This window comes from Moschus berezovskii, chromosome 9, assembly GCF_049115385.1.
Source record: "Moschus berezovskii isolate FMDL1 chromosome 9, NW_MosBer_1.0, whole genome shotgun sequence".
NCBI lineage: Eukaryota > Metazoa > Chordata > Mammalia > Artiodactyla > Moschidae > Moschus > Moschus berezovskii.
Window position 1 is genome coordinate 91,537,262 of NC_142468.1, and position 102,081 is coordinate 91,639,342.

Below are 102,081 nucleotides of genomic sequence, written 5' to 3' on the forward strand. Positions count from 1 at the left end.
TGGGTTTATCCTGCCTAGGACTCTGTGTGCTTCCTGGACTTGACTATTTCCTTCCCCATGGTAGAGAGCTTTTTAGCTATTACCTCTTCAAATATTTTCTCGGGTCCTTTTTCTCTCTCTTCTCTTTCTGGGACCCCTGTGCTGCAAATGTTCCTGTGTTTAGTGTTGTCCCGGAGGTCTCTTAGGCTGTCTTTTTTTCTTCCTCCATTCTTTTTTCTGTGTTCTGTTCTGCATCCTGTCCTCCAGGTTATTTATCCACACTTCTGCCTCAGTTATTTGCTATTGATTCCTTCTAGTATATTATTCATCTCTGTCTGGCCAGGGTTCAGAACCGCTGAACCACGTGTTTCGTTTCCTTATTAGGGCATTTTTGGATGCAGTCTCAGAGAACCTCTGAGGCTAGGTGGGGAAAGCAGAGGTAACTTGGTGCCTGCAGGGGGAGAGTGGGCTAAACTCTTTTCATAATCTCTGACTGCCCACCCCCAAGTCACCCCAAATAAAGCCCCACTCAACAGAAACAGTGCACTTCTTTGCTAACAGAGCTTGAAGACCAATTCTCTAGCTCTCCCCTAGCAAGCTGGGGGCTCCCTCAAGCCCCATGTGTACAATAACTGAGGCCTTCAGCTACTGTAAAGATATTGCCTGGGCCTGGGAAGCTGTCATCCGAAGCAGAGGTGGCTTCTGGACACCACGAGTCTGCTGACCCCTCTCACAACATCTCTGTTTCAATCTGAGCATCTTTACTTAGGTCAAATGACCTTGAAGGCCTTTCTGGATTCTCTGGATCTTGATGTTGAACAGTCCTCCTGAGGAGCCCACAGGGCGGGCCTGTGGCTTCCTTCAGGTCCTTGGGATAACAGACTCATCAGTTTTCATTCCAATCCCAAAGAAGGGCAATGCCAAAGAATGTTCAAACTACCACACGACTGCACTCATATGCTAGCAAGATAATGCTCAAAATCCTTCAAGCTAGGCTTCAACAGTATATGAACCAAGAACTTTCAGATCTACAAGCTGGTTTTAGAAAAGGTAGAAGAACCAGAGATCAAATTGCTAACATCCGTTGGATCACAGAAAAAGCAAGAGAATGCCAGAACAACATTTCTTTCTGTTTCATTGACTACAGTAAAGACTTTAACTGTGTGGATCACAAAACACTGTGGAAAATTCTTAAAGAGATGGGAATACCAGGCCAGCTTACCTGCCTCCTGAGAAACCTGTATGCAGGTCAAGAAGCAACAGTAAGAACCAGACATGGAACAACAAACTGTTAAAGAATTGGGAAAAGAATACGTCAAGGCTGTATATTGTCACCTTGCTTAATTAACTTCTATGCAGAGTACATGGTGTGAAATGCCAGACGTGATGAAGCAGAAGTCGAATCAAGATTGCTGGGAGAAATATCGATAACCTCAGATATACAGATAACACCACCCTTATGATAAAGCAAAGAAGAACTAAAGAGCTTCTTGATAAAGGTGAAAGAGGACAGTGAAAAAGCTGACTTAAAACTCAACAGGAAACAATGGAAGCAGTGACAGATTTTATTTTCTTGGAGTCAAAAACCACTGCAGATAGTGACTGCAATCATGAAATTAAAAGACGCTTGCTCTTTGAAAGAATAGCTATGACAAACCTAGACAGCGTATTAAAAAGCAGAGACATTACTTTGCCAACAAAGGCCCATCTAGTCAAAGCTATGGTTTTTCCAGTACTCGTGTATGGATTTAGAGTTGGACCATAAAGAAGGCTGAGCACCACAGAATTGATGCTTTCGAACTGTGGTGTTGGAGAAGATGCTTGAGAGTCTCTTGGACTGTAAAGAGATCAAAGTAGTAAATCCTAAAGGAAATCAACCCTGAATATTCACTGGGAGGACTGATGCTAAAGCTGCAGATTCAATACTTTGGCCACCTGATGCAAAGAACTGACTCATTGGAAAAGACCCTGATGCTGGGAAAGATTGAAGGCAGGGTGAGAAGGGGACGACAGAGGATGAGATGGTTGGATGGCATCACTGACTCAGTGGATATGAGTTTGAACAAGCTCTTGGAGAAGATGAAGGACAGGGAAGCCTGACGTGCTGCAGCCCATGGGGTCACAATAAGTTGGACATGACTGAGTGACTGAACAACAACAGGTCTCTTCCTAGGGAGGCTCTCTGACCTAGCCTTGACCAAGGTGAGTCCCAGACGAGGTGGGTCCCCTTCCCTCTCAGCATCTTACCCGCTTCACACATGCTCCTCATGGTTCAGCCTTTCATGTTCCACTCTCCTCAATCCTGCTCTGAAGACAGGATCCACACCTGCAGAGAGACGGTGTCCCCCACCCCAGGGGGGTCTGCCTGAGAGTCTGTGCTCCCTGCTCAGAATGCCAAGTTTTGTTGCTTCCTGGCAATGGGCTGTCAGCTCCTGGGTATCAGAAGAGGAGCTGGGGCACAGGGTTGGGTGAGCACAGGTCCCCCGTGATGAAAAGATGTTAGAGGAAGCAGCCCAGAGGGTGCTGTTGAAACACCGCAGTCAGACTATGAGGTGGTGGGGAGGAAGTGAAAAGGGAGTGAGCACCCCAACTGCATACTCCCAGCACGGTCCCCACGTGGCTTCAGTCCCCTTTCTCCTTGTAACATGGCCAGACTGGAGAAGATGCTGTAGGAGTGGGTGAGATGAGGGAGAAATTGAAGGAAGAAGGAAAAGAGACTGATCTCAAGGGGCCACCAGGTGCCAGCAGTGTGAGGAAAGACACAATTCAAGTGGGTTGAATTGTGTCCCCTAAACAGATGATCCCACATCCTTAACTCCAGTCACTGTGACTGTGACTTTATTTGGAGAGGGGTCTTCGTATATGTAATTAGGGATCTCTCAAGGTGAGGTCATCCTGAATGCAATGGCTGGTGTCCTTACACAAGGGGGAGAGGACACACTGACGGAGGAGAGGGCCATGGGAAGATGCAAGCAGAGGCTGGAGCAACGCTGCCACAGCCAGGATCTCTGAGAGCCACCAGAAGCTGGAGAGGACGTGGACACAACCTCCCGTGGAAGCTTCAGAGGCAGCGTGGTTCTGCTGACACCTGAGTTCAGGGCTTCCAGCCTCCAGGGCTGTGGGAAAATAAGCTTGTGTTTTTTTGTGGTTGTTACAGCAGCCCTGGGAAACTAATACTGGCGCTGCCCACTTGTGTGAGCACAGTGACTGAAAGGAAAGCTCTTCTAGAAGTTCCCATCAACCACACGCTCTCCCTGAGTGGCCATTTCTGCCTCTGTAAAGGGCTGCGAATGTTTCCAGCCCTGATGAGATGATGGCTGGAAAAGGGCCCTGTCAGCAGGGCGGCTCTGGTGGGGTGGGGGAGGAGTTGTTACAGATCCCCATGGCTGGGTGAGTCCTGGCACCTCTCCCAGCCTCAGTTTTCTCAAAGTGGAGCTGGAAGCCCTGCCCTCATGATGCCGTTGTAGGAGAGATGAGAAGGGGGAAGGCTCTGATGGGTTAAGTTAGGGTTGTGAGCAAGAGAGCTGAGAAAGCACAAGGGCCCTGAGTACTGCTATTAAGTGGAGGTGAGAGTTTCTTTTGCACTGTTTTTTTTTTTTTAATGGCTTTATTTGTTTTTAAATGGAGTCTAATTGCTTTACAATATTGTGTCCATTTCTGCTGTACAACTACGTGAATCAGCTATATGTATACATATATCCCCTCCCTTTTGGATCCCCCTCCCACCCCTGCCAATCCCACCCATCTATGTCACTTACAACAGAGCACCAAGCTGGGCTCCCTGTTCTATACAGCAGCTTCCCACCAGCTATCTATTTTATGCATGGTAGTATATACATGGCATCCGACCCTCTCCTTCCCCTGCTATGTCCACAGGTCCGTTTTCTACATCTGCATCTCTATTCCTGCCCTACAAACAGGTTCATCTGTGCCATTTTTCTAGATTCCATACTGACTGATATATATGCATTAATATATGATATTTGTTTTTCTCTGACTTACTTCACTCTGTATGACAGAGTCTAGATCCATCCCTGTCACTACAAATGACCTCTTTTGCACTCTTCAGCCACTGGACAGCCTTTTGAACAAAGAGGATGCTCTGGGCCCACCCAGGAGGAGCTAGCTGGCCCCCTGAGGAATAGGCATCTGGTTGGGAAAAATAAGTTCCTATACCTGCACCCTAAAAGTGCAGGTGCCAGGGAGGGACAGAGGGAGAGAAGGGAGACTCCAGGTCATATGGATGGGGCGGGGCTAGGAAAAGGATGAGTTATGGTTTGCAAGGCATCTGAGAGAGGTGACGTTGGTGACTGTCCTCTCCTTTCCTCCTGGTCTCCCTTTTACCCACCTGTTGCCACAGAGAGACATGCTGAGCCAACTCCAACATGGGCAATTCCACAAACGGAGGCGCTTGAAATAACAAAACCCCAAACAGCATGTTCAGTCTACATTCTGCAGGTTATAGACCACTTCCAAATGTACTTGTGGTCACCATAATACCTGAAAAGGAAAGAGGTTATGATCCTGGCTCTGTAGATAAAAAAACAAGAGTCAGAAAAGAGAAGCAACTGCTCAGGGCCACTTGACTCCTGGTGCTCTTTTTCTTTTTTTTTTCTTTTGTGGGGAAGGTGGGGGCCAAGCCACATGGCTTGTGGGACCTTTCCCTGACTGGTTGGTGAAAGCAGAGTCTTGACCCCTGGACCTCCAGGGAATTCCCTGCTTGTGCTCTTTCCATGATTCCTCATGCCTTCCTGCTGCCTCACTGGGTAACTGGGGGCCTGTGTATCTCCAGGAACACCCCATGGCTCACATAGCCCAACAGGTGTGCCCAGGTGTCAGCCGGGCTTTCCAGCCCCTCCCCTCTGCTTGTCCCCACCTCCGCACCTGGGGGCAGCTTCTTTTCCTGCCTAGAATGCTTGTCCTAGGCACAAGTGCACGTCCCTGTCCTTCCCAGGCTTCCCATTTCCTTGGGAGGCCCAAACCAAGTACAGAGTCCTGAGGTCCTGGTTCAAGTTCTAGCTCTGCCAACTCATTGCTATGTGACATTGGGCAGGTCACCTCCCCTCTCTGGGCCTCCATTTCCTCACTTCTGAAACAGGGGAGTTGAACCCAATATTTCCTAAGTTCTTCATATGGTCTAAGTCTAAGCCTTCTAGCCCGTCTCCCCCTGCTCTGCTCTCCCAGAGTCTAACCATCCCCAAGAGCCTCTCGTTCCTCCACATCCTTCTCCAAAGGGCTCCTGTTTAATCATTCAGCTAGACCTTAATCTCCCTAAGAGCAGAAGTGGGAATTTGTGGCACTTGCTGACCAGCTGTTCTGCCAAGACATTCTGATTGATTAATCAGTAATCCACTGACATGCCTCTTTACCTTGCTGCTGCTGCTGCTAAGTCGCTTCAGTCGTGTCCGACTCTGTGCGACCCCATAGATGGAAGCCCACCAGGCTCCCCCATCCTTGGGAGTCTCCAGGCAAGAACACTGGAGTGGGTTGCCATTTCCTTCTCCAATGCATGAAATTGAAAAGTGATAGTGAAGTCGCTCAGTTGTGTCCGACTCTTAGCGACCCCATGGACTGCAGCCCACCAGGCTCCTCTATCCATGGGATTTTCCAGGCAAGAGTACTGGAGTGGGGTGCCATCGCCTTCTCCGCTCTTTACCTTAGTAAACCCTAATTATTAATCTTCCCTCTTTAGTTTCCCAAGCTGCAAACCAGAGGCCTGCAGTGACTAGGAGTCTGGTGGGTCACTGCATCTCTATTCACCCTTCCTGCTGTCTGTGTATGACTGTGGGGTGGGGTGGGGTGGGTGCCTGTGCCTACTGCAGTGTCTACAGGGTGGGGATGAGGCCAGCTCTAGGCTTCAAATGCCTCATAACCCATTCTGTCTGTGAGCCCATCACTGCCATGGCCATCCAAAAAAAACCAGCCCACATCCTTTGCCTTCCCCCTTCAAAGAACTTCATATCTCATCTGGTCCCTTTGTAAGGCAAAGCCAGGATTGTTTACAAGGGACCTGTTCGAGGCCACTCTGAATTCAACAAAAGCTAGGACTGGCTCTTTGTCAAGCTCTGGTTTGTACAGGATGACTGCCTGCCTGGTTGTACAGTCACATCACTTTCCCTTCAAGAACTTAAGTCTGAGAGGCCAAGTTAGTACACACCCACCCACCCTCTTACAAGGTATGTAGCCGCAGGAAAACCTAATAAGCCAGATGATCAATAGTGTGGTTGAGGATCCATAAAAAGGGCCTTGGGCTTCCCCGGGTAGCTCAGTTGGTAAAGTATCCACCTGCTGCTGCTGCTGCTAAGTCACTTCAGTCGTGTCCGATTCTGTGTGACCCCATAGACGGAAGCCCACAAGGCTCCTCCATCCCTGGGATTCTCCAGGCAAGAACACTGGAGTGGGTTGCCATTTCCTTCTCCAATGTGTGAAAGTGAAAAGTGAAAGTGAAGTCGCTCAGTCGTGTCCGACCCTTAGCGACTCCACAGACTGCAGCTCACCAGGCTCTTCCATCCATGGGATTTTCTAGGCAAGAGTACTGGAGTGGCTTGCCATTGCCTTCTCCGGTATCCACCTGCAGGAGACCTCAATTCCATTCCTGGGTCGGGAAGTTCCCTTGGATAAAGAATAGGCTACCCACTCCAGTATTCTTGTGCTTCCCAAGAATACTTGGGCTCAGATGGTGAAGAATCTGCCTGCAGTACCAGAGACTTAGGTACGATCCCTGTGTTGGGAAGATCCCCTGGAGGAGGGCATGGCAACCCACTCCAGTATTCTTGCCTGGAGAATCCCCAAGGACAGAGGAGCCTGGTGGGCTACAGTCCATGGGGTCGCAAAGAGTCTGACACAACTGAGAGATGAAGCACAAAAAAGGCCTTGGAGATCATCAACTGCAACCCACTCACCGTAAACTGAGACTCAGAAAGGAAGCAATTTGCCCCAGGTTACAGAACTGAAAGGAGGCTAGAGCCCAGGTGTCTGGACTCCAGGTCCAGTGCTCTTGCCGCTGCTTGCACACCTAGCAAACATGGCAAGGAAGGGAGCAGAAGGAGCTCAGAGAGCCTGGGGCCACAGGTGGGATGCTCCTCCACATTAGTCTGGGAGTCCAGAGTTCCTCTGGCGAGGAGGGCTGATGCCGGAAGTGGCTGCAACCTGGAGTCTGGGTGGTGAAGGTGGTCTTGGGGGCGGGTGTGTCTGTGTCTGCCTGTGTCTGTGTGTGTGTGTCTGTGTCTGCATGTGTCTGTGTGTGTTGTTTTTTCTTTGCCCTATGTGTCCCTTTGACTCCTATCACCGTGTCCGCTGAGTGGCAGAGGTCCAGGTCAAGCACCTTCCAGACCTGAGAAATGGGGGCCTGGGGAAAGGGTGAGGGTGGCAACCCCCCTCTCGCTGGGGCACTCCTAAGACAGCTGGGTGGAACTGACCACAGGGGCTGTGAACGGCCAAGAGCCCCTCCCACGGGGGAGAAGACATTGCCGGGGTGGGGCTGCGGGTGCCCAGTTGTTTTCTCCCTGTGCTCCACGCCTTGCATTCTTCTGAAGGGCAGGCTCAATGGCTCTGCCTTCCAGGAGGCCTCGGGGCTCTCAGGCCTCTGTTCCTAGAAGTGGAGGTGGGCGTGGAAGCTGCAAGGGAGATGGGGCCCATGAACACCTCCGATTCCACTTGGGCGCCGGGCTTGGCTCGCACCTCAGGCTGGCAAGTGGCGGGGCGACCCCTGGGAGGTCACGGAGTCCGGCGTGGGTGGCTCGCTCTCGGGTTCAGGCCCGGAGATGCGAGCGGGGCCCCGCCTCGGCTCCGCCCCCGCCCACCGGCCCCGCCCCGCGCGGGCGGGGTGGGCGGGGCCCGTGGGGAGGCGCGCCGACCGCCCCGCCAGGTGCAGCGAGCCGGCAGTCCAGGTCTCCTCCTGCGAGTGCTGCGTCCCTGCGCCCTTTCTGCCGGATGCCCGGGACCCTCGGAGCCCAGGTAACCGAAGGCAGCACTGCCCCACGACGCGCGTCCTTCCGCCTCCCCGTCCACGCGCACCCCACTTCGGCCGCCGCCCCCTCAGGCTTCCTGGAGCCCGGCGGCGGCTCCCCGGGCGGCTCTTGGAAAGTTTACTCCGGGACGGCCCTGCACCAGGCGGCCTTGAAATGCAGCCTCTTTTGCCCCCACTCCTCCGCCCAGGAGCCGATGCGAAGGTGGGACCACCGCTGCCCTGGCACAGGGTCCCCGCTGAGATCCGAGTGAAGTTTGCTTTCTGGGTTTTCCCGGCTCTCGTTCTTCTGAGCGTTTGCGTCCCTCCCCCTTGTCCCTCGATTCCTTAAGAAAAATATATATCCTTAGATGGGAACGGCAGAGTTGGCGATTTCTTAAGGGATGTTTACGTTTGTGCTTCCCGCTTCCCCCGGCCAAGATGTATGATAGGAGACTCAGCTGAGCCAGACCGGGTGCGGGTGAGGGGGCAGCCCTCTGCCCGGTTGGGATGGGGTGGGGGTCACCGTCAGGGCCCTGAATAACTGGGTGCCCAGCCACGAGGAGTTCCGGGCTTCTATCTTGCCTCCCTCAGGCCGCGGCCCTGCTGGGCATCCTCCACGACCCCCCTCTCCCCGCTTCCCTCTCCCTTCCCCCGCTCCTCAAGATGATCACTGAGGAGAGAGGGTGAGCAGAGGGATAGAGGGTGGGCAGAGGCAGGGATTAGCGCGAGCTCTATAACCCTTGATGATTTGAACAGAATGGGCTTCCTCTTGCTTAGGCTGCGGGGAGCGCTCAGCTGTGTGTGTGGAAGAGGGTGAAAGATGGTCCTAACTATGCAGAGGCAGAGAGAACAGGTAGAGGAGGTCAGAGGATCAGAGAAGAGCTAACAGCACTCACATGGGCACTTCCCTGAATTCACCCACCACCACCACCCCCGCCCCATTAACCAGTGAGGAAGTAGGTCTTTTTCCATTGTCAGATGAGCAAAAACGGAGGCTCCAAGAGGTTAAGTAATTTGCTGGAGAAAAGGGGTGGACTTGGACCACAAACCACAGTCAGATTGTTGGTTCTCCATTTTGCTGGGCCCCTGATCAGCAAGGGTTCATTTCTTCTCTCCCTCCCTTGAGGTTTTTCCCCTGAAAGGGGTAGGTCCAGAGAAGCACACCTCCAAGAAGAAATAAAATGCAGTCAGAAAGCTCTTCCAAGAGAGGGCAAGCTCCTTGCTAAGCTACAAGGTCTGCAGGAGGCAGAGACCTGTTTTGTTCACAGCTATAGCCTGGGTGGCGCTAGTGGTAAAGAACCCGCCTGCCAGTGCAGGAGACTTAAGAAAGCAGGTTGGATCCTTGGTTCCGGAAGATCCCCTGGAGGAGAGCATGGCAACCCACTGCAATATTCTTGCCTGGAGAATCCCATGGACAGAGGAGTCTGGCAGGCTACAGTCCATGGGGTCACAAAGAGTCAGACATGACTAAAGTGACTTAGCATACACACACAGCCATAATACCTGAAGGTGCCCCCGCAAGAATGGAATGAATTAACCTGAAATAGCAAAGACTCTTTTCCAGTTGATAGATCTTTGCCCTTGTGAAACAGAAAGGGCATTCTGATAAGTCAGACCAGAAAGGTGTCCAACGCCATTCCTGAAGGCCCTTGAAATCTTTACCCAGCTTGTTTTTTTTTTTTTTAAGCCAGTGAGCATGTCCATAATCCCATCTGTCTTTCCAGACAGCTGGGCTTTCACTTTACCCTCCATTCACTTCTGGTTAGGCTAGGAGAAGCAGGTAGTGGGATACATGTCCAACATGGCCTTGCTCTAGGGCGGAGTCAGAGGGCCTTTGGCCCATCTATACCAAATCTTACCCATTTCTTCAGGAAATCTTATTTGGAAATGCTAGTCTTCATTCCCTTCTTCCTCTCCTTACCATTCCATGGGGCAACCATGGATTTAGGGAAGAGGACTCGATTTCTTCCTCTGTAAAATGGGAACAATAGACTCTGCATGGTTTCATGCAAGAGTATGTAGTCCAAATGGCTCTGTAAGCTGCAAAGCAAACTGAGAGGTATTTACTCACATGTTTGTCTGTTAGCCTGACCTCCCCGGGTGGGCTGTAAATTCCTTCTGGGAAATGATCACTCATCTTGATGTCCTCTAAGAGCACTTCTCATAATGAGCACACAGTAGGTTCACATGAAGTACTTATCAATCAAAAATAATCTCTAGAGGAAGAGAAATGGCTAAAAATTAGTGAAAAATCACCCCTCTCCAGCCATGTAAGGAGAAGGGATACTCTACAACATAGGGGAGAGTCTAGGAGGGACAGGAGGGATCTGAAATCCAAGACTAGCATTGAGTGGAAAGGCAGGGTGTAGCAGACTTTCTATGGCAGTGCCCTGAAGACATCTGAAGCTCTGCCAGGAACCCTGTAACCTTGGATTCCTTAGCAGACGTGGTGTCTGCTTTGGCCTGAGAACAGACCAGAATACCCAGAGCTGGCCAGTTGTGCTCCTTGGAGAAGGCCGCTGAGAGCGTAGCTGGGATTCAAGGCCCTGCACTTCGCCTCCACCACCACACCCACCCTTCACACACACACCAGTGGTTCCTACACTCATAGGCCCTGCCCGGCTTCCTGCTGCCATTCCTGGCTCTTAATGAGAACCCAGTGGAGTAGGAGGTTTAGACCCAGAATATCTCAGCTGGAATAAGCCTTAGACTTCACAGTCTTATACCTCTTCTGTGCTTTCCTTTCCACAGCACTTATCACCATCTGATAGCCTGGTGTTGTTCATTGTTGTTCAGTCACTAAGTCATGTCTGACTCTTTGCGACCCCATGAACTGTAGCACCCCAAGCTTCCCTGTCCTTCACTGTCTCCCGGAGTTTGCTAAAACTCATGTCCATTGAGTCAGTGCTGCCATCCAACCATCTCATCCTCTGTCGCCCCCTTCTCCTCTTGCCGTCAATCTTTCCCAACATCAGGGTCTTTTCCAGTGAGTCAACTCTTTGCATCAGGTGGCCAAAGTATTGGAGCTTCAGCACCAGTCCCTCCAATGAATGTTCAGGGTTGATTTCCTTTAGGATTGACTGATTTGATATCCTGTATATTTCACTTAAAAATCTTGTTTATCAGCTGTCTTCCCTGTTAGATTATCAGTTCCATGAGGGCAGGGCTTTTAGGCTGTTTTATTCACTACTCTATTTCCAGGAGCAAGAGCAGTGCCCTCTGTGCAGTGGGTGCTTATTTCATATATGTTGAATAAATGAACACATCCAGACCGCCCTTCCTCATTGTACAGCTGGGGAGACTGAGGCCCAGAGATGAGTGACCTCTTTTTCTTTTTAATTTTTTATTGGAATATAGTTGCTTTACAATGTTGTGTTAATTTCTACCATACAGCAAAGTGAATCACCTATAGTTTCATATATATCCCCTCTTTTTTGGATTTCCTTCCCATTTAGGTCACCACAGAGCAGAGTTTCCTGTACTATACAGTAGGTTCTCAGTACTTATCTATTTTATACCTGTGTGTGTGCTAAGTCACTTCAGTCGTGTCTGACTCTTTGTGACCCCATGGACTGTAGCCTGCTAGGCTCCTCTGTTCATGGGATTCTCCAGGCAAGAATATTGCAGTGGGTTGCCATGCCCTCCTCCAGGGGATCTTCCCCACCCAGGGATCAAATCCCCATGTCTCCTGCATTGGCAGGCAGGTTCTTTACCACCAATACCACCTGGGAAGCCCATTTTATACATAGCAGTGTATATATGTCAGTCTCAATCTCCCAATCCATCCAGCCTCCCCCTTCCTCCCATACATTTGTTCTCTGTATCTGTGTCTCTGTGTCTGCTTTGCAAAATAAGATTGTCTAATACCTTTTCCCCTAAATTCTATGTATATGCATTAATATGTGGTTTGTTTTTCTGACTTCACTCTGTATGATAGTCTCTAGGTTCATCCGCGTCTCTGCAAATGGCACAATTGTGTTTCTTTTTATGGCTGAGTAATATTCCATTGTGTATATGTACCACATCTTCTTTATCCATTCCTCTGTTGATGGACAAGGAGTGACCTCTTGAAGGCAGAGGTGGAGCTTTCTTTGGTTGGATCTGAGTCAATTCTAAGTTGGGTCTCTGTCCCATGCACCAGGTTGCTAGGGGTGCTTAGGAGCTGCCTCAGCAAGAACCTTCAGGCCAACTGCCTCCAGTTACTCAGGGGGGAGCTCCTAGCCGAATATATCACCATCCACATAGAGTGATTTGAGAGAGCCAGATGGGGGGCACTCCCCATCAGACCCCCATCCCCAAAAGAAACTGCTGCTCTCCAGAGGTGGGCTATGCCTCTGTTAGTGGTGAAAACAGTGCCCTCTCCAGGCAACCTTTTCAAATTCCCTGGGGCCATAGAGAACCCAGTAGGACCAAAGTCAAGTCCCTGATAGCCCTGGGGAAAGAGATGAAGCTTCAGATCTGCTGGGGAAGGCTCACAGACCAGTCTGAGAAGGTGCACCCAGACGTGTGGGCCCCGAAGAGTGAGGACATCGTTCTGCTCAGGGCGCCTGGCTCCAAGGCCTCCCTTAGGAATCCAGTGAGTGGTTTACTTGAGGCTCCAAGAGCTTGAATTTCCGGGATGCTGTGTCAGGACAAGCAGGTTGGAGAAGCTTGGGTGTGTGTGGGTGGGAGTGGGGAGGGTAGAAACTGGAACTTTCTATGGGATAGAAAATATGGGAGATACATCCATGTATTCACCAGCACTGAGCAATTTAAACCTCCCGTGCCCCGCATCATTATTCCAGCCACTGTTGTTTCTGCAAAGGACTTTTGTCTGTGTTCTAAGGGAAGACTCAAGGCCATGTGGTGTTTATTGGAGGAAAAGACACTGATGGCAAGAAACCCTCCCAAAGAAGTTATTGCAGGAACAGGAGATGAGGTCCCTAGAGGTGTCTCTCCTCTTCACACTCACTGGAAATGCAGACCCTGCCTTTTCTAACTGCTTGGACGAGCAGGGCTGCATTTTAAGTAACAGTAATAAGCATTCACTGAATGCTCGTTGAGTGCCAGACACTGTTCTAAGAGCTTGTCCTAGGTAATTCTTACAACAACCATGGGATTGAAACTATATCATCTCCATTTTATAGATGAGGAAACTGAGCCTCAGCAAGGAGATATAATTTTGGCCAAGATGACAGTTGCAGGGAGAGGGGTAGCAGAGTTAGTCTGGCTCCAGACCCTGAAGCCTCAGCCTCCATACCATGCTACTGCAGTCAGCCACACAGGCCACACAGACCAGATGGAGAGCCTGGAGGCCAGGGTGGTGTGCGCACACATGGGGACAGGGGAAGCAGATCCTGTGCAGGCCCCCATGGCAGATCGACAGGGAACTTCAGCATTTCCCCCTGCTATTGACCTCCAGGTCTTCTCCCATTAGCATTGTGATTTGCCAAATTAGGAGTTGGAATTGATGCTGGGAGAGGGACTCCAGAAGTTGGGCCTTGAAGGCTGTGTAGGAGTTTATCGGCACATTGGGAAAACTGGGGAGGAATGGAGCAGGGCAGGCAGGGGGAACAATGATGATACTCTGTGAAGAAATGCGTCCATAACGGTGGCTCCTCTTTCCGAGGCCTCTGCAGTTCCCCTCCCCCTGTGCTTGTCCCTCAGCAACTCCTCATGGGCTGTCTTCCTGTGAAGAAGGGAGACCCTGACGTGAGACACAGCTCAGACACTCCTGTTCCTTGCCTCCTCTTTATCAGCACCGTCACTGCAAGTCTGGTGACTTTCAGCAACAGTGGGTGGAAAAGTTTGCCTGTCGTGACATGATGTGAGTCAGTCTTCCATGAATGACGGGGTTTCGTCATCAGTACTGTTGGTGGGCCTGCAGCCTGGTGTCCGGGCTGTGGTGGGAGACATAGTATTGGCTTCTGGGGTAAAAGGACAAGGGTGACTCTAGGTGTTATTCTGAAGTGGCATCGAGGAGCTCACAGGTGTGAGAGATACAATCATTTTTGGCAGCAAGGGAAAAAGCATTCCTCCAAAACAGCGATCCCAGGCGTGGTTTCCACCGTGCCCTGTCCTCCTGCCCGGGGTTTATCTTACAGAGTTGTTCCCTCTTCCGGCCTTGACCCCAGGCCAGGACCACCCCAGAGAGCTCTTTTTTTTTTTTTTCCAATTTTGTTTATTTATTTTTTTCAAGTTGAACAGACTAAATTTCTTTAAACAAACTTACTTATACTCCAGAGTCCTTTAAAAACTTAATAGCATTTATACATTGAAGGTATTTGATTTTCTTGTAACTAGCACTTCAAATGCAACAAGCATTTGAAGCAACAAGCATTTGACCCAACAAGTAAAACTTTCTACAGTTCATAACTTTTATAAATAAATTAAATGTACAGTGAATAAGTTCTCTGAAATATTTCAATATTTCTGCAGGTTTAGTAACATCATAAAATACATTTCAACTAAAATTCACAAATCTAAAAACCTGTTAGGCATTTTTAGGCGTTTTAAGTTGGAAATGAAGACCAATGTTACATCGTAATATGCCAATTACAAATAGTACTTCAAATAGCAAATACTACAGTTTGTCCCAAACTTTAAAAACTATTCATGAACTCAACACTGATCTATTGATGGCTATGAGAATTGTTTCCTAGCCTTTTTGAAAATTTCAACCCATTTACGTTTAAGGTAATTATTGATAAGTACGATCCCGTAGCCATTTTCTTTATTGTTTGGGTTCAAGTTTATACACTCTTTCTGTGTTTCCTGTCTATAGAAGATCCTTTAGCATTTGTTGGAGAGCTGGTTTGGTGATGCTGAATTCCCTCAGCTTTTGCTTGTCTGTAAAGCTTTTGATTTCTCCTTCATATTTGAATGAGATCCTTGCTGGGTATAGTAATCTGGGCTGTAGGGTATTTTCTTTCATCACTTTAAGTATGTCTTGCCACTCCCTTCTGGCCTGAAGAGTTTCTGTTGAAAGATCAGCTGTTATCCTTATGGGAATCCCCTTATGTGTTATTTGCTGCTTTTCCCTTGCTGCTTTTAATATTTGTTCTTTGTGTTTGATCTTTGTTAATTTGATTAATATGTGTCTTGGAGTATTTCGCCTGGGGTTTATCCTGTTGGGGACTCTCTGGGTTTCTTGGACTTGGGTGATTATTTCTTTCCCCATTTTAGGGAAGTTTTCAACTATTATCTCCTCAAGTATTCTCTCATGGTCTTTCTTTTTGTCTTCTTCTGGGACTCCTATGATTCGAATGTTGGAGCGTTTAACATTGTCCCAGAGGGCTCTAATATTGTCCTCATTTCTTTTAATTCGTTTTTCTTTTTTCCTCTCTGTTTCATTTATTTCTACAATTCTATCTTCTAGTTCGCTTATCCTGTCTTCTGCCTCTGTTATTCTACTGTTTGTTCCCTCCAGAGTGTTTCTGATCTCATCTATTGCATTATTCATTGTATATTGACTCTTTTTTATTTCTTCTAAGTCCTTATTAAATCTTTCTTCCATCTTCTCAATCCTTTTCTCCAGGTTATTTATCTGTAACTCCATTTTGCTTTCAAGATTTTGAATCATTTTCACCATCAAAATTTGAAATTCTTTATCAGGTAAATTCCCTATATCTTCTTCTTTTGTTTGTGTTGGTGGGCAATTATCTTGTTCCTTTACTTGCTGGGTATTTCTCTGCCTCTTCATCTTGCTTATATTGCTTTGCTTGGGGTGGCCTTTCCCTCTTCTTGCAGTTTGTGGAGTTCTCTTTATTACATAATTTCTTCGCTGTGTGTGGGGTTGGACGGGTGACTTGTCCGGGTTCCCTGGTTAAGGAAGCATGTGTCGGTGTTCTGGTGGGTGGAGCTGGATTTCTTCTCTCCTTTAGAAGACAATGGGCTGCTTTTCTGGGAGCCTGATGTCCTCTGCCAGTATTCAGAAGTTGTTTTGTGGACTTTACTCCGCGTTCAAATGTTCTTTTGAGGAATTTGTGGGGGAGAAAGTGGTCTTGCCATCTTATCCCTCCGCCATCTTGTTCCTTCCTCCCCAGAACACTGGATTCTTATATTCCACTTGGTCGTGGAGTATCTCTTCTCAGCTGCTCCAGCAAGGCGCAGCCGCTGTACCTTACCTTGGACGAGGGGTGTCTCCTCAAGGCCGCGCCTCCTGCTTTGAATGTAGATCAGCTCCTCTCGGCCCTCCAGTGCCCGAGCAGCCACCGCCTCCTGAACATGGTACAGCTCCTCTCGGCCACCGCCCTAACCCTGGGCGCGGGGTAGCTCATCTCAGCCACGATTCTGCACGTGGTCGGTTGCGCCGGAGCCAGGCGTCTCCCGCGTCTGTGCCGCCGGAGCCGGGCGTCTCCCGCGTCTGCCCCAGAGAGCTCTTATACAGTAAATTTTACCTAAGCCTCACATGGGCATTTTGCCTGGGCACACTGTAGCCCCTTAAGACATTCTTCCTCTTTGGTTATGTGGGAGCCCTGTGGTCAGGCTGGCCCTGGTGTGATGCATTGGGTCCTGCCAGAGGCACAGAGCCCAGCCATCATGAATTGCCTGGATATCAGGGTCCTGAGTCCCTCTACTTGGCCAGCTTGCCACCAGTCTTTGAGTCAGTCACAGGAGTCTTGGGAGCTGAAGGCTGGAGTGGCTAGCGGGGAGCCCTGGAGATTCTAATTCTGACACCATCTGACTCACAGTATGGTTTTCGCCCTGTCCTTCCCTGGGCCCCCGTTTGCTCATCTGTAGAAGAGACAACTTGGCTGGGATCGGGGACTGTTGACACTGTGGACCAGATACTTCTGCGCTGCCAGGCTGTCTCATGCTTTGACAGCAGCCTCTACCTTCTAGATGCCGGTAACCACTTCTCGCTTCTTTGTTGACAAACACAAATGTCTCCAGATGTTGCCAATTGACCCCTGGCAGCAGAATCACCTCTAATTGAGAACCATGGGGTTAGATGATCTCTGAAGACCCTCCCAATGATTACCCTCAGGACCAGGAAGACACGTTTCTCTTTCAGCCCCGTTCTGGAAGTGAGGAACCTGTGTGTGGGATCTTCAAGGGCTTACAGGGGCCGTGTGAGCTCTGGGAACAGGAAAGGCACTGGGCCCACTGGTCCTCTTGCTGGGATCCAAGGCCAAGGTCTCTTTGCCTCCCAGACCTTGTGTTCCATAAGAAGGCAGAGGGGTGGGAGAAGCAGGCCTATGGTCGGCCCAGGTACTAATGTCAGCAGCCTTCCAACCAGTGACTAATCATCTCTGCATGCCCTGAGGAGTTGGCTCCTCCACGGTCCCCTTTCCTGCTGCCCTGGAAGGGGTCACAGGAAGTGACTCAGCGGCCACCCACCATGCAGAGGAGGGAAAGGCAGAGCATTGGGTGTCAGACCCAAGGGCCATGCACTCTTACCCCGCCCAGCCCTGGTTTTATTTTGTTTATTCCTCCTGAGTTAGTTGTTTATTAACCGTCCATAGAAGCCCCTTCTGACCTTTTTGCTTCATGGAAGGGTGAAGATTTATCTTCTCTAGGAATGGGAGGAGTTTGTCAATGAGTCTTAGCAGTAAATCACTGTTCTGAGGACAACAGACTGTGAAATTTGGGGTAGTATGAATCCAGAATGATTGGTTTGGGTATTCATTCTTCCAATTCTCACTGAAGGATGAGAGACTGCTCTAGACGCTGCAGGATCAGGGAGTCAGACACAGCCCTCTCCAGCAGAAGCCTTCAGTCTGGGAGGGCAGAGGTCAGTCTGTAATCGCAGTGTACAGAGGAGGGTCTGGTCAGCTCCACCCAGGGTGTGAGGGGGGCAATCGGGGGTGGTGGGCGGGGGTGTGCCTGGGTTTGGAGAGGTAATGGTGGTCTACAGGGGATTTCAACAGGAAGAGCTTAAGTGTGAGTTTTGGTTTTTGCCTTTTTTGTGTGTGGTAAAATGTACACAACATACAACTTAATTTACCATTTTAATAATTTCAAAGTGTGCGGTTCAGTGTCATTAAGGACATTCACATTGTTGTGCAATCCTCATCATCATCCAACTCCAGAACTCGCTTCACTTTACAAAACGAAAACTCTGTACCCGGTAAGCACTAACCACCCTTCCCTCCTTCCCCCTCTGCCTCTGGCAACCACCATGCTGCTTTCTGGGTACCTCATGTAAGCAGAGTCTTTTTTCTTTTTTTAGCAGAATCTTACAGCATCAGGGTGTTTGGGTTTGGTTTCTTTCACTTAGTATTGTGTTTTAAGGTTTATTGGTATGGTATACATCAGATTTTCTTTCCTTTTAAAGGTAGAGTGAGCCAGTGTTCAATATACCATGATTTGTTTATCAAAGGACATGGGTCGCTTCCACGTTTAGGCTCTTGTCAGTACAGCTGCCATAAACATGAGTAGACAAATATCTGTTTGGGTCCCTGCTTTTAGTTCTTTCAGGTATGTCCCCAGAAGTGGAATTTCTGGGTTCAACGGAAATGGCACATTCCATTTTTTGAGGAACCACCATACCATGGAGGAAGAAGAGTTGGAACTAGGTCTTAAGGATGAACACGAGCTCTTCGGCGTCTAAGTAGAGGAGGAGGAAGGGAGGGGGACAGGAAAGGGAAGAGGGAGGGCAGGGGGAGGGCCTGGACTGCGGCAGGGGACAAGTGGCTCAGAGGTGTTTGTGCCTGGGGCTGGAGACGGACCGCGGACCGGTGAAGGGTCTTGGACCAGGCAAGAGACTTGGGCTCCATGCTGTGGGCTGTGAGAAGCGTTGAAGGGGGATTTAATCAGGAAATGATACGGGCCTGTTGTCATCTGGGATGGGCAGAGCTGAAAGTGATGTCACAGAGGGCCTGGCAGGGAAGGAGGCTTAAGGCAAGCACTGGAGCCTGGTGATTGAGTTGGGTGGAAGGAGCAGGTCTGGAGAGTGGGTGGGTTGCACAGGGCACCCGGGTCTGTGCTGGGTGAGTAGTGGTGAGGCTGCTGGATGAACTTAATAGGAGGAGCAACCAGTTTGACAAGATGGTGAGGGCATATCCATTGGCTTGAAGGGGCCTGTGGAACCACCTGGGTGGAGACAGGATTTGAGGGGTGTGCCAAGCTACGCAGAGCTAGGTGCTGCAGCAAAGTGGCAGAAGCTGGTCCAGAGCAGGGAAAGGACCACCGTCAGGTGGCACAGAGGATCCCACGAAGTTGGAGGCCAAGACATGGGGAGAATGCTCTGCTCAGTACTGCCCATCCCTGCCCTGAGTATTTCATATCTCTCCCTGTGTTTTCACTACCAAACTCAAGGCTCTGAGCTTGAGGCTGGGCATGGGAATTGGAGATATAGAGATAAACCCAAGCCAGTGACTTTAATTTACCTATTCATCTCATAAGGCTTAGAAGATGAAACTTGGCCAATACCTTTGCACAGTTAAATATTGACACAATTGTGATAGACGCTCTCCAAGAGAAATGGAACATGCTATGAAAGTATGTCATGGGGACGTGATTTAACCTAAGGCAGGGGCTCTCACATCTCCACTCCCAACATTCTGGATCAGATAACTCTTTGTTTTGGGGACCGTCCGGAGTGTTGTAGGATGTTTAGCAGCATCCCTGGCCTCTCCCCACATACCCCAACCCCAGTTGTGATCATCAAAATCATCTCTAGACGTTGCCAAATGTCCCCTGGAAAAAATCACCCTCATTTGAGAGTCATTGGCCTAGGGACTAGGAAAGGTCTCTTGAGGAGGTGGTATTAATCTGAGTTCTAGAAGATAGATAAGAATCAAGATAAAGCAGGGATGAGGAGTGGAGGAGAATATTCAAGGCCGAGGTAACTGGAGTGCAGAGGCCCTGAGGTGGGACAGCTTCCATTAGATGGACAGTAGTGGAGGAGGTGAAGAGTGGCCAGGTTCAAGGGATATGCAGGAAGGAACACAGGCAAGGAAGCCATCCAGGTGTGGAGGATGAAACTGGCTGGAAGCTGGTGAGTTATATTTGGGGCCTGTTGTGTGGGAAATCCCAGGGAGTCATCCAAATGGGGCCCTGAGCTCAGAAGAGAGGTCCAACTGGAGATGCGTGTTTGGGAATGACGCGCATGTAGATGACAAGCTTAGCCTTAGGTGGACCAGGTGCCCCCGGGGGAGTGTGGCCCACAAAGAGCAAAGCAGAGAGGAGGGCCTGGAAGTGAGCTCTAGGGATGCTGGCATTCAAGGACTGGGCCTGGGGAGGCAGCCCAGAAACAGAGCAGGGACCTGGGGATTGGGGTGCTGGGGGAGCCCGAGGATGATGAAGAAGAGGGGACCTGGCCTGCAGTGAGTCACTGAAGCCTCCAAATAAGGTGAGACTGGGACATGGCCACTGGATTTAGAGACCAGTGACTGGTCATTCTGGGGTCGCGGAGGAAGGGCCAGGAGGGGACAGGGACAGCGGGCAGACAGCCTTTCCAAATGTGTGAGCAGAAGGTGAGGAGAGAGCATGGAAACCAGAAGGAAAGTGCGATAGGGAGTTTTTGGTTTTGTTTGGTATTGAGTCTTGCTTGTTTTGCCCTCGTACCCACCTTTTTTTGGGGGGAGAAAAATATACGTGGTTCAGAATTCAAAAATTGTAAAGATTTCACAGTGAAAAAGTCTCCACACCCATCTCCTTTGGCCTCCCAGCGCCCTCCGCTCCTCAGAGGCAACTCCACCAGTTTCTTACATATTCTTCCAGAGACATTTCATAGGCAGATCAGTAAATGCATGTATGATCTTTCCCCCAAAAGGTAGCAACACTGTATGCATTCTTCTGTCCCTTATTTGGTCTTTTCCCACTTAGCTTGCTCTCTGTTTTTTAAAAAATGTATTTCTTATTTATTTCTTATTTTTGACTGCACTGGGTCTTGGATGCAGTGCATGGGCTTTCTCTAGTTGCAGTGAGTGGAGGCTCCTCATTATTGTGGTGCGTGGGCTTCTCTTTGCGGTGGCTTCTCTTATTTAGAGCACAGGTTCGAGGAGCTTGGGCTCAGTAGTTGTAGCCTGCAGGTTTAGTTATCCCCGGCCTGTGGGATCTTCCTGGACCAGGGATAGAACCCAAGTCCCCTGCATTGGCAGGCAGATTCTTAGCCACTACCACTATGGAAATCCTCCACTTCGCTCTTTTGAGAAGCTTCCAGATAAGTTGATGGAGAGCTTCTTCATCCTGCTTTACAGCTATGTAACGTTCCATGATATGGATGGCGTGTAGTTTAGTTAACAAATCTGTTTGGGGACATCGCAAACAATGTCCCTCTGAATCTTCTTGTGCTTTGGTCATTTTGCAGTGTTAGGGGGTGCATGTGGGAAAAAGTCTCTGAAGTGGCACTGATGAGTCAGAAGCTTTGTGTGGTTTGTGTTTTGAAAGTTATCAGCAGATTGCTCCCCATAGAATTTGTAAGAATGTTCGCTCTTATCGGTAGAACACAAGGATGCTCATTTTTCTATACCCTCCAACATAGTGTTACCAGCTTACTGATATTTGCCAATCTGGAAGACAAAGATAGTTTCTTGACGTCATTTTAATTTGCATTTTTCTTGCTCTGAATAAGGCTGAACATGTTTTCATAGATGAGAACCATGTGCATTTCCATTTCTATGAACTGTCTATTTGCACGTTTTACCCATTTTCTGTGAGGTTATTGGTCCTCTTCTCACTGAATTAGAGGTGATGTTTGTGTATTGGAGAAACTAATCTTTTGTCTGGAATATAAAATACAAGCATTCCATGCCGCCCCCCCCCCCGACACACACAGTTGATCAGGGAAGTTTTTTTGTTTTTGCTGCTATGTTTTCAGAATTATGATGTTCACTGGGGTGGGGAGCGGTCCTTGGCTCAGGGGTCCCCGAAGAAGTGTTGGAGTAGGTTCCCATTAGGACCAGGACTGGAAACATCTCTGCTGTGTAACAGGCAGAAGGGCAGGTGGGATGAGGGTGCTGGTGCCAGGAACTTGGTGGCAGCAAGTTTTGAGAGAGAAGGCAGATATCTGAGTCCACCGAGGCATGGGATCATGTTCACAAGGTATCAGAAAGTTAAAGAACAGGAGAACTACTGTATTAGCAAAGAGTGGATGAACCAATGCTGCAGTCTGAGCTAGATGAGGGGAAGTGAGGGGATGGGTATTCTGTGTTTCCTTAGATAGTGTACTTTTCTGTTTGGCATGTGCTAATCAGTGGGCCGAGCTGATGGCCAATACGGTTACGTTCCCCTGTGATCAGACTCCACCCTCTGAATCCCCTACTTATCTCACTCTCACAGCCCCAGTGCCCCCTCGTCTGCTGGAGCCATTCAAACCAGCTAATTCCAAGCCACCCTGCCTGCCTTTCCCATGGAAACCCCAGTAGAGGCTCTGGCGTTAGGCCTTCCCCTCGCTTCTGCTTCTGCCTCTTGACTAGAGCCTGGTGCTCCCCCATGGTCCTGTGTGCTGTGCTGTGCCCCCGTTCTCTTGGGAAATGTAAGTAAAGCATTCTTTCGATGTCATTAGCCTCCCTGTATGCCATGCAGACACCTTCATAAATTAAAATGCTGTGGGTACAGTTAAGACAGGAGGGACCCTTGGGCAGGACAGAGTGTGAGGGTGAGTAAACTGCAGGTCGCAGTGAGCCTGCAGAGCTGTCAGGGTGAGCGGCTAAATAAACAGGCTCTCGGTGTGGACTTCCTGGACGAGGTGTCTCACGATGAAGATAGCCTTCACGGAAGGGCAGGAACACAGACAGGGAGGCACAGGGAACCGTGTAGATGCGGGTGGGTGGGGTGGGGGGGTGATCAGAGCCTGGAGAAAAATTTACAGAGAAGGTGAATCTGACTGCTTATGGGGAAGGAGGGAGCCATGGGGTCAAAGATACAGGCTGGGTCCTGTGGGTACTTCTTGGAAGACAGCTTTTAAATTCCCTGGAGCAATCTGCTGCTGCCGCTGCTGAGTCACTTCAGTCGTGTCCGACTCTGTGTGACCCCATAGATGGAAGCCCACCAGGCTCCCCCGTCCCTGGGATTCTCCAGGCAAGAACACTGGAGTGGGTTGCCGTTTCCTTCTCCAATGTGTGAAAGTGAAAAGTGAAATGAGTTCAGGGTAGGGCGCTGGAGCTGCAGATGAGGAAAGACCTGGAAATGACATGAGTCCAGCTCTGGCCTTTTAGTGTCAGATTAACAAACACCTGTCCCTGGATGAACTCAACTCCTCCTTCCCTCCTGAGACTTGCTGCCACCACCTCCTGGCACCAGCACCCTCCTCCTACCCTTCTGCCTGTTCCACTGCAGAGGTGTACCCTCCTGTCTCTAGTCCCCCCGCCCTCTTGGTGCTTTCTGCCTGCCCCATGAAAGCCCCCTCATCCTTGCCAGAGCCTCCCTCCACTGGGATCAGAAGGCCATCTGGTTCTCCCAGTGGCATTGGATTCGAGAGAAGAATTCTTGAAGACCAGAAAGGCTTCACAACATGGAGAAGAGAGAAATACTGGTAGAAGGATTAGGACTAGCACTGCTGTACTGGAGCTGGGGCTGTAGTCCTCAATGTCTCAGATCAGTGTGTGTGTGTATGTGCCCGCGTGCACCAGGGGGAGGATTTGCCTTTTCTAGTCTTGCTGGTCCACCTCCCAGACCTGTGCTTGAAGTCAGAAAATCCACTGGAAGTTCACAAATACATGCTCACACTTGGCCATCACTCAAGCTACCTGGCGATTTTTCTCTTATCATTGCCTCAAGAGTTATTGACCTTTTGAGAGTGGAATTTGTGGGGAAATAACCTCACATTCAGCTCGTGTTTACCTTACTCCCCTGAACTCTGACCTGGGCTGGGTGCCGTAGGTCTTACAAGTCTGCTGCGTTTGTTCTGCTTCCCCAGCAAAGACACCATGTGCCCCTTCTCCAGTAAGGGCCCACTGATGATCAGATGATCATCAGATTGATTGCCCCAGACGCCAGTACAGAGAATGAAGGGAAGCCAGCTGGGCTGTGGTTGGCAGAGACGACTTCTAGAAGCAGGAAGAGCTCGAGCAGACCATGGGTCTCCTTAAGGGGGAGAGAAGGGGCGGGAGCCCCACAAGACCAGATGTCTCAGGGGAGCTTGTGCATCAGGCCCGCCGGGGTGCAGGAAGATGGTGATGGCTGCTTTGGGGGTGACAGGTGAGCTGTTGGCAAGGGATGGGGCAGGAGACAGGGAGCCCCTGTGGGCTCTATCAACAGTGTTTCTGCCTCTTTGACAGGCAGGGGAGGCTTTGGGGCTGCTAGCTGGATAAACTGTGACTTTGCACTTCTGTGAGGGATGATGAGGTTTTGAAAATGCTTCCAAATGGGCAGTTGTTGTCCCTCGAGTATCCTTCAGTGGCCCTTGGGGCAGGAAACAAATGTTTGTTTCCCCAGATCAGGCCCCAGTAATGCTTCTCGCTGGGGTCCTTTCTTATGACAGGCATTGCTAGGGAGCAGTGGCTCTGAGAAGGGCACCAAGAAGGGAGGGCATCTGTTTCTGAAATATGGGACATCAGCAGTTTAGTTCTTTGATGGTTTTGGTACGCATCCTTTCTAGAACCCAAGAAGTTTTCAATGGCTTTAAACCATTTTTTTTAATGGTTTGGGAAAAAAAAAATTGTAAATAATTTTTGAAAAAGGAAATTGTGTGAAGGAGAATGAAACATTTGGCTTAAACGTGAGGCTGGGGGAGGGCTTGGGAGGAAGGGAGAGTGGCTGTTGGCTTTGTCCCTCTTCCCTCTTGGACTGGTTTGCTTTAGTCTTCACTTCCTACCAGAGACAGTTCTTTGAGTCCATCAGATGCCCAGTTGCTGGAATCTTGCTTCTAGGTTGTCCCTTAGCAAGACTGGGGGCTTCTGGGCTTGCCCTAAGACCGGCTTGCTGGGTGACCTTGAGCAGGCCTCCTGACATCTCTGGCTCCCGTTTTATACCTTGTTCTCTTCTGGAAGCATCAGTTTTGTCCTTTGGGTTGTGCACACACGTGTGTGTGTGTGTGTGTGTGTATGCATGTGCACACTTGTTAAGTCGCTTCAGTCATAGCCAACTCTGTGTGACCCCATGGACTGTAGCCAGCCAGCCTCCTCTGTGCATGGGATTCTCCAGGCAAGAATACTGGAGTGGGTTGCCATGCCCTCCTCCAGGGGATCTTCCCGACCCCGGGATTGAACCTGTGTCTCTTACATCTCCTGCATTGGCAGGTGGATTCTTTACCGCTAATGCCTCTTGGGAAGCCCCTTGGGTACTTTATGGTCTCCTGTTAAAGACCAAGTCTTTGCTTATCACCCTCCAGATTTCCTTCAGGGCCTGAACAGAACAGAAGGGGAGTCTGCAGAAGTGCAGTCCAGTGGTCGAACTCTCGGGGCACCGGGCCAAGGGAGGGAGGGGTTGGGGGACTCAGTCTCTGCCCTGCCCGGGCCTCCACCAGGCCAGCCCAGGTGTGCTGTGAACACCCTTCCCTGTGCAAAGGCCTTGGATTTGACTTTCAAAGAGAAAACACCTGTACTGATAAAGAAGGCCTTGTTCCACTCCAGTTGGCTCAGTTCCTGTGTCCTGCTGGTGTGGGAAGGACAGAGGCTGGGCAGGGTCTCTGGGGGGTTGATCAAAGCAGATGACCCCTGCTTTGGGAGGGCCGAACTGTTCTGCACAGCTGGTGGCACCCAGCGTGTGTTCGCGCTGGTCTCTGCACGCCTCCTGGCGCCGGGAAGCCTCACCTCAGCGTTCTCACTCTAGGATGTGGAGACTGGGGTGCAGATGGTTACGCAGCTCATGGGGTCACCCGGGCCTCCCAGGGCCACTCAGTCAGCTGTGACCAGGTCTCCTGACTCCTTGCCCAGTGCTCTCTCCCCACAAAGATGGGCCTTAACAGGGCTGGGTTCTCTGCCCTGTGCTCCCCTCCTGCTCAGATGTATCCCCCAGCCGACACAAGGTGCTGTGGAAATGAATTCTCTATGTGCTGAAAGGAAGACCTGGGACTTGGCATGAAAAGTAAGAGGGAAAAAAAATTCCCCCGATGATTTCCGCTACTCCCATGACACCCCTCCTCTCCCCAAAGTATCTGCATGTTCCTTAGGGCCTTCTTTCAAGACTCAAAGAAGTGAATCTCTGATGGTGAAATTTCTAGCCTCACAGTGTGGAGGGCAGCCCCTGACTCTCACTGCACAGGTGGCCACCTTCCTAACAGACGCCAGCCCTGTGTGACGTTTCTAGGCCAAGAAATAAGGGACCTGTCTTCAGGCATGCTTCCGCCTGGATGATCCCTCCTGCTTCCCAGTACTCTGTGGGACACTGTGGGGACACGGGATGGGAAGAGGCATGTTAACCCTGGACATGATTTTTCCTTTTCTCAGACTTTTCATTCAGTCTCCCTGAAGTGCAGGAGACCTGGGTTCAATCCCTGGGTCGGGAAGATCCCCTGGAGAAGGGAATGGCTACTCACTCCAGTATTCTTGCTTAGAGAATTCCGTGGACAGAGGAGCCTGGTGGGCTATGGTCCATGGGGTCGCAAAGAGTCAGACATGACTGAGTGAGTGACTTTCACTTTCCCAGCTTTCCACCCCTGGGCAGAGTGCATCACTGTCCACAACAAGCAGAGACTGTCGGGACTTTGGGGGCAGGCAGGGATGGCCGGGGATGGCTGCAGCCAGAATCCACACCCACTGTCGCCGGCCGGCTGATCCAGCACTGCTCGCCTCTGGCAGGTCCTTAGGGTTCTAGGCCAGCCTCCAGACAGGGTGCAAGGCCAGCCTGCGGCCTTGGGGGCCTCTGGCAGCAGAGGTCAGGCAGGGCAAGGCTTAACTATTTACACCTTCCCAGCTCTGGCTGCACCTTCTTGGGGGCTGATTTGAAGGCACCTATTATTATTCTCATTCTTCCTGGCATTTTGAATAATTCATTCTTCCTCAGTCCTTAAAAAACAAACCGATGCTTAATAATACTAGAATAATGACCTTGTGTCACCTTTTGCCACTGGGGCTCTTAATCTACTGCTGCATTCAAATATTGTGAAATGTGTTGCTTTTGACATTGGGTTAGCAGGAAAAATGGTGTCCTTGTAAGGAGGAAGGAGGGTCTGTTTTGTGGTTTTCCCTTGTAGCCTGCGACAGCCCAGCCAGGAACGTCATCCGTCATAATAATGTCATACAGGCAGGCGACTTTATGGACACTTACTGTGCATCTGTCTTAACATAGGCTCTTGTTAATGCTTGAAACCGGCCAATGATATAATCACTCTGAGGACTATAACGAGCCTATGCAATGTAGGAGAGCCAAGTTCGATCGCTGGATCAGGAAGATCCCCTGGAGAAGGAATTCCCCAGGGGACTTTCTGATCCCTGCTTTAGTATTCTTGCCTGGAAAATTCCACAGATAGAGGAGCCTGATGGTTTACAGTCCATGGGTCTGTAAGAGTTGGATACAACTGAGTGACTAACACACACACACCTGGAGGCCGATTGTGAAAATTCAGTGGAGTGTAAAATGCCCATAAAAGTCTTGGAATAGACCAAGTGCTCAGTAAGTAGAATTTCAAATCAACACCATCATCCCCATTTACAGAGGTGGAAAGTGGGGCCTAGAGAGACCTCAGGACTCAAAGCCACGTCCCCCTGACTCCAGGGCCCAGACTCTTTCACCCCTGATGGGAATAATTATATATTACAGAGGCTCCTGCCATCTGAGCTTCTCAATGTCTGTGGGGTCACTTGTAAAGTCACGCGGGCCCTGTGTTCTTCCCCTTCCCCCCCGGGCCCCATGTCCTTCTCTGGTCCCCAATGTCCTCTAGTCTCCGTTGAAGGTCTGGGCACATGCCAGTCCCCTGCCTGGTCCATGTGACTTCCTCCTGCCAGTTACTCCTCCCTGGCTGCTTATGACCATTTCCCCCTTGCTTGTGGGCTGTGTTCCCTGGGTAATAATTACATGAAATGGCTCACTTGCCAGTTTGATCAATAAATAATGCCCTCCCCCCCAGTCCCAATGGGTGAAGCTCAGAGTTAATGATTGCCGAGGAAAGCTGCTCAGAATGCAAATCATCTGAGGAGGGAGGCGGGAGGGAGTGCTGAGCTCCGTGACCAGGAGGAGGGGTGCACCCGGGGGCTCTTTGAGCCCTGCCCCTGCCCCCAGCTGTCCTCCCATCTCTAGTCTCTGAGTTCAGCAGCAGCAAACCTCCCTGCTGTGTCCGGCCCATTTCTCCTCTCTGGGCCTTTGCTCGCAAGCTCCTCTCCCTTCCCTTGTCTCTGCCACAGCAAGTGCTCCCCCTCATGTGTGGTCCGCCTCCAGTGCTGCCTCCCCCTGGGAGCCTTCTCTGATTGCTCCCACATCCTCACTTTGGGCTCCTTCTCAGGACTCTTCAGGGCACAGCACAGGTCTTTTCTGAGTGCTCCTCAACATGTCAGAAGCAGTGCCTGGTTCTGGACACCCATCATGGAGCAAGGTGGGGTCAGACGTACTCCTGGAGCACCCATGCAGCTTCAAGTGCAGCAGGGAGGCCCAGAGTACCCGGGAACGGTGGGCAGGTCAGGGGCACTGGAGCCTGATGGAGTGGGGCTCGGGCGGACACTGAAGGCTGCGGTGGAATTTTCCAGGCAGACACAGAGTGAGGGCAGAGCCATCTTGGAGCAGAGAGACCAGTGTGTACAGAGTACAGTTGTGATTTGGTGGTTGGACGATGTCTCAGTTGTGGAGGGGAGTCACCTGGGAATCACCCAGGTGGGTGTGTCCAGGAGGCAGGCGGCCACTCGGAGAAGTCTGCCTCCCGCCCTCCGTGGCTCCCTCACAGTTTCACTACTGGCTGTGTCTGGCTCTTCAGAAAGAAGGGATTCTTCTCTGTGAGGGTGGCCATGCTTTCCTGTACCACCTGCTCACTGAGCAATGTGGATTCCAACCTAAAGTCCTGCAGTGTGCGGTGGATTCTGGGCCATGTGAAGGTGACCAATCTCAGAATCTCAAAGCAGTTGCTTCCACACTGGGGCTTGATACTGGGAATGCCTCCCAGGTTCCCCTACTGGGGCATCTGATTGAAAAAGCATGAGACAGACTGACCCAGTAGGTTCGTGTGTTCACAGCCCCTGGGTTATTTGAGTGCACGGGTGAGTTTGGGACTTACCGCTAGAGTGCTTTTCCAGGCTCCTGCCTCTAACTTCACCCCCTCTCCAGAGTGAGCACCCCAGGCCCCACCTGGACATTTTCACGTGGGGAGCTCAGTGTGCATGGAGTGGCCCTCCCTCGCTGGAGAACAGTGCCTCTGTGGCTTGAGCTGACACCCGCCTCCCAGAAGCTGCATCTCAGTGGGGAGGGGGAGGGTGCCTTGGTTCTGCCCTCAGGGGCTGCGTGGCCTCTTACAGGCTTCCAGGGCTGCCCGCTCCTCACCCCGAGTCCTCCCTGGGTCTCCCTGCTTTCCTTCCTCCTGTTATCTGGGCTCCATCTCACAGGCTGACAGCTTTATCTCAGACTTCAAGTTTCTGATCAGATTAGCAGCCTGGGAGGAGAGTGCAGATAGGATCGTGCTGTCCCCAGAAGCCTGACGTTTCCTGTTGGGGTGAGGGGAACCCCAGCAGTCAGGACCTAGTTCACCTGCCATCAAGTTGGCAGGGACTCACCCTTTTCCACCCTTGGGGGTTGGACCTGCCTGCTGCACTCTTCCTGGAATCCGACAAGCTGTGTAGACTAGTCACCCTGGTCTTGATTCTCCGGGCAACAGTGGTGGACCAGCGCAGCTCTCACCTTGGCCTAGAATCTGAGCATTCTCACCGTAGCCATGCTGTAGGGTCAGCTGGGCTCCTCCTCTTCTCCCTGACCTTCAGAGGCCCTTGCTTAAGTGAGCAGTGGGTCCAGGCATCAGTGCATCATAAAACTCCCTGGGTAGTTTTAGGGCTTCTCAGGTGGCTCAGTGGTAAAGAATCCACCTGTCTCAAAGCAGGTGGCAACCCACTGCAGTATTCTTGCTTGGAGACTCCTATGAACAGAGGAGCCTGCAGTTCATGGGGTCACAGAGTCAGACACGACTGAGCATGCACACACACTCAGGTAGTTTTAAGATGTATCCAGAGCTGAGAACCACTGAGCTAGATGCCTGAAACCCACCTGTCCAACTTGACAGTGTGTGGAAATAGTTATACTTGAGTAAAACAGCCGAGGCCATCTTATTGTGTATATTGCCTAATACTAGAGTGCATCTTTGTATTTTATAAGAAGGTGTTTAAAAATTTAAATCAGTAAAAGCAAATATGTAATAATTTAAACACAAGAAATGTGTAATATTTTGGAACCTCAAGTAAATGTAAACAGAAAAACAGATCCTGTCAGGTAACGAAAATGACATATTCAAAACATTGAAATCTGTATACGTTAAAAACACAAAATCTAGTCATGAGAAAATGGAAGTTGAGCTATTATTTTATTCCTTTTAGAGCGGAATCTTAACATCACAGTTGGCAGACTCATTAGGTCACAAGTATCTTTTGCTATAAAATTTTCTAGAAAAAGCTTTTCCTGATTCTCCCCTAGTTAAGGAATGGTAAGAAGATATATTTGTGAGATATCTTCAAATATTTTCTGCTGACAAGGCCTCTGGGCTTTTTTTTTTTTTTTCTGGGACTGCAGTCTTTTATTTATAAGGAGCCATAGTTTTTGTTTCTAAAGCGTTTCCAGTTTGTCCTTCAGTTCTTTAGTTTTATCTTGTTCAGATGGCAATTCTGACGCAATACTTCCTGTATCAGTTTCAAAACTGTCATGTTGATATTCCACATGTTAGGAAAGTCTGTGAACAGAGTAATAACTATTCTTGCAACAGCATTTTGCTTTATCTGCTGCCATGCAACGTCTGAGAAGGACTCAGGACGTGTTTCACATTTCAGCAGGATTTTTTAAAAATGTTATAATTGTCTCCTTTTAAAAACATAGATTTTGAGAGATTGGTATAATGAACTATCGTGCTTGGCCTCAACAATAATCAACTCATGCCCACACCCATCCACTCTGCTCCTGCCAGCTTCTCCTGAAGCCGATTCAGACATCATCTCATCTCTGTGATTACGTCAGGGTACGTCTCTAAGTTAAAAAGGCCCTGTGAAAAAATGTAGCCATCATAATATTATTACATCTTAATAACTGATCATTTCTTGTTATCATGAATTTCCTTTATCAGCATTCAGATTTTCCTAATTGTCACATGTATTTTTTTTTTTACAGTTGGTTTGAGACTTCAGATCTTAAAAATTTTGAAATAAAACTTTTAGACCAAGTAAAATAGACCATTTGGGCTTGGAAGTGCAGAATTTATGAAGAACGCATACAAGCACTGGGTGAAAGTTTCTAGGCAAATGAACCAGACCCTACTTCTAGGTTTCAGAGTGTGGTAGATGGCAGAATTGTTCAGTTGTTCGGTAAACATGTGTTCATTCCACAGTGACACTGTGCCCAGTGCTGGGTGGGACACCTCAGACATAGCAGTGAACAAGCCAGGCTCCACCAGTCTTGACTCAGGGTAGCCAGAGTGCGAGCATTTCAGTGTGAGGTTTACAGAGGGAGTGGTGCAACCCTTGCAGGTGATCTGGGGGTAGCCTGGAGCCATTGCTGGATTTCATCAAAAGAGAAAGTGGAGGAAGGGGTGTCTCTCCCTGAGTAAGCAGCAAGTGCAAAAACACAGGAGTGTGACAGTCCAGCGTGTTCAAGGACAGTGATGGGTGGTGGTGCATCGGGGGTGTGGCAGGCTGGTGAGAGGTGAGGCTGCTGCTGGCTTGAGGATGTGTCTTATAAGGAGCTGGGAGCTTCCAGAAGGGACCCCAGAGTTTTGATGTAGGAACATAAAGTGTGGACTGTGAGTCAGGGAGCCTTGCAGGAACTCTGAGGAGTTACTTGGATTTCCCAGCCCCTCCTGGGCTCCTGCCTCCGCTAGACCGGAGTCCCACTGGGACAGGCCTGTACCAGCCTGGAACTCTGTGTGTCTCCAGCGCCCGGCACACAGGGCAGATCCACTCTGTGTCTGCTGCCTGTGGCCTTTCTGAGCTCCCAGCGCAGGGCACCCCTGGCCCCCACCCTGCTCACCGCACCTGGGACAGAGGGAGCCCCCTTAGGCCTTCAGTGTGGGGAAAGGCAGTGGCATCTCCAAAATGTGTGGTTTTGGAAACTGAACCCCAGTGCTGTGAATGGGGGATGCAAGGCCAGTGTTGCCCTGGGCTGGCAGGCAGGCTGATACTAGAGCTTGATACAAGAGCTTCTCAGGTGGTTGTATAAGGAAATGCCAATGTGTACAACCTGTGGGCTGGCCCACATAGCTAATTCCTCCAAGACTGGCCAACAGTTGGAGGATTCTTCATGTATTTCCTTATAATGGCATTTTTGCTTTGGTTTAAAAAATGTGAATGAATGAATACATCAATAGTAGTACACACGCTCTAGTGTAATACACAAACTCTAGTGTTATAGAAAAGTAGAAAGAAGACAATAAAGCAAATCTCAAGAGGTAAACCCTCCATCTAGAGAGAACCTCTGTGAACACTTTGAGAAACAGCCTTTCAAACACTTTTCTGTCCATAAATACAAGCAGTTAAATGGAACACAGTTTTATATAGATGCCGTTACAAGATTTATACTGTTCCATAACCTGCTTTTTCATTTAACAGCATGTCATGACACCGTTTCCTGTTCATAACTGTAGATCTGTAACATTTTTATAGCCCACCATACAATTTTACATGGATGTACCGTAACTTATGCAGACAGTTCTCTATTGCCAGAAATTTGGATTGTTTCCAATTTTTCTCTACAAAGATGCTAAAGAGTATCATTCAGTCTTTTTTTTTTTTTTAAGATGTGCAATAATTGCCCAGTGGTAAATATCTAGAATAGCTGGAACAAAGGAAAGGTTCCTTTCACTCAGAGTCCTAAAGCCAAGCAGGGAGGTCACCATGGCAACCCTGCCTTGCTTGTGGCATGCCCATTAGCCTCAACTCCAGCCAGGTAGGTGGGTCAGAGCTAAGGGAAAACATTCTGTTTTTAAGCAAAATTATAAACCAAGATGGAAGAAGCATGCAAGAACATTAATGCGAAATTGAGATGGTTTAGGATGCAGTTGTATTCGCTAGTAGATGCCGTAGCTTTTCATTCTCATAAGTCATCGATACTTTTCTTGTCCTTATTTAGCTGATGTGTGTGCTCAGCTTCTCAGTCATGTCATACTTTTGGACATCCCGTGGTCACCAGGCTCCTCTGTCCATGGGATTTCCCAGGCAAGAATACCCAGGAGTGGGTTGCCATTTCCTTCTCCAGGGGATCTTCTAAACCCAGGGATCGAACCTGTATCTCTTGCATTGGCAGGCACATTCTTTACTGCTGAGCTGCAAGGGAAGCCCTCATTTAGCTGATCAGAGAGTTCAAATTGCAGAGATTAAGTAATCTGCCCGAGAGCAGACAGCGGATGGTGAAGCCAGGGTCTGAAATCAGTCTGTATCCGCTCCTCGTGATTCTCCTTACCTGACCCAGGGTCACCAGCCACCCTCTCTCCCATCGCCATCCCTGAGACTTCCACCCCCACCACATCAGACGGCGCCCACACCGAGCCTTCATCTGGGCTGTTCCAGACTCCACCTGGCCACCTGCCACTGCACATCCTGTGCCCCCTCCACACTGAACTATGGGGAGCTCTCCCTCCCTCCATGCCTTGGCTCCCACTGGACCCTCAGCTTAGAGTGCCTGCTCCTCCATGGCTAATGTCCTACCTCAAGGTTTGACTCAAGCTGTGTTTTTTCAACAAGTCTTTCCTGACTGCCCGGTGTGATGTCTCTCCTCTATGTTCCTCTGGAAGCATCTGGTTCTAACTGCACTTTGGCCATCAGATGTGTCAGTTGTCAGTGCTGATCTCCTAAAACGTGAGCTCGTCGTATTTCTCTGTCCATCCCCACATCCTGCCGCAGCCTTGGACACAGAGTGGGTGTTCAGTAAATGTATACTGAGGGAACGAACAAGCGACGAGGCATCTTCCTGTTCACTCCCCGTTTCTGCTTCCAGCCCCAGGGACGACTTTAGCCCAAGCAGGTTGCGTGAGCGCCCTGCCCACCGGGAGCTGCTCTCTGGCTCTTGGCAGTTCCCCGCCATTGCCCCACACCTGCTGCTAACCTCCACCCTCCTTCAGCCCCCGTCACCTCTTTTCCTACCCTTGCCTTGCCACGGGAACTGAGGTCCCCGGAGAATCATAATATAGTTATGATTCACCGCACCTGGCCCACCTCCCTCCACATCCCAACTTGGTCAGTTTTGCCCCATTGGTCCTAAGACCCCTTTTCTCATTCCTTGGGCTCCTCGGTCTGTGCTCCTCTCCCTTGAGAAACTTCAGATACTTTGAAAGTCACCTCTCTCTGCCTCCTAAATTGATCTCTAGCCTTCTCTTGACTTCTCCTCCAAAACATGGTCGCACTTTTAAATTACAATCTGTGCAAATCTAACTTGACCACAAACAGCCCAGGTCCTCCTCACTCTCTTCATGGGTGTCACCATTTCCCAGCCCTTGGGAGACGATGCTCTGAGACCCCTGTGATCAGAAACCTAACCTTTATCACCAGGTCCCCAAATGCAGAGCTCCTGACCAGGCCTGACTGGAACGAGGGGGCTGGTGTGACCTCAGAGGCTTCCTTCATTTTCCCCATGGAGAGGGGTAAGCAGCTGCTGCTCTGGGCGAATTTGGCCTAGGTCTGTAGATATTCAGATTTGTCAAGAGGCACTGGAGTCCAGGTTTTTATAGGAGGTCCCTTGATCCTTTTTTTGGCTGCATCACATGGTATGTGGGATTTTAGTTCCCAGACCAGGGGTGGAACCAGTGCCCCCTGCAGTGGAAGCGCAGAGAAAATCCCCAGGGAAGTCCCCCAGTTTTAGGTTTTTAGGAAAAAGCGTGCAGAAAGTAGAGTGTTCCCATTGCCCCTTCCCTCCCCTCACAGTTTCCCCTGTGATTAATATCTTGCATCAGTGTGGTACATCTGTTACAACTGATTAAATGTGATTAAATAACTGATGAACCACATTCACACATGATTAACATCATTAATGTTAGGGTTCACCCTTAGTGTTGTATATTCTGCTGGCCTTGATAAGGATGCACTGTCATGTGCTCGTCACAGCAGTCATGCTCCTTAAGTCTGCTCTCCGCACTCTTCTCCCACTGCACCCCTTTGCCTCTGCCTCGCCCTGTGTGCCTGTTTTCTCGCGTCTCTGGACTCACTGGAGCTCCCTGTCTCTGGTCGTGGTCAGTTTCCTGTTCCTGGCACCTCTCCACCAGACTTCAGCTCCTTGAGGCCCTCCGAGAAGGCTCAGAGGTCTAAGAGGCCCCCAGCACCTGGGGCAGGGGCTTGAATGCTCTGGGGACTCACTGTAGCGTGTGTGAGTGCTTGCTTATGGACCAGGTCTTGGGCTTCCACGGAAGATGCTTTGGGGGTAGTTAACAATAGGGAGGGGGCAGGTGGCAAGGGACAGAGACGAGGGAAATCTCAAGTTCCAGTGGCTTCGAGGAGTGGAGGAGGAGGGGTGTCCCAGTAAGTCTGGTTGTATTTTTTCATTTTAAAATATTTCTTTCTTCATTTGGTGGCACTGGGTCTTCGTTGTGTCATGCAGGATCTTTCATTTTGCTGCAGAAGCTCTCTAGTTATGGTGCTCAGGCTTCGTTGCCCTGCAGCATATGGGATCTTAGTTCCCCGACCAGGGATCGAACTTGTGTCCTCTGCATTGCAAGGTGAGTTCTTAACCGCTGGACCACGGGGAGTCCCAGTCCCATTTTAGAGAAGGGAGCGATGAGAACAGACCTGGCTCTGGGTGGCGCGATGCTTGACTCCTTAGCAGGAGCGAGTGGAGGTCTCCAGAGCCCAGTGTCGGAGCCACCCCCTGAGGATGCCCCCTGCTCCCCACGTCTTCCCTTCCCCTCTCGCCCAGGCAGCTGCCTTCTGTGGGAAAGTGGATGAGCAAGCAAGTGTGGGGAAAAAAGTTAGGAACACCTCCCTAGTGGGGCTGACCTTCCTCCTGATCCCCAGTCCCCGTGGTAATCCTGGGCTCCCTCCTCCTGGCACACCCATCTCTGCCCCTAGTTAGACAGAAGAGGACACTCACCTCACACTCTGCTGAAGGAGCCCAGAGCGGTGACTTCCTGTAACGTGCCTCTGGGCCTCCGCATGCACTGTTCCTTCTCCCAGCCGTGCCCTCTCCAAACAGACAGATCCTCTCTGACCTCTTGCGTGACAAATACGTGTCACCTTCTCTGGAACACTGACCTAAACTTCCCTCTCAAGCCTGAGGGTACCCCCTTCCCGCAGACGCCACCATAGAACTGTTTCCATCATCCACACAGTATCTAACCCACTGGGCCCCCTGTCTGTGCGACTCCCTTGTTCTGTATAGTCAAAGCTATGGTTTTTCCCTGATGCTGGGAAAGACTGAGGGCAGGAAGAGAAGGGGGCAACAGAGGATGAGATGGTTGGGTGGCATCACCAACTCACTGGACATGAGTTTGAGCAAGCTCCTGGAGATAGTGAAAGGCAGAGCCCGGCGTGCTGCAGTCCGTGGGGCCACAAAGGGTTGGACACGACTGAGTGAGAGAAGAACAGCAGTTTGTTCTGCTTGTGGCTCCCCCAAGGCACAGCTTGTGGTGACACCATGTGTCCAGCTCTCAGTGGAGGGCCAGCCAGTGGTAGCCTCACTTTGCAGGTAATCGGTAGACACGTGAATGAGTGGACCACCTCTGAGCAGAACAGTCGATGTTCTTTTATTGAGTCTCTTATATAAAAACAGATCCAGGGCCTGTCTTCGAGGAGCCTAATGGTGGCTGCCGAAACAACCACACCTAAAAGAATCAGAGAACGATATATAACCAAACTAGGTATAGTAATTGCCACTTACTGAGGTGTCTCCTGCAGGCCTGGCTTGATGTAAAGAGCCCATGCACATTGCTCTGCTCACTCCTCCCACCCCTCATGAGCGAGGGGTGGGACTAATGCTGAGGTTAGGGGACATGACCCAGGGTTACTAACTAGTGAGCAGAGGGGCTGGGGCTGCATCCCAGGTCTGTCTGACTTCAAAGCCCATGATCCTCACACCCTCACTGCATCTAGAGGTGCTCAGGGAAAGGAACGAGGGGCAGAGGGTGTACCTGGGGAAGACTTCTTCCTGCAGGAGGACTGCTGTGCCCTGGGCCTGGAAGGCAGTCAGAGCATGAGGATACCAGGGGGATATGCGGAGCCTTGAGGACAGGCCCGAAGCCTGGCCAGCGTGGAGAGACTCAGGGAGCATCAAGGCCTGGGGTTGGGGCGGCCACCGCTCCGCCTGAGGCACTCTGGGTGTCCCACAGAGATAGCTGTTTCCTGCTGGGCCCCTGTAGCCCTCCCCCTGCCCCCAGAGAGCTGCTGAGGCTGCCTGAGAAGCACACTTGCCACCGCTGTGGGGTGGGGCTATGGGTGCAGACGGCCACGGTCAGAGGCTGCAGAGCCGGCTCCTCCTGAGGGGCTGCCCCACCCAGCCTGTGGGACCAGTTTCCAGGGGGCAGGAACAGGTTTCTGAAAAGTACACTGCCCTTGTTCCCCTGACTGATGGACTCACCCAGAGTCCACTCCCGGCCTGCAGCTTTGGGGTGGCGAGGGGAGTGTCCTCTGGGCTCCATATTCCCTGGGCCTGTGGCTGTACCCAAGGTGCTGGTGACTCTGAACCTTCTTGGCTCACTGACATTCGGTGGGAAGCCTGGGAACCCTATCCCCAGCGCTGCACACACACACGTGCTCCTGTACACACACATGTGCTCCTGTACACACACACGTGCTCCTGTACACACACACGTGCTCCTGCACACACACACGTGCTCCTGTACACACACACGTGCTCCTGTACACACACACACACACACACACACACACACACACACGCACACATGCACATGCACACTTTTACCTGTAATTTTATGAGCTTCTTAAGGCCAGGGGATGTTCCTGGACCTCAGCGCCATCCAGCAGTTGCAGCTGATGCTCGAGCTCTCCTGAATGTGGTGATATTTACAGTAAATAGTGGCAGCCTGGTACTGCTAATAGTAGTAAAATCACTAATCTTGACTTATAATTTGTGGTTAGGAAGTATGTTCACATCCGTGATCTCATTTTAGCTTCCCATAGCCCTGGCCCGGTGGGAATTAACAAGTGAGAATCGGGAGAATTACTCAGTCCAGCAAAGGTCATACCTCGGAAATGGCCAAGGGGAGTCTTGACCTCAGGAAGCTTCTCTAGTGGCTCAGATGGTAAAGAATACGCCTGCAATGAAGGAGACCCGGGTTCAGTCCCTGGGTTGGGAAGATCCTCTGAAGAAGCAACTGGCAACCCACTCCAGTATTCTTGCCTGGAAAATTCTATGGACAGAAGAGCCTGGCGGGGTCCATGGAGTCGCAAAGAGTCAGAGGCAACTGAGCGATTAAGCATGCATGTCCAGAGAATCATCAGATTCTACCCCTTCAATATTTATAATTTTTAATTGTTAATTATGCTTCAGTGAAACTAGAAAAGTAACTTTAAAAAGAAATACCTTTTGTGTTGTAACCAAGTACACACATATGGTCATATGGAGCAAAACAAATATACATAACATACGTAACAAGTATCACAAAACAGTACTTATCTGGACTCTGTGCAATACACTGATAGCTTCTGTTCTTTTCTTTTGCAAACTATTCAGTTTTTAAATGCTAGTCATGATCCACTAAATTGACTTTGTGATCTGCTGACAGATTGTGAACTGCAGTTTGGAAAACACTGCATTAACAGACACAGTAATCGTGGTTTTAATGACTAGTGAGCTGTCTGGAAATTATGTGTATTTTGCTGAGGTAGGTGTTTGACTTGGCCACGGACAGGCTGGAGTTCAGGTGCAAGTCATTCAGCTAAGGAGAGACCTGCTCCTCTCCCGGGCTTCGGTTCTCCTCTCCCGGGCTTCGGTTCTCCTCTCCCTGTGGTAAGTTTAAGGACTGGCACTGGGACTACTGGTCTTTCAGTCCTGTTGCCCATCTATTCACATATCCCCACTGTTCATTACAGATCTCGTTTCATTCTGACTGTGTCAAGCCACCACTAAGTGACCTCAGACAAGTCGTTTGCTATCTGAGGTCTTCATCCACAGAATAGGAATAGGGGTGGGTTGAACTAGTCTTGCTTCTAAAAGAAAGAGGGATTTTTCAGCAATAAGTGGTATCTGATTTATGTGGATATATGCATGTTATCATCTGAATGTTTGCCTCCCCTGCTCTAGAATTCATATGTTGAAGTCCTAATGCCAGTCAGTGCATTGGTATTAGGAGGTGGGCATTTGGGAGGTAATCAGGCAGAACCTTCATGAATGGGATTAGTGCCCTTGTATAGAAGAGGACTGAGAGAGCCCCCTTGCCCTTCCTGCCATGTGAGGACCCAGCAGGAAGTTGGCAGCCTGCAGCCCAGAAGAGAGCCTCCCCCAGGGTCCAGCCATACTGGTGTCTAGTCTTTGACTTCCAGCCTCTAGAGCCATGAGGAATAAATATTTGTTGTTTATAAGCTACCCAGTTTATGGCGTTTTGTTATAGCAACCTGTGGGGACTAAGACAACGTATATATATTTATGATTTATACTTTTCCTGGAAGATTTGGAGAAAATGAAATTTTATATTAATACAAGCATAGCTAACTTATGGAGCGAACTATAAAACTCAACAATGCTTTTTTAATATATACTTCTTTTTGTTGTGGTAAAATATATACTACATAAAATTTAGCATTTTAACAATTGTTAAGTGTATGATTCCATAACATGATGTACATTAACAGTGTTGTGCAGCCATCACCACCGTCCATTTCAAAAACTCTTTCACCATCCCAAACAGAACTCTGTACCCACTAAACAGTAACTCCCCATCTCTTCCTCCCCCTAACCTCTGGAAACCACCATTCTACTTTCTGTCTGTATAGATTTGAATTTGTACCTGATATAAGTGAAATCAACAGTGTTTGTCCTTTGGTGTCTGGCTCACTTCCCTTAGCATGCTTTCAAGGTTCAGCCACATTGTTGTATGTGTCAGAATTTCACTCTTTTTTGAGGCTGAATAATATTCCATTGTATGTATATTCCATGTTTTGTTTACCCATTCATCTGTTGATGGACAGTTGGATCATCTCCACCTTTTGGCTGTTGTGACTAATGATGTTATGAACACACGTGTACATGCATCTCTTCACTCCCTGCTTTCAATTCTTTTGGGTATATATATGAGGATTGGCCTTTTCATACTGTTCATGGGATTCTCAAGGCAAGAGTACTGAAGTGGTTTGCCATCCCTCCTCCAGTGGACCACGTTTTGTCCTTTTTGCAAAATTCAGACTTAAATTGAAGAAAGTAGGGAAAACCACTAGACCATTCAGGTGTGACCTAAATCAAATCCCTTACAATTATACAGTGGAAGTGACAAGTAGATTCAAAGGATTAGATCTGATAGAGTGCCTGAAGAACTATGGATGGAGGCTCGTGACATTGTACAGGAGGCAGGGATCAAGACCATCCCCGAGGGAAAGAAGTGCAAAAAGGCAAAATGGTTGTCGAAGGAGGCCTTACAAATAGCTGAGAAAAGAGGAGAAGCTAAAGGTAAAGGAGAAAACAAAAGATATATCCATCTGAATGTGGAGTTCCAAAGAATAGCAAGGAGAGATAAGAAAGCCTTCCTAAGTGATCAGTGCAAAGAAATAGAGGAAAACAATAGAATGAAAAAGACTAGAGATCTCTTCAAGAAAATTAGAGATACAAGGGAACATTTCATACAAAGATGGGCACAATAAAAGACAGAAGCGGTATGGACCTAACAGAAGCAGAAGATATTAAGAAGAGGCGGCAAGAATACATGGAAGAACTATACAAAAATAGATCTTCATGACCCAGATAACCACGATGCTGTGATCACTCACCTAAAGCCAAACATCCTGGAGTCCCAAGTCAAGTGGGCCTTAGGAAGCATCACTGCGAAGAAAGCTAGTGGAGGTGATGGAATTCCAGCTGAACTATTTCAAGTCCTAAAAGATGATGCTGTGAAAGTGCTGCATGCAATATACCAGCCAATTTGGAAAAGTCAGCAGTGGTCACAGGACTGGAAAAGGTCAGTTTTCATTCCAATCCCAAAGAAAGGCAATGCCAAAAATGTTCAAATACCGCAGAATTGCATTCATCTCACATACTAGCGAAGTACTGCTCAAAATTCTCCAAGCAAGACTTCAACTGAACTGAGAACCTCCAGATATTCAAGCTGGATTTAGAAAAGGCAGAAGAACCAGAGATCAAATTGCCAACATCCGTTGAAGCATCAAAAAAGCAAGAGTTCCAGAAAAGCATCTACTTCTGCTTTATTGATTATACCAAAACCTTTGACTATGTGGATCACAAAAAACTGTGGACAATTCTGAAAGAGATGGGAATACCAGACCACCCTCCTGCCTCCTGAGAAATCTGCATGCAGGTCAAGAAGCAACAGTTAGAACCGGACATGGAACAAGAGACTGGTTCCAAAATGAAGCTCCAATACTTTGGCCACCTGATGTGAAGAGCTGACTCATTGGAAAAGACCCTGATGCTGGGAAAGATTAAGGGCAGGAGGAGAAGGGGATGACAGAGGATGAGATGGTTGGATGACATCACAGACTAGATGGACACGAGTCTGAGAAAGCTATAGGAGTTGGTGATAGACAGGGAAGTCTGGCATGCTGCAGTCCATGGGGTCAAAGAATCAGACACGACTGAACCACTGAACTGAATCTCTTATTGGTCATATTTTTTGCAAATATTTTTCTCTCATTCTGTGGGCTATCATTACTTTCTTGATAGTGTCCTTTGATGCTCAAAAGATTTTAATTTTCACTTCTGAAGGTGTTGTGGGGCTGCGCCTAGACTCTGCCTCACACCCCCTTCCCCAAGCACAAATTCAGTCCTCTGTGGTAGTGAGCACCTTTGGTGAGCCTCTGGCACAGTGGTGGGATGCAAACCCTGGGCTGTTTTCTCTTTACCATGAAGGACATCTAGACAAGAGCAGAGGAGGCAGAGGATCAGAGGGTGACTCAGACACTGCTCTTCTGTCCTCAGCCAGCTCAGGCCCCAAGCCTCACCAGCAGCTGCCCCTTAGCCAGCAGCTTCCTGCCATGCCCATGAATGTGGGGCCTTACCTGGACCAACCTGTGTTCAGACACCTCTGAGGCCCGCTCAGCCTAGGACAGGTCAATGAGTGGGGGAAAAGGTGACTCTGGTTCCCTCTCCAGGTACTTTGCACTGGTTTCTCATGGTAACTGAACTCCTGTTATTAACCTCGCTTCTTTTGATCAATGAATGTGATCATGCATCCCATCATACTTTGGACAGATGACCTCTCCAAGCTTTCTGATCTCATTTTTCCAGTTTTTCTAAAAGTAAGCTATGGAGAAATTCCCTACCAAACAGCATTCTTTGCCTTTGCTTTGTATGCCCAATGAGAAATTTTATGTTTTCCAACATATTTTTCAGAAAAGAGGGAATTTGGCCCATCCAGGGTTCTTCCTAGTCAGTGTCCCTCTGTTCCTTTATTTTGAGCAGTGGATGGGCTGTTTAGGGGAAGACATAATCGCCTGAATCTTTCCCCATCAGTGTTTGTTTGGGATCCTTTCGGAAGGCACCTGACATACATGATCAATTAAAAAAAAGAGAGGGACAAAAATGTAATACAGATTGAGATTTATTCCAAGAAATCTGGTCTCCCATTTACAAGTACTGGTTTTGTTGTAAAGGAGCTGTTAATGATCCCTGTAAAGTAGTAGTGGGTCGGAGAGAGTAGCCACGCAAACTGACTGGGGCCAATCACTTGCTTACCATCAATGTATTTCATCAATTACTATGTGTACTTAAAAAAAAAAAAAAAAAGCACTGAAATCAGGATTCATTTCCAATCAGCTCTCTCATAATTATAGTTTGTGATTTTTTTGTGTGTGTTATCTTAGGGGTATGCAAAGTAGTGGTGTGGCTTCCAGCTGCGCACATCTGAAGTTCCTGGAAATACAGTCTCAGGCCCTGAGGAAATGAGGGCTAGAGGACCCCCAACCTCACCACCAGGTGGCGCAGCAGAGTAAGTGTGTCAGGCTGAGTCCTGTGTCAGCTCCGCTCCCACCCCTCGCCCCTATACAAATAGCTTCCAGAAAGCAAATTCATTCCTGACTGAGCCACCAGGGAAGCCCACCAAACCATTAAGATGATCTGTTTTGTTAGCAGGTGAAGTCTCTGCAACTTATCCTCTGAGGGGTTCTTCCGCACCTTTCTTGCAAGTTCGTGTGAGGCTGATGTGACAGTTGTCTGCTGCTACGCGTCAGCTGAACTCATGGGTTCAAGCCCAGAATCCTCCTGAAAGGGCTCATTCAGAGGCGCAGCCACTCTGGGGCACCCTCTGCTCGTGCAGGAGGGGAGGTGCCTGTGCAGCCCTTCTCATCCCTGTACACATCTCTAATTCCACTCATTTTTCCAGTGAGACAGCATCCATCTAGCTAATTAGCAAACCCTCTGGTGCTGATCAAAAGTAACCCCAACTGAACCAGAGTCGTGGCCTCTGGAGTGTGAGCTTATGGTTTGTCTTTCAAACGCTAATGAACCACAACCCCAGGGATATGGGTTAAAACTAACATTTTCACATCACACTGTCTGTGTGAAGTGTTTGAAAGCAATTTGCCATAGAGTATCGTAATAGTAAATGAATACTTGTGACACATTTTTAGCAAGAGCCTTAAACACAACCTCAAAAAATATAGCTTTCTTCCTTCCTTTTCTTTTTTAAAAATTTCAGCTGCATCCTGTGGCACGTGGGACTTTAGTTTCCCGACCAGGGATCAAACCCACACCCCATGCATTGGAAGGCAGAGTCTTAACCACTGGACTGCTAAGGAAGCCCCCAAAAGTGTAGCTTTCAAATAACTTAGAGGGAAATGAGAATATTTTTCACTTTAACTGTATTAGGTGACTCCAAAAAGTGTTAAATGAAGATCCTTTTGTCAAAGATGCATATGGAGATTATGAATACACTTATTTCTATGAACTAGAAGTGGAAAAACAATATTTTAAAATTAATGCTATGCTGGATATGGTAAGGGATTCTAAACAGGTATGTCTAACTAAATAAATTAATGTAATAAAGAGAGTGTGTACTCATTAGCAGAGAAATGCAAATTAAAATTACAATGAGGTACCATCTCACGCTGGTCAGAATGGCTGCTATCAAAAAGTCTACAAGCAATAAATGCTGGAGAAGGTGTGGAGAAAAGGGAACCCTCTTACACTGTTGGTGGGAATGCAAACTAGTACAGCCACTATGGAGAACAGTGTGGAGATTCCTTAAAATACTGGAAATAGAACTGCCATACGACCCAGCAATCACACTGCTGGGCATATACACCAAGGAAACTAGAAGTGAAAGAGACATGTGTACCCCAGTGTTCATCGCAGCACTGTTTATAATAGCCAGGACATGGAAGCAACATAGATGTCCATCTGCAGACGAATGGATAAGAAAGCTGTGGTACCTTTACACAATGGAGTATTACTCAGCTATTGAATGCATTTGAATCAGTTCTAATGAGGTGGATGAAATTGAAGCCTGTTATACAGAGTGAAGTAAGTCAGAAAAACACCAATACAGTATACTAACGCGTATATATGGAATTTAGAAAGATGGTGATGATGACCCTATATGCGCGACAGCAAAAGAGACACAGATGTAAAGAACGGTCTTTGGACTCTCTGGGAGAAGGTGAGGGTGGGATGATTTGAGAGAATAGCATTGAAACATGTATATTACCATATGTGAAATAGATCACCAGTCCAGATTCAATGCATGAGACAGGGCGCTCAGGGCTGGTGCACTGGGATGACCCTGAGGGGTGGGACGGGGAGGGAGGTGGGAGGGGGGTTCAGGATGGGGAACACATGTACACCCACGGCTGATTCGTGTGAATGTATGGCAAAAACCAACACAATATTGTAAAGTAATCAGTCTCCAATTGAAATAAATAAAAAAGAAAACAAAACAAAACAAATGGCAAAGGAAAAAAAGAGAGTGTGTACTACTTCATTTGCATCCCTAGAAGTTATCAAGCTTCCCTGGTGGCTCTAGTAGTAAAGAATCTTCCTGCAATATGGGAGACCCAGGGACCTGAATCTGCCTGCAATATGGGAGACCCAGTGTTCAGTCCCTGGGTTGGGAAGATCCCCTGGAGAAGGGAACGGCAACGACTTCTTTATTCTTCCCTGGAGAATTCCATGGACAGAGGAAACTGGTGGGCTTTTTAATTTTTTTGGACTCTCATATGGGAAATAGGCCATCTGTTTATATTCAGCTACCTCATATGTAAACATATTTGGGGGGTGATGTTTGGCTGGCCATGTCCTTTCAGGCCTGGGATACAGTGTGTAGGCTAATGTTTACTGGTGGGGGAGAATAAGGGAGCAGGAGTGGGGAGACCAGGGATATGGATGGAGCACTAACCTGAGACAGATAGTTAAAGTGTTAGTTGCTCAGTGGCATCTGACTCTTTGAGACCCCATGGACTATAGGCTGCCAGGCTCCTCTGTCCATGGAATTCTCTAGGCAAGAATACTGGAGTGGGTTGCCATTCCCTTCTCCAGGTGTTCTTCCTGACCCAGGGATCAAACCCCGGTCTCCTGCATTGCAGGCAGCTTCTTTACTGTCTGAGCCACCAGGGAAGCCCAAACTTGACTCTCTTTAATCAAAATCAATTCTCTCTCTCTTTTTTTTTATTTTTTGAAGGGCTTAGTTGACCCACAGGGTGAGGGATCTTAGTTTCCCAACCAGGGATTGAACCTGTGTTCCCTGCCTTGGAAGGCAGATTCTTAACCACTGGACCACAGTTGAAAGTCCCTCAGTTCTCTTTTTAAAAGGAAACTTATGCCTCTTAATGTTTTCTTCTCAAAGAGAGGACTTATGTTTCCACTATAATTCAGAAAAATTTCAACTAAGTCATCTTCTGGTTAAAATAGGGGAGAAGTCATTTCCTTGTTCTCCTAGTTACTAGTACAACCCCCACCCCCAAAAAAGTGGCCCCTGAAGTGCAACTTAGGGGCCCACAGAGTGCTGTTTCAAAGCCTCCAATCTCTATGCAGCCTGTGGCCTTCAGATCAAATAACACAACTCCAGAAGCATCAGCATCCCCACCCCAACCCTCCTCTACCTCCATCCATGCAAACCAGAAATCAAATGATAGCTCTATCTACTGTCTGTGAGATCTTCTGCAAGCCCCCTCACTTTTCAACACCTTGGATTTCCTGCCTGTAAAATAGAAAATTAATTTTCCTATCTGAAAATTGGTAACAGGAGCACGTGCTTCTTGGACCTTTACCTGATGGCAGGCCCTTTGCATGGGTTCTTCTCTCATTTAATCGTAACCACCACGCTAGGAAGAAAGCACCACTGTTATTTTCATTTCACAGATGGGGAAGCTGAGGCACAAGGAGTTATGCTGCTTGCCTGGAATTGCACAGGAAATGGCGAACTGGTCTTGGAACCAGTGTGGCTTTAATCCAGTCTGGAGGCCCTCAACTGCTCTGCCTGGCGATATGAGATGGGTGGTGAGGGTGAAGGAGACCAGATGGGTGGGCAAGGTGGCCAGCACAGGCCTGACGCAGAGTGGGTGGGAGGTCCTCTCCTTCACAGTTGACTTGTCCCGGTTAGTTGAGTGTATACCTGTCTTATCTTTTTCTTTAGGTGTTTCTTGGAGACAAGGACAGTCTTTTCATCTTCATGTTCCCTGGACATCTATTTTCCTCTGTTCTGTGTGTCACAAACGCATGCAATTTTTATTTCAGCTAAATTCTCATGTTTTCCCTCCAGCTGCTGCAGCTCACAGGGTGTAATCATCCTTATATTGAGCCCTTACTCTTATTCATTACGTGATAAAAATGCCAGACACCTTGGCTGAATGAAGAAGAGGATGAGTCATGCGCTACTTAGTATTGCCCTCCTATTGCATGTTTCGTTGGGTCAGTCTTCCTGGACGGTGTGTGCTGTGAGGGTAGGGACCGTTTCTTTCCTTTTTCTTGCTCATGACATTGAAATTCAGGGAGAACCAGGGGACCAAGGTAGGCAGGCCCATGGAGACCCAGCCTTGGTCCCGTTATTGCGAGGGGTTTTTGTGATATTCCCCTGGAAACTCAAGCTGAGACTGTCACCTCTCATCCTGCTGCCAGATGAATTAGTGGTGCATCTGGGAGTGAAAGTGGCTCGGTAATTTAGATCAGAAATCCAGGAGAACCAAGACATGCCAGGTCCGCTTACACAGGTGTTGCTCATTTGTTTGCAAAGTATCAACTTTTCTTTTTTAACCTGGCAAAATGTACCCAGGTAAAATGTAACAATTAAAAAAAATTATTTTCTCTATTATTTTGTCATTCAGAAATGTTCTGTAACTACTTTTTTAATGTGGTAAAATATATGCAACATAAAATTTATCATTTTTAAGTGCATTTTACATTTATAATATTGAGCAACCATCACCACTGCCCCTTTTTAGAACTTTTAATCCTCCCAAACAGAAATTCGGTACCCCTTAAACAACAGCTCTGATTCCTCCCTCCCCACCAACCTCTTTTCTGTCTCTGTAAATTCCCCCATGCCAGGCCCCTCATATAACTGGACTCATACAATATTTGGCCTTTTGAGACTGGCTTATTTCACCTGGTGTAATTTTTTCAAGTTTCATCTATACATTAGAACTTCATTCCTTTTTAAAACTGAGTAATATTCTATTGCATGCGTAGACCGCATCTTGTTTATTTGCTAGTTTATCTATCCACGAGCTGATGGGTGCTTGGGTTGTTTCTGAAGCCACACTCCTTGGATGGGATTTGAACCCATGATCACTGATTTAGGAGGGGACTCAAACCCACTCTCTTAATTGAAACCACTCGCCTGGTGTCAGGGTTTATCAAGCTGAGATTCTTTTGTCTTGTTGCAAAAAGAATTCAGCATGAGGCAAAGCCATAGGCAAAGAGTGAGTTTATTAGTATAGGATGCTTGTAAGAGATACAAGTGGGCAGGCAAGGGAGCTCAGCCCCTAGACAAAGAAAGCTACATCTTATAATCAGAGAAAAAGTGAGGAGGGGAGAAGACTACCTCCTTCCTCATTTCTGGCAGACATCAAGGCTTCCATCACTAATTCCTCCTTTGACCCTGTGTGGACTGTGATGGCCCTATTAAATCATGTGTCTACTAGCAAAGGGATGGTAACATATACTAAAATATGGTAATTCATCGCAGGGTGTGGTGTAATGTTCCTTTCTCCTGGTTTCTTTCCCTTTCACATATTTTCCTCTCTTGACTACATTCAGAGATTCTGCTCTTCAAGGACCATTGGCTTCCTGACTTCACATAACAAGACTCAGACCCCATATTGTCCTGTGTTTTAACTGTCAGGGTTTGTGGCTTGAGTGTGCCTGGATGCGCTTGGATGCACCTGGTCTTCTTTCAAGGTAGTGTAGATTGTTGCTAGGTTACTGGATTCTTTTCTTGAGTGGTCATTAGCTTACAACAGTTTCCCAAGCAGCCTTAAAATTCCCTCCCTGTCTTTAATCCTGTAGTGAGATTTCTAAACCAACTATTTAATTTTTCTTCTCTATCCCTGTCATTGCCACCTTTTGACTGTGGTGAAAAGTCCACAGTATTTTTAATAAAAGCATATTTATGATGAAACATACCTGCATTATATTTTGCTACACAGTTTCAGATAATAACACATAGAACATAAAGAACTGTAATAAGAAGCAAAGGTATAAACAAAGCACAAAAGCAAAAGCACACCTTAGGTTCAAAGGGTGAGCAACTTTGCATCATTAAAAAAGCATTTGCTGAAGGCCCAGGATGAGCCAAGCATACACCCTGTGATTTGGCCATCTCGGGATCATCCTCCCTGGTAGGTAGGGGCTGGGTGTGTGCAGGGGAGACAAGGCCTTGGCAGGTAGCTCCGCCTGCAGTCAGATGTGGTTAGTGTTGTGAGAGAGGTACAAGCCAGGTCTTCAGGCCTTTTGGAGGCAGGGACCGAACCCCTTGGGAGCTCTAAAGAGGCAGCAGATTTTGGCCCAGTGATTATGGGAGTAGATGAGGCATTGACTATGGTAAATTCCTAGCTCTGTCCTTTTTTTTTTGCTGAACCCAGCTACTAATAGAACTTTTAAGTTTCTTGGGCCTTTTCCTTGGCTTTGGGTTCCTCTAGTGTACATTACTCATAGCTGTTAATCCTGCGTTTAAACAGTCCTGTTGCTTTGACTCCAAGTGCCTTGGATTTGCCTGGCCAGGTCCTTCTGTGCATCTCAGGGCAGCCCCGCTCCCGTGAGCCTTCTGGAAAAGCTGCCTCTCTCTGGGTAATTTGGAGGGCAGCTGTTGGTGGGCCAGACCTGGATCATACTGTCTGTCCAGGGGTAGCTCCTGATCAGGGAGAGTGAGCAGCCCCAAGCTCTCCCTAAGCTGTGTGGCCTTGGGGAGGCTGCTCCTCGCCTCTGACCCTCTTGTGTAACACGAGGGCACTGGGTGACCCCCGTGGCCCTTTCCAGTGCTATAATTTTATGATCACCTTATTGTGATTTAATTACCTTCGTCCGTCCCTCTCAGAGTGAATGCCTCAGCAGTCTGCTTCTCTGTTGTTTTTAAGGGAGCCTGGTTATTTTGCCATCACAAGCAAAGGTCTGTTCTGTAGCTAAACAGTCTCGACCCAGCTGGAGTTAGGCTGATGCTCACTGGAGCTCTTTCCGCTGTCCTCTTTCAGTGAAGCGGCTCAGACCCGGCTGGCCAGAGGCGCCCGGAGCCATGTCAGAACTTTGAGCAAGTCCTGGTGACAGGGACCGGCTGTCACCCACCGGTCTTCCCAGCCCGACTTCAAGATGATGAGCCTGAAGGTACCCAGGCTGCTCAGCATGGAGCAGGTGCCCCAGGTATGTGTGCTCGTTCCCGGGGTTGAGTTCCAGGCTGGGACTGGGGCTCGGCGTCTGCAGCATGCTGACGGCTGTGTCTCCACCCAGACTTTTCCGTGTGGACCCACGCTCTGCAAGGAGTCCCTCGCAGGTTCCCTTGGGGAATTCAGGCTTCCTGTTTCCCTCACCTGCACCAAACCTGAAAACGGACGTGATCCTGAAACTCTTTTTAAGTTGTAGCGCTTGCCTGTGACATCTGTATTTTATCCTGAAACAGAGCCATTATTGAGACTACAGAGGCAGGCTGCAGAGATGAAGCCAGCAGCACCCGGCTGGGTGGCAGCTTCTTAAGTATCGTCTCTCATGGGTGCTTGGAAGCAGGCGAGGGGCAGTCACCTGAGCGTGGCTTTGCTGCTGTTCTCAGTCCTTGCAGGAGGCCTGAGCCAGGTGTGAGCTGAGGCAGTCAGGAGAGTCATTGCACCTCCTTTGCCTGAGTGCTCAAGGGCAGCCGCCCTGAAACACCCAGAATGCAGTGATGGTCTGTGTTTTTACTGAGACTTGGGTGAGGCCATGCTGCCTGTGAGCTGTGGCCTGTGGTGTGTCTCCTTCTGCCCTTGCAAAGTAATGTCGACTCACTACACCCTTGTTTTGGTGTCATATTTCCTTCCTATAAAAAAAAAATTTTTTTTTTTTTTTTGGCCATGAGGCATGTGGGATCTTAGTTCCTGAACCAGGAAGCGAACCTGTGTCCCCTGCACAGAGTCTTAACCACTGGACTACCAGGGAAGTGTCCATATTTCTTTCCTTTTTGACTGAAAAAGAATAGCTGTTACTTCACGGTGAGACGTTTCACCTGGAAGATGTCACGGGAAAGGTGGGTGAGCGCTCCTTTCCACCCAGCTGATTGCCCAGCCCTATGACTCCCCCGCCTCCAAAAAAATCCCAAACAATCTTGGTACCGTGAGTGGAAGACTGAGAGGAGACAGACCACTAGACCCTCTCCCTAAAAGCCTGCAAGGCTAGGTGATGCCAGCAGGCATTGGGGTGAAATCCAAAGGATGTGGAGCTGTTGGAGGGTAGAGTTGAGGATGCAGCAGTAACAGACACGCCGGAAATGAAGCCGGGTCCCCACAGTGCTGTCGAGCAGGGGCCCTGCCTCCATTCTCACGAGGCTGTAGGTGTCTTCCTGGTGCGTTTCTTTGGCTGGTTCTACCCACAGAGAACTAGTGGCTGTGATGAGTAGGGAAACAGAGTGATCCTTTGACTCATGCACTTGACATTTTTATTGACTGCCTACTACGTGCAAGGTGTTACTGTGTGTGGAGCCCAGAGAGGAATCACATACAAAGCCTGCCCTTAGGGCTCTGTGTTGGTTGGGAAGATTTAAAACTGTGCAGGAGCACTTCCATGGCCAAGTGGGTTAGGGCGTATGCTCGGAGAGGGACAGAGTTGTTCAGAGGAGGGGTTGGTCACTTGGGGGAGGAGGGGATCAGGGAAGGCTCCATGAAGAGGATGAGCTGTCAGATGCATTTTGAGGATGGGCAGGATTTGGGAGGTGGGGAGAGCACTCCAGGGAGAAGGAATGGTATGGATGAAGACCTGGAGCTGGGAAACCACGGGGCAGGTGTGGGGATTCTTGGGGCAGAGGTTACAGGTATCTTCTTGGATGTCTTCCTGGGAGTTTTGGTCAAGGCTGGGTTCAAGGCTGTGCCCAGGAAAGAAATGCAAGAAAGAAAGTGTTCTTACTGGGGATCTTGGGTCACCTGCTGGGATTCTGAATGTACGGGGGTTCTGAGGATAAGGACGCAGACAGCCCCGAGGCTGAAGATGATGTGTCTTCGGTCCAGTTTTCCATAAATGATGGAAATGACAGTTTTCTTTTTAGTACAATGGCACTAGTCAGAGACCAATATCATGTCTCAACATCTGTTTCCTTCAAAACTTTCCTTTGGCTCCCACATCCACTACTGGGCTTCCCAGCATCACATGCAAGGTTCATGTGGCCCCAGGGGAAACACAGTGGCTCTGCCTGTCTGGAGGGTGGTTTTATTTGAGGATTTAGTTGGGGAGGAGGAATGACATCTTAAAATTATTCAGATGCAAGCATATTAAGGAGAAAATGCATAATTCGCATGAATATTTAAAATAGGAGACTTCATAGAAATGTTAAGCTTACTTTTGGTGGGCTCTTTGGGTTCCAATACTTGGTCCGCAGAGTGACCTTAATCTCCCGACCTCAGTTTCTGCATCTGTAAAATGGGGTGGTGCTAGAGTCTGCTTCCTAGGGTGGTGGTGAAGATTAAGTGAGGTAACCTATGGGAAGTACCCGGCAGGTGATAAAGTCAGTAATGTTGGCTGATATTAGCAACTCTCCTGTGCCCTCCGCACTTGGAGGGGTGGAGTGCGTTGGGAGAAGGCATTGAGCTGCCCCTCCATAGACTCCCTCCCCAGGTCCCTGCCTGGTGTTCCCTGGCCTCACCCCTATCCACCTCCTCCACTTTTTTTTATCCATAGACCTGCTTCTCCGCCACACTGGTGCTCGCTCTAGTCTCCCCACTGGATTGGACATTCACTTTCCTTGATCTCTGCTTGAAGAAGGGTTACTCCATCTCCTCCCCTGCATTTCACCCATCCTCCTTTCTGACTCCTCCGTGGAGCTGCTGGCGCCCTCTCGTCTCCCTTCAGCTGTTGGTCGACACCTCTGCACGCTGCTCTGTACAGCCACCTCTCCTTTCGTATATTAGCCGGCTCTGTGGCCTAGGCCGCTTCCCTACCCTCTCTGAGCTTCACCCATCAGTGGGGGGTGGGGCACCACGTCTTGGCATCCTTTATTCTGGCACAGTCCTGCTAATGGCTTACTTACAGGAAAGGACAGGTCTTTCTTCCCGTAGAAGGTGTGACTCAAGTGCATGCCTCATAATTTCAAGTCTCCCTAGTGCCTAAAAACAGACCTGGGAACATTAGGGAGCTCTGAAAGATGTGAACAAAGAGCTCAAAGAATGGAATAAATGTCTAGGTGTTGATTGCTACACAAACCCAACCTGGAGACAAACAGGGAAGTCTAGACAGCAAGTTCATGTGGAACATGGCGTGACCCTTGGCCAGGAAACAAGAGTATTTTGTGTCATATTGAGGATCTTTTGTTAATGATAGCCCTGGCCCCCAGGCTACAGGTAAACCCACCACATTGTCCGGGAGACCTTAATTTAGGGGCACAGGCAGGAGGGTTCCTGAGGTGCTGGCTGCAGAGAGGAAAAGCAAACATTTTCTCAGCCTTGCATTGTACCCTGCCACTTACGGTGGGAATTTGGATGAGACTCATAATGCTAAGCCTCAGTTTCCTTGTCTGTGAAATGGAGATAATGTCTGCCTCACAGATATACTGTGAAGATCCAAGAAAAATGAAATAGAGTACTGGGCTAATTATGAAGGAGCAGAAGCAGAGCCAGATCAGTGGTGCTGGGTGTGTGGGCTTGGGCACCTGGAAGCAATGAGTCATCTCATAGCAACTGGCTTCTCCAGCCCAGGATTTCTCAAAGTGGGTGCCTAGATCACCACCGTGGGAATCAGAAGCTTTATTAAAGTGAATTGTGATTGCAGGCATTTTTGTATTGTTCTTGATTTTAATCCAAAGAAATGCTTTCAGCATTTTGTTACTTAATGTTAGCTCTTACTCTGGGTGTGTATATTTAAATAACCTTTATCATGTTTCTATCCCTTGTTTCCTAGGATTTTTCTCCCCCTCTAATCAGTAATAAATTCTTTTTTCTATCATGTATCTTTTGAGATGGTCATATATGATTCATTTGAACGTTGTTAATGTGGTTAATTACATTGATTGACTTACTAACGTTAAACCAACATTGCATTTAAACACTACTTGGTCATGATAGAGTATGTTTTTAATCTGTTGCTGCAATCAGCTGATATTTTTGAATAGGATCCTTCAATCTATTTATTGAGTTGGCCTGTAATTTTTCTTTCTTATACTGCCCTTGCCTGCACTGGGGATTAAGATGATGCCAACCACAGATGAGTTGGGGAGTGTTGTAATTTTATTCTATAGAAAAAAATTGTATAATATTGGAATTATGCATTCCTGACTACTTGGTAGGATTTACCTCTAAAGCTGTTTGATCAGGGCCACAGTGTTGCTCACCTCAAGGGAGCATCATATATCTCTTACTCTATGTGAATGACACGGTGGAATTGTGCAAGGGACAACTTGATGCTACAGCTGAATTTTCTCTGTTGAAAGTTTTTTTAAACAGTTTTGTTAAAATATAATTTATGGGGCTTCCTGGTGGCTCGGATGGTAAAGAATCTGCCTGCAATGTGGGAGACCCAGGTTCAATCCCTGGGTCGGGAAGATCCCCTGGAGAAGGAAATGGCAACCCCACTCCAGTATTCTTGCCTTGAGAATCCCGTGGACGGAGGAGCCCAGTCCGTGGGGTTGCAAAGAACTGGACACGACTGATTGACTTGCACTACTACTACCGTGAAATACTCCCTTTAAGAGTATACCGCTCAGTGAGCTTTAATATGCTGACACACTCAAAGTGTGTTGTACAAAACCATCGCCACGATCAATTTTAGAATGTTTTCATCACCCTAGAAAGAAACTCTGTGCCAATTAGTCGGCGTTTCCCACTGCCCCCACTCCTGCGCCTATGGCAACCACTAATTCACTTTGTCTCTATGGATGTGCCTGTTCTGGATATTTCATATAAATGGGATCATGCACCTGGTGGCCTTCTGTGAATGCCTTCTTTCACTTGGCACAGTGTTTTCAAGGTTCATATGTGCTATCGCATGGATTAGTACTTTATTTGTTTTTGTGGCTGAATAGTATTCCATTTATGGATATACCAGTTCATTCATTCATCAGTTGGTGAACACTTAAGTTGTTCCCATTTTTTTGGTTATTATGAGTAATGCTATGTATGAGTTATTTGTGTACAAGATTTTGTGTGGACATATTTTCAATTCTCTGGGTACACAGCTAGGAGTGGAATTGCTGGGCCACATGATAAATCTAGGAGTACCTTTTATTTTTATTGTGGCAAAATATACGTAACATAAAATTTACCATCTTAACTATTTTTAAGTGCACAGTTCTGTGGTGGTAAATATATTCACCTTGTTTTGCAGCCATCACTACCGTTCATCCCCATAATCCTGTTTATCTTGTAAACTGAAACTCTGTACCCATTAAATAAGAACTCCCCATTTTCCCCTGGCCAATCTCTGATGACTACCGTTAATACTTTTTGTCTTTATGATTTGACTACTTTAAGGACTTCATGCAAGCGGAATTATACAGGATTTGTCTTTTTGTGACTGTCTTATTTTACTGAGCATAATGTCTTCAAGTCTATTGATGTTATAGCATATATCAGAATTTCCTTCTTTTTGTAGATTGTCCCTAAATTTAGATGACTGGTATTTTCTGTTTTTTAGATAGTAGCCATCCTAACAGATATGAGGTGATATCTCACTGTAGTTTTAATTTGCATTTTCCTAAAGATTAGTGATATTGAGCCTCTTTTCATGTGCTTATTGGCCATTTGTATACTTTCTTCAGAAAAATGTCTATTCAAGTCTTTGGCCAATGTTTAAGTTGGGTCATTTGTCCTTGTTGCTGAGTTGTGAGTTCTTTTCTGAATATAAGTCCCATATCAGATACATGGTTTGAAAATGTTTTCTACCATTCTGTGTGTTGCATTTTCATGTTTTTCATGGTATCCCTGGAAACATGAAAGTTTCTAAATTTAATATTATCTAAATATTATTTTTCATCTGTTGCTTATGTTTTGGGTGTTATATCTAAAAAACATTTGGTTTATCCAAGGTCTTGAAGATTTACTCCTATATTTTCTTTGAAGAGTTTTATCCCTACAATTTAGGTCTATGATCCATTTTGTGTGTGTGTGTGTTAGTTATTGTACTTGCATGCTAAATCGCTTCAGTCATGTCCGATTCTGTGTGACCCTGTGGACTGTAGCCCGCCAGGCTCTTCTGTCCATAGGGATTCTCCAATCAAGAATACTGGAGTAGGTTGCCATGCCCTCCTCCAGGGGGTCTTCCCAACCCAGGGACTGAACCCTTGTCTCTCATGTCGCCACGTCTCCTGCATCGGCAGATGGGTTCTTTACCACTGGCGTTAGTTATTGTAGGTGGTGTGAAACAGAGGTCCAGCTTTATTCTGTTCTTTTTTTTTTTTTTTTAGTATGGGATATCAAGCAGTCCCAACACCATTTGTTGAACAGACTGTTCATTATTTCTTCAGGAATTAGCACCTTTATTGAAAATTGGTTGACTGTAAATGTGAAGGTTTATTTCTGGATTCTCAGTTGTATTCCATTGATCTGTTTGTCTATTCTTATGTTGGTACCTCATTGTCTTGATCACTGTGCTTTGTTGTGAGTTTTGAAATTGGGAAGTATGAGTCCTTTAACTCTGATCTTCTTTTTCAAGGTTGTTTTGACTGCTCAGGATCCCTTGCATCTCCTTATGAATTTTAGGATCTATTTGTCAGTTTCTGCCAAAAAAAAGTGCAACCAGGATTTTAATAGGGGTTCCTTTGAATCTGTTGATCAATTTGGGAAGCATTACCATCTTAATATTATTAAGTAAATTAAATCCATAAACATGGGCTGCCTTTCCATTTGTTTCAGTTCAGTCGCTCAGTCGTGTCCGACTCTTTGGGACCCCATGAATCACAGCACGCCAGGCCTCCCTGCCCATCACCAACTCCTGGAGTTCACTCAAACTCATGTCCATCGGGTTGGTGATGCCATCCAGCCATCTCAATCTCTGTTGTCCCCGTCTCCTCCTGCCCCCAATCCCTCCCAGCAGTGAAAAAGTTGGCTTAAAGCTCAACATTCAGAAAACTAAGACCATGGCATCTGGTCCCATCACTTCATGGGAAATAGATGGGGAAACAGTTTAACAGTGTCAGACTTTATTTTTGGGGGCTCCAAAATCACTGTGGATGCTGATTGTAGCCATGAAATTAGAAGACTTCTTGGAAGGAAAGTTATGACCAACTTAGACAGCATATTGAAAAGCAGAGACATTACTTTGCCAACAAAGGTCCATCTAGTCAAGGCTATGGTTTTTCCAGTGGTCATGTATGGATGTGAGAGTTGGATTATGAAGAAAGCTGATCACCGAAAAATTGATACTTTTGAACTGTGGTGTTGGAGAAGATTCTTGAGAGTCCCTTGGACTGCAAGGAGATCCAACCATTCCATTCTAAAGGAGATCAGTCCTGGGTATTCATTGGAAGGACTGATGCTAAAGCTGAAACTCCAATATTTTGGTCACCTCATGCGAAGAGTTGACTCACTGGAAAAGACTCCATTTGTTTAGGTATTCTTTAATTTCTTTAAGCAATGTTTTGTAGCTTTCAGTATGTAAAATTGTACCATTAAAATGATTTGTTAGGTTTATGTCTAAGTGTTTTGTGGTTTTTGATACTGTTGTAAGTGGAATTGTTTCCTTAAATTTATTTCAGATTTTCTTTGCTAGGATATAGAAGTAAAACCAAGTTTTGTATATATTGTATCCTACATGCTTGCTGAATTAATTTATTAACAGTATTTACAGTTCTAACAGTATTTTAGTGACTCCTTTAGAAATTCCTACATATAAAAATTATGTCATCTGCAAATGGAGATAGATTTGCTTCTGCATTTTAATTTAGATGGTTTTTATTTCTTTTTCTTGTCCAGTTGGCTTACCTAGACTCTCCACTGCAATACTGAATAGAAGTGGTGAGAGCAGACATCCTGATGGTGGGAGGAAAGCATTCCATTATATGTTAGCTCTGGGTTTCTCATAGATGGCCTTTTAGGTTTAAAGGAGTTCTGTATTATTTTACTGAGTATTTTCTGATCACAAAAGGGTATTGGATCTTGTGAAATGCTTTTTCTATGTCAACTGACATGAATATGTGGTCTTTGTTTTAATGTTCTCTTCTTGGTTAATCTTGCCAGTTTGTCTTTAAAAACAATATTTGAAAAGGTGATTTGGGCTTGGTGGATTCTCTCTATAATGTATTTTGTATCTCTGATGTATCTGTTATTTTTATTATTTTCCTTCTACTTTGGGTTTGTTTGGCTATTATTGCTCTAACTTCTTAAGTTAATCACTCTACCTCGTAATATAAATAATTAAATATATATATATATTTCTCCCTGAGTATTGCTTTAACTGCAGTCCACACATGCAGTTCTAATTAATTTCTAACTTCTGTTTTGATTTCTTGTGCAACTTATAATTGCTTAAGCTATCCATAATTGAAATGTGTTAAAATCTTCCACTGTGGTGTCATATTTGTGAATTATTCCATGTAGATAAGTCAATTTTTGCTTTATATATTTTAAGCCTGTGTTTTTTAGGTCCATCTAAGTTCTTAATTTTATCTTCCTGGTGAAGTAAAGTTCTTATTATTTTTTAAAAGTGGTTCTCTCTGTATCTAGTAATGCTTTTTGTCTCAACATCTGTCTGATAGTCCTATAGTAACTCCAGCTTTATTGTTTTTGTTATGTGTCTGATTTATTTCTTTCCTTACTTTGACTAATAATCTCTTCCTGTCCTTATATTTCAATTGTGTCTCATGTAAACGGTACAGTTGGATTTTATCTTGCTTGGCAACATGTGTCATTTAAAGGGATGGTTTAGTCTGTTCATATTTATAATGAGTATTGAAATATTTGCATTTATTTTGATCATCTTATGTGCATTTGTCCTGTTTTCTCTGTTGTTCTCCCTTTCCTGCATTCTCTGTTGTTCTCCCTTTCCTGCATTCTTTAAGTTTTCTGTTCTTTTCTTTTTTCCTTTTGAACGTGCTCTTTTCCCTTCCCTTGTTTTATAATTGATATGCTAAATATATTCTCTGAATTTATCAGTTTAGTGGTCACTCCAGCTATCTTTATATGGTATTAATATGTCTGTGGTCAAAAAATGTGTTAACAGAGCAAAGGCTGATTTCTTGCTGACATTACACAGCTAAGTAGTCAGTGAGGAACTGTGAAGTGTCCAGGAGAATAAAAGGTTGGTCACCTTCTAGCTGCTCCGTCAGGAACATGTGGCCGCCTACATCGCCACAGAAGGGGAAGAGAGAGAGATGTCTTAGGTTGGGTTTCCCGGAAACAAGCTCTGAGCAAAAGACCTGCATGTGGGAAATTCACGAGGGACAATACTTAAGTAAGAGGGGGAAGGAGAAGTCACATCACAGGCCTCAGCTGATCCCCTGGGGAGCTCTGGAGTGGGCTTGATCCTTCAGAATTGTCCCCAAGGAGAAAAGAAGGCCAGGACTTTGTATCCATCCTTAGTTGGGGGGTGTGCTGCCCCTTACCAGTGAGCATAAAGTGGGCAGTGTAGCAGTTTTCAGCCAAAAGTGCTTTCCACTGGGGGATGAGTGGCTCAGTTCTTAAGAGTGGAAGAGTTGCATCCCAAGTCCACCATGACAAGAAGGCATCATTCTGTAACTGCCCTGGCCTGGAATTAATTGTAACCAGATATAGTCAACATGGCCCCACCCTAACGCCAGGAAAGTCTGAGATACGTGAGAAAGCACTTACAGCATTTGGTGAGCGCCAACTGTCTGTACTGTGCCCCACTTCTTGGATCTGAGGACTAGTGGCTTTCAGCAGTTCTAGACATTTACAGTCCTAGACATTTGATGCTTTTGAATTGTGGTGCTGGAGAAGACTCTTGAGAGTCTCTTGGACTTCAAGGAGATCAAACCAGTCCATCCTAAAGGAATTTAACCCTGAATATTCATTGGAAGGACTGATGCTGAAGCGGAAACTCCAATACTCTGGCCAGCTATGCCAAGAGCCAACTCATTGGAAAAGCCCCTGGTGCTGGGTAAGATTGAAAGCCAAAGGAGAAGGGGGTGGCAGAGGATGAAATGGTTAGATACCATCACCCACTCAGTGGACACAGTGAAAGACAGGGTAGCCTGGTGTGCTGCAGTCTATGGGGTTGCAAAGAGTTGGACTCAACTTAGAGACTGAACAACAGCTGTAGACATTTACCAGTTATCTCTTCAAATACCACATCAGAATCATTGTATTTTCTCCTTCCAGAGAAGTTTTTGCTATGCCTCTTATTTGCTTTTCCACATCTTCTCTTTCTTAATCTCTCTGACTGCATCCTGGATAGTTTGTTTGAATGTACTATCAGTTGGCTGATTTCCCCGTCAACTTGGTGTAGTATGCTATTTGTCCTTTCAATGACTTTTTATTTCAGTTATTGTTTTTAATTTCTTAAAGTTGCATTATCTTCTTTTCAGATCTGCTTGTTTATTGTTTATATGTTTAGCTCTTTCTTTAAACATACTTGAACATAGTTATTTTATATTTCAGTATCTATTCTTTGGTCTTTCTGCTGTCTCCTGTTTTTGCTGTTTCTCATTCGTGGCATTTTGTTTCCAGGTGTGTGCTTGCTTGTATTAAAATAGAAATCCTTCAGAGGGGATTTGCATTTGTTTTGTTACTTGCCTGAGGAAACTACAAAATTTTGATTTCTGTTTGTAACCATGGTAAGTTTTCCACTTGATATTTCTTGGACCACGGTGGTGGTATGGATTTGGACCACGAACCCCCTACAAAGATGAGCTGATGGTCCTGAACTCTTGGGAGAGATTTTGTTTTTACCCGAGAGACAACTTTTGTAATTGTCTTGTTCTGTCTGGTAAGATTTATTTTGTATTCACTTATCTTTAAAGTCCTATTTTTATTGATGAAGTCACCTGTTATATTCCCTGCTTTTGATGGTCTTGGATTTCATCTTTTATTTGCAAAGCTTGGCAGCAGAAACTCTGATGGTAAAAGCAGCTTACTTCATAGAGTTCCTGGTTTCCTTTGCTTGAGGGCTTTATGGCTTCCCTCCTTTTGTGCCATCTTGCTAATGCATTTATCCAGTACATGATTCAGGCTTCATGTAGCATTTTAATTGTTTTCTTTGAAGGATCTTCATGACATCTAATCCAACATTCCACCAGAACCAGAAGTTCCCCAGCTATTCTTCCAGGCCCTTCCTGCATCACAAGGGTCCAGCAGTCCCTTCCTTCTGAACACTTTTATAACATCGAGCACATCCATGAAATGTTTGTGGCAATCCTTGACTCCACTAGGCTGGATACAGTGACGCATCCTGGGCTTTTCAATCTAACTAACAAGGGTTTGCATCTTGCTTCTGCTATGTCTTCTGACTTTGGAAATTCCATCTCCTAGAACTTCACTTTCCTCATCTATAAAATGGGCTTGACAGTTGTTACCTTTCAGTGCTCTCATGATGAGCAAATAAAACTGGGTTTTCCCCTGCCATGTGCTGGATCTGAATCAGGAGAATAAATAAAGGTCACAGACTATATGTCTAAATATGTAAAAGTCAAAATGAAGCTCATAGTTGCATAAATTCTACCTTGACAAACATCCCTTCATAATGACAAAAAACAATATGTAAAACTGTGATTCCCAGGTGGCGCTAGTGGTAAAGAACCTGCCTGCCAATGCAGGAGACCTAAAAGATGTGGGTTCGATCCCTGGGTCAGGAAGATCTCCTGGAGGAGGACGTGGCAACCCATACCACTATTCTTGCCTGGGAAATCCATGGACAGAAGAGCCTAGAAGGGCTGCAGTCCATGGAGTTGCAAAGAGTGGGACGCCACTTAGCACAGTGCCAACAGAATGCCAAAGACAACTGAACTTAATTATTATTGTACATGTCTGGATACGATGTTGATGAATTAGTGATGTTTGGGTGAGTATAATAGCATTTTGAAAAGCAGAGATATTACTTTGTCAACAAAGGTCCATCTAGTCAAGGCTATGGTCTTTCCAGTGGTCGTGTATGGATGTGAGAGTTGGATTATAAAGAAAGCTGAATGCAGAATAATTGTTGCTTTTGAACTGTGGTGTTGGAGAAGACTCTTGAGAGTCCCTTGGACTGCAAGGAGATCCAACCAGTCCATCCTAAAAGAGATCAGTCCTGGGTATTCATTGGAAGGACTGATTTTGAAGCTGAAACTCCATACTTTGGCCACCTGATTCGAAGGGCTGACTCATTGGAAAAGACCCTGATGCTGGGAAAGATTGAAGGCAGGAGGAGAAGGGGACAACAGAGGATGAGATGGTTGGATGGCATCACCGACTCAATGGACATGGATTTGGGTGGATTCTGGGAGTTGGTGATAGACAGGGAGGCCTGGAGTGCTGCAGTTCATGGGATCACAAAGAGTCGGACATGACTGAGCAACTGAACTGAACTGAATACACATAATTCATAAATTTGCATGTTTATTCTATAAAATTTATTTTTCTTGCCTTCACTTCAGCAAAATTATAAGATCACATTGTAATCAACGTTATCACATAATTTGTGTTCTATTAACAGTGTTGCTAAATTAGACCATTATTCATGAATCATAGTTCTTAGATTTTTAAAAAAATTTTAATTAATTTCATTTGTGAGAAATTTCTGTTGAGTTTTTACTCAACTCTGTTGAGGCAGAGGAACTGGAATTATCAAAATATATTCTTAAAGCCACCTTTAGAATCAGAAATTACTATAAATTCTGCATGTCAGTTTCAAATATTATAATGCAGTTTCATATAATGATTATAACTGAGCGCTAGAATTATTAAATATTTTAATTTCATATGAATCATCATTTCTTATGTTGCTGTTTTCACTCTCTTAAAATAGTATTTATATCTGTATAGTAGTTACTTGATTTTTCTCTTTTTCAAGAAAAAATTATTATAAAAAAAACTGAAAGTAGTATCTTGCTCAGTTAACATTATAATTCAGTCAACAATGTCCAGAAAAATAATTTCTGTGGGAATCAATTTCAGGATTGTTTGTGAATCTTTTCTTTCATAGTCCACAAACATTCTTGTGTCCTTATTTGAATTTTATTTTATTGAAATATCATTTTTGTTGAATATTTCATGTATGGTTCCTTTAGAAAAGTTCTAGAGATATTTAAAAGAATAAACATACATTTTTAATCCCTTTAAAAGTGAAATAGCCAAACCTAGATTTTTTGGAGGTTTTCGCTAAACATATCCCATAGCAAATATCTGTGGACAGCTCAGGTTTATTTTTTATTTTTTTAAATAAATGGTACAAAGCGCAATGCCAAAAACATTAACAGTTAAAATTTCACCAAATGAAAAAAATACTATAGAATACACAGTTGCAAAAAGCTACATTAAGTTATTTTACAACTGCCTCAAGCTGCAAAAAGAAAGGTTTAAAACTAACGTCATTTCCCACCAAAGGTGGGATTCGCTCTATTTGAGGACCTTCTGTTGTTTCACTGATTTCTTTGTCATCTTGCCTAAATTTTATCTAAGTGTTTAATGACATTTATTTGGCATTCCCGTTGCATGCATAAGAGTAGTTTATGGTCAGATTTGATATGTGTTTCAGCAAGATGTCCCATATTGGGGAAGCTTCAGAGTATGTCATGTATAATCTTTGAACTGTTTCAAAGCAAGGCATCAGTTGTCCTAGTAAGAAATTGAAATCATGTGCTACCATCTCCAGTTCTAAGAATGTTTTTGGATTTGGGGACAAATTCCACCTTGTATTAGTTTTCTTTTGTCACCATAACAAATTACTGCAAATTTGATACCTTAAAAAGAGGATAGATTATTTTACAGTTCTGTCAGTTAGAAGTCTCACACGGGTCTCACTAGGCTGAAATCAAAGTGTCAGTGGAGACTAGATGGGGAGAATCTGTTTCCTTGCTTTTTCCAGCTTCTGGCAACCACCCACATTCCTTGGCTCCCGGTCCACTTCCTCCATCTTCAAAGCCAGCAGTGTTGCAGCTGTCATCCATTCTTCCATAGCCACATCTTCTTTCCTCCACTTTTAAGGACCCTCATGATTACATTAGGCCTACCTGGATAGTCCAGATAATCTCCCTGTTTTAAGGTCAGCTGATTAGCGACTTGAATGCCACCCATGACCTTAACTCCCCTTTTCCATAACCTATTTACAGGTTCTGGCAGTTAGGACATGGACATTCTTGAGAGGACATTGTTTTGCCTACTACAGATTTTCCAATCGTGTTATCACAAGCTTGCCCATGGCAGATTTTTAAATCAATGCCTAGAATTTAAAATTGGTTTTCTTGTTCTTTTATCAAAGACTATATATTATACTGATGGAATGTATCATTATACTGATATTATTATATATATAGTATATGTTATTATACTGGCAAAATGCTCCATTGTTTCTACTTCATCACTTCTTCTATAGATCAGCACTCTGTATTATGCCCATCATTCAATGGGACTTCTCACCCTGGTACACCCTACCTGCACTGAGTAACATTTACTTTTTAAGAACGTACTATATGTCTTTTTTTTTTTCACTTTATTGTTCATTAAAGTATTAATATCCTTTGGCTCTTCCATCCTAGATACAATGATCATTTCTTTTCACTCCTTTGTTTCCATCTTACATGTTTGATCAGAAGAAATTTACCATCATTTTATATAAATATGGCATTGAATGTTTGGAAAGCAACTTTACTCTTGACTGAACACATTGCCCCCAATGTTCTAAATTGACCTTTACCTGTAATTGCTTAATACCAATAATGGTAGGCTGTTAATTCGGTTGATTGACAGTTCTAGTAATTGTGTGTGGGTTGTGTACCAGTGATGTTTTATGCTCTTTAGGTTGAGACTGAAGTGTTTTCTTTTACCAGGACCAGCCACGGTCTATTCTGCACGAGACAGTGGCTCACTAAATGGTGGGTTATACCTGACACAGCAGTTTGTGGCCTGCTGTCTTCCCTCCCCGTTCTCTCCAGGCCTCTGCCCACCAACACCTCCCCAGACTCCTTGCTGGTGTCCCACTGTCCCCTCCCTGACTTTTCGTGCCCGTGTCTCTGGTTTCATCTTAACTCACCTAACGGGCACCTCCTCTTCTGTGATGTGCTAGATTCCAGGCAGGGAGGTGACGGCACGATGCTGAGCCAGGAGCCTGGGCTGGAGGCCGGGGATAGCGGCGACGTCTGCATGCCCTGGGAGCGCGTTGCAAGCGCAGACGCCCCAGCCCCACCGATTGCCCCGGTGATCTCAGACACCTGGGAAAGGCAGTGGAGAGACGCTGGCTTAGGGACTGTCCCGCAACCTCGCCACTCGCAGTGTGTCTTGGTCAGCTTGAGCTGCCATAGAAAGTGGCGCAGGCTGGGTGGCTTAAATTTCTGGGGAGCAGAAATTTATTTTCTCACAGTTCTGGAGGCTGGAAGTTCAAGATCAAGGTGCCAGCAGGGTTGGATTCTTCTGAGGTCCCTCTTTAGCTTGCAGAGGGCCACCTTCCTGCGGTGACCTCCCTTGGTCATCCCTCTGCCTGCCCATCCCTGGGGTCTCCCTGCATGTCCAGATTTCCTCCTCTTGTGAGGGACACCAATTAGATTAGAGTATCCCGCTTGTTTTGACTTTACCACCTCTTTTTTTTCCCTTAAAAATTTTTTTTATTTTTAAATGAAACAGATGAATATTTTTAATGATAAAAGGTAAAATTCACAAAGAAGATAGACATCATAAATGATCAGACACCTAACAACAAAGAAACAAAGATGCATAAAGCAAAAATCAGAAAAAATATAAGGGAAAAGAAAAAAAATATAGTCATATTGAGACATATTAATAGTTCTCTGAGAATATTTTATCAAGTGCAGAAAAAATAAGAATAGAAGCATCTTAAATGATGTCATTAATAATTTATATGTGATAGATTTATATTTATATTAATTTTATATCCTATACAAATGTATTTAAAATTTTGTATCTCATACATTATTATTAGATTTCCATAGGACATTAGAAAAACTGGCTAAAGGATAAACCTTACTAAGTTTCAAAAAGTAGAATTCTTGGTTTTTTGTGTGATTCAGTTATACATATACACATATATTATTCTTGAAAATACTTTCAATTATAGGTTATTATAAGATATTGACTATTGTTCCCTGTGTTATACACTAAACCTTTGTAGCTTGTTGCATATATATTTTTTTTAATCAGAGATCTAGCATTCTATTCATACTAAGTCAAACAAGTGGAATCAAAATGTCATAAATGTTTTAGTTAGGATAAAATTCTTAAGTTTTCTAAAAATATATATTATACATATTATTTACATATATGTATACAAAAGCTTTTCTACTATGCTTCATAAAGACTTGAGAAAGAACATTAAAAAAAACGGAGCTGGAGAAATCGGAAAACATAAACTAAATGGGAGACCAAATATGGAATAGAAAGTGAAACAAACTCGATAAAAGTAAGAAACCATTATATTGTCCAGTTATTTTTAAACATGGCTGCTCATTAGAAACATATCTGGAGCTTTGGAGGAAATAAACCAATACCTGGGCATTTGTATTTTTTAGAAAATTCAAAGATAATTCTGATATGCATCTGTATTTTAAAAGGTGATTGCAGGTTTTTCTATTAAATGGTAGTTTTGGTGATACAGAATTCTGTTATTTTTCTATTGAACAATCCTGATACAATGGTATTAAGTGAGTAATAGCTATATAATCACAATAGTAAAGGATGTTTATCAGTTTTTAAAATCAATAGCCAGACAAAAAATAAAAGATAATTATAATTGCAAGCCATAATGGAAACACGATTAACCTAACAATATAAAATAATTACATACAATTTGGAGGATCAAGCAGAGTGATGTGGTAAGTGGAAGTGCGTGTATGCACGTTTTATCTGCTCAGTCAGTCCATGTCTTTTGGTTGATGCATTTAATCCACTTACATTTAAGATAATTATCAATATGTATGATCCTGTCACCCTGTTTGTTTAACCTGTACCCTGAGCACATCATGAGAAATGCTGGGCTGGATGAGTTACAAGCTAGAATCAGGATAGGCGGGAGAAACATCAACAGCCTCAGATATGCAGATGATACCACTCTAATGGCAGAAAGCAAAGAGGAACTAGAGAGCCTTTCGGTGAGGGTGAAGGAGGAGAGTGAAAGAGCCAGCTTAAGACTAAATATTAAAAAAACTAAGATCATGGCATCCGGCCCCATTACTTCACGACAAATAGAAGGGGAAAAGGTGGAAGAAGTGACAGATTCCTCTCTTGGACTCTAAAATCACTGCAGTGACTGCAGCCATGAAATCAGAAGACGATTGCCTCTTGGCAGGAAAGCTGTGACAAACCCAGACAGTGTGTTGAAAAGCAGAGACATTACTCTGCTGACAAAGGTCTGTATAGTCAAGCCTATGGTCTTCCCAGTGGTCATGTATGGTTGTGAGAGCTGGACCATAAAGAAGGCAGAGTGCCAAAGAATTGATGCCTTCAAACTGTAGTGCTGGAGAAGACTCCTGAAAGTCCCTTGGACAGCAAGGAGATCAAACCAGTCAATCTTAATGAAAATCAACCTTGAATAATCACTGGAAGGACTGATGCTGAAGCTAAAGCTCCAGTATTTTGATCATCTGATGGGAACAGACTAATTGGAAAAGTCCCTGATGCTGGGAAAGATTGAGGGGAGAAGGAGAAGAGGGCATCAGAAGATGAGATGGCTGGATGGCATCTCCGATGCAATGAACATAAGCTTGGGCAAGCTTCGGGAGATGGTGAGGGACAGGGAGGCCTGGCGTGCTGCAGTCCATGGGGTCGCAAAGAGCTGGACACTACTGGGTGACTGAACAGCAACAGCAACATGATCCTGTTACCGTTTTCTTAATTGTTTTGGGTATTTTCTATAGATGGGTCTTTTCCTTTGCTTGTTTTCTACCTAGAGAAGTTCCTTTAGCATTTGTTGTAAAGCTGGTTTGATGATGCTGAATTCTTTTATCTTATCCTTGTCTGGAAAGCTTTTGATCACCTCATAATCACCTCTTTTAAAACTATCCCCATGGGACTTTCAAGGTGGTCCAGCAGTTAAGAATCCGCCTTGCTATGCAGGGACACGGGTCTGATGCCTGGTGGGGAGGGAACTAGATCCCACATGCCACAAATAAGTTTGTATTCTGCAACTAAGACCTGGTGCAGCCAAATAGATAAAAATAAATATATATTTTTTAAAACACTGTCTCCAAATACAGTTCCATTCTGAGGTGCTAGAGGTTAGGGCTTGAATATATAAATTTTGGCGTTGCTGTTGTTGCTCAGCCACCCAAAGAGTTGTGTCCAACTCTTTGCGACCCCATGGACTGCAGCACGCCAGGCCTCCCTGTCCCTCACCATCTCCCGAAGCTTGCTCAAGTTCGTGTTCATTGCATTGGCAATGCCATCCAGCCGTCTCATCCTCTGATGCCCTCTTCTTGTGCCCTCAGTCTTTCCCAGCATCAAGGACTTTTCTAATGAGTCATCTGTTCCCATCAGATGACCAAAATACTGGAGCTTCAGCTTCAGCATCAGTCCTTCCAGTGACTATTCAGGGTCTATTTCCATTAAGATTGACTGGTTTGATTTCCTTGCTGTCCAAGGGACTTTCAGGAGTCTTCTCCAGCACTACAGTTCGAAGTCATCAATTCTTTGGCACTCTGCCTTCTTTATGGTCCAGCTCTCACAACTGTACATGCCCACTGGGAAGACCATAGCCTTGACTATATGGACCTTTGTCGGCAGAGTAATATTTCTGCTTTTCAACACATTGTCTAATGTTATGGGAGATACAGTTCAGAACAATGACACCACTTTAAAGAGAAACAACTAAGGTTCACAGAAGTGTGTGACTGTCCATAGTCACACTGCAGGCTGAGAGGGGAAAGCTTCATCTCCAGTGAGTCCTCCAGAGTGGCAGGGAGGATCGTGTGAAAGACCAGGACACAGGGTCTAATGTCTCAGCTTTGCTCCCACTAATTCTGGGATCTTGCATTAAATGCCTTCACCTCCCTGGACCTTAGTTTCCTTTTCTGTGAAATGGGGACAGGAAAAAACTGTCCCTCACTAGGCCATGAGGATTCAGTGAGATCTAGATGAAAAATGCAGATTACCACACAGAGGCCTGTGACCTGATAACCCCACTCTGGCAGCTTCTCTGCTTCGCCATCAAAATCCACTCTTACTTACCGCTAGCCAGGTTTGATTATTTTCCCCAGGTGATTTGCAGTTTAATAGCTGGGAACACCAAGGGTTTGAAATAGTCACAGTGGAATTTCAGGCATCAGCTGGCAGGTGCACGGGGCCTTTCTTGGAAGCCGAGTGTGTGGCAGGCAGTAAGCAGAAAACCCATTGACGTGCCCTTCCACCTGGCTGCCTGGGGGTTCTCGCTTCTAAATTATAGGCTGCACACAATTTGATTTCATTTCACTCTAAATTGGTTGGCCTGCAACCAGGGAGGCAAGGTGGAGTCGAATCAATTCTGCTGTGCATATAAGCCAGCGTCTGCTAACTCGGGGCTGCTTAGAAATGAGGCCCATTTACAGAGCATTAAGGCAGTGACTGTGGTTTGCCTTTTGGGGTCAAACTAGGCACAAATGCAAAATTGTTTCCAAATGTTTTGTTGTTCAGATTTATGTAGCATGTAAATCCTGGGAACTGAGAAGCCTTGTGGTCTACAGTCCATGGGCTCACAAGAGTTCGACATGACTTACTGATACCTATTCTGTGAGGATCTCGTCTATGCCAAGTGCTTTGCTGAGGCTGGAGTCAGACTATGGGGAGAACTTGTCTTCCTGTGCTTGGAGGGGTTCAGAGCTGGAGTGGACCTAACAGTGCCACCTAGTGGGTGGAAGGTCAAATTGGGGAGGCAGAGTTAGGTTGTTCAGTCACTCAGTTGTGTCCCACTCTTTAGGACCCCATGAACTGCAACATGCCAGGCTTTCCTGTCCTTCACCATCTCCTGGAGTTTGCTCAAACTCATGTCCATTGAGTCGGTGATGCCATCCAACCATCTCGTTCTCTGTCATCCCCTTCTCTTCCTGCCCTCACTCTTTCCCAGCATAAGTGTCTTTTCCAGTGAGTCAGATCTTTGCATCAGGTGGCCAAAGTATTGGAGCTTCAGCATCAGTCCTTCCAATGAGTATTTAGGACTGATTTCCTTTTTCACTGGTTTTATCTCCTTGCAGTCCAAGGGACTTTCAAGAGTCTTCTCCAGCACCATAGGTAGAAAGCATCAGTTCTTCGACCCTCAGCATTCTTTATGGTTCAACTCTTATATCCGTACATGACTCCTGGAAAAACCATAGCTTTGACTATATGGACCTATGTCAGCAAAGTAATGTCTCTGCTTTTCAATACAATCTCTTGGTTTATCACAGATTTTCTTCCAAGAAGCAACCATCTTTTAATTTCATGGCTGCAGTCACCATCTGCAGTGATTTGGGAGCCCAAGAAAATAAAGTCTCTCACGGTTTCCATTGTTTCCCATCTATTTGCCATGAAGTGATGGGACCAGATGCCATGATCTTAGTTTTTTGACTGTTGAGTTTTAAGGCAGCTTTTACACTCTCCTCTTTCACCTTCATCAAGAGACTCTTTAGTTCCTCAATATGCTACTGGAGATCAGTGGAGAAATAAATCCAGAAAGGATGAAGGGATGGAGCCAAAGCAAAAACAATACCCAGTTGTGGATGTGACTGGTGATAGAAGTAAGGTCCAATGCTGTAAAGAGCAATATTGCATAGGAACCTGGAATGTTAGGTCCATGAATCAAGGCAAATTGGAAGTGGTCAAACAGGAGATGGAAAGAGTGAACGTCGAGATTCTAGGAATCAGTGAACTAAAATGGACTGGAATGGGTGAATTTAACTCAGATGACCATTATATCTACTACTGTGGGCAGGAACCCCTTAGAAGAAATGGAGTAGCCATCATGGTCAACAAAAGAGTCCGAAATGCAGTACTTGGATGCATTCTTAAAAATGACAGAATGATCTCTGTTCATTTCCAAGGCAAACCATTCAATATTACAGTAATTCAAGCCTATGCCCCAACCAGTAATGCTGAAGAAACCAAAGTTGAATGGTTCTATGAAGACCTACAAGACCTTCTAGAACTAATACCCAAAAAAGATGTCCTTTTCATTATAGGGGACTGGAATGCAAAAGTAGGAAGTCAAGAAACACCTGGAATAACAGGCAAATTTGGCCTTGGAGCACGGAATGAAGCAGGGCAAAGGCTAATAGAGTTTTGCCAAGAGAACACACTGGTCATAGCAAACACCCTCTTTCAACAACACAGGAGAAGACTCGACATATGGACATCACCAGATGGCCAACATGCAAATCAAATTGATTATATTCTTAGCCAAAGATGGAGAAGCTGTATACAGTCAGCAAAAGCAAGACCAGGAGCTGACTGTGGCTCAGATCATGAACTCCTCATTGCCAAATTCAGACTTAAATTGAAGAAAGTAGGGAAAACCACTAGACCATTCAGATATGACCTAAATCAAATCCCTTATGATTATACAGTGGAAGTGAGAAATAGACTTAAGGGACTAGATCTGATAGATAGAGTGCCTGATGAACTCTGGACGGAGGTTCGTGACATTGACCAGGAGACTGGGATCAAGACCATCCCCATGGAAAAGAAATGCAAAAAGGCAAAATGGCTGTCTGAGGAGGCCTTACAAATAGCTGTGAAAAGAAGAGAAGTGAAAAGAATGGAGAAAAGGAAAGATATAAGCATCTGAATGCAGAGTTCCAAAGAATAGCAAGGAGAGGTAAGAAAGCCTTCCTCAGTGATCAGTGCAAGGAAATAGAGGAAAACGACAGAATGGGAAAGACTAGAGATCTCTTCAAGAAAATTAGAGATACCAAGGGAACATTTCATGCAAAGATGGGCTCGATAAAGGACAGAAATGGTATGGACCTAACAGAAGCAGAAGACATTAAGAAGAGGTGGTAAGAATACACAGAGGAACTGACAAAAAAGATTCTTCATGACCCAGAAAATCACGATGGTGTGATCACTCACCTAGAGCCAGACATCGTGGAATGTGAAGTCAAGTGGGCCTTAGAAAACATCTCTACGAACAAAGCTAGTGGAGGTGATGGAATTCCAGTTGAGCTATTTCAAATCCTGAAAGATGATGCTGTGAAAGTGCTGCACTCAATATGCCAGCCAATTTGGAAAACTCAGCAGTGGCCACAGGACTGGAAAAGGTCAGTCTTCATTCCAATCCCAAAGAAAGACAATGCCAAAGAATGCTCAAACTACCGCACAATTGCACTCATCTCACACGCTAATAAAGTCATGCTCAAAATTCTCCAAGCCAGGCTTCAGCAATACATGAACCGTGAACTTCCAGATGTTCAAGCTGATTTTAGAAAAGGCAGAGGAACCCGAGATCAAATTGCCAACATGCGCTGGATCATGGAGAAAGCAAGAGAGTTCCAGAAAAACATCTATTTCTGCTTCATTGACTATGCCAAAGTTTTTGACTGTGTGGACCACAATAAACTGTGGAAAATTCTGAAAGAGATGGGAATACCAGACCACCTGGCCTGCCTGTTGAGAAACCTGTATGCAGGTCAGGAAGCACCTGTTAGAACTGGACATGGAACAACAGACTGGTTCCAAATAGGAAAAGGAGTACGTCAAGGCTGTATATTGTCACCCTGCTTATTTAACATATATGCAGAGTACATCATGAGAAACTGGACTGTCTGAAGCACAAGCCAGAATCAGGATTGCCGGGAGAAATATCAATAACCTCAGATATGCAGATGACACCACCCTTATGACAGAAAGTGAAGAACTAAAGAGCCTCTTGATGAAAGTGAAAGAGGAGAGTGAAAAGTTTGTCTTAAAGCTCAACATTCAAAATTCTAAGATCATGGCATCTGGGCCCATCATTTCTTGGCAAATAGATAGGAAACAGTGGCAGACTTTATGTCTTTGGGCTCCAAAATCACTGCAGATGGTGACTGCAACCATGAAATTAAAAGATGCTTACTCCTTGGAAGGAAAGTTATGACCAATCTAGACAGTATATTAAAAGCAAAGACATTACTTTACCAACAAAGGTCAGTCTCGTCAAGACTGTGGTTTTTCCAGTAGTCATGTATGGATGTGAGAGTTGGACTATAAAGAAAGCTGAGCACCTAAGAATTGATGCTTTTGAACTGTGGTGCTGGAGAAGACTCTTGAGAGTCCCTTGGACAGAAAGGAGATCCAACTAGTCCATCCTAAAGGAAATCAGTCCTGGGTGTTCATTGGAAGGACTGATGTTGAAGCTGAAACTCCAATACTTTAGCATTGATTTGATCTGATTGATCAAATGCAAAGAATTGCATTGATCTGATGCAAAGAATTGACTCATTTGAAAAGACCCTGATGCTGGGAAAGATTGAAGGCAGGAGGAGAAGGGGACAACAGAGGATGAGATGGTTGGATGGCATCACCAACTCAATGGACATGAGTTTGAGTAGACTCCAGGAATTGGTGATGGACAGGGAGGCCTGGCGTGCTGTGGTCCATGGGGTCGCAAAGATTCGGACACGATTGAGTGACTGAACTGAACTGAACTGAACAGCAGCCCTGGTGGGCAGACCACTGCAAGCTGAGACTCCTGCTGCCCATTAGAGAAGGCTGTCTACTGTAATCTGGGAATGTCAACAGAAACCATGGTGAATCAAAACCTGAAATTTTTTAATTTTAGTTAATCAAAAAATAAGCTAAAACCCAAACCTAATTCAAATAGTACTTCTTCACTGGACCTTGAACCAACTTCATTTGTCCCCTCCCCGTAGTTGACCAGTTTCACCCAGAAGTGAACCAAGATGGGAATGCCCTCGCCATCTGGTAAGCTAATGTCACCCATTTCCTAGATAGGGACACTGAACGCTGAGAGCTGTGGCCCAGCTTAAAGTCATTTAGTACCTCACTGGCCCAGATTCGACTCTCTACTCTGATATAATCTCCCTGCTTTCTCCATTCCTCCAAGAGACCACTTGACTCAGAATCTCAAGAGATAATATAGGTTGTGATACATTGTTTATTCTTTTATTTTTTAAAAAATTCTTTATTTTTTAAGCCATTTTGAAAAATAGAAGTATAGTTGATTTACAATGTTGTGTTTCAGGTGTAGAGCAAATTGTATAAGCAAGCATAAAGCAAAGGTATAAAACAAAGTGTAAAGCAAGGTGTCCACTTTGCTGTACACCTGAAACATACATCTATATTTACATACATATATATTCTTTTCCATATTCTTTTCTACTATAAGTCATTACAAATATTGTATATTTTTGAATCAAGGTTCTCTCTTAAACTAAGAAGTTGGTAACCCAGATGGGAAATGAATGTCTAGGCTGGAATTCTCCCAGCCTTCCATTCCTCCCACAGCCCTAGAAAACCAGATGGAAACCTTTACAATTTATCATGACTTGATTTACAGTTGGTTCAGTTCAGTCGCTCAGTTGTGTCTGACTCTTTGCGACCCCATGAACTGCAGCACGCCAGGTCTCCCTGTTCATCACCAACTCCTGGGGTCTACTCAAACTCATCTCCATTGAGTCGGTGATGCCATCCAACCATCTCATCCTCTGTCGTCCCCTTCTCCTCCTGCCTTCAATCTTTCCCAGCATCAGGGTCTTTTCAAATGAGTCAATTCTTCGCATCAGGTGGCTAAAGTATTGGAGTTTCAGCTTCAGCATCAGTCCTCTCAATGAATATTAAGGACTAATTTCCTTTAGGATGGACTGGTTGGATCTCCTTGTAGTCCAAGGGACTCTCAAGGGTCTTCTCCAATACCACAGATCAAAAGCATCAATTCTTCTGTGCACAGCTTTCTTTATAGTCCAAATCTCACATCCATTATGACCACTGGAAATACCATAGCCTTGACTAGATGGACCTTTGTTGGCAAAGTAACGTCTCTACTTTTTAATATGCTGGGAAAGGTTGGGGGCGGGAGGAGAAGGGGATGATGGAGAATGAGATGGCTGGATGGCATCACCGACTCTGTGGACATGAGTTTGAGTGTACTCCGGGAGTTGGTGATGGACAGGGAGGCCTGGCGTGCTGTGATTCATGGGGTCGCGGAGAGTCGGACACGACTGAGTGACTGAACTGAACTGAACTGAACTGAGGTTGGTCATATAAGCGATTGACATTACATAAATTTAAATGTAAAATTTACATTATGATTATTAATATTGTCATTATTATTTGTATCAATCTACTCATTTTTATTTACCTTTCAAAGATTATAGCAAGATTCAGCTAAATCAATGGTTCTTAACTAGGGGAGATTTTGCCCCAGGGGACATGGCAACTTTGGGAGACATTTTTGGTTGTCACAGCTTGGAAGGGGGCATGGTGGGTGCTATTGGCATCTCATAGGGAGAGGTTCCAAATAGGAAAAGGAGTATGTCAAGGCTGTATTTTGTCACCCTGCTTATTTAACTTATATGCAGAGTACATCATGAGAAACACTGGGCTATAAGAAGCACAAGCTGGAATCAAGATTGCCGGGAGAAATATCAATAACCTCAGATATGCAGATGACACCACCCTTATGGCAGAAAGTGAAGAGGAACTAAAAAGCCTCTTGATGAAAGAGGAAAGTGAAAAAGTTGACTTAAAGCTCAACATTCAGGAAACTAAGATCATGGCATCTGGTCCCATCTCTTCATGGGAAATAGATGGGGAAACAGTGGAAACAGTGTCAGACTTTATTTTTGGGGACTCCAAAATCACTGCAGATAGCGATTGCAGCCATGAAATTAAAAGACACTTACTCCTTGGAAGGAAAGTTATGACCAACCCAGATAGCATATTAAAAAGCAGAGACATTACTTTGCCAACAAAGGTCCGTCTAGTCAAGGCTATGGTTTTTCCAGTGGTCATGTGTGGATGTGAGAGTTGGACTATAAAGAAAGCTGTGCGCAGAAGAATTGATGCTTTTGAACTGTGGTATTGGAGAAGACCCTTGAGAGTCCCTTGGACTGCAAGGAGATCCAACCAGTCCATCCTAAAGGAGATCAGTCCTAGGTGTTCATTGGAAGGACTGATGCTGAAGCTGAAACTGCAATACTTTGGCCACCTCATGTGATGAGTTGACTCACTGGAAAAGACTCTGATGCTGGGAGGGATTGGGGGCAGGAGGAGAAGGGGATGACAGAGGATGAGATGGCTGGATGGCATCACCGACTCGATGGACATGAGTTTGAATGAACTCCGGGAGTTGGTGATGGACAGGGAGGCCTGGCATGCTGTGATTCATGGGGTTGCAAAGAGTCGGACACGACTGAGCAACTGAACTGAACTGAACTGAGGGGGAGGCCACAGATACTACTGACAATGCATAGGACAGCCCCCCCCCCACAACAACAAAGAATTGGCCCCAAATGTTAGCATTGTCAAGACTGAGAAACCCTGATCTGATCAAACCCTGATCTGATAACGCAAATCCTGCTACTTCAACAAATGAAGTTCTTTCCTTTTCCGTGTTCCTCCCAGCCTCCATCCCACCACGTGCATAAATTTCTGTAGTTCTTAGCATCATGGCAGGAATACGGTTGACATTCCACTTTTGTTTCACTTAATGTTATATCCTGAGGTTTTGTTCCTCATGCCTCATCGTCTCCACAATTACCGTTTTTTTTTATTTTTTTTATTTTTGGTAATTATTTTTTATTGGAGGCAAATTATTTTACAATATTATATTGGTTGGTTTTGCCATACATTGATATGAATTCGCCCCGGGTTTACAAAAGTCGTTTGTTTTTTTTTTTTTAATTAATTTACTTACTTATTTTGGGCTTCGTCAGGTCTCAGTTGTGGCACAGAAACTTCTTTCTAGTTGTGGTGCTGGCTCCAGAGCAGCGGGCTCTGTAGTTGCAGAACACAGGGTTAGTTGCACCACTGCGTATGGTGGTAAAGAACCCACCTGCCAGTGCAGGAGACATAAGAGACGTGGGTTTGATCCCTTGTTCAGGAATATCCCCTGGAGGAGAGCTGGGTAACTCACTCCAGTATTCTTGCCTGGAGAATCCCATGGAAAGAGAGTCTTGGTGGGCTGTGGTTCGTAGAGTCACATAGGGTCGGACACGACTGAAGCAACTTTAGCGTGCATGTGGGATCTTAGTTCCCTGACCAGGAATCGAACCCGTATCCCCTGCATTGGAATATGGATTGTTAACTACTAGACTGCCAGGGAGGCCCCACAGTTACCACTTTAAATGGCTGTAACGCAGTCCTCCAAGCAGGTTGACACCCCGTATTTTATCTGACGAGTCCAAGTTTCTCATCCAGGGTGAGGTGGTTGCCAAGAGCCTTGCCAGGTGGGCTGCCTGAGGTGGGTGGTGTTTGTGTGGGCCTTCTCCTCCACATGCAGCCCAGGCTGATGCCATCATAGTCTTCATCAAAAGGCCTTTGTGAAGTGCTCTGGTGAATATACCCTGGGCCCTGGGCCCCGGGCGGATCTCCTGCAGAGATCATCCCACCAGCCCCTGACATGTAGGGCTTGTCGGCTGGGACAGGCAGCATATATGTCAACCATCCGAAGACCGGGCTGTAGGCCCCAGGTAGAGGGTGCAAAACCAGATTCTTAAGCAACATTCATGACAGAAGTAAGTGCCTCTGGGAATGGACAGACAGGCTGGATTCCCAGAGGAAGTTGGGGCCTTGAATCTGCTCCTCCAGAGCCTGACTGCAGGCTCCTGAGAGGACACGACATTTTAGAAACCATGGGAAGGAAGCAGGAAGCAGCATGACAGCTCAAGGACCAGGGGTCAGGTGTTCAGGCTCCAGTGGACAAGTGCACAGCCTGGGAGAAAGGTGGATGCTACCAGAGACGTTCCCCTGAGACCTTCCGGCCACCTCTTGTATAACCTCAACATCCCTTTGTCTTCCCCCTGCAGGTGTTCCATGAGCAGGGCATCCTCTTCGGCTACCGACATCCACAGAGTTCCGCCACTGCCTGCCTCCTCAGCCTTTTTCAAATGACCAATGAGACCCTCAACATCTGGACGCACTTGCTGCCCTTCTGGTACCTCCCAGCCCCCTTGTCCAGCTGTCTCATGCAGAGCCTGGGAACCGGGGCTTCATCAAACACAGCTGGGGTGGGGCAAGCTGAGGTTCCATGCTGGAATGTGGGAGAGTCCCCCCGTGGTGTGTGAGTGTGGAGCCAGAAGGTATGGGTGAGCTCTAGGGCATGGATTGCCGTAGAATTTGAGGGGCTCCTGCAGCTCCCCAGTCTTTGCTCCCTGCTTCAGGGCCTGATTTGAGAGCATTGTCTTATTCAGTCTTGGAGGCTGTCTGGGTCTTCTGGAAGCCCTGGCTGACACTCCCTAGCTTGAACAAGTCACCTCTCTGGGCTTTGCATGTTCCCATCTGCAGAGCAGGAGCGATAGTCAGCACTTTTCCCAGGGTTGCCCTGAGGATTATCAGAGGAGATGTGGGGAAAGGCATCGGCACAGAGTGTGGGTGCGCAGTCATTCGGGGACCACAGCCGCTGTGAGGCGCTTGGTCAGGCAGCACTTTGACAGAGCCAGCCAAGAGAATGGACGCTCTGGCGAGCGCGAGCACATGGATGGGAGCTGCCAGGGAGGCAGAAAGAGGGGGGCCCAAGACCAGCTTCGCACACCCGGTGCCTGGGCATAGCGAATGGCGGGCAGAGACGGGATCACAGTACGTGAGCGCTGAAAGGACCTCGGAGGTCACACCGCCACCGGCTGACACAGACGCGGCCCAGAGAAGGGCGTGGCTTGCTTGTATCTCCAGGCAAGTTCTAGCACAGGCTAGTTTCTGGACTCCGCCTTCCGATTGTATGGAGGACCAGAGAGAGTAGGAAGGACCCCAGGGTGTGCTGCAGGCGGAGAGGGCCGAGGACGGAGGCCTGCCCAGCCAGCAGTCAGACCCGGGCCAAAATGTGCAGAAGGCTGCTTGTGCCAGATGCACCAAGGGCAGAGCAGAGCTCAGGCTGGCTGGGACCGCCTGCAAAGAAGCCCTAGGGCCTGCGGCCTGGCCAGGGAGGCAGCACGGTCTGCTCAAGCAGGCTCTTTGTCATTTTAAATTTAAGTAAACTTACCTAAGGGCTTCCCTGGAGGCTCAGTGGTAAAATCTGCTTGCCAATGCAGGAAACACTGTTTGGATCCCTGGGTCGGGAAGATCCCCTGGAATAGGAAATGGCAACCCACTCCAGTATTCTTGCCTGAGAAATCCCCTCATGGACAGAGGAGCCTGGCGGGCTACAGTCCATAGGGTCCCACAGAGTTGGACATGACTGAAGTGACTAAACAACAACAAAATTTAAGTAAAAAGTCTAAATGCTGATACATGTAGCACTGCAGAAGAGAAGACAGTTGGTGTCTTCCTGCCACCCCTCTTGTCCTCTCTGGAGTGGCCGGGGTGACCTGCTGCTTGTGATCCTCCCAGGACGCTTTTCTAGAGGCTGCAGCATCTGTGAGGTGGGCGTGCACCCAGCGCCTGCTTCTCTCCTCCCTCTGCTCCTCCGTTGCTTCTGCCTCGAGATCTCTGTCTGACCCCCACGCAAGCCTCTCTGGCTTTTGTACAGCTGTGCGGTGTTCCATTTTCTGGATAAACCACAGGTGACTTAGGCTGTTTTGAAGTTTGTGTCGCTACAAGGGACCTGCCTGACCGTCCCTGTTGGTGGGGCTTGCGTTGCTGTACGCATGTGCCTTCGTAGCCATTTCACAGCTGAGCAATGCTGACTGGAGCGCCCCACGGGGCCGGACACCCCTGCACTGCCAGGGCCCTGAGAGCACAAGACGGAGCAGCAGGAAGGGCTTGGAGGAGCAGGAGAAAGATGCCCCAGGGCAGTAGGGACTCGGGAATAATCCCAAGATGATAAAAGGATACATTTTGAAGAACAGCAGAGGGAACAGATCACAAGTGTGGGCACAGATCACAAGTGTAGCAAGAGGATTGAGCGACGCTCCCACCGTTCCCCCATGAAAAGCTTTTAGTCCCTTCCCTCGGGGAGTTCATGGGAAAGGGGCCTGACTCTCTAGGAGTGGTTCATGGAAGTGAACAGCTTCTGCAGGGAAGACCCCCTCACCTGGGTTATGGGTTGGGCAGATCTGATGTGGATCTGTGCTGTGTTTCTGTAAGAGACGAATCTGGAGGTCTAGGCTTGGCTGAGACTGAGCCCTGGGACCAGGCTCCTCAGTAAAAGAAATGGTGATATTAGTGGAAGAATAGCATGGAAGACGGAGAAGGCAATGGCAAGCCACTCCAGTACTCTTGCCTGGAAAATCCCATGGATGGAGGAGCTTGGTGGGCTGCAGTCCGTGGGGTCGCTAAGGGTCGGACACGACTGAGCGACTTCACTTTCACTTTTCACTTTCCACTTTCACACATTGGAGAAGGAAATGGCAACCCACTCCAGTGTTCTTGCCGGGAGAATCCCAGGGACGGGGGAGCCTGGTAGGCTTCCGTCTATGGGGTCACACAGAGTCGGACACGACTGAAGTCACTTAGCAGCAGCAGCATGGTAGAAGGGGGAGAAAATAGTCCCGTTGCCTTCTAGACTTTCCAGACAGAGGGGTTGTTTCTCTTTGAGGGGTCTTCCCACAAGGGGAGCCTGACCAACCATGGACAGAATGACAAGGCCAAAGTTGGATCCTATGAGGAATGGTTGAATGCACTGAGGTTCTTTAATGTGAAGTTCAGAGAGGTGGGGAGGGATTATGAAGACAGCTGTGAGATATTTGATGGGTTTGTTGTCTGTGGTGCTGATAGGGAGAACTAGGACTGATCCAGTGGAGAGCGATTCCAGGGAGATAGATGGCAGCTCAGTGAAACTTCCAAACGCTCAGAACTGTCTTGGGAGGTGGTGAACTCCCTGTCCCTGGAACCATGCAAACCACAAGTGGAGAGTTACAAGAAGCTGTAAGAGGGATCTGTCACCACATGCAGAGTATGCGGACTGGACTATTGCCCTTCCTGTATATGTCCAGACAGTAAAGGACCCCACTCACTCTTCCTTGCTCCTGGCATGTCAGCAAAGTGAGACCCTGTAGGGGCTGGTCATCCCAGGGGAAGGGAAGGCAGGCGACGGTCAGGTCAGGACTGTAAGAGGAGCCGCCACCCCGAAGGTTGAGGGTGCACCCCTGTGTTCCAGGTTCTTCTCGTGGAGGTTTGTGAGCACCCTGCAAGTGACGGACATCCTGAATGACAGCTACTCGTGGCCTCTGCTCGTGTACATGGGCGTCAGTTGCTTGTTCCCCCTGGCGTCCAGCTGTGCGCACACCTTCAGCTCCATGTCCAGGAACGCCCGCCACATCTGCTACTTCCTAGACTACGGCGCCGTCAACCTCTTCAGCCTGGGTATGCAAGGCCCTGCTCTCGCCTTCTGGCCCCCGCGACCAAGCCACCTGCCCCTTTCCCCGGGAGCTGGGGTCACTGCGAGGCTCTGGTGCGCTTGCAGAAGGGTTGCCACCAGGCCAGGGCCCCTGCCCAGGTGCCTGATGAGGGTTTTAAAAGGACCTTGTCCAGAGGTGTGCTGGCAAATACTGAACAACCGGATCCCTGGGGACAGAAGTCCCAGTCTGTGGTGATGGCAGATAGCTATGGTATATGTACTCCCACCATGGCTGGCTTCCAGCCACCCCTCCGGACAGCAGGGCCCTGAGCTGCGGGGTATCATTATACCCATGCTATAGGTGAGAACAGTAGGGGTGAGTTACCCAGATCACATAGCTTGTAAATGGCAGAGCCAGGGCCTGGGAGCCTCAGGGCCCCTGCCTGTGGCTTTCTAAGTCCCCGGGCCTGGATCCACCTCCTTCAGTGATTCCCTCATTTCTACTCCTCACTGGCAACAGCTCCCTAGGGACAGTTCGTGCATCATCCTCGTCTGGTTTTCCAGTCCGTAGCTGAGAGTCTGACTTGGGGGTATTCAGTAAATCTGAGAGGAAGGTTTAGTCAGTTGAGAGAGGCTGGGGGTCCACCTGGGACTCCCTTTTCTGCAGCCACTGCTCCTCCTGTGACCCCATTGGAAACCCCCAATCCCTGGAGGGTGGCATTTGCTCAGCTTCCTCCCTGGTGTCCAGCTGTTCCCTTCCCACCTGAGCCCGCCTGTGCACATGTGCTTTTACTTGGCTCTGGCCATTTTAATCCCCTGCTTAAAATCCTTTGGTGGCCCCCATTGCCTGAAAGGGGATGATCACTTTCATTGGTCTGGCATCCGACGCTGTGTCCTGCTCCTGTTCCCTGGAAAGCCCCCTCTGCCCTCAAGCACCTGTCGGAACCTCCAAAGGGCCAGCACCTTTGCTGCGCGCCCACCCACCCTCAGCACCCACCTCACCCTGGAACCTGGAGGCTCTCATCAGTTCTGCTTCCCACTGCAGTTCTGGAAGGCGCTGGGGCTCCCCCGCTTTCATGTCACCCATGGAACTTGGCCCCAGTCAGTATACACAGACCACGTGCCTCCTGGGCCACGTGGGAGCCTTCCCACTGTATCAGGCTGAGAGAAGGGTCTGTCTGTTCTCCTGGGGGCAATTCCCAGCTGGAATCACACAGGAAACCTGCAGGAGTGGGAGCGCTGTCCCAGGACGTGGCGATCCTTGGCCCTCTCTGCCTGTGGGACCCTGGGCACATCCCTCAGCTTCCCTAGATTTCAACGGTCAAATAGGATCAAAGACAGAGGCTGAACTTGCATGGTTTGAGGCCTGCTTCAGCTTTGAACTCGGATTCCAAGTTCTCTTTATCTTTGGATAACAGGTGACCTTCGCCCTGACCTTAGGCCCTAAGCTGACAGATCTGTGGCTGCCTCTCCCAGAGGGACCTCAGCCTGGAGAGGCCCTCTGGTCCAGGCCCTTGGACACACCTGTCCCCTTTGAAAAGGACAATGCTGGTCCCTGTTCTTTCCAATAAAAGCTGCAGCAGGCAGGTGTCTAAAAGGTCTTTCAGTAACCCTTCTGTCACAAGCTCCAAAACCTAAAACCACACGAAATGCCGAGGCTAGCCTCTTGTGCTCGGCCTCTTAGCTGGCCTGGCCCTCAGGCTCCTGATGTGGCAGCCCTCCCCTCAGCAAGGGCTCTCCCTCCCTGCGCTTTCCCCGCCTCCCCCCCCCCCCCCCCCCGCCACTGTTGATTATTCCACAAGGAACACTGTACTGTCATCTCAGGGCAAAGCTGAGCATGCTGGGGTGTTGTCGTGGACCACAGCACGTGGTTAAAAGCAGGGACTATTGCCGCACTGTCTGTGTTTGAAGCTTGGCTTTGCTGCTTTCTAGCTGTGTGCCCCTGGATGGGTTACCAAACCTCTCTGTGCCTCCGTTTCCTCATCTGTAAAATGGGGATCAGTGAGGACTGATGTCCGAGGGTGGCTGTAAAGATTATGTGAGTTAATCCCTGTCAAGCCCTTGGAGCAGCACTGGGCTCCCAGAACAATTCTCAGGGTGGGATCCGGGTAGGCAGAGAAGAGAGATGGGGACATACAGGCTGGGAAGGATGATGGCATAGCGAGGGTGGGGTGCAGGACTGCTCATGGTCTGTGGGGATGATGGGGGCTCAGCCAGATGCAGGGCCAGGTGGTCTTCCCAGGGAGTCCAGACAGTGCTGAGTCCTGGCTTCTTGCCCAAGGCTGGTTTTGCTCCTCCAGGCTGTGCCATCGCCTACTCTGCCTATGTTTTCCCGGACACACTGGTGAGCACCACCTTCCATGACTACTACCTGACCCTGGCTGTGCTGAACACCATCGTTAGCATCTGGCTCTCCTGCTACTCCAGGTACCGGGCTGCTCTGCCACAGATGGGATGGGGCGAGAGGACGGGTGGTGGTGGGGCACTGTTGGAGGGGACAGGGGAAGAGGTGCTCGGGAGCCTGGGGCTCAGTTCCGCATGGACTGCCAGTGGCCGGGTGGGACCAGCTTCACAGTCACACAACCTGTGCAGGTGCTCAGGGCCCCATGATCAAGAGGGCTTCAGACTTGTCTAATGCCCTGCTGTTGTTTTGAAATACTTAATGATTTTTGAACAAGGGGGTCCCATACTTTCCTTCTGCCTTGCAAATGATATAGCTGGTCCTGTTGCTGAACAAGTCACTTACCCTCCTTGAACCTCAGTTTGTTTATCTATAAAATGGGGTCAAGGGAGTTCCCTGGCAGTTCAGTGGTTAAAACTTGGTACTTTCACTTCTGTGGACTGGGCTCAATTCCTGGTTGCGGAACTAAGATCCTACAAGCCATGTGTCTTTGGCCACAAAGAAAAAGAAAAATGGGGTCATCACAGCTGTGCTGTGAGATGGGTGTAATACATCCAGAACACTCGGCACAAGCCGGGCCCAGAGGAGGTGCTGCATGAACGGGTGGTCTGCTAATAGGAGCTGAGAGGGGCCTGCCTCTGGACACAGGCATACCTCAGAGATACTGCAGAGATATCAGCTCCGCAGGAGGCGAGTCACTGAACTTCCTGGTTTCCCAGTGCATGTAAAAGTGATATTTACACTGTAGGCTATTAAGTGTGCAATAGCATTATGTCTAAGGAAACAACGTACATATCTGAATTTAAAAATACGCTATTGCTAAAAAAATGCTATCATCTGTCAACAGAGGTTACCAAGCTACAGTAAAGCAAAGTGCAGTACAACAAGACATGCGTGTGTGTGATGCGTGACAGATGATGTTCAAACGTCTGACACATCCCCAGGGGAAGCCTGATGGCCGTGAGTCATGCCCAGCTCACTGGCTCTAATTCTTTTTTTTTTTTCCTTTCAATCCAGGAAGCTCACTGGGGTGTGAGTACAAGGGGCAATTTTTTAGGGTAACTACTCTAGATTATTCAGCTCTTGGTGAAAAAAACAAACTACCCAAAGTGACTTAGGAAACCTCTCGAATGGTGGTGTTGGGTAACATTCCTGTGTGGATGGTGCCAGGTGCTGGGGGCCTTCCATGGTGGGCTAGCAGGAGTGCCAAGGAAGGCTGGTGGTCCTGACCATCCGTGCCCCAAGCCTGTGCCTCTCCTGAGCTGTGGCCTTGTAACATTCTTATTCCTGGCAGCCGTAGCTCTTCCCTCCCCAGGAGAAAACCGCAGGGGTCGGGGTGGCGAGGTATTCTTCTGCAACTTCCCCACAATGATTTTGGCTCCAGCTTTCTTTGGGGGACACTGGGTTTTGTGGGACCCAGAGGTAGGCAGCTTTTCCAAACTTGACAAGCTGCTTTTCTTTAAAAGTCAAAGAGCAGAGCCTTAAACAGCATCGGGAATGCTTGCCCCAACTTGCCTTCTGCTCACCTGTCCTGAGGCAGGTGGGCAGCATGGAGCTGCTTTCCGTGGGGGTGAGTCTCATTTGCAGGCTCAGTCTCAAGACTGGGTTTTGTGTTGCTTCATCTTGTGGGAAGGCCTGGGGGGTGAGGGGAGGTAAACCCTCTCTGGGGGAATATGGAGATGAGTGCGGCTCAGTCCTTGCCCTCATAGAGTGCCCCATGCAGAATGGGCAGCAGACTGCAGACCTCCAACACATCTAGACTGAGTCAACATTCCCTTTAAGGGCCAGAGGAAAAGCCTTTTTTTTTTTTTTAAAGCATGTAGCATTACAGTATATAACGTAAGCAAATAATGATAATACAAAATGACACCTGCTTGGGTAGCCAGGGTTCTGTGAAGCAGCCTTAGAATCAAGCATTGCGGAAGGTTGAACACTTTAGCTGGAGAAGAGGGAAGGGCATTTTGGACAGAGCCGAGAGCCTGAACAAGGGTGAGGGCCTGGCGAGGATGGGACGGCACTGGAACAGCAAGGAGCTTCAGAGTTGCCAGAGCCTCTGCAGCTGTCAGGGAAGGGGGATAGAGGCTGGAAGAGCCATCCAGAGGTGGGGATCAGAGGCTCCTCGTGTGTCCTACAGAGGACGGCCTTGTGCTCAGGAAGGACAGCAAACTTCATAGGAAGACAGTTCTGTGGACTCGGCTACTGTGCCCTGTGGGGAACAGGATGGGAGAAAGAAGCAAATGCCACATGCTTGGAGCCAAGGACAGAGTGGGACGTCCCCCTGTGGGCCCGTCCAGCTTCCTTCGCGTCTCGTCCTCTTTCCTTCCCGTGTGCGGGTGGATCCCTGCTCTTACAAGACCTGTCCCCTTTGTTTTCATTCTGTCCTTGTCTTCGGTGTCTGAGGAGGAGGGCTCATGCGTGTGTGGGGAGAGACTTGGCCCTGATTAGCTGCAGGGGGAGCAGTGGAGGCAGGCGAGGGCCATCTGGAGTCCCAGCTTCACAGACTTGCTGTGTGGCCTGGGGCCAATCGTGGCCCTTAAGCAGGGGCCCCTGAGACCAAGTTCCCTGGGTTCCTTCTGTTTGGGCATCTATGATGCCAGCTTCAGTGACTTTTCCAAGGTTTCTCTCCTTGCCTTCTCCCCCGCGTCGCCTCGGCCCCCCCCCCCCCCGCCTCTCCCTCCTGCATCATCAGTGGTGTGGCCAGGAGGCCAAGAACCACGTCTTTTCCTGCACAAAAGGAGACCATGGAGCTCATGAGCTGTGCTCTAGTTATCCACATGCTTCCCGGAGTAGTGTGGTCCGAATGGCCTTCATTCCCACATAATACATGTCCTTCAGGTGAATTCCGCATAGAGAGCTGGGAGCTTCCCATGTGGCTCAGTGGGTCGGGAAGATCCCCTGGAGAAAGAATGGCAACCCACTCCAGTATTCTTGTCTGGAGAATCCCATGGACAGAGGGGCCTGACTCCCAGCCCTGGGGGACAGGCATTGCCTTACCAGGCGAGGCTTTGGAGACCCGGGCGAGTTGTGCTTTGGAGAATGCCATGGCTCCTTCCCCTCCCTCTGGCTGTGGCGACACCCTGTGGCCCTATCTGGAATTGCACTTTGGTGGTGGGAGGCCCACTGTCCTTGTGGCTGCTGGCCCTTCTGCCTCTTATTCTCTGTTGCTCTCTTCTGTTCTGCTTTTTCTCCTTTTTCCCTCTGTAGACTCGGCTTGGCAGCTGGAGAGGCTGGTTCGTTTGCCCTTGGGGAAGTACTTTATCAGGCCGGGCGCCATGTCTCAAGTCGCAGGAAATCCATGTTTTGAGGGATGGCCCTCGCCAACCAGAGCCAGCTTTCTTCCTGTGTAAGTGGCCACAGAGAGAGTGCGCTTTAAGAGCAAGTCTCTTTGCACCCAGAGGTGGTAGGCGGTGGCAGAGCCTAGGGAGGGAGGGAGCAGGCTTGCGTGGTCGGGCAGGGTCGGCCAGCATAGACTGAAAAGGCCCTATGAAAGATGGGCTCTGACTCTTGGAGCAGTGGAAGTGTGTTCCGTTCGCCTCCTGGGGCAGAGGGATGCCCGTAAGAGCAGAGTCTGGGGAGTGGTCTGAGACCTGCCCAAGGGGAGAGGGTGGGAAGCCAATCAGATGGCCTGGGTGTAAATCCTAGCTCTGCCTCTTATTAGTTAGCTCAGCTGATTTTGGGCAAATCACCCAGAACTTGTCTGTTCCCTCCTGTTCTATTTTCTGGTACCACGTGGCTACAAGATGGGGAGAGGGAGAGGATGGGTCCTACAACACACATTAAGAAAAAAGTGCTGCTCTTTCGTGAGTGTGACTCTGTGCTCTGCACAGCTGTAAGCTCCTGGTGAGCGTCATTCGATTAAGCCCTTGCAACAAGCCCATAAGGGATTCTGGGGCACACGAGGATTCTGGTACACATGAGGATTCTGGGGCACACGAGGGTTACATCACGCACTGGATGAGATGGTCACAAAGGTCAGGGACTGGACCAGACTCAGGGTGTCCAAGACAAACACTGTTGCCAGATCATGACCCTGTGCAGCCTAGCCGATCCCAGGGTTTGTGGTTTCCTCCAAGGCTGGGGTTCTGCTCTGGGGGATGATGAGTTGAGGTCCCTTATTTCTCCTCCTCCTCTTTGAGCTTCTCTTCCTTCTCTGCCCAGTGTCCACAGGGTCAGAAAAGAAGAAGGGACATGCCCATGGGCTTGAGTGAAGTTGAAGCTCATCTCTGGAGGTTATGGGGCTTCTCAGGGTCCATGGTGAACAGGGCTCTCCAGGCTGGGCTGCCGAGCAGATGTCCACATCCTCAGACACACTTCTGAGCCGGATGCTGGGGATGGAGAGCCGAGCAGACCCAGCTCCACCCTTGAGAAAGGTTCCCTGACCACCCTGGAGGCAGATGGGGGTGTCTCTGTGTATTCTATGCCAGAGGATGCAGGCAGAGTGGGGCTCATAGAGGATGTGAAGTTCCTGCTGGAAGAGGTGGACCTGGGTTGGGGGACAGCAGACCCTGTTTGGTGGAAGAGGGGCTGGCGAGTGGGCTGGGACAGGGCACCCAGGGAACAGAGGTGAGGAGCAGACCCACCCCCACCGGAGAGCGTGATGAGGGGCAGAATGTCAAGGAGGGCTGGAGGGCCCCAGTGCCCCATCATCTTACAGGCTGCCCCATAACAACCACCCTGCAAGCCTCAACACCCTGGCTCTGCATATCACCGTTGCAGGGGGAGGCTCTGGCCCCACTGTCCTATGGGTCCCAAGGGAGAACCCAGCCCCCACAGTACGATGTGGTATCAAAGTGGGTACCTGCCCTGCCACCCGGCCCAGCCTGGGAGCGTGAGCTCTCCCTTGCCTGAGCCCCAGTTCAGGGCTGTGGTTTTGTATAGAGCCTCTCCTTCAACTCCCTTGCCCCCCTGGTGGCTAGCCTGCTGTCTGTGCTGCCCACCTCCCCACACCCTCAGCGGCTGCCTGCTCCGCAGGCTCGGCCCAAGCCAGCTGAGGCCCCATGGCGTTCCGTCCCGAAGGACCTGCCTGTCTTGGCGACTTTCGCACCTCTCATTTTAATGCTGGCTTCCTCTGTCTTTGAACCTGAGGCAGGTGGGGGTGGTGATGAAAGAGGGAAGGACCATGCTTACTCAGTTTCCCCGCCCAGTATTCCTGTGTATGTTATTAAGTATTCCAGAAATCTCTTGTCGTTAAACACCTAATTGTACCCAGGGCTTTTGCAGGGTAATCACCTGGTGACTCTGACTAGTTAAGCATCTCAGCCTTCACAGAGGTGCTGGCCCCAGGAGCCTGTGTGTTTGGGCCCGCCCATGCCCCACAGTCTCCCTCTCCTGGTGGCTACTGGTCTGACTTCTGGAAGGCGCTTTGGCAGTTAGATAACTTGTCCCTCGAAGGTTTTTTGCTCCATGCCTCCTCCCTGATTTTGGATACCATTGCTTCTTATGGTGCCGAAAGATGGTGCCTCTGAACTGTTTTGACCTCTGAGATGGAGCCCTTCCCATGGAGGGTGGTGGGAGAAGTGGAGAGGGCTGGTGGAGAAGCTGCTGACCAAGGGAGAAGTTTGTGCACAAATGGTTGTTTTCTGTGGGTTACTCGGCCTTGGTTATTTTTAGTGTGTGTGTGTGTTATTGACTGAAACTCCTTTTCATTCTCATTTCTTCCCCGTTTCCTTTCCTGATTTAGGTTTTTCGAGATACAGAAGCCCGGGCTCTGTAAGATGCTTCGTGTCCTGGCCTTTGCTTTTCCCTACACCTGGGATTCCCTTCCCATCTTATTCAGGGTAAGGGCCCTGCTCTGATGCCTCTCTTTCTGTTGGTAACACCAGGGAATCGATTGGGTCCTGAGCTCTGGGGGTCAGACGCTGTCCTGGTCACAGTAGAACACATGCTCCCTTAATGGCACTCGTAGATGGCATGAACACAGAGGCCCTGATGGACATCGGCAGCCACCACCTACCAAGGGCACTAGGTATCACCAAGATGCATCAGTGGCCAGTGCTACCTGGAGGCTCAGGAGCAATCTCGGAGGGCTGGGCAGGGGAGGCAGCCTGGGGTTTAGTAGAGTGAGCAGGAAAGTGGGCTCTGGAGGCAAATGTCTAATATTCACTCACTGCAAGACTTCGGGCAGGTTTTCTACCATCTCTGTGTCTTGACTTCCCTCATGTGTAAAATGGCCTGGTAATAACACCTCCTTGTGTCAGGCTATGGGGAGGATTACATGAGATAATGTGTACAGTGCTAGCTGGTGGTGAGAGTCCCATAAATGCACTATTATATATTATCATCAATTAACATAGAAGGAGTGAAGGAAAGCATATGACTGAAGGTCTTAAAGGATAGATGGGAATTAGATGGAGAACACAAAGGAAGAGGGTATAGGAGGGAAGAAAAGAAGAGGGAAAGTTCACTTACTCTCAGATGGCCATGCATTAAAATCCCAGTCCCACTGCTCCCTGGCTGTGTGACATTAAGCAATGAACAAAACCTCTCTGAGCTTCAGTTTCCTTATCTTTAAATGAGGCTGACATCTCCTCCTTCACAGGGCGGTAGAGGAGGAGTAATCAAATAAGCAGACCTGATGGGCTCAGCAGTTCCAGGCCCAGCCCCCGTGGGTGGAGGCAGTGTAAGAGTCTGGTGCATGAGGCCAAGATGGCAGCACCCAGGGCTGGAGGAGAGGGGTCAAGCTGGCTCCACCAGCTGAGACACAGCCTGTGCTCTGTGCTCAGCCCGTGTGGGTCTGGGGAGACCCAGAAAGGGGGATGCAGCCCACTCCGTTGCATCCCCCCTCGAGGACACAGACTACACCCAGGAAACCCGCGCAGAGAGAACAAGCCAGCCCCACAGGCCACCCCTGCGAACAGCACAGGTTCTTGTTAGGATGAGTGCTGGATGCCCCTGGCGCTCAGCTGCATCAAATGCTGGGCAGTGCGGGAGGAGAGGTCTTACCCAGTCCAGTGCCATGGCTGAGCACCCAGGCTCTGCAAATCAGCCTGACTTCTCTACTAATTAGTGGTTAGCAAGTGACCTTCCAGCCCAGCACTCTCATTGCAAAATGGGGAAATGGAGTCTGTCTTGTGGTCATTGTCGAGGCTCCGATGAAACGATGCACATAGAAGGCCTGGCCCAGTGCCCTTGGTAGGTGGTGGCTGCCGCTATTTTTAACAATTGTACAAAAACTGTACCAAGCTCCAAACCAGGATAATGTCCGTAATTAATAGTTTTTGATGACTCAGAAGGCCTTCTAGGAATTCCTAGGCCTTAAAGCCCTAATTAAGAGCATCGATTCAAGGGTTGTACTTGTTTAAAGTGAGTTCAAGTGTGAATGGGCCATTTTTTAACTGTACCTGGGTTTTAGCCCTGGGGTGGGGGGGGCAGAGTAAGGCTATATCTAGCAGGACTTTTCTTTTCCTTTCCTTTTCACTTCTGTTGTTTTCCTCTCCTTCCTTCCTTCGTTTTTTGTAACCAAATAACCCAAAGACTCTCATGAGCATGTAGGGGGTTAAAATACACTTCCCTTAGGTCTCAGATGCTCACACTCAGAACAGGAAGCCGGCTCGCACAGGCCCTGTGAGGTCCCTTTCCAAGCACAGATGCCGGGAGGGAACGGCCTGGGTGCACAGAGTCCACTCGTGCAGGGAAAGGCTGCAGACCTCCTCTCGAGACCTGATGTTTCTTTCCTTCTTTAAGCTTTGCATTTTACGCTGGAGTCTAGTTGATTTACAGTGTTGTGTTAGTTTCAGGTATACAGTAAAGTGACTCAGTGACACATAAACAGGTATCTCTTCTTTTTCAAATTCTTTTCCCACTTAGGTCGTTACAGTATGTTGAGCAGAGTTCCCTGTGCTGTATAGTAGGTCCTTGCAGGTTATCCATTTTAAGGCTTGACGTTTCTTTAAATGCCTGCAGGTCTTCCTGTTCCCCGGGGAAAGTGCAGAGAATGAAGCCACCTTGTACCACCAGCAGCACGTGGCCATGACCCTCCTGGCCTCGTTCTTCTACTCTGCGCATCTGCCAGAGCGCCTGGCCCCTGGACGCTTCGACTACATCGGTGAGCGTGTGGTGGCCCCACTGCCCAGGGGGCGTTCCCATCCCTGACACCAGTGCGTGCAGTTGCCGGGGGGAGGTGGGGGCAGGGTGACAAGCAGATCCTCAGGAAGTTCTCCAGGCCCAGGCCAAGGTGAGCGAAATTGTCAGGTGACAGAGGCCAGGGTGTACACAGACCATGGATGCCCAGGGAGGGTGGTGGAGGATGCAGAGAAGGTGGGTCTGGGATTCTAAAGCGTTTCTGGCGGGTATAGTGACAAGAGAGTCCCATTATTACCTCGAGCGTGACCATTGAGTGACCATGGAAGGCAGCTGTAAAGAGGAAGAGGAAAGATGGGGTACAGAAGGCTCTGAGGGTACCAGCCGGCGGGGGGCAGCGCCAAGGAGAGGAAGGAGTGTCTCATTCAGGTGGGTGTGATGGTGCCAGGACTCCTGGGAGAGCAGTGGTTCCCAGCCTCAGCAGTTCCCAGACTGGATGAGCAGTCTCAGCCTCACCTGGGAACATGCAGATCTCAGCCCCCACCCACCCCGAGACATCCCGCTGGGGTGGGCCCAGCACTCTCTCAGAAGCCGAGTGATTCTCCAGGTGAGCCTGAACATGCTCAAGCCAGAGAAGCCATGTGGTGAAGAGGAGGCGTCAGAGCTACAGGGGTTTATACCTGCTGGCGGAGTTCCTTCCTCTCTGTCGAGGGACGTGGGTAGCGCTGTGGAACGTGTCTCCTCCACCCTGGCTCTGGGCCTGGCTGGAGGAGGGAGCCTCGGGCCGCCTCTGGTGAGGCTGAGGGGTCCTGGGACGGGAGCTCTTGGGTAAGCCACCGTGGAGAGCTAGGTCCTCCTCTCCAGGTGGCAAGCAGGAACCTCGGTTCTCCCCAGGCCCATTTTGTCCATGAGTTTCCAGCTTCTCCCCAAGAAACGTGGCCACATTTTGCTTTGACAAGAGTTCCATCTCCTTTATTCCTTCTCCTCTGCCAGAAGGGATCACAATGAGCAAAATGGTTAGAGGGCAGGTTTCAAAAAAGGAGGGAGATGAGAGGGCCAGGGTATTAGAACCTGCCCAAGGAGCCTGCCCAGCATGTCCACCTCCCTAGCCCCAGCCCAGATGGAGGAAATAGAGCTGATCAAGTACAAAGTCTGGGGTCAGCAGGAAAAACATAGACAGACACCAGGCCTTATTTTGCCAACTCTGGCTTCTTAATAACATTTTATTTCCTCACCTCTATCCTGTCCTTTGGGGCCTAGGGCAGAAAGACACTCCAGCAGGGGGACATGGCAGAGATGGCATGTAACGACAACATCTTAAACAAGGACTTTGGAAAGATCTCTGTCCTTAAATAACAGAGTCAACCAAATTTTGAGCTTCCTCCCCAGTACCCACAGGAAGCTCCTCCCCATTCCTGCCAGACGGGATTGTTGACGTCACTTTCCCCGCTGCAGGGCACGTTTCACACCTGTCCACTGCTCTTGGCCCTTCCGTCTTTTTGTCTCCTGCCCTCATGGAGACAGGTTTGTGCCTCAGTTGGTGCGCGCGGCTGGTCACTTCCTACTGCTTGGCCCCGTGTCCTTGAAGAGTACGGTTCTCAGCTGGATGAAGAACCACTTCTGCCGCAAAACACACAGATTTGGAAATTGTGCACAGCCCAGTAGTATGGTTTGAGTGAGGCAGGGGTGGCCCCTCCAGGCACAGTATCTCCCTGGGGGATGCAGGCTGGGGTGCTGGCAGCTGCTTGCCCTAAGGAGGTCGTTGGTCACTCATTCAACTTTCCTGCATCTTCATTCACGACTTGGCTCTGGCTCATTAGGGCAGATGGCCAGTCTGGTCCCTTCTGTGGACACATTTATTGAATACTCACTATAGAATAAATCCTGGGGGTACAACGCTGAATTCTTTTTTTTTACCTGAAGGAGGGTCCTTATTTAACTCTTGTGTTAGTCTGCTAGCGCTGCCGTAACAAAGAACCACAGACTGCGTAGCTGATGTGAAAGAAGTTTATTTCCTCACAATCCAGAGGTTAGAACCCCAAGATCAAGGGGATGGCAGGTCTGGTTTCTTCCAAGTCCTCTCTCCTTGGCTTGCCAGGGGCCATCTCCATTTCTTTTCACATGATCTCTCCTCTGAGTACGCGTACATCCTAATCTCCTCCTCTTATACAGATACCAGAGCGGGTACCATGCCAGTGACCTTGTTTTAACTTAACTGTCTTTTAAAAAACCCCTATCTCCAAATATGGTCACATTCTCAGGTACTGGGAGTTAAGACTTTCAACATGTGAATTTGGGAGGGGGAGATACAATTCAGCCCATGAAACATGCAGGCTTCTCATCTTACTCCTGGTTTCTGTGGACTGTCCCCCGAGGCAATCCCCAGCCCTGGACAATGGACTCCTTTTCTCACCAACTACCAAGTCAGCACCTCCCTGTGTACTGCAGCCGCCCTCCACTGGGCTCCCACCCTCTGGGGACGCACACATGCTGACCGGGGTCCTGTGAGTTGTCAGAGAGAAGGAGCCCTTCATTGTGTCTGGGATTGACCAGCTGCAGGGAGAGGAGCACCTCACAAGGGGCTCACAGAAAATCTGGCTGGCTTCCCCCTTGGTATTGAAGTCAAAATCAGAACTGACTGGTGACAGCTCTCAAGAGGTAAACTTCAGTAGAACTTTTCTCACGTGAAAAACAGAACTGGTGGATAAGTTGTTTTAAAAATAGGTTTGGTTTTCTTTGATGGCCTTTTTGTTTTTCTCATATGATATTTAAAAAATAAAAACTTTAAAGTATATGTCACATATGGGCTTCCCAGGTGGTGCTAGTGGTAAAGAATCTGCCTGTCAATGTGGGAGACACAAGAGTCCTGGGTTTGATCCCTGAGTTGGAAAGATCCCCTGGAGAAAGGCATGGAAACCCACTCCATTATTCTTGCCTGGAAAATTCCATGGACAGAGGAACCTGGCAGACTGCAGTCCATGGGGTCGCAAAGAGTCGGACACAACTGAGTGACTGAGCGTGCACACACACACACATTATATGTAACATAATACCCTGATTTCAAGTGTACAATTCAATCTTTTTTTTAGCAAATTTACCACATTGTATAACTATCACCATATATGAGTTTTAGAACATTTTCATCACCCCAGTAAGATCCTTCCTGCCCATGTACCGTTAATCCCAACTCCTACCCCCTACCCAAAACGACCAGTAATCTGTTTTCTGTCTCTATGGAGTTGCCTTTTCCGGACAGTGGGTGTCTTATATCTAGCTTCTTTTACTCCACATAGTGTTTTTAGCACACAGGCCATAGGATGTTTTCAGTAGTCCACTCCTTTTTTATTGCTGATTTTGGTGGCCTTTTGTGTGTTTGCTTTAGGTCACAGTCATCAGCTGTTTCATGTGTGTGTGATCCTGGCCACACACATGCAGATGGAAGCCATCCTTCTGGACAAGACTCTGAGGAAGGAGTGGCTCCTGGCCCACTGCAGACCCCTGTTGTTCGCCCAGATAGCTGGAGCCATACTTCTGTGCCTCATCTTCAGCCTCAGCAACATAGTTTATTTCTCAGCTGCTCTGTATCGGATTCCCGAGCCGGAATTACGTAAAAAGGAAACCTGATTCATACCATAAGCTTTTCGTACCAAATGTCAGCATTAAGCTGCAACATCCTAACTACCATAAGCAGTGCCACAGTCCCAGTTTACAATGGCCTAAAATATTTATAATGCTTGATAACTTGGCATTTTTGAGCGGGTTCAGGTCAATAAGGTATTTAACTGGGGACATTTCTCTAGATGTGCATTGGATTCTGTAAGTACGATTTTAAAAGGGGGACGTGGGTTCAAGTCAGTCCTCATTCATGCAAATCATTATTTCATTTAGCTTTTAATTTATTTAAAGTATGTTCTCCAATTCTATTTAAACAGCTGGATTAGGCGTACCACCCTTGTAGCTTTACTATTAAATAGCTGGATTAAGCTTTACTGCCCTTGAAGTGTTACTGTTGGAAAATGGAACACGCTTCATCTGATGAGTTTCATGTAGCAAAGCCTCTCCTACCACAGTGGCAGAGGGTGAGTTGGGAAGGTCAGTCGGGGAACCTGAGAAAGCGGAGACTGAGTCTGTGGGAGCTGTGGGGCACTGGGAAGGCACTGCAGGATGAAGAAACCTGGTTTGGGGAGGGCCCTCTTCCTTTCCCCACCTAGTTTAGGGATTGAACTGAAAGAGAGCCCTCTTTTCCCACAAGTCCATTCTGCTTCACCACGCAAGGTTCCCGTGTCATTACGGACTTGGATTTTGTTAAAAGTTCACAGCCTGTGGCTGGGTGTCGTATGTTCTGTTTTGCTCTGTTTTCTTGTTGCCAGTTTGATGCTGTGAAGTATTCTGCAGCACAGGCAAAGTGTATTACCCAGAGGGCAGTAACTGAATTAATCCCGATTGGTTGTACTCATCTATCACCTTTTAACCAATGACATCACAATATTTGGGGAGGTTATACATTTAGTGTTGCTTCAGCATTTCATATGTGCTGCAGAATTTAACATTCATGTGCAGAGGATACTAAAGACTTTGCCAAAGGAATGGAAACACTTGGTCAGCTTGTGATAAATGTAGATCCCCCAGGCGAATCAGGAGGCTGCTTTACTGGTTTAAAATGTTGGTTTCCTGCAGAAGGTCTGTACTGGAACAAGTTCCCCAGGTGATTGTCAGGAGGGCCATGGGCCAAACTTGCAGAAATGCTGGTGTCACGAATTCCAGAATGCACAGGGCCTATCAGCTGTGTTTTGATTGGTCTAACTTTCAGCAGCTCACCACCTAAGGCTGTGTCCTCTGCTTTCTACTCTGTGGAGTATTAAAACACTGAATATTTTCTCATCTGTTGCATTACTCACTAAAATTTCAGTATTTCATGGTGTTTTCATAAAGTACAGAAATGCTGATGCAAAACAGTTTTTAACAGAGGCCCATCACTCCCTGACATGCACTTGCTAACAACTTAAGGGGCCATCCATCGCAATGCAGGACCCTATTCTGCTGACTCAGGAATACCCCAGTTTCTTAGAACACTGCCTCTATGGTTAACTGGCCCAGACATTTGAATGACCTTGTAAATAGTTCATCAGCTAATCCTCTGAAAACAAATAGCAATTTATATTGGATATGAATGGTCAACAAATATGATTTCATTAGTTTTATTGTCTGTTTACTTCCTCTGGGGAAGGTAGAGGAAGTAAATATATAAAATTATATAGGCTGGTAAATTTTTGGTACATTAATTGCAAGCTGCATGACAAAATTTGTTTTTTTGGCAAGAGGTTGACACTATTACTGGAATTGTACTCCAGCAGGGGTTCTGGGCTTCCATTTCATCTTACTGTAACTTCAGTTTTATGGTGGGCAGAGGTACTAAGTTTACATACTCCATTTTAGTAATGCCAAAGGCATGAAGGCTTCTTAATTCTCTTGTTTATGGAAAGTAACATAAAGTTCTTTGTTTAGTTCAGAAGTAGTTGAAAGATCAAAGGTGACTAATTTGAAGGACTTTTAGAATATTTAATCTTTGGTTACATTGCTTTTTCAGTATTGCTTAATGATGAAAATGAAATGTTAAATCAACAAAATAAGGCCAAGTGTTTCATAATGTTTTTATACGTTTGGTAAACTTAGTCCCATTGTATACTTTTGGACAATGTTACAATTAAAGTTTATACCAGTTTGCAGTACACTGATTGGGAAACTTCTAATGTTGAATGAGAATGTGTTCAAATATATTCGTTATCATGAAGTATTATGAAGTCTATATAGTTTTGCTAAGCCATTCCAGAAATTAAAAAGATTGGCAGTGGGTCAGTTGAAAACCTCACTGGGAGGACATCTTTTAATGTGTGTATGTATGCTCATTCGTGTCCAACTCTTTGCAACCCCATGGACTATAACCTGCCAGGCTCCTCTCCATGAAATTTTCCAGGCAAGAATACTGGAGTGGGTTGCCATTTCCTTCTCCAGGGGATCTTCCCAACTCAGGAATGAACCCAGGTCTTTTGCGGCTCCTGCATTGGCATGCGGGTTCTTTACCACTGAGTCACTTGGGAAGCCTTGTCTTTTAAGGTAGCAGTTCTCAACTTTTTTTTTTAACATCTCAGTACACTTTTGAGATATACCATATTCCCACTGGTAGGGATTGCTCACCAAGGCCCTGTCTTCTAAGGGGAGAGGGGGAGCGAGCATACTCCTAAAGGGGTATACCTCTTCCCCCTCCCTTGGCTTGAGAAACACTACTCTAGAACTTAGCAGTCATTTTCATTGTGATAAAACTCAGGTAAGCTTGGATGAGGCCATTTAGTCACTTGCCTCTTCCTTCAGTCACAATGGAGAGTTTAATTTTCCTTGCGCAGTCTTGGGAGAGGCACTCTCCTCCTTTCCTAACGACATGGACTTGTCAGGCTTCCCTGGTGGCCCAGTGGTTGAGGACCCACTGCCAATGTAGGGGACGCAGCATGACCTCTGGTCCAGGAGGACCCCACTGCCTCAGAGCAGTTAAGCCTGCGCACCGCAACCGCTGAGCCCGAGCTCTAAGAGCCCAGGGGTTGCGACCACTCAACTACTGAGCCCGGGAGCCCGGGGCCTCGCTCCACAATACAAGAAGCCACTGCTATGAGAAGCCTGCGCATCGCAACTGGAGAGGAGCCGCATGCAGCGACACAGATGCAGGGCAGCCCAAAATAAATAAAATATGTTTTAAAAAAAGACAAGAATAGGTCCTTGAGGATTAGAATTAGAAGTGGGATGTTTAGAAGGCTTTTGAATACAAAGTGATTTAGATATTTGGTCTGCAGCAATCTTTCTCAAAGTGTCTTTTGGAGAAGGAACTCAGTTCCCAGTAGATATTCTGAGGAAGGCAGAATGCTGTTCTGGAAAAGAATGCCTTTGTCAGATGCGTCAGAGAAACCTTTCATTCCCATCTGCTTTGTCCTGAATTTGGTTTGGCCGTGGTACCCTTTATATATGAAACACCTGTTAACCCTGTACATCAACACTTCGTAACATATTGTTGAATGCCAGCCTCTGATTTTCCAGTCGACAGTCCATTATGAATGAAAAGGTGAGACCTATTTCCAGACTCAGATGTTCTTCCAGCTTATACTAATGTCTGGTTTTCTTAAACTATATGGTAGGAAAAATAAAATTTATTTATTATAGTGAAGTCCTGTTTCTCCTTTGACTTGGTTATGTTTCACCTACTATGCTGTAAACATGTTCACTCATCATGAAAAGTAGATTCCTATATATGTATGGATTGGAAAATCATTCAGTGAATGTTTATTTAGTGCCAGGTATGTGATTGCAGCCATGAAATTAAAAAAGCTTACTCCTTAGAAGGAAAGTTATGACCAATGGACGGCATATTAAAAAGCAGAGACATTACTTTGCCAACAAAGGTCCATCTAGTCAAGGCTATGGTTTTTCCAGTGGTCATGTATGGATGTGAGAGTTGGACTGTGAAGAAAGCTGAGTGCTGAAGAATTGATGCTTTTGAACTGTGGTGCTGGAGAAGACTCTTGAGAGTCCCTTGGACTGCAAGGGGATCCAGCCAGTCCATTCTAAAGGAGATCTGTCCTTGGTGTTCATTGGAAGGACTGATGCTAAAGCTGAAACTCCAATACTTTGGCCACCTTATGCGAAGAGTTGACTCATTGGAAAAGACCCTGATGCTGGGAGGGACTGGGGGCAGGAGGAGAAGGGGATGACAGAGGATGAGATGGCTGGATGGCATCACCGACTCGATGGACATGAGTTTGGGTAAACTCCGGGAGTTGGTGATGGACAGGGAGGCCTGGCGTGCTGCGATTCATGATGTTGCAAAGAGTTGGACACAACTGAGGGACTGGACTGAACTGAACTGAACTGATATATAAAACAAACACTATCCTAAGAGTTGGGAATATAGAAGTGAAGAAAACCCAAACTCCTTCCCTCATGGAGATGATACACTGGTCAGCCAGTAGGACAGGAGATACAGATAAATTCAGATAATGGTAAGTAAGATATATAAATAAATTCATATAATGGTAAGTGCTGGTGGCTTAGATGGTAAAGAATGTACATCCAATTTTGGAGACCTGGGTTCAATCCCTGGGTTGGGAGGATCCCCTGGAGGAGGGCATGGCAACCCACTCCAATATTGTTGCCTGGTGAATCCCCATGGACAGAGAAGCCTGGTGGGCTATGGTCCATGGGTTGCAAAGTCAACTGAGTGACTAGCACAGCACATGAAGAAAATAAGCCTGCGGACTTCCCTGGGGGTCCAGTGATTTAGACTCTACCCTTCCACTTGAGAGTCCAACCAGTCCATCCTAAAGGAGACCAGTCCTGGGTGTTCATTGGAAGGACTGATGCTGAAGCTGAAACTGCAATACTTGGCCACCTGATGCGAAGAGCTGACTCATTTGAAAAGACCCTGATGTTGGGAAAGATTGAGGGCAGGAGCAGAAGGGGACGACAAGGATGAGATGGCATCACTGACTCAATGGACATGAGTTTGGGTAGGCTCTGGGAGTTGGTGATGGACAGGGAAGCCTGGAGTGCTGTAGTCATGGGGTCACAAAGAGTCGGACATGACTGAGTAACTGAACTGAACTTCCACTACAGGAGTTTGATCCCTGAGTAAGATCCTGCTCCCACTTGGTGTGGTCAAAAAAAAAGAAGCCTGGTGAGGGAATAGGAAGGGGTGGGGTGAAGCAACTGAGATTGGATAGCCACTCTGATAAACTGACATTTGAGGAGAAACTTAATGAAACACTAGACCATTCAGGTATGCCTAAATCAAATCCTTTATGATTGTACAGTAGAAGAAACAAATAGATTCAAGGGATTAGATCTGATAGAGGGAGTGCCTGAAGAACTATGGATGGAGGTTCCTAACATTGTACAGGAGGCGGTGATCAAAACTGTCCTCAAGAAAAAGAAATGCAAACAGGCACAATGGTTGTCTGAGGAGCCCTTACAAATCGCTGAGAAAAGAAGAGAAACAAAAGGCAAAGGAGAAAAGGAAAGATATATCCATCTGAATGCAGAGTTCCAAAGAATACCAAGGAGAGACACAAAAACATTTCTAAATGATCAAAGAAATAGAGAAAACAATAGAATGGGAAAGACTAGCGATTTCTTTGAGAAAATTGGAGATACCAAGGGAATATTTCATGCAAAGATGGGCACAATAAAGTATAGAAACAGTATGGACCTAACAAAAGAACAAGATATTTAGAAAAGGTGGCAAGAATACACAGAAGAACTATACAAAAAAGACCTTAGTGACCCAAGTAACCACGATGCTGTGATCACAGACCTAGAACCAGACATCCTGGAGTGCGAAGTCCAGTGGGCCTTAGGAAGCATCACTAGGAACAAAGCTAATGGAGGTGATGGAATTCCTAAAAGATCATGCTGTGAAAGTGTGGCACTCGGTATGCCAGCTAATTTGGAAAACTCAGCAGTGGCCACAGGACTGGAAACAGTCAGTTTTCATTCCAGTCCCAAAGAAAGGCAATGCCAAAGAATGTCCAAACTACTGCACAATTGCACTTATCTTACATGCTAGCAAAGTAATGCTAAAAAATTTCCAAGCTAGGCTTCAACAGTCTGTGAATCCAGAACTTCCAGATGTTTAAGCTGGATTTAGGAAACGCAGGGGGACTAGAGATCAAACTGCCAACATCTGTTGGATCATAGAAAAAGCGAGAATTCCAGAAAAACATCTGCTTCATTGACTATGCTAAAGCCTTGACTGTGTGGGTCACAAAACACTGTGGAAGATTCTTCAAGAGATGGGAATAGCATCCTTACCTGCCTCCTGACAAATCTGTATGCAGGTCAAGAAGCCACAGTTAGAACCAGACATGGAACACTGGTGTTAGTCGTTCAGTTGTGTCTGACTCTTTGCAACCCCATGGACTGTAGCTCCCCAGGCTCCTCTGTCCATGGGATTCTCCAGGCAAGAATACTGGAGTGGGTCACCATTTCCTTCTCCAGAGGATCTTTCCACCCCCGGGATCGAACCCAGGTCTTCTGTGTTGCAGACAGATTCTTTACTGTCTGAGCTACAAGGAAGTCCTGGAAGTCCTAACACCGGACTGGTTCCAAATTGGGAAAGGAGAAGGATAAGGCTGTATATTGTCATCCTGCTTATTTAACTTATATGCCAAGTACATCATGTGAAATACTGGACTGGATGAAGCACAAGCTGGAATCAAGATTGCAGGGAGGAATATCAATAACCTCAGATATGCAGATGACACCACCCTTATGGCAGAAAACAAAGAAGAACTAAATAGCCTCTTGATGAAAGTGAAAGAGGAGAGTGAAAAAGCTGGCTTAAATCTCAGCAGTCAAAAAACTAAGATCATGGCATCTGGTCCCATCACCTCATGGCAAGTAGATGGTGAAACAATGGAAACCGACAGACTTTATTTTCTTGGACTCTGAATTCACTGTAGATGGTGCTGCAGCCATGAAATTAAAAGGCGCTGCTCCTTGGAAGAAAAGCTATGACAAACCTAGACAACATATTAAAAATAACTTTGCTGACATAGGTCCGTATAGCCAAAGCTATGGTTTTTTCAGTAGTCATATATGGATCTGCGAGCTG

The 102,081-nt window shown here is 47.4% G+C and overlaps 1 protein-coding gene across 2 annotated transcripts; it reads left to right on the forward strand.

Annotated features, from left to right (window-relative positions):
* The first annotated feature begins 7,823 nt into the window (after positions 1–7,823).
* PAQR5 (progestin and adipoQ receptor family member 5) lies at positions 7,824–98,640 on the forward strand. 2 transcript variants are annotated; one of them, XM_055436793.2, is made up of 8 exons: positions 7,824–7,935; positions 49,630–49,795; positions 77,607–77,734; positions 80,831–81,036; positions 83,311–83,437; positions 89,092–89,188; positions 91,314–91,455; positions 94,813–98,640. In XM_055436793.2, the coding sequence occupies exons 2-8, from the start codon at positions 49,745–49,747 to the stop codon at positions 95,052–95,054; spliced, it is 993 nt and encodes a 330-aa protein (XP_055292768.2). In that variant the 5' UTR covers positions 7,824–7,935; positions 49,630–49,744; the 3' UTR covers positions 95,055–98,640. The 2 variants fall into 2 exon arrangements, with proteins under 2 accessions (XP_055292768.2, XP_088696077.1); XM_088839951.1 differs by lacking the exon at positions 7,824–7,935 and adding an exon at positions 22,172–22,331.
* The last annotated feature ends 3,441 nt before the right edge of the window (positions 98,641–102,081 follow it).

Excerpts from the sequence above, each read along its gene's own strand:
- PAQR5 (XM_055436793.2), top strand. The coding sequence starts at position 49,745 with ATGATGAGCCTGAAGGTACCCAGGCTGCTCAGCATGGAGCAGGTGCCC. Across the intron at positions 49,796-77,606 it reads GCATGGAGCAGGTGCCCCAG|GTGTTCCATGAGCAGGGCAT; the intron begins GTATGTGTGCTC and ends TTCCCCCTGCAG. Across the intron at positions 81,037-83,310 it reads CGTCAACCTCTTCAGCCTGG|GCTGTGCCATCGCCTACTCT; the intron begins GTATGCAAGGCC and ends TTGCTCCTCCAG.